Source organism: Danio aesculapii, chromosome 24, assembly GCF_903798145.1.
Source record: "Danio aesculapii chromosome 24, fDanAes4.1, whole genome shotgun sequence".
Lineage (NCBI taxonomy): Eukaryota > Metazoa > Chordata > Actinopteri > Cypriniformes > Danionidae > Danio > Danio aesculapii.
In genome coordinates, this window is record NC_079458.1 from 21,003,142 (window position 1) to 21,147,320 (window position 144,179).

The 144,179-nt window shown below is 36.6% G+C and overlaps 6 protein-coding genes across 9 annotated transcripts; 2 read left to right on the plus strand and 4 right to left on the minus strand.

Moving 5' to 3' along the window:
- Nucleotides 1-17,111: 17,111 nt before the first annotated feature.
- Nucleotides 17,112-33,485, minus strand: LOC130218076 (acyl-coenzyme A thioesterase 9, mitochondrial-like). Its single transcript, XM_056450108.1, has 14 exons — nt 33,359-33,485; nt 24,825-24,870; nt 24,558-24,728; nt 24,406-24,443; nt 22,497-22,580; nt 22,303-22,406; nt 22,148-22,221; nt 22,007-22,074; nt 20,410-20,521; nt 20,238-20,328; nt 20,070-20,155; nt 19,900-19,987; nt 17,303-17,456; nt 17,112-17,194 (listed from the first exon to the last, which is right to left on the minus strand). Exons 1-14 carry the CDS (start codon nt 33,483-33,485, stop codon nt 17,133-17,135), a joined length of 1,305 nt encoding a protein of 434 aa, XP_056306083.1. The 3' UTR covers nt 17,112-17,132.
- An 11,688-nt stretch (nt 33,486-45,173) lies between these two features.
- Nucleotides 45,174-61,183, minus strand: LOC130218346 (acyl-coenzyme A thioesterase 9, mitochondrial-like). Of its 2 annotated transcripts, XM_056450529.1 has the most exons (15): nt 60,852-61,183; nt 60,634-60,722; nt 53,343-53,388; nt 53,076-53,246; nt 52,924-52,961; nt 51,009-51,092; nt 50,815-50,918; nt 50,659-50,732; nt 50,518-50,585; nt 48,915-49,026; nt 48,743-48,833; nt 48,575-48,660; nt 48,405-48,492; nt 45,794-45,944; nt 45,174-45,685 (listed from the first exon to the last, which is right to left on the minus strand). In XM_056450529.1, exons 1-15 carry the CDS (start codon nt 60,863-60,865, stop codon nt 45,624-45,626), a joined length of 1,278 nt encoding a protein of 425 aa, XP_056306504.1. In that variant the 5' UTR covers nt 60,866-61,183; the 3' UTR covers nt 45,174-45,623. The 2 variants fall into 2 exon arrangements, with proteins under 2 accessions (XP_056306504.1, XP_056306505.1); XM_056450530.1 differs by lacking the exons at nt 52,924-52,961; nt 53,076-53,246; nt 53,343-53,388.
- Nucleotides 61,184-62,627: 1,444 nt separating this feature from the next.
- Nucleotides 62,628-76,900, minus strand: LOC130218345 (acyl-coenzyme A thioesterase 9, mitochondrial-like). Of its 2 annotated transcripts, XM_056450527.1 has the most exons (16): nt 76,783-76,900; nt 76,499-76,587; nt 75,168-75,194; nt 74,812-74,857; nt 74,559-74,729; nt 74,382-74,419; nt 71,581-71,664; nt 71,392-71,495; nt 71,241-71,314; nt 71,094-71,161; nt 70,902-71,013; nt 70,731-70,821; nt 66,760-66,845; nt 66,588-66,675; nt 66,351-66,501; nt 62,628-63,783 (listed from the first exon to the last, which is right to left on the minus strand). In XM_056450527.1, the coding sequence occupies exons 1-16, from the start codon at nt 76,794-76,796 to the stop codon at nt 63,722-63,724; spliced, it is 1,305 nt and encodes a 434-aa protein (XP_056306502.1). In that variant the 5' UTR covers nt 76,797-76,900; the 3' UTR covers nt 62,628-63,721. The 2 variants fall into 2 exon arrangements, with proteins under 2 accessions (XP_056306502.1, XP_056306503.1); XM_056450528.1 differs by lacking the exon at nt 75,168-75,194.
- Nucleotides 76,901-77,362: 462 nt separating this feature from the next.
- On the plus strand, nt 77,363-81,171 carry sat1b (spermidine/spermine N1-acetyltransferase 1b). Its single transcript, XM_056450563.1, has 6 exons — nt 77,363-77,625; nt 77,910-77,961; nt 78,039-78,122; nt 79,975-80,076; nt 80,153-80,193; nt 80,702-81,171. Exons 1-6 carry the CDS (start codon nt 77,560-77,562, stop codon nt 80,870-80,872), a joined length of 516 nt encoding a protein of 171 aa, XP_056306538.1. The 5' UTR covers nt 77,363-77,559; the 3' UTR covers nt 80,873-81,171.
- apoob (apolipoprotein O, b) lies at nt 80,566-91,111 on the minus strand. Its single transcript, XM_056450562.1, has 9 exons — nt 91,028-91,111; nt 88,004-88,108; nt 87,796-87,915; nt 87,566-87,598; nt 87,391-87,445; nt 85,946-86,041; nt 85,754-85,845; nt 84,597-84,686; nt 80,566-81,703 (listed from the first exon to the last, which is right to left on the minus strand). Exons 1-9 carry the CDS (start codon nt 91,052-91,054, stop codon nt 81,662-81,664), a joined length of 660 nt encoding a protein of 219 aa, XP_056306537.1. The 5' UTR covers nt 91,055-91,111; the 3' UTR covers nt 80,566-81,661.
- A 1,476-nt stretch (nt 91,112-92,587) lies between these two features.
- On the plus strand, nt 92,588-108,230 carry si:ch211-161h7.4 (uncharacterized). 2 transcript variants are annotated; one of them, XM_056450989.1, is made up of 17 exons: nt 92,588-92,890; nt 93,659-93,702; nt 93,793-93,863; nt 93,977-94,171; nt 95,052-95,256; nt 95,333-95,413; nt 95,516-95,581; nt 95,675-95,830; nt 96,673-97,109; nt 98,176-98,544; nt 99,623-100,174; nt 100,248-100,869; nt 101,008-101,081; nt 101,275-101,433; nt 104,440-104,600; nt 106,377-106,467; nt 106,564-108,230. In XM_056450989.1, exons 1-17 carry the CDS (start codon nt 92,882-92,884, stop codon nt 106,641-106,643), a joined length of 3,372 nt encoding a protein of 1,123 aa, XP_056306964.1. In that variant the 5' UTR covers nt 92,588-92,881; the 3' UTR covers nt 106,644-108,230. The 2 variants fall into 2 exon arrangements, with proteins under 2 accessions (XP_056306964.1, XP_056306965.1); XM_056450990.1 differs by having other exon boundaries at nt 95,055-95,256.
- Nucleotides 108,231-144,179: the final 35,949 nt, after the last annotated feature.

Below are 144,179 nucleotides of genomic sequence, written 5' to 3' on the forward strand. Positions count from 1 at the left end.
TCCTCCAGCTGAAGGGTCTGTGACCCCAGGGGGCTGCCCCAGGGGCCTGTCACTCTCCCTGGGTGGCAGTTTGGGCTCTGGAGGGCCCCTTGTCCTCCAGCTGAAGGGTCTGTGACCCCAGGGGGCTGCCCCAGGGGCCAGCTACTGTCCCTGGGTGGCAGTTTGGGCTCTTGAGGGCCCCTTGTCCTAAAGCTGAAGGGTCTGTGACCCCAGTGGGCTGCCCCAGGGGCCTGCCACTCTTCCTGGGTTGCAGTTTGGGCTCTTGAGGGCCCCTTGTCCTCCAGCTGAAGGGTCTGTGACCCCAGGGGCTGCCCCAGGGGCCAGCTACTGTCCCTGAGTGGCAGTTTGGGCTCTTGAGGGCCCCTTGTCCTCAAGCTGAAGGGTCTGTGACCCCAGTGGGCTGCCCCAGGGGCCTGCCACTCTCCCTGGGTTGCAGTTTGGGCTCTTGAGGGCCCCTTGTCCTCCAGCTGAAGGGTCTGTGACCCCAGGGGGCTGCCCCAGGGGCCAGCCACTGTCCCTGGGTTGCAGTTTGGGCTCTGGAGGGCCCCTTGTCCTCCAGCTGAAGGGTCTGTGACCCCAGGGGGCTGCCCCAGGGGCCAGCCACTGTCCCTGGGTTGCAGTTTGGGCTCTAGAGGTTCCCTTGTCCTCCAGCTGAAGGGTCTGTGACCCCAGTGGGCTACCCCAGGGGCCAGCCACTCTCCCTGGGTTGCAGATTGGGCTCTTGAGGGCCCCTTGAATCCAGCTATAGGGTCTGTGACCCCAGCAGGCTGCCAATGGGGTCAGCCACTCTACCTGGGTTGCAGTTTGGGCTCTTGAGGGCCCCTTGCCCTCCAGCTGCAGGGTCTGTGACCCAGGTAGGCTGCTCCAGGGGCCAGCCCCTCTCCCTGGGTTGCAGATTGGGCTCTTGAGGGCCCCTTGCCCTCCAGCTGCTGGGTCAGTGACCCCAGCGGACTGCCCTAGGGTCCAGCCAATCTCCCTGGGTTGCAGTTTGGGCTCTTGAGAGCCCCTTGCCCGCCTGCTGCAGGGTCTGTGACCCCAGTGGGCTGCCCCAGGGTCCAGCCACTCACCCTGGGTTGCAGTTTGGGCTCTTGAGGGCCCCTTGTCCTCCAGCTGAAGGGTCTGTGACTCCAGCGGGCTGCCCGAGGGGCCAGCTACTGTCCCTGGGTGGCGGTTTGGGCTCTTGAGGGCCCCTTGCCCTCCACATAAGGGGTCCTTGACTCCAGCAAGTTACCCAGGGGCCTACCTCTCTCCCTGGACTTGCAGTCTGGGCCCCAGAGGCCCCCTTGCCCTCCACCTAAGGAGTCCCTAACCCCAGCAAGCTACCCAGGGGCCAACCTCTCTCCCTGGTCTTGCAGTCTGGGCCCCAGAGGGCCCCTTTGCCCTCCACCTAAGGGGTCCCTGACCCCAGCAAGTTACCCAGGGCCCAACCTCTTCCCCTGGACTTGCAGTCTGGGCCCTAGGGGGCGCCCTTGTCTTCCATCTAAGGGGTCCCTGACCCCAGCAAGCTACCCTGGGGTCAACCTCTCTCCCTGGACTTGCAGTCTGAGCAACAGGGGGCCCCTTGCCCTCCAACTAAGGGGTCCCTGATCCCAGCAAGCTACCCAGGGCCCAACCTCTCTCCCTGGACTTGCAGTCTGGGCCCCATAGGGCCCCTTTGCTTTCTTCCGAAGGGGTCCCTGACCTCAGCAGGCTACCCAGGGCCCAACCTCTTCCCCTGGACTTGCAGTCTGGGCCCTAGGGGGCGCCCTTGCCTTCCATCTAAGGGGTCCCTGACCCCAGCAAGCTACCCTGGGGCCAACCTCTCTCCCTGGACTTGCAGTCTGGGCAACAGGGGGCCCCTTTGTTTTCTTCCGAAGGGGTCCCTGACCTCAGCAGGCTACCCAGGGTCCAACTTTCCTCCCTGGACTTGCAATCTGGGCCCCACAGGGCGCCCCTTGCCCTCTGCCTAAGGGGTCACTGAATCCAACAAGCTACCCAGGGCCCAACCTCTCTCTCTGGACTTGCAGCCTGGGCAAAAGAGGGCTTCCTTGCTTTCCTCCGAAGGGGTACCTGACCTCAGCAGGCTACCCAGGGGCCAACTTCTCTCCCTGGACTTGCAATCTGGGCCCCAGAGGGCCCCCTTGCTTTCCTCCGAAGGGGTACCTGACCCCAGCAAGCTACCCTGGGGCCAACCTCTCTCCCTGGACTTGCAGTCTGGGCCCCAGAGGGCCCCCTTGCCCTCCACCTAAGGGGTCCCTGACCCCAGCAAGCTACCCAGGGCCCAACCTCCCTCCCTGGATGTGCAGTCTGGGCCCCAAAAGGCGCCCTTGCCTTCCATCTAAGTCTGGCCCACAGAGGGCCTCTTGCTTCCCTACGAAGAGTTCCCTGACCTCAGCAGGCTGCCAAGGGACCAACCTCTCTCCCTGGACTTGCAGTCTGGGCCAAAGAGGGCCCCTTGCCCTCTAATTATGGGGTTCCTGACCCCAGCAAGCTACCCAGGGCCCAAACTCTCTCCCTGGACTTGCAGTCTGGGCACCAGAGGGCACCCTTGCCCTCGACCTAAGGGGTCCCTGACCTCAGCAAGCTACTCTGAGGCCAATGTCTCTCCCTGGACTTGCAGTCTGGGCCCCAGGGGGCACCCTTGCCCTCCAACTAAGGTCCCTGATCCCAGCAAGCTTCCCAGGGCCCAACCTCTTTACCTGGATTTGCATTCTGGGCCCCAGAGGGCCCTTTGCTTTCTTCCGAAGGGGTCCCTGACCTCAGCAGGCTACCCAGGGCCCAACCTCTCTCCCTGGTCTTGCAGTCTGGGCCCCAGAGGGCCCCCTTGCTTTCCTCCGAAGGGGTATCTGACCCCAGCAAGCTACCCAGGGGCCAACCTCTCTCCCTGGACTTGCAGTCTGGGCCCCAGAGGGCCCTCTTGCCCTCCACATAAGGGGTCCCTGACCCCAGCAAACTTCCCAGGCCCAACCTCTCTCCCTGGACTTGCAGTCTGGGCCCAAGAGGGCCCCCTTGCTTTCTTCCAAAGGGGTCCCTGACCTCAGCAGGCTACCCAGGGGCCGACTTCTCTCCATGGACTTGCAGTCTGGGCCACAGAGGGCCCCTTGCCCTCCACATAAGGGGTCCCTTACACCAGCAAGCTACCCTGGGCCCAACCTCTCTCCCTGGACATGCAGTCTGGGCCCCAGAGGGCCCCCTTGCTTTCCTCCGAAGGGGTCTCTGACCCCAGCAAGCTACCCAGGGCCCAACCTCTCTCCCTGGACGTGCAGTCTGGGCCCCAAAAGGCGCCCTTGCCTTCCACCTAAGTCTGGGCCACAGAGGGCCCCTTGCCTCCCTACGAAGAGTTCCCTGACCTCAGCAGGCTACCCAGGGACCAACCTCTCTCCCTGGACTTGCAGTCTGGGCCAAAGAGGGCCCCTTGCCCTCCAATTACCGGGTTCCTGACCCTAGCAAGCTACCCTGGGGCCAACCTCTCTCCCTGGACTTGCAGTCTGTGCCCGGTGGGCCCCCTTGCCCTCCACCTAAGGGGTACCTGACCCCAGCAAGCTACACAGGGCCCAACCTCTCCCCCTGGACTTGCAGTCTGGGCCCCAGAGGGCGCCCTTGCCTTCCACCTAAGGGGTCCCTGACTCCAGCAAGCTACCCAGGGGCCAACCTCTCTCCCTGGACTTGCAGTCTGGGCCACAGATGGCCCCTTGCCCTCCAATTTTGGGGTCCCTGACCCCAGCTAGCTACCCAGCGACCAACCTCTCTCCATGGACTTGCAGTCTGGGCCCCAGGGGGCCCCTTGCCCTCCAATTTTGGGGTCCCTGACCCCAGCTAGTGTAGTGGAAAGTTGAGCTGGATCTTGACAAACATCTTCTATGTTTCAAAAAAGAGGCTGAGGTCTTCGAAGTTCTCAAGTTGAAGCAGTTTATTGTCACAGCAGAGATGGTCGATCAAGCTCTCTCCCTCTCAATGTCCAAAAACCCACAGTTTATATACAGTTTCTTATCCATAGGTATCATGAGATTTGATGTAACATCACCCTATTCCCAGCTCCAATAGGATTCTAGCTTTTTAATTAATGGCTGTATGTTTTTCTGTTTTTAAATATCTTAAAGGTCACATAGCATGTCCTTACAGTTATGTGTTTGCATATGATCAAGTTGTTTCCATACTTTTTAAATGATTCTCCTTATGTATGCTATATTGGCGAGGATTGTTTTTGTCTTGTTCAATATATACATTGTCTAAATGTATTGCATACGCTCTGTCTGAATTTTCTCACTTTGGCGCATGACCTGCTGTGCTTCAATTGTAAGGCCCTCAATTATAAGGTTCTGCATGCTTGTATGTCTCTTCTGCATCACTTGAATAGAGGTATTTCTATAAGTTTAACAGTGTATTTTAATAGTAATCTATATTTTAATAGTGGCAGATTATATGGTGATTACATAATAAAAGTTCCACTATATGCATCAGAAATTCTCCAATATAAATCCCCCCTCAGGGACTTTATCAAAAAAGTCCCTTTCCTAAATCCCTCGCTGAAGTGCAACTTAAGAATCTAACATCTCGCTCAGTTTTTAACGTTCTTGTGCAACCAAAAAAGTTGCCCATCTACATCCTTATCAATTGTCAGCATCCTTGCGCTGCACTTCAGAGGAGACACGGAAACAAACATCTCCCTCCACTTTTGGCTTTAGAAGGAGTAAAAGATCCCGCTCTTCCTAACTAAATACTTTCTTGGGGAGTACAACACTCAACAATTAACAGTCATGTTAAAACATATGCTTTGTCAGCTTTGCTCACAGCAGTGGTTATTTAGCATGTATACTTGATTAATCAACACACAAAAAAAATCTCAATATTTGCAGAACAATTATAGCGCCTGTAAAAGAACTGTATCTGATGTTTCATCCCACGTCGCCAGAGGTACTTCTGAGTACTGTCTGGTGTTGGAGCAGACAGTGGTTTTTTAAACCTCCAGTAGATTCTGCTCTTCTTCTCCTTTGTTGCTGAATACTGGGGTGTCCCTTTACCCGTAGTCATCTTCCCTCTTTCATCTGATATGAGTACATCTGATATGAGCTCCAGCAGCTTCAATGAACTCCTATATACACATAATTTTATACTAGTAAATGGGTCTTAAAATGATTACACAATCTTTCAGTTCAGTTCAGTCCATTCTATTAGCATTTTCCTGTATTTAGATGATGCCTTGCTTAAAACTCTTATCTTTGTGATTTAAAGCCTTTATGAAAGTAGTAAAAAGCTAAAGAGTTATATTATTATTTCTTAAGACATTAAAGATTAAAGAAATTTAGGGTAGTAATTGTTTTCAGAACTCATCCAACTTATCCCAATCTGTTCTAATGACTTCATAGACATGGTCTCTGCAGTCATGCACAGTTCTATTAACTCGCACATTGACCATCTGCTTGGCAGCAGCTTTAGCTATAAATCTGAGAAGAGGCATAACACAACAAAAAGAATAAAAACAAATATCGCAATTCTTTTGAATATTCCAATCTTAATTATTGTCCAATCGCAACTATTGTCCTAATGATCTATATATGGAAGCAAACTAGACACTAAAGTTCTTATCCTCTCCAGCGTTCTCTTTTACTTCTTTCCTTAGATTTCACAATTTTCGCATGGCTTCAATGAAAAATCCACTTGTGGCAGTATTATTTGGAATATAGGAGCAGCACAGGGTGCAGTGTTTTACCAAGCCATTTTATTTGTTGGGGCCAATTATTCTCCTAATACTTTAAGGGCATCATTTGTGTAATTTATGAATTTTGTTGGTTGTAATAAATGTAGTTAATCCACTGTAAAAAATGTCATTGCAATTATCCACACTATTATAGAGTCAAGTCCTTCTTTTACTATATCTCTTGTTTTAAACTCATCTGGTATTACACTAGGTTGGCCAATGTGAACTTCTGAGTCAGGTGTATATTGTCTCAATTCATTGCTTCCACTCAATATCTTCAACTCAATCAGTTATTATCACTTCCTGTATTAGTTTAACTCTAGTACAAATCCCTTTCCATTTCAATGGAATGTTGGGGTGTAATATTCCCCTTCCATAGATCCCGTAGTAGTCTGCTATTTCTTCATATTGTTGTATTAAGCGAAATAATCTTGGGAATTGGACATTTTGTCCGGTGCAATTATCAAGTGTGCTGTTAGCCGTCCTATCACTTTTTTCATAATTGCAACTTCTGAAACTGGCAACATTATATTCCTTATTGTAGCTGTAGCTATTTGGAAGGTTTGCATATAAACATTTTCTTTTCCCCACATTTCATCATTCAAATGCCAAATTATTATTTCCTTTAAATTTGCTCACATTTGCCGATCTGCTGGTTACAACATTCATATTCTAATTTCTTATTGCATATTTTGTGGGGATCTCTCTTATTGTTGCTTGAACTCTAATGTTCATTTTTTGCATTCTTTTTTCAACATATCATTGTTCTCTAATGTAAATTTAGTGCTTCCTATAATATCAAGTCATTGGGCCTGGCAAAATGGGGAGTCACTGTACAGTATATTGAATTTCGCACAATGTCTATAATCATAAAAATTTACAACCACAATAAGCTTTTTCAAAAGTGTTTGTAAACATATTAGGCAATTGCATTTTTGTAATTTTCCAACTGTGTATTTTGCCCAACAATACCAATCATTGTTATTGGCTTCTTCTAAGAGCTGATCATCTGAGATCTGGTCATACTCAATTTCTTTTTAAATTGCATATCGTTTTGATTTTCATACATATCCTCTGGGTCAATATTTTCCTTCAGACGATTGTTCTTTAGCTTCATTTTGTTGTGGGATATTCACTCCTTTCCAAGAAAATTAAGAAGTCAATTGTTGGATACTCTTGTCTGACTTCATCAGACTGGGATAATCCTTTACCTTTGGAGAAGTTACCTCTAGGCTTTCACTCATCTTTATTTGCATCATCATCAGCAGCAGCAGGAACATCTTCCAAAACAGCTTCCTTCTGTCATTCACTGTTCTGTTCCTGTGAATGAACAGCTTCATACATGGCAGTTAGTTTTTCTTATAAGACAAAATTCTTATTTGCCAATGTATTAGACAGGACATTAGCGTTCCATGCAGTGTTAAGTTCCTGTTTCTGTTAGTGTACATGTCAAAAATTCATTAAAGCATCTGTTTACACATCAGTCTAGTTTAATAATTAAACTTAATCAAGTTTAGCATTTTCACATATTTTTAAAAGGAGCTTTGGCCCTAATGTACCTTCTTGTTGCTTTCGACCAGTCCTTGTGATTGTGCATAATAATTTCACTCCAGTCTTTGATTTATTCGTAATTAACAGTACTTCTTAACAGTTTTATTTATTTGTTTGTTTATTTAATTACTTATTTAGCTATGTTTAATTTACTTCAATTACTCTAAATACTTTATAAATGCACACCCATTATTTGAAATTATTTCTGATGGTATTCCAGATGTAGAAATAATAGTTTTTCTTATTAGAAATATAATTAATCACCACAACCTGTTTTTAATCCTAACCTGTTAAGTAGTACAAACATGTATTTCTTGCCTTGTACTCATTTTAGTATAACCTCAAAACCCTCATTACTAAATGCCTGAATGTCACTTAAGGTACTGGTTGCTGTCCCTTTCCTCTCATTATATTTAACACAGATGTCACATGGACAAAACGCATTAAGCACTGCATTTAAATATGGAGACCAATCTCCTTGCTGTTTAATTTTTCCTAATACTTCACCCTTGATCAAAATCATTTGCATCTGCAATAAGTATACTTAGAGATGCTGTTGGTGCAACAATTATTCCTTTATGTATAGGCTATATACGATGTCTTTTCCTCCCTTTCATGCTAGAATGTTCACAGAGATCTGTTTGTTGTTTAATTTTCACAATGTTCTTTAATTGAGATTGTAGCTCTATAAGCACTATAGGTGACTTACCTCACATCCTGTCGCTTATTTACTTTCAAATCTGCTACAGTGTTACCTTCAATGACAGACTAATTTATCTTTCATCATCTCAAATGCCTTTATTGCATCTGTGTTTCCTGTTAATTCAGAACTATATTTTTGCAGTCTTTCCTGTTTCATACATTTTCTCCAGTGCTGTTTTTTGTAAAATTCTCTGTTCCATTAATGCTAAAATCCATCATCCCTAAAAGTCATCATATGTTTTCTGCCTTTTAACTGAGCTAAGTCTATATGGAGCTGCAGATAATTAAATCAGCTACATAGTTTAACAAACTACTATTCATCATAAGATCTTCAGACGCTTCAGTGTATGTATAATTTTCACCAGCAAATGTAAATACTAATTGGTACCTACCCTCCTCTGCTTATTATCTAAAATAATCTAAACAGAAATGAATTACTTAACAATATTTGACATCAGGAAGAAAATTTGTTCATAAAATGTAGGAACCTCAGCTGGAAGATTTTCTCTCATTGATTGTTCTTATAGCATCTGCTTTTTACCAGCTTTGATGCAGCATAATTAAAATATTTTAATTTAAAATAAAATCAAACCTTATTAGTTACATACAGTCATACCTGACTTGAAATATATTTTAAATAGAAAATATCCAATGATTTATTTCATATTATAATCACTAGGTATTAATAATCCTACTCTCAATAAAACTTCAATATTGTTTTTAGAATCATTTCAGCATTTTTCTTATTTTCTCTGCAGATGTGCATCTGGTTTAAAATTAACCTGGTTAATTTTCTAATTATAAATTCAAGTCCTACATTAATAATATTTCTTTAAGTATTTAACACTGCACTTGTTTAAATCATTTAACTTCTGAGCTATTTGTTCATTTAGATGTTGTATTCATTATTTTTTTTCTCTCTCTCTTTCTTGATATTTACTTCTTAAGGCAAGTCCATCTTACTGATTGGGTACACAGCTTTTATGTATTTTTTTGTAAAATAATCACAATCTATCTGGTCTGTTTTGCTCTTTTTTCCTCATTAGTCCTCAAATTTACTTCCCAATTTTTCAGTTATATGGCTATATATATCTATATATAATATATCTATTATATTAAACCCCTTTTTTCCCCCAAATCATCTTTTATTACACTTAGAGCTTCTCACTGTTGACTTGTTCTAATGCAAATCTATTTCAGGATCATACATCTGCATAGACAAATTCTGCTTTTTACTAGCCCTGCTTCAGAAATGTTTAACTTAATCTATTTTCCCCATAATCAATTGTCTTACTTACATCTTCTATGTGTTATAATTAATTCTTTTTATTCTGTAATCCTTATTTAATTCAAATTCCTTTTACTAAATGTGAAGTCCTAATTTATATAATACCTTCCTTCCTGACTAATTTGATAGGAGTCTAATTTGATTCAAGAAAGGGTTCACTTTTGTTTTAATTTGCAATGTACTTGATTTGCATCATAGTTCTACTAGGCTTTTGAGATTGAGTTTGCTAGGCCACAGCCAATCTCTCTCTCCCTCGCACCCCAAGGCAACTGTTCCATAGATGGTGCAGTCTTTGCATTATTGTATTCAGGAATCCCCACATTTCCTGCATTTTGAAGGAGTTAAAGTGTAGAGCATTCCTCCTTTCTCTTGGTGATGGCTTCTTTTTCACCCAGCTGATGTTGCTGGAAAGTTTAGCTTTTTTGATCAGTTCATCAGTCTCGTTTCTCCTTTAAGTGTCTCTTGAACATATGTGGATGGATCAAGTCTCAGTAGTTCTTTGCATGCAGTGCCTGGCTCACTGCTTTAGTTCATTTAATTAGAGTTCACAGTCAACAATTTGCTCCTTGTGTTTCTCCAAATACCTTATTCTATTTCCCAGTGCCTTCAGGAATGTCCGGCAGGCGAAAAGACAAGGACCCTTCAAATTCCATCTCCGTGCCCCTTAATTTAATATATACATTTGCTTAGTTATTATCTAAACATTTTTCCACTTTCCCATTTTTCCTTTATCAAATAAAGACTCCTCTCATCTTTGTTCATCTCTTTGCTGTCCAACCGCTAATTTTTCCTAATATTTATTACTAAATCATCTGTATTTTGTATCAATTTTCTATTTTGTTATTTTTCTTCTAATTTAATTTCTATAGCTTGTACATTGTTTTAATTTCTCTAGCACTTTCTAAACCTGTTTCAAGTTTACAGTACACATTTCTCACTCTTTTTACACACTCATCTTTTTACTTTTCACCTTTTGTCTTATTCTTTTCATTTATAATTATTATTATTTTTTTCAGAGTTTGTATTTACTCACACACTGCTTACATCAAATGTTCCTTCTTTTTGCCATTATTTTATTTTCTGTTCTCTTTTTGTTGAATATTTAATTATAAATTATTTATATCTTAAACATACAATTGTTTTCTAAATTCTAAGTATTTTTCCTCTCTGTTCCCAAATGTTTAACTTATTACTTTATTCTTTTATATAACACATTTTTTATTTTCGAAATTGTATTTACTTTACCATATTTATATTATACTCTTTACACCTCATTAATAATAAATCAGATATTATTATTCACTAAATTAAATTCTAAGAATTTATATTATGATCTCTTTGTATCTACAAATGTTAACCTATGTTATATACTTCTCCTTAATTTATTTCTCTTTATATCTTTCTATCTGAACTGAATTAATTTCCTAAATATTATAATCTCTTCCCTAAACTGCATCAGTCTCTTCTATATATAATTTATTACACAATATTTCACAGTCCATCTTTATATTATAATCTACAATGATAATTGTTTTATCTCACTATTTATCACAAACACAAACACTTAACCACACTCTCACATTCTAGTCCCTCAAATTTAGAGGACTCATTTACTCAACATTTGTCCCTTTATCTACAGGGCTCATTCAGTCATTCATTCCTCTCAGTGTAACAGAGTGTCCATCTCTGCCATGCTCCACTTATGAGACAGTGCAGAAGGGGGGGGGGGGGGCTCTGCTTATCCACTATTATGGAATTTTACACAACCATTCACACAGACACAGACACACACAACACTAAAGCAATAACCATAGGAATTTCCTTGCGCATGCAATTTTAATCTAATCTGCTTTTAATCTCTTAACTGTCACCACACATTCAGAATTCACTCTTGAAATCTAATTATTCTATGTATATCCTACATTATTAAAAAACTTCCCAAATCTGAGTAACAGTTACTAGTTAATGTCTGTCGCTTAACGAGCAAACACAGATCATTTGCATGCAAACTATTCTTTTTTATCTGGAATCCAAACCTCCCTCTATTATTTTTATTTCTTTTAATTTGGAGGAACAGTTAAAGTGTCTTTACCGTCACAAGCAGGTCCTGGGAGACAAAACAAACTTTTTTACATGCAAAACTGCTTTTCTTAATTGTTGTGGCCACTTTGTTTGCTTTGTCCCTCCAGCACAGCATGTGCAATTTTTATTCATTCTCTAATCAATTAATATTTTATCTATATTTTAATCTCTCAACTATAATACTCACTTTCTCTCACACTACACCTCAGTAATTTCTCTCTAGCTCTCATCATCCTTAAACACACACCCTACTCATGCTTTAACCTTCTAGATCTCTTACCACATTGCAACACCAAACAGCAAAACGAGTTGTTATTAATGTCTAAAAATGAATGGAAGTCAATGAGACCAGAAATCTCAAGCCAAAATAATTCAAATGGCTGCGCCCACTCGTACGCGGAGAATGAGGTGAATAGAACATTTCAACATTCAAACATTAAAAAAAAGAAACATTAAAGCAATCTCTTTTACGTCTAATTTGCTTTCAAAGTATTTTTTGCAGTTCAGTTTGAGCAATCATTATACTGACACTTGTGCTCCCTTCGTAGTGCACTTTGAAATCATTTATGCCATGTTGAATGCAGTCGTGGCTCATGACAAAAGCTATAGGTGACCTTTGGAATGCAGAATGTACATTATGTCTCCAAAGCTTGGGAAAACAAAAATATATTGGCAACATTTATGGTTTTAATTTATAGTAGCCTAGGCTATTTATTAAGAAATGTATGTAATGTACATGACATGGGCCTATAAGCTAGAACAGGGGTCACCAATCTCGGTCCTGGAGGGCCGGTGTTCCTGCAGAGTTTAGCTCCAACTTGCCTTAACACACCTGCCTAGATGTTTCAAGTATACCTAGTAAGACCTTGATTAGCTTGTTCAGGTGTGTTTGATTAAAGTTGGAGCTAAAATCTGTAGGGCACCGGCCCTCCAGGAACAAGTTTGGTGACCCCTGGGCTAGAACATTGCTGCAGCAGTGATTTGAATGTGTCAAATTTGTAAAAGTAGACATTAATAAAAAAACATAATAGACTACTTAAAAATTATATATATATATATATATATATATATATATATATATATATATATATATATATATATATATATATACAGTTGAAGTCAGAATTATTAGCACCCCCTGAATTATTCGCCCCCCTGTTTAATTTCTTTCCCAATTTCTGTTTAACGGAGAGAAAAAATGTTCAACTCATTTATAAACATAATAGTTTTAATAACTCATTTCTAATAACTGATTTATTTTATCTTTGCCATGATGACAGTAAATAATGTTTGACTAGATATTTTTCAAGACACTTCTATACAGCTTAAAGTGACATTTAAAGGCTTAACTAGATTTGTTGGGTTACCTAGGCAGGTTAAGGTCATTAGGCAAGTTATTGTATAATGTTGGTTTGTTCTGTAGACGAAAAAAAAAAATAGCTTAAAGAGGCTAATATTTTTTACCTTAAAATGTTTTTTTAAAAATTTAAAACTGCTTTTATTGTAGCTGAAATAAAACAAATAAGACTTTATCCAGAAGAAAAAAATATTATCATACATACTGTTTAAATTTCCTTGCTCTGTTAAACATCATCTGGGAAATATAAAAAATAATAATATTAATTCGGCTAATAATTCGGACTTCAACTAAATATATATCAGAATCAGTCTTATTGCCAAGTGTGCTCCACACACAAGGAATTTGTTTTGGCTACAGAAGCTTCCAGTGTACATAAAGTGACAAGTGACAACACAAAATAAATCTGAAAAATAAAATAATAATAAAAAATCATGAACATTAAACAGATGCGGTTAGTGAAGAAACCTGGATGTTGAGTTGTATGTACAGATTGTTATAAATATACAGGTTATAAGGTGCTGTGTACAAGTGCGAATGTAGAAAGTATTGCATTGTATATTGATATAAGGTGCTGTGTACAAGTGCGTATGAGAAAGTATTGCACATATTTATTGCACAGTAGGGGAATATTTAACTGTTCATAAGGTAGACAGCCTGAGGAAAGAAACTTTTCCTGTGTCTGGCTGTTTTTGTGCTTGGTGCTCTGAAGCGCCGACCAGACGGTAACAGTTCGAACAGGTAGTGTGCTGGGTGTGAGGCGTTCAGAGTGATTTTGCGAGCCCTTTTCCTCACTCTGGAAGAGTACAGTTCTTGAAGTGTAGGAAGGGTTGTGCCAGTGATTCGTTCAGCAGTCCAGACTATTCGCTGTAGTCTACGGAGGTCGGTTTTGGCAGCTGAGTCGAACCAGACGGTGATTGAAGTGCAGAGGATGGATTGGATGACAGCTGAGTAGAACTGTACGAGTAGCTCCTGTGGCAGGTTGAACTTCCTTAGCTGACGAAAGAAGTACAGTCTCTGCTGGGCTTTCTTCACAATAGAATCTATATGAATGTCCCACTTCAGATCCTGAGAGATGGTGGTGCCCAGGAACCTGAATGACTCTACTGCAGCCACAGTGCTGTTCATGATGGTGAGTGGGGGGAGTGCAGGGAGTGCAGGGGGATTCTCCTGAAGTCCACTATCATCTCCACTGTTTATATATATATATATAATTAATTATTATTAAGTAGTATATGGTTTTTTTTTTTATTTCTTAATAAATAGCCTACTATAAATTAAAATTATTAATGTGACAGTTTATATATAACATTAGAATATGAGTTAGAGTTTTGTAAGTGATTTTTATGTTTTAGAATAGATATGGAATATTCTCAATAATATTCATAAAGGACAATATATATATATATATTTCAATAATATGGAAAACGAGTGCATGTTTTTTCTGAAACTAATATTGGATTTTTTTTAAAAATGCAGTGCATGTAAAGCCAATAATTTGCACAAAGGAAAAGTTTTGGGCATTTTCTTGAAAGTAGTTGTTACTCCATCCCATTTAGGGATCATTATGGATATTTTACTTTACAACTAATGTAGTTCCATATGATGGATCTGCAACAGAGCAGAGTAAAGTTTTGGGAAACACTCATCACTATTATCGTTCTTTTCCCCAAACGATGCATTGTACTATGATAGTTCAGCCAAGAGTTATGTTGTTGTATGGGAAATGCACACCTGTGCTGTTGTGTTGGCATTTCAGTACTGCAAAATTCCCATGCTGCATCATTGGAAAAAAAAATATTACAAATGTGTTAAATGTGTTTGTAGTTGTGTAAAATAATGTGTGTTTTCGAAAAATAAATTTATTTGCTTTGTAAAGCAGAGTGGCTTTTGATTTAGTTAATTATCTCAGATTTAGGCTTATTAATTCGCATGTGATTCAAATGGTGTGGGACACAGAAGATAGACTCAAGCAATTTTGCCATGCTTGAAGCTTAGAGGTGGAATATAATTAAAGTTAGTTTCTGTGTGCACAGGAGGAACCACAAACCATACCTGTCTCTGCCTGAAAACAGTGGTTGGTGTGCGGTTAACGCAAACTTCACAGTTCACTTAAAGTAATCTTATTTGCACCAAATCATGGAAATGGTGCACGTATGAGTTGGTCAAGCAGTGTATTTATGCATTTAATCACTCACCTTTCTGACACACATACTCTAAATGACTCTCAATAAGCAGATATAATTTCTTATTTAAATATGTAATTCCAAATAGTATTAAAATACAAGTTAATGTTTAGATTTCAAAGGTATACAAATATGTATATGTACATGCAACATATATTTCAAAATTTATCAAAAATATTTCCAGGTTTTGATGAATAAGCTACTACATGTTAATACTTTACATTTAAGTACAGCAGTTCTTTTTTTTTTTGACTTTTCAAGAACAGAGCCATTTTGATACATTTTTTAAATTTAATTTTAATTTAAACTTTGAATTTTTTTTATTTTTATTTTTTTTTCACCTGCAAGCACAGTTAATATTCAAATTATTTATAATGTTTAAAGTAGCTGACAATAATAACTATTCTTAATAATAGGAATTAATCTGCCTTGTTTTTTTTAAACTGCGCAGTGCTGTGGCAGCTTAATTAGGTCTACTATGCTATGCTGAAATTTATTTTTCTGAGGTGAAAAAAGTTTGAAAACCACTGGCCTAAACCCTTGAGCACTATAATCTACACTGTTGTGATGTCACAGTTGCATTGCATTCTGTGACATACAGGTTCTGGAGTGTAGATTTTAAGCAGATTCGCTCGAGGGGTCGAGGGTATGTCCATGTAAGATTCCCTCATTCACTTGAAGTGGAATGCATTTTACAATGGCTGTGGAGTTTCCTTTGAGGTGACATGGTTAGGAAACAATGGAACAAAATACTCTATGGGGAAAATAAATGATCATCTTTCTGATTGTCTTATATTAAAAACAGTATGCAATTGCTGTACTTGTGTGCAATTGCTGATAAATAGTTGTAATATTATCATGTAATATTCAAAACAAGCACAGGGTACAAATGGAGCAGCATGATCAATACTGTTTTCAAAAAGAACTAAAATTATTCATTCATTCACTTTCCTTCGGCTTAGTCCCTGATTTATCAGGGGTTGCCACATCAGAATGAATTAATGTGACTCAATATAGGAACATAGATGTCTTCAGGAGAGGAATCTCATCAAGTTTGTGAATTTTCAGGAAGATCAGACATTGTGTGGCTGAATTATAAGTACTTCCTCCTCAGTGGCGAAGCACTGAACATTGTCAGTCTGCCACGGCAAGCCCTTCGCGAAAACTCTAGATCTTCACAATTTATCATCACAAAGGCCTTTGGATTATACTAACAGAACTTGCTTGGAGGAGTTTGTTACAGTGTAAAACATTTCATTTAATGTTGCCAGCAGGTGGCGCTATAACTGTAACTGGATATTGGCATGTAAACGTGTTCAGGTCAGGACTGTTATCAAACAAGTGAGGTTTTGAGGCAGATCGGACAATGCATGTCTGAGTTATAACATCTTCCTGTTTCGTGGTGAAACATCAAAGTTTGTGAGGTCACCACAGACACACCCTTCTACGAAAACTCTGGATCTTCACAATTTAACATCGCCAAGGCCTTTAGATGACAAAAGCCAATTTTGGTGTTGATCTGATAAAATCTCTAGGAGGAGATTGTTAAATACAACACCTAGAAATGGCAAAACCTGCACTTTTTTGAAAGGGAATTTAAAAATATCCCACTTCCTGTTCACTTTGCCTTCAAGACACTTTTTGTAGGTTTTGGCATGTTTTGATTTGTGTGTTAATTTTCATACGTGTGGGTGAAACGTAGCTCGGGGGCTACTCTGTCAAACGCACATAGGTGACGCTGTCGAGCCATTTTGCCACACCCACTTCCGAAGCCCATATCAAACGTAAATCTTCACCACTTTTGGTGTGTGTGCAAAGTTTTGTGAGTTTTCAAGCACAATTAGACCCTTAAAAATGCTATTATTAGAAAAGGGAAATTTCCCGTGAAATTGTAAACATCACATCATGGTTAATAGGGACAGTTGTAAAATTTCCGGGAAATTGTATTGTATGAAAACATCACATCATGGTTTAAGGGGACAGTTGTAAAATTTATACACACGCACATCATGGTATGCAGGGTCAAATTTTCAAAATGCATAAAAAACTATTAGGGGCTTTATTAGGAGTCATAAACAACATAGTGGGTCTCAGAATTACAGGGTCACGGATGTGTCCCTCTATACCATGGTGACCCTGTTATGCTGGCGAGTAACCTGGTGTTTTTGACCCTGTAACCATGTATACAAGAACACACACACACATACACAACACACTCCTGTAACTAGAGCGATCAATGTCGGCAAAACCGTATCAGGTATCTTATGATCCTATAAGCACAACCCATGCTCAGCTATGGTTCCTCATTGCCCCATCAAAGTGCCTCTTTCCATCCAGGTACAGCATTGACTCTGAGGATGACCAAATGATTTGAGTTACAAATAACATTTTAAATAGAAATATAAAAAATTCTAATTTTATAAAGTATATATTTGTATTGTCAAATAGTATCTTTTAACCTCCATAGCTCTGTGGGACAACAGCTGGGACTTCCTTTTCAAGACGGAAAGTGAAGTGAAACACATTTGGTGGTGCTGTGCTGTCTGGTTGTAAAGGATCGAGCACTTCTGAATGAACCCTGACCTGGATGTGCATTCCTTCCGTGTAGCAAACCTGATCAAGACATCATAAATCTATTAGGAAGAATAAAATTGAAATAGGCTGAAATTGGAAAATGCAGCTAGCTCTCTGCAACACTAACATGGTCGCCCACTGAAGCTAAGCAGGGCTGCGCCCGGTCAGTACCTTGATGGGAGACCACATGGCAAAGTTAAGTTAGGAGGCCACCAGGGGGCACTCAACCTGCGCTCTGTGGGGGTCCTAATGCCCTAGTATAGTGAAGGGGACACTATAGTGCTCAGTAAGGACCGTCTTTCGGATTAGATGTTAAACCGAGGTCCAGACAAAAGGCAATCCCTTCCGATTGCCTTCAAAAAAGAGTATGGGTTTTAACTCGCCACAATCAGCTGGTATGTGGTGTGCGGTCCGGGCAATATGGCTGCCGTCGCGTCACAGGTGAATGCTGCACATTGATGGTGGAAGAGGATTTTTCCCAAAAAAATGTGTAAAGCGCTTTGAGTGTCCACAAAAGTGCTATATAAATTATGATTATTAATTGTGATACGAGAAATGCTATTTGTTTTATTTGTACTTTTTTACATACATTTTTCTATTCTAATTAAATCTAATTTAAGCTAGAATTATTTAGATTTCAATAAAGCTTTTTTAAAAAGCTTGTCAAATATTCTGATTACTATTTGATTTGCTGTTATCTATTCCCGCAATTTGTATAACGTTTTGGGCATGTGTCCAAATGTTACTATTTTAATACTGAACTGCTTTCTGAGTTTGAAAATGGTCAAGTTATAAGAATAGGAATCAGTTATTGTTTATCAAGAAAATTCAGTTTATTAACTCAATAATTGATGCTGCTATGAATATAAATGTATATTATTTGTTAAACTCTTTCATCTTGGCAAGTTTTCATTTATAAATGCAAATCAGTTTCATCAATTATTATTTACAGACCCATTAATGTTTTTTCAGTTTCTTCATTTGAATGAATTATAACATTTAGACAGTGTCTTGATGCCACCTACTGGGTGGTTTAAATTTATTATCTGTATTTATATATATTCCTGTCGTCGTGTGTTTAACATGCAAAGAAATATGGATAACACCAAGGAAGCGCTTTTAGAAGGAAAGTTTCAATACAAAACAATTAATGTCGCATCACCAGGCTATCCAGCGTTTCCTCCAGAGTTTCATGTATTTTCGGGTGTTTCATTTTTAATCTATAGACTTTAACTGCAGTTCAGCAGTTCACTCTCATTAAGCAACATATTGATCATGCCTCGTGACATTTATTGGATGAAAATATGAAGGACTGCTAGAAGAGTGTCGTTTTAATGGAACTTGATACCGCATGGTGGACGGAAAGAAAAACCTCCGCATTTCGGGACTCGGGTGGTCCTTTTAGGTAAACAAAAATCACTGCTTACATGGTAGACTCTTAATCAGTATTATCTTAATCATAAAATCGGAGTATTGGTGTCCATGTAAATGTACTCAGTGAAAGTGCCAGATAATGTCGCAAGCTGTCAAAGACAGCCCATTCCTCTGCCTATAAGTTGATTCCATGAGACCTCAAATGTTTTATTAAGTTTGATGTGTTTCCCCCTACATGCAACTTTTGTAAAGTGTCTGCTTCACGTTGCTGTGTCAGAATCCTTGCTTGTAAAATACAGCCATACTTTAGAACGCTTAGTTTAGGCAAATTTGATCAGTGCGATCGTGTGTGTTGATGAATCGTTGAGGAGGTTGAGGAGTCGCTCATAGGGTGCGCTGTACTGCGCGCGTTGTCTGTCTGTGTGTGTGTGTGCATGTTTGTACTTTATAATTAATGTTCTCAACTCGCAATACAACTTTACAATTAGTACAATTGTTTGTATTCAATACTTTATTATTATTATAATTTTCCATATCTGCAATGCCTGTATTTTAGATTTTTTTTTGTAGTCCACTTAAAATCCAACATGGAAATCATTTTTGTTTGTTATTGGCATTGATTGTTTTGAAATTCAAATAGCACTTACATGCCTGTGTTTTTATTTCTGTAATAAATACGGCTTTTTGTGATTAAACATGATTAATTACAAAAAAAGTGTGATCAATTAGTTATGCAGAGTTAGAGAGTTATGCAGTACGTTACTGTGTTTTAAAGTTCCATTGTGAAAATTACTGTATATTTTACATTGAAGAGATACAATACTTTAATTACATACTGTATACAGCAAGATAAATAGTTCTGTAAATGTAAATACAGTTTTTCCTGTAATTGATTTAAAGTAAGTTTCTACGGGAAATTGTTATAATGGTTTCTGATCTGATTTTTTCAATTCTGATTTGCATAAGCAATCTGTGCATCCAACTCACAAATGAATGGCACATTAAATAATTGTAATTTATCGCACCACTTTGCGATAGGGACATTGCATTCTATCATCGCAATGACAATGACAATAGGGTTTGGATATATTGCAGCTCTAGTACTAACCTGAGAAGACAGCAAGAGCAAAGAACCAATTTCTACTGGCTTCCGAAATAAAATATCATCAACAGCCACAACAGTTGGTCTACATCCACTGAAAGACACAAATACGGCCATGAGAGAAAAGAACACCATTGTTTAAAATAACATTTATTAATGACTGATTTTCCTCTTACGCAAATGCACAGGCATTAGCTCGACCAAGCTCATAAGCCTTTCTCATCAGAAAACCACCAAATATCCGATTGAAGATATTTCTTTCCTGTACAAAGACCAAATTACATTAAGATATATAAAAGGAAAATATTTGTTTATTAAAATTTTTGAACTTTTTTCCCTTTTACCTGTGGATGGCAAATCTCAAGCCCTTTCAATTTGGCATCTTCCATCCACACTGAATTTGGTGGTAAAATCCGACTCCGAAAGCTGACAGTCCTATAAGGTAAAAGTAACTATTCTTTAAAAATGGCTCTTAAAAGGTGCAGGTATTTCTCTGTGTAATGCTGATAAATGGACCGTGTGTCAAGAGTGTTGAGGAACTGGTTGTGAATGAGTGTCCTCTCCTCCGCTGTAGGAGCCACTTTCAGAAGAGACGCCGTGCTCAGCTCCACACGCCTCTTCTTGTTTACTGGCCAATGTAAATTTGATGATTAATTATAAAGCAATAACAACATAGAATTTTGTAAATACATAAATTAAAAATCATGAACCAACCTATATATATTTTTGACTATAATTTGCATTTAGCAATATTTTTTTAACGAGATAGTAAATCAAAAATGACAAGTTACATTTTATTTACTCACACTCATGCTATTGAAAATATAGGTGACTTTCTTTTTCTTCAGTAGAACCTTAAAGAAGATTAGCTAAATCTATGTTTCTTGATGATTAGTATACAGTATATCAGTTATTCCAGTTGTTCTCAAACTCGAGTCATGCTTGCATAGTTTATAGCATATGTTAATAATCTTGGACAATCACAGGTAAAAACAAAAAATTTTCATTTTCACTCTCACACTCACTACACTTCATCATCAAGAGCTGTCTGCCCAAGCAGTGGATTAAAGCTAATAAAATTGTGAATGATGTTCAATTTCTTGCACAAACTGATCGTTTTCTTAAAAGACCTCAGTGTATCATTAGTAATCACAGGAATTGGTTTTGACTTATTGGTATGTGTTTATTTATAATCTCAAAAATGGGTGACCATTGACTTGCATCCAGGGGCGGACTTAGTGATTCCCGGGCCTTAAGCAATTCCAGGTATGGGGCCCTAGCATTTTTGAAAAATAAACGGCATGGTAAAAAGTGTAATTAAGTATATTTTAATATTTTAATATTTAAAGGAACCTTTATCTTCTAAATGTAAAATTAAAAGCAATAAAGTCACAAATAAAAAACAAGTTTGCAAACAATGTACAGCAGGGGTGGATCTTCTGGAGGTCCAGTGTCCTGCAGATTTTAGCTCCAACTTGTCTCAACACCTGCACAGATGTTTCTAGAAAGCCTAATAAGAGCTTGATTAGCTAGCCCGGTGTGTCTGATCGGGGCTGGAACTAAACACCGGCCCTCCAGGACCGAGTTTGGGCACCCCGATGTATAGTTAATTCGCCTTATTTGTGACTAGATTTTAAAAGTAACATCACCCGCAGCTCGTCACAAAGAGTAGCCTAGTGTTAGGAACAGCACAGCACAGACACATGAGAGTCTCTCTAAAAATCTCCAGTAATATCTAAAAACATTCACTAGTCGCTTTTTTGAGGGGTCTGAAAAGTCGCAAAGTTGTTAACACTGGCTGGCAGTGCCTTTGATTGAAGCGCTCTCACCTGAATTTACTGAAGAAATAAAAAGTCACCTCTGCTGTCAATTTTCATTTTTGAATAAACTATCCCTTTAAGCTTTTTATCATGGACCATGAAATATAAATTGACATTCTCATACCCTCGTTGTCATTAATCCCTCTGCAATGTCATCTCTTTTCTTTGTTAATGAAGAGTTTACTAACGTGAATGCGAGACAGCATGTACTTGGATAAATGTCACGATATGAAAAGAAAACACTTAAAAAAAATAATGTCAAATTCACACCGACTTCAATAAACAAAACTTACTTTCACCCTGAAGAAAAATCGCCTCTTCTTCCAGACCCACTGGTTTGAGTGGGTTTACAAAAGCTGCCCTGACAAAAGAATATGTGAATTAATTCATATTACAGCATATCAATATTAGATCACATTAGTCAGCTGTGATACCTTTTGTTTTCAGGATCTCGAGCCACCATTACAAAAGTAGCATCTAATAAGTCTGCATGCGTGCCATTTTGGTACTGAGAAAACAACTCATTTTTGTTTAATAATACTCTGAAGAGAACAAATAAACTACGCATTACAAAAATCGAAATAATTACCTGAGACATGTGCATTTTAGCTTCGATTGAGGTCTTTCCAACCCATGTCACGTGACCAGTGAACTTGATGTCACAGTCTGGGTAGATGATGTTTTGTCTCATGTCTGAGATACATTATCAATAGCTTATAAATCAATGATTAATAACAAAATATAAATAAATATATTACAATGGAGAATATTGAGATGAAATACCGATCTTGTCCACTAGGGCGGTGACAATAGACAGCGGAGAACTTTGCAGCTCCTCGTTCCATGTGTGAGAGTAACAGATGAGCACTAAAGAGATCAACATGAGACAGTGTGTGATGCTCTGTGTGAATGTGACTAAAAAAAACCGCTGTGAGGTGAATCACATTATAAAGCTTGATTTGAAGTGAAATCTGTCAAAATAAGTATATTCTAACTGTGCTTAATGGCTTTAATGAAGCAAAGGTTTGCCATCCTGTGATTTTATTATTAAATATATCAAGTCTGTTTAATATATGTGGATGGATTTTGCTATTAAACACAAATGTTTAATTAAAAATGTAATTAATGTGAACAAAATTAATGTTAACAAAACAAAATATTCTGATAATGTTGAAAAAATCATCTGTTGACAAAACAAAAAATACTATACAACACAAAGGCTGTTTTTTCCTAAATATTCTTCAGTATAACTTCCTTTGTTTTCATCTAAAAAAAGAAAGTCAAACGGGTCGGGAACAAGTGGAGGGTGAGTAGATAATGGCAGTATGTTCATTTTTGGGCGAACTATGTCTATTACAATCTCAGAGCTCACAACAGGTCTGTTTTTAAAAGTTTATCAGTTATTGTTAGGCCTGCACAATATATTGTTTCAGCATCGATATAGCAATGTGTGCTTTCGCAATAGTCACATACTGTAGCAGCATCTGCAATGTGGAGTTGGGATTATTATTGTTGATCAGCAATGAAGAATGTACATTGTTAACATTTTACATTACATTTGATTATTCAATCAAAGGAGCCAAACAAAATAGAGATAATGCATGAGGTGGCTATTTTGTAATAGCGGATTAAACATATATCAATGTTGCAATTCTAAGAAGTGCAGTTGAAGTCATAATTATTAGACCCCCTTTGAATTTTTTTTTTTTTATATATTTCCCAAATGATGTTTAACAGAGCAAGGAAATTTTTTAAAGTATGTCTGATAATATTTTTTTCTTTTGGAGAAAGTCTTATTTGTTTTAGTTTGGCTAGAATGAAAGCAGTTTTTAATTTTTATGTACCATTTTAAGGACAAAATTATTAGCCCCTTTAGGCAACTTTTTTTTCGATAGTCTACAGAAAAAAAACATCATTATACAGTAACTTGCCTAATTACCCTTACCTGCCTAGTTAACCTAATTAAGCCTTTAAATGTCACTTTAAGCTGTATAAAAGTATCTTGAAAAATATCTAGTAAAATATTATTTACTGTCATCATGGCAAAGATAAAAGAAATCAGTTATTAGAGATGAGTTATTAAAACTATTATGCTTAGAAATGTGTTGAAAGAATCTTCTCTCCGTTAAACAGAAATTGGGGGAAAAAAAATAATCAGGGGGGCTAATAATTCAGACTTCAACTGTATATGTGCTGTTAATAAAAGAAATCCATCTTATAACTTTTTGATGCATTTTTTCCTCTTAATTTACAAATATCATGATATATTGTGGAAGGTTTTCTTGTGATATAACGCTGATATTGTGATCTATCATTATCGGAGGAAAATATCATGATAATATCATATCGTATTACTGTACCTGAATCTGACTACTTATTTCACTTTTATCTTTGCTTTTGTTTTGCTTTGCTTTTATCTTATTTATTTATTCTTGCAATTTCTTCCATTCACACCTCCAAAAGATTATTACAATCAAAGTTCATGAATTTATTCCAAATAGAGTTCTTCAAGTCATCTGCAAAATTATATTCATATCGCGATATAAATCGCAGCAAAATTAAATATCACAATGTCAGATTTTTCCAATATCGTGCAGCCCTAGTTATTGTTAAAAGTCTACTTTCATGTGGAAAAAGCTAATAGAGCTTTTACTTCTGGAGCAGAATACATTGCAGAAAATATCTGTAGTACCTCCTAAGCAGTCCAAGTCCTCCAAAATCCGTCCAAACCTTTAAATAAAACGAATTTTTGAACAAGAGATCATAAATGTTGCTGTTTTTGGTATATATAAGCAACCAGCAACTAATAACCATGTTGTATGAGCATAATAATGGTTATATTACCTGACGCTGTTGTGAGAGTTGAGATATTTCTCTCTTAAAGCAGGCTGAGAACCCAGAGGAAGATGCGCCTCAATTAAACTGTCCTTCATTCTTTTTGCAGGAAGGTCATCTTGACTTCGAGCGAGATACTGGCTTAGTGATGAACGCTCAGACAACACTTGCTGCTGATCTCTGTAAGTTATGGAGAAAGTTTAACTGATAAGACAATACGTTTTTTGCTTAATTTGATAATGTGATAATTGTATAAATGTTACATCAATGACATACTGCCAGTTGGTAGATGCACCGACTACCTTCCTCAGTTGGTTGCGAACTGCGAAAATCCAAAAATGTAAAATATATTTCATTAAGAGCCATAGGTAAACGTTTACATCACTGTATAAGAAATGTACAATGTTAATGGGGCTATATTTGTTATTCTCACAATCTCAGCAACTTTCTTATTTATTAAAGGCTATGCTGTCATAATAATCTGAATTTGTTGTACAGTTAAAGTTAGAATTATTAGCCCCCCTGTTTATTTTGTTCCCCAATTTCTGTTTAATGGAGAGATTTTTCCAACACATCTCTAAACATAATAGTTTTAATAACTCATTTCTAATAACTCATTTATTTTATCTTTGCCATGATGACAGTAAATAACATTTTACTAGATATTTTTCAAGACACTTCTATACAGCTTAAAGTGACATTTAAAGGCTTAACTGGGTCAATTATGTTAACTAGGCAGGTTAGGGTAATTATGCAAGTTATTGTATAATGAGGGTTTGTTCTGTAGACTATCCAAAAAAAAAAAAATAGCTAGTATATTAAAGGAGCTAGTAATTTTGACCTTAAAATGGTTTGCAAAAAATTAAAACTGCTTTTATTCTAGCCGAAATAAAACAAATAAGACTTTCTCCAGAAGAAAAAATATTATCAGACATACTGTGACAATTTCCTTACTCTGTTAAACATAGATTGGGAAACATTTATAAAAGAAAAAAAAGGGGGGCTAATAATTCTGACTTCAACTGTATAAACTAAGACTAATAGGGATGTGACAAGATCTTGTATGACAAGATCTCGCGAGATTAAATCGAGATGAGATTTCTCATCAAGGTGAAAAGTTGTCTCCGGAGTTGTGATGTTATGATGGAGCATGAGGGTGAATTTATGAAGATTGGACACAGGCTGAGCTCGGGAGTTGCGCGTGTCACACGCTTGCTTGGGCAAGTGTGACGTAACCGATTTTTTTTTTACCGAAGTTCAGCAGCTGCCGCATTGACTTTTAGTCGCATTTTGGATAAGACATACACACACAGCTGTGTGACACTAGACACTGTTTCCCCCACCATTATATTAGACCCCCCCCCCCCCCGAAGTCAAGTTAATTGTATTTTAGATATAGCACTAGATCACAACTTCTCTTATAAACAAGCTAAATAGCCGTATGTAATATCTTAATTACACAACGACATGTGATTCTGTCTCTACATGGTCAAGCGATTACATATTCTGCCGTCTGAATCGCGCACAGTGGAGTTCTACACAGCCAATCTCTGCTGTATGGGAATGAGACTGTGCGCAACATCTGACAGGACTGAAGACGCACATGCACTTCCGTATATTATGCATAGCCTACAACCAAAACAAAGGTAAATGATGTGTGGGAGCATAATGTGCTCGATCACAGCAGCTAAAATATACACAGATGCGATGGGACCTCTGTTTAATTTATTGGTGCGACCCGTGCGAGTGATGCATTCTTTGTTGCAAGTGCAGTCATTTTAACTCTAGTGTTTTGAGCTGACCTCTCCTGGAAGCTCCGCGAGTCTCCCGAAAAATTTATACAGGCCCCGTGATCCCCCAAAATGAGTTAAAATACTCGGAAATCATGACAACGAGAGTGAATGAGCAAGACAACAGATCGCGAGAGGCACAGTAATGTTCTAAGCATTACATTTCTTGGGTTAAATGAATAGAGCAGTAAAGATATCGGAGATCGTAAACCCCTCTATCTCTGAGTGATCTGCTGTCATTTGTTGGAGACCAGTAAAATATTTGGATGGTCCTGCATGTATTTAGGCCTTTTTACATATATAACAACTAAAAATTATGTTTTGAAAATATTGCAAGTTCACTAAAAGCTGGCTGGAATTATTAGATAATAAAACTTTATTTTTTTGACATGATTATTTAATAATTTAAATTCCTGTAATACACTCATTGCTATAAACAGTAGTTTATATACCTCTTTACTTTTAGTAAAGAAGTATTAGATTTATAGGTGTGCATTTTAATTCTTATGCATCAAACATACGCTCCAAACTTATTCTTGATTGAGTCATGTTGAATTCTTCTTTCACCATTTGCATGTTTCCAAATTGCATTGTAATTTTTCAAAACGATTTTTATATCTGTGTTATATTATTTTCTGTGCCGGTTCATTCTGCTGTGGCGACCCCTGATAAATAAGGGACTAAGCCAGAGGAAATGAATGCAGAAATTATTTTCTGTAAAGCTGCTTCTGGCCATGACACATTCACACCCAGTTATAAGATGGTTATAAGAGATGTGTTTAAGGTATTATATGCAGCATCCTTCATTTATTCTCTTAGGTAGAGACAAGATCTTCTCTTAAGGTTCATACCCTCCCACCCCCAAACTGTAAACCTAGGGGAAAGGCTGCTTTTCTCTGCAACTACAGATTTAGTAAAAGACCACAGACACATCTCTAAGCTTGCACACACACAGTGAACTTTTGGAGAATCGAGACACACCTTCATCATCACTGAACACAAGTTTATATTGTTGATGTGCAGTATTAAATTACATTAAAACAACTCTCTCCTATCAGTCCATATTTGCATTCAGTAGCTCAGAGTTTGTGACGGGGGCATGAATGAAATCTTGCTGAATGAAAGTAAAATAATGCTAACAAATTAAAAATGAAATACCAAAAATTACATGAATTTTAAGGATAATTTAAATTTCAATTTGTGGAAAGGAGTTTGATTCCTTATGTGAAATTGTACAGGGGAGAAGCCAGTCAGTAGAGTTTATAGCTAAATATTTAGCAGTGTTTGCATGTCCTTCACTGCATAGAATTCATTATAATAGAAATAAAATACCATTCATTAGATTTTTTTTTTAAAAAGCACCTAAATTCTTTTGCAGTTTATGAATTTTTTTTCTGTTGAATAAAAGACTATTTTCCATTCATATGGCCATTTCATCATTGAAGATTTCTTAAAAATAGTGTAAAAATCTCGTCTCGTTTTCGTGAACCCAATCTCGTGTCTCGTCTTGTAGTGTAAGCGTCTCGTCACACCCTACTACATATAGATCTATCTGTGATACTTCAGTATTTTATCCATTTTCTCTGCATAACGCATTCACATGTTCCTCCAAAAACGTTATTCACATAATAATCAGTGTACATGTTTAGACAAGGACTTCATGAAAGGTCTAATTAAAAAAATTGTTTAGCACAAACTGTTTAGCACACAAAAGTCTTACATTACTGTCCCTTTAAGGATTACACTACAAGTTAAATTTAAGCTCAATAGTAAACTAACTGCATTATGAAACAGTCTATTTTCTTAGTCAAAACAGCTCTTAAGAAAATAAAGCTAAAGGGAAAAATGCTGTTAATGGACATGCATGGAAAAAACAGGAAGGCGAAGAAGACAGGAATCAAAACATGGCAGCCTCAACAGGCTGCTAATTAGAGGAAAGGTATAAGGTCATGAACGACAAAGGCATTTCACAAATGAAAAACATCGTGGAACTATGCAAGTATACGGTCATAAAAAATTACAGCAGAATGCAGAAAAAGAGAGAGAGATTTATGACTTAACATGTTTTAACAACAAAGCAAGGAAAATATTAAATCATTTGAAGAGAACCATTTTATGTTCTCCAAATGTAAGTTTACAGTAAGCACACAATGAGTTGTATTAGCAACACTTCAATGTTTGAAAATACAACATCATAACTGACTCATTAGACACAAATACAGGTTTAGGTTTGAATAACATACATTACAATATAAAACATCTACTTAATTGTAGCTTCTGATCACACTGCAAAAAAAAGATTTTTTGGTTTGTTTTTTCATTGCAAATGTCTAATGAAATGTAATTTATTTAATATAAGAAGTCTTGTTGTCAGTGAAACTGATCAAAATAAGAATAAATATCTGCCAACAGACCCCTAAAAATCAATTTAATAGACAATAAAAGGAAGTTCAATTACTTCAATTACAGATACTTGCTCTTCAATCATTAAACTAGATTAATTTAGTTCAATGTGGCAGAAAAGAAAATAATCATAAGTTGGAATCTTAAGTTAAAGCATCTTGATTTAAAAAAACAAAACACTGACGAACATGTTTAAAGATTTGCTTAAATATAAGATCAACACGTATACGTAAGTATTTATGTATGTATGTGTGTGTGTGTTAGTTAGTTAACTTTATTTGTCCCCGTAGGGAAATTTAATTTGCAGCATAGACTCACAGAGCTCCAGCTGAAGGGTCTGTGACCCCAGGGGGCTGCCCCAGGGGCCAGCCACTGTCCCTGGTTTGCAGTTTGGGCTCTTGAGGTTCCCTTGTCCTCCAGCTGAAGGGTCTGTGACCCCAGTGGGCTACCCCAGGGGCCAGCCACTCCCTGGGTTGCAGTTTGGGCTCTTGAGGGCCCTTGATCCAGCTATAGGGTCTGTGACCCCAGCAGGCTGCCAATGGGGTCAGCCACTCTACCTGGGTTGCAGTTTGGGCTCTTGAGGGCCCCTTGCCTCCAGCTGCAGGTCTGTGACCCAGGTAGGCTGCTCCAGGGGCCAGCCCCTCTCCCGGGTGGCAGATTGGGCTCTTGGGGGCCCCTTGCCCTCCAGCTGCGGGTCTGTGACCCCAGCGGATGCCCTAGGGTCCAGCCATCTCCCTGGGTTGCAGTTTGGGCTCTTGAGAGCCCTTGCCCGCCGCTGCAGGGTCTGTGACCCCAGTGGGCTGCCCAGGGGCCAGCCACTCCCTGGGTTGCAGTTTGGGCTCTTGAGGGCCCCTTGTCCTCCAGCTGAAGGGTCTGTGACTCCAGCGGGCTGCCCGAGGGGCCAGCTACTGTCCCTGGGTGGCGGTTTGGGCTCTTGAGGGCCCCTTGCCCTCCACATAAGGGTCTTGACTCCAGCAAGTTACCCAGGGGCCTACTCTCTCCTGGACTTGCACTCCGGGCCCCAGAGGCCCCCTTGCCCTCCAGCTAAGGGGTCCCTGACCCTAGCAAGCTACCCAGGGGCCAACGTCTCTCCCTGGTCTTGCAGTCTGGGCCCCAGAGGCCTCCTTGCCCTCCACTTAAGAGTCCCTACCCCAGCAAGCTACCCAGGGCCAACCTTCCCTGGACTTGCAGTCTGGGCCCTAGGGGGCGCCCTTGTCTTCCATCTAAGGGTCCCTGACCCCAGCAAGCTACCCTGGGGTCAACCTCTCTCCCTGGACTTGCAGTCTGAGCAACAGGGGGCCCCTTGCCCTCCAACTAAGGGGTCCCTGATCCCAGCAAGCTACCCAGGGCCCAACCTCTCTCCTGGACTTGCAGTCTGGGCCCCATAGGGCCCCTTGCCCTGCCCCTAAGGAGTCCCTGACCTCAGCAGGCTACCAAAGGGCCAACCTCTCTCCCTGGACTTGCAGTCTGGGCCCTAGGGGGCGCCCTTGCCTTCCATCTAAGGGGTCCCTGACCCCAGCAAGCTACCCAGGGTCCAACCTCTCTCCCTGGACTTACAGTCTGGGCCCCAGAGGGCCCCTTTGTTTTCTTCCAAACGGGTCCCTGACCTCAGTAGGCTACCCAGGGGCCAACTTCTCTCCCTGGACTTGCAATCTGGGCCCCAGAGGGCGCCCCTTGCCCTCTGCCTAAGGGGTCACTGAATCCAACAAGCTACCCAGGGCCCAACCTCTCTCTCTGGACTTGCAGCCTGGGCAAAAGAGGGCTTCCTTGCTTTCCTCCGAAGGGGTCCCTGACCTCAGCAGGCTACCCAGGGGCCAACTTCTCTCCCTGGACTTGCAATCTGGGCCCCAGAGGGCCCCCTTGCTTTCCTCCGAAGGGGTCCCTGACCCCAGCAAGCTACCCTGGGGCCAACCTCTCTCCCTGGACTTGCAGTCTGGGCCCCAGAGGGCCCCCTTGCCCTCCACCTAAGGGGTCCCTGACCCCAGCAAGCTACCCAGGGCCCAACCTCTCTCCCTGGACTTGCAGTCTGGGCCCCAGAGGGCGCCCTTGCCTTCCACCTAAGTCTGGCCCACAGAGGGCCTCTTGCTTCCCTACGAAGAGTTCCCTGACCTCAGCAGGCTGCCAAGGGACCAACCTCTCTCCCTGGACTTGCAGTCTGGGCCAAAGAGGGCCCCTTGCCCTCTAATTATGGGGTTCCTGACCCCAGCAAGCTACCCAGGGGCCAAACTCTCTCCCTGGACTTGCAGTCTGGGCACCAGAGGGCCCCCTTGCCCTCGACCTAAGGGGTCCCTGACCTCAGCAAGCTACTCTGAGGCCAATGTCTCTCCCTGGACTTGCAGTCTGGGCCCCAGGGGGCACCCTTGCCCTCCAACTAAGGTCCCTGATCCCAGCAAGCTTCCCAGGGCCCAACCTCTTTACCTGGATTGCATTCTGAGCCCCAGAGGACCCTTTGCTTTCTTTTGAAGGGGTCCCTGACCTCAGCAGGCTACCCAGGGCCCAACCTCTCTCCCTGGTCTTGCAGTCTGGGCCCCAGAGGGCCCCCTTGCTTTCCTCCGAAGGGGTACCTGACCCCAGCAAGCTACCCAGGGGCCAACCTCTCTCCCTGGACTTGCAGTCTGGGCCCCAGAGGGCCCTCTTGCCCTCCACCTAAGGGGTCCCTGACCCCAGCAAGCTTCCCAGGGCCAACCTCTCTCCCTGGACTTGCAGTCTGGGCCCAAGAGGGCCCCCTTGCTTTCTTCCGAAGGGGTCCCTGACCTCAGCAGGCTACCCAGGGCCAACCCAGGGCCAACTTCTCTCCATGGTCTTGCAGTCCGGGCCACAGAGGGCCCCTTGCCCTCAAATTATGGGGTTCCTTACCCCAGCAAGCTACCCTGGGTTCAACCTCTCTCCCTGGACTTGCAGTCTGGGCCCCAGAGGGCCCCTTGCTTTCCTCCGAAGGGGTCTCTGACCCCAGCAAGCTACCCAGGGGCCAACCTCTCTCCCTGGACGTGCAGTCTGGGCCCCAGAGGGCCCCCTTGCCCTCCACCTAAGTCTGGGCCACAGAGGGCCCCTTGCTTTCCTCCGAAGAGGTCCCTGACCTCAGCAGGCTACCCAGGGACCAACCTCTCCCTGGACTTGCAGTCTGGACCACAAAGGGCCCCTTGCCCTCCAATTATGGGGTTCCTGACCCCAGCAAGCTACCCTGGGGCCAACCTCTCTCCCTGGACTTGCAGTCTGTGCCCCAGAGGGCCCCCTTGCCCTCCACCTAAGGGGTTCCTGACCCCAGCAAGCTACCAAGGGCCCAACCTCTCCCTGGACTTGCAGTCTGGGCCCCAGAGGGCGCCCTTGCCTTCCACCTAAGGGGTCCCTGACTCCAGCAAGCTACCCAGGGGCCAACCTCTCTCCCTGGACTTGCAGTCTGGGCTACAAAGGGCCCCTTGCCCTCCAATTTTGGGGTCCCTGACCCCAGCTAGCTACCCAGCGACCAACCTCTCTCCATGGACTTGCAGTCTGGGCCCCAGGGGGCCCCTTGCCCTCCAATTTTGGGGTCCCTGACCCCAGCTAGTGTAGTGGAAAGTTGAGCTGGATCTTGACAAACATCTTCTATGTTAAAAAAAAAGGCTGAGGTCTTCGAAGTTCTCAAGTTGAAGCAGTTTTATTTCACAGCAGAGATGGTCGATCAAGCTCTCTCCCTCTCAATGTCCAAAAACCCACAGTTTATATACAGTTTCTTATCCATAGGTATCATGAGATTGATGTAACATCACCCTATTCCCGGCTCCAATAGGATCCTAGCTTTTTAATTAATGGCTGTATGTTTTTCTGTTTTTACATATCTTAAAGGTCATAGCATGTGCTTACTCATGTGTTTGCATATGATCATGTTGTTTCCATACTTTCTAAATGATTCTCCTTATGTATGCTATTGGCGAGGGTTGTTTTTGTCTTGTTCAATATACATTGTCTAAATGTATTGCATACGCTCTGTCATAATGTTCTCACTTTGGCGCATGACCTGCTGTGCTTCAATTGTAAGGCCCTCAATTATAAGGCCCTGCATGTTTGTATGTCTCTCTGCATCACTTGAATATAGGTATTTCTATAAGTTTTAACAGTGTATTTTAATAGTAATCTATATTTTAATAGTGGCAGATTATATGTGATTACATAATAAAAGTTCCACTATATGCATAATAAAAGTTCCACTATAAATCCCCCCTCAGGGGCTTTATCAAAAAAGTCCCTTTCCTAAATCCCTCGCTGAAGTGCAACTTAAGAATCTAACATTTCGCTCAGTTTTTAACGTTCTTGTGCAACCAAAAAAGTTGCCCATCTACATCCTTATCAATTGTCAGCATCCTTGCGCCGCACTTCAGAGGAGAAACGGAACCAAACATCTCCCTCCACTTTTGGCTTTAGAAGGAGTAAAAGATCCCGCTCTCCCTAACTAAATACTTTCTTGGGGAGTTCAACACTCAACAATTATTAGTCATGTTAAAACATATGCTTTGTCAGCTTTGCTCACAGCAGTGGTTATATAACATATATACTTGATTAATCAACACACAAAAAAAATCTCAATATTTGCAGAACATTCATAGCGCCTGTAAAAGAACTATATCTGATGTTTCATCCCACGTCGCCAGAGGTACTTCTGAGTACTGTCTGGTGTTGGAGCAGACAGTGGGGTTTTAAACCTCCAGTAGATTCTGCTCTTCTTCTCCTTTGTTGCTGGATACTGGAGTGTCCCTTGACCCGTAGTCATCTTCCCTCTTTCCTCATGTACATCTGATATCAGCTCCGGCAGCTTCGATGAACTCCTATATACACAGAATTTTATACTAGTAAACGGGTCTTAAAATGATTACAATCTTTCAGTTCAGTCAGTCCATTATTTGCATTTTCCTGTATTAGGATGATGCCTTGCTTAAAACCATTCTCTTTGGGATTTAAAGCCTTTATGAAATAGTAAAAAGCTAAAGAATTATATTATTATTTTTAAGACATTAAAGATTAAAGAAATTTAGGGTAGTAATTGTTTTCAGAACTCATCCAACTTTATCCCAATCTGTTCTAATGACTTCATAGACATGGTCTCTGCAGTCATGCACAGTTCTATTAACTCGCACATTGACCATCTGCTTGGCAGCAGCTTTAGCTATAAATCTGAGAAGAGGCATAACACAACAAAAGAATAAAAACAAATATCGCAATTCTTTTGAATATTCCAATCTTAATTATTGTCCAATCGCAACTATTGTCCTAATGATCTATATATGGAAGCAAACTAGACACTAAAGTTCTTATCCTCTCCAGCGTCTCTTTTACTTCTTTCCTTAGATTTCACAATTTTCGCATGGCTTCAATGAAAAATCCACTTGTGGCAGTATTATTTGGAATATAGGAGCAGCACAGGGTGCAGTGTTTTACCCAAGCCATTTTATTTGTTGGGGCCAATTATTCTCCTAATACTTTAAGGGCATCATTTGTGTAATTTATGAATTTGTTTGGTTGTAATAAATGTAGTTAATCCACTGTAAAAATGTCATTGCAATTATCCACACTATTATAGAGTCAAGTCCTTCTTTTACTATATCTCTTGTTTTAAACTCATCTGGTATTACACTAGGTTGGCCAATGTGAAACTTCTGAGTCAGGTGTATATTGTCTCAAATTCATTGCTTCCACTCATATCTTCAACTCAATCAGTTATTATCACTTCCTGTATAGTTTAACTCTAGTACAAATCCCTTTTCCATTTCAATGGAATGTTGGGTGTAATATTCCCCTTCCATAGATCCCGTAGTAGTCTGCTATTCTTCATATTGTTGTATTAAGCGAAATAATCTTGGAATTGGACATTTTTGTCCGGTGCAATTATCAAGTGTGCTGTTAGCCGTCCTATCACTTTTTTCATAATTGCAACTTCTGAAACTGGCAACATTATATTCCTTATTGTAGCTGTAGCTATTTGGAAGGTTTGCATATAAACATTTTCTTTTCCCCACATTTCATCATTCAATGCCAAATTATTATTCCTTTAAATTTGCTCACATTTGCCGATCTGCTGGTTACAACATTCATATTCTAATTTCTATTGCATATTTTGTGGGGATCTCTCTTATTGTTGCTTGAACTATAATGTTCATTTTTTGCATTCTTTTTTCAACATATCATGTTCTCTAATGTAAATTTAGTGCTTCCTATAATATCAAGTCATTGGGCCTGGCAAAATGGGGAGGTCACTGTACAGTATATTGAATTTCGCACAATGTCTATAATCATAAAATTTACAAACCACAATAAGCTTTTTCAAAAGTGTTTGTAAACATATTAGGCAATTGCATTTTTGTAATTTTCCAACTGTGTATTTTGCCCAACAATACCAATCATTGTTATTGGCTTCTTCTAAGAGCTGATCATCTGAGATCTGGTCATACTCAATTTCTTTTTAATTGCATATCGTTTTGATTTTCATACATATCCTCTGGGTCAATATTTCCTTCAGACGATTGTTCTTTAGCTTCATTTTGTTGTGGGATATTCACTCCTTTCCAAGAAAATTAAGAAGTCAATTGTTGGATACTCTTGTCTGACTTCATCAGACTGGGATAATCCTTTACCTTTGGAGAAGTTACCTCTAGGCTTTCACTCATCTTTATTTGCATCATCATCAGCAGCAGCAGGAACATCTTCCAAAACAGCTTCCTTCTGTCATTCACTGTTCTGTTCCTGTGAATGAACAGCTTCATACATGGCAGTTAGTTTTTCTTATAAGACAAAATCTTATTTGCCAATGCTAGTTAGACAGGACATTAGCGTTCCCATGCAGTGTTAAGTTCCTGTTTCTGTAGTGTACATGTCAAAAATTTCATTAAAGCATCTGTTTACACATCAGTCTAGTTTAATAATTAAACTTAATCAAGTTAGCATTTTCACATATTTTTAAAAGGAGCTTTGGCCCTAATGTACCTTCTTGTTGCTTTCGACCAGTCCTTGTGATTGTGCATGATAATTTCACTCCAGTCTTTGATTTATTCGTAATTAACAGTACTTCTTTAACAGTTTATTATTTGTTTGTTTATTTAATTACTATTTAGCTATGTTTTAATTTACTTCAATTACTCTAAATACTTTATAAATGCACACCCATTATTTGAAATTATTTCTGATGGTATTCCAGATGTAGAAATAATAGTTTTTCTTATTAGAAATATAATTAATCACCACAACCTGTTTTTTAATCCTAACCTGTTAAGTAGTACAAACATGTATTTCTTGCCTTGTACTCATTTTAGTATAACCTCAAAACCCTCATTACTAAATGCCTGAATGTACTTAAGGTACTGGTTGCTGTCCCTTTCCTTCTCATTATATTTAACACAGATGTCACATGGACCAAAACGCATTAAGCACTGCATTTAAATATGGAGACCAATCTCCTTGCTGTTTAATTTTTCCTAATACTTCACCCTTGATCAAAATCATTGCATCTGCAATAAGTATACTTAGAGATGCTGTTGGTGCAACAATTATTCCTTTATGTATAGGCTATATACGATGTCTTTTCCTCCCTTTCATGCTAGAAGTTCACCAGAGTCTGTTTGTTGTTTAATTTTCACAATGTTCTTTAATTGAGATTGTAGCTCTAAAAGCACTATAGGTGACTTACCTCACATCCTGTCGCTTATTTACTTTCAAATCTGCTACAGTGTTACCTTCAATGACAGACTAATTTATCTTTCATCATCTCAAATGCCTTTATTGCATCTGTGTTCCTGTTAATTCAGAACTATATTTTTGCAGTCTTTCCTGTTTCATACATTTTCTCCAGTGCTGTTTTTTGTAAAATTCTCTGTTCCATTAATGCTAAATCCATCATCCCTAAAAGTCATCATATGTTTTCTGCCTTTTAACTGAGCTAAGTCTATATGGAGCTGCAGATAATTAAATCAGCTACATAGTTTAACAAACTACTATTCATCATAAGATCTTCAGACGCTTCGGTGTATGTATAATTTTCACCAGCAAATGTAAATACTAATTGGTACCTACCCTCCTCTGCTTATTATCTAAATAATCTAAACAGAAATGAATTACTTAACAATATTTGACATCAGGAAGAAAATTTGTTCATAAATGTAGGAACCTCAGCTGGAAGATTTTCTCTCATTGATTGTTCTTATAGCATCTGCTTTTTACCAGCTTTGATGCAGCATAATTAAAATATTTTAATTTAAAATAAAATCAAACCTTATTAGTTACATACACAGTCATACCTGACTTGAAATATATTTTAAATAGAAAATATCCAATGATTTATTTCATATTATAATCACTAGGTATTAATAATCCTACTCTCAATAAAACTTCAATATTGTTTTTAGAATCATTTCAGCATTTTTCTTATTTTCTCTGCAGATGTGCATCTGGTTTAAAATTAACCTGGTTAATTTTCTAATTATAAATTCAAGTCCTACATTAATAATATTTCTTTAAGTATTTAACACTGCACTTGTTTAAATCATTTAACTTCTGAGCTATTTGTTCATTTAGATGTTGTATTCATTATTTTTTTTCTCTCTCTCTTTCTTGATATTTACTTCTAAGGCAAGTCCATCTTACTGATTGGGTACACAGCTTTTATGTATTTTTTTGTAAAATAATCACAATCTATCTGGTCTGTTTTGCTCTTTTTTCCTCATTAGTCCTCAAATTTACTTCCCAATTTTTCAGTTATATGGCTATATATATCTATATATAATATATCTATTATATTAAACCCCTTTTTTCCCCCAAAATCATCTTTTATTACACTTAGAGCTTCTCACTGTTGACTTGTTCTAATGCAAATCTATTTCAGGATCATACATCTGCATAGACAAATTCTGCTTTTTACTAGCCCTGCTTCAGAAATGTTTAACTTAATCTATTTTCCCCATAATCAATTGTCTTACTTACATCTTCTATGTGTTATAATTAATTCTTTTTATTCTGTAATCCTTATTTAATTCAAATTCCTTTTACTAAATGTGAAGTCCTAATTTATATAATACCTTCCTCCTGACTAATTTGATAGGAGTCTAATTGATTCAAGAAAGGGTTCACTTTTGTTTTAATTTGCATGTACTTGATTTGCATCATAGTTCTACTAGGCTTTTGAGATTGAGTTTGCTAGGCCACAAGCCAATCTCTCTCTCCCTCGCACCCCAAGGCAACTGTTCCATAGATGGTGCAGTCTTTGCATTATTGTATTCAGGAATCCCCACATTTCCTGCATTTTGAAGGAGTTAAAGTGTAGAGCATTCCTCCTTTCTCTTGGTGATGGCTTCTTTTTCACCCAGCTGATGTTGCTGGAAAGTTTAGCTTTTTTTGATCAGTTCATCAGTCTCGTTTCTCCTTTAAGTGTCTCTTGAACATATGTGGATGGATCAAGTCTCAGTAGTTCTTTGCATGCAGTGCCTGGCTCACTGCTTTAGTTCATTTAATTAGAGTTCACAGTCAACAATTTGCTCCTTGTGTTCTCCAAATACCTTATTCTATTTCCCAGTGCCTTCAGGAATGTCCGGCAGGCGAAAAGACAAGGACCCTTCAAATTCCATCTCCGTGCCCCTTAATTTAATATATACATTTGCTTAGTTATTATCTAAACATTTTTCCACTTTCCCATTTTTCCTTTATCAAATAAAGACTCCTCTCATCTTTGTTCATCTCTTTGCTGTCCAACCGCTAATTTTTCCTAATATTTATTACTAAATCATCTGTATTTTGTATCAATTTTCTATTTGTTATTTTTCTTCTAATTTAATTTCTATAGCTTGTACATTGTTTTAATTTCTCTAGCACTTTCTAAACCTGTTTCAAGTTTACAGTACACATTTCTCACTCTTTTTACACACTCATCTTTTTACTTTTCACCTTTTGTCTTATTCTTTTCATTTATAATTATTATTATTTTTTCAGAGTTTGTATTTACTCACACACTGCTTACATCAAATGTTCCTTCTTTTTGCCATTATTTTATTTTCTGTTCTCTTTTTGTTGAATATTTAATTATAAATTATTTATATCTTAAACATACAATTGTTTTCTAAATTCTAAGTATTTTTCCTCTCTGTTCCCAAATGTTTAACTTATTACTTTATTCTTTTATATAACACATTTTTTATTTTCGAAATTGTATTTACTTTACCATATTTATATTATACTCTTTACACCTCATTAATAATAAATCAGATACTATTATTCACTAAATTAAATTCTAAGAATTTATATTATGATCTCTTTGTATCTACAAATGTCAACCTATGTTATATACTTCTCCTTAATTTATTTCTTTATATCTTTCTATCTGAACTGAATTAATTTCCTAAATATTATAATCTCTTCCCTAAACTGCATCAGTCTCTTCTATATATAATTTATTACACAATATTTCACAGTCCATCTTTATATTATAATCTACAATGATAATTGTTTTATCTCACTATTTATCACAAACACAAACACTTAACCACACTCTCACATTCTAGTCCCTCAAATTTAGAGGACTCATTTACTCAACATTTGTCCCTTTATCTACAGGGCTCATTCAGTCATTCATTCCTCTCAGTGTAACAGAGTGTCCATCTCTGCCATGCTCCACTTATGAGACAGTGCAGAAGGGGGGAGGGGGGGCTCTGCTTATCCACTATTATGGAATTTTACACAACCATTCACACAGACACAGACACACACAACACTAAAGCAATAACCATAGGAATTTCCTTGCGCATGCAATTTTAATCTAATCTGCTTTTAATCTCTTAACTGTCACCACACATTCAGAATTCACTCTTGAAATCTAATTATTCTATGTATATCCTACATTATTAAAAAACTTCCCAAATCTGAGTAACAGTTACTAGTTAATGTCTGTCGCTTAACGAGCAAACACAGATCATTTGCATGCAAACTATTCTTTTTTATCTGGAATCCAAACCTCCCTCTATTATTTTTATTTCTTTTAATTTGGAGGAACAGTTAAAGTGTCTTTACCGTCACAAGCAGGTCCTGGGAGACAAAACAAACTTTTTTACATGCAAAACTGCTTTTCTTAATTGTTGTGGCCACTTTGTTTGCTTTGTCCCTCCAGCACAGCATGTGCAATTTTTATTCATTCTCTAATCAATTAATATTTTATCTATATTTTAATCTCTCAACTATAATACTCACTTTCTCTCACACTACACCTCAGTAATTTCTCTCTAGCTCTCATCATCCTTAAACACACACCCTACTCATGCTTTAACCTTCTAGATCTCTTACCACATTGCAACACCAAACAGCAAAACGAGTTGTTATTAATGTCTAAAAATGAATGGAAGTCAATGAGGCCAGAAATCTCAAGCCAAAATAATTCAAATGGCTGCACCCACTCGTACGCGGAGAATGAGGTGAATAGAACATTTCAACATTCAAACATAAAAAAAAAGAAACATTAAAGCAATCTCTTTTACGTCTAATTTGCTTTCAAAGTATTTTTTGCAGTTCAGTTTGAGCAATCATTATACTGACACTTGTGCTCCCTTCGTAGTGCACTTTGAAATCATTTATGCCATGTTGAATGCAGTCGTGGCTCATGACAAAAGCTATAGGTGACCTTTGGAATGCAGAATGTACATTATGTCTCCAAAGCTTGGGAAAACAAAAATATATTGGCTACGTTTATGGTTTTAATTTATAGTAGCCTAGGCTATTTATTAAGAAATGTATGTAATGTACATGACATGGGCCTATAAGCTAGAACAGGGGTCACCAATCTCGGTCCTGGAGGGCCGGTGTTCCTGCAGAGTTTAGCTCCAACTTGCCTTAACACACCTGCCTAGATGTTTCAAGTATACCTAGTAAGACCTTGATTAGCTTGTTCAGGTGTGTTTGATTAAAGTTGGAGCTAAAACCTGTAGGGCACCGGCCCTCCAGGAACAAGTTTGGTGACCCCTGGGCTAGAACATTGCTGCAGCAGTGATTTGAATGTGTCAAATTTGTAAAAGTAGACATTAATAAAAAAACATAATAGACTACTTAAAAATTATATATATATATATATATATATATATATATATATATATATATATATATATATATATATATATATATATATACAGTTGAAGTCAGAATTATTAGCACCCCCTGAATTATTCGCCCCCCTGTTTAATTTCTTTCCCAATTTCTGTTTAACGGAGAGAAAAAATTTTCAACTCATTTATAAACATAATAGTTTTAATAACTCATTTCTAATAACTGATTTATTTTATTTTTGCCATGATGACAGTAAATAATGTTTGACTAGATATTTTTCAAGACACTTCTATACAGCTTAAAGTGACATTTAAAGGCTTAACTAGATTTGTTGGGTTACCTAGGCAGGTTAAGGTCATTAGGCAAGTTATTGTATAATGTTGGTTTGTTCTGTAGACGAAAAAAAAAATAGCTTAAAGAGGCTAATATTTTTTACCTTAAAATGTTTTTTTTTTAAATTAAAACTGCTTTTATTGTAGCTGAAATAAAACAAATAAGACTTTATCCAGAAGAAAAAAATATTATCATACATACTGTTTAAATTTCCTTGCTCTGTTAAACATCATCTGGGAAATATAAAAAATAATAATATTAATTCGGCTAATAATTCGGACTTCAACTAAATATATATCAGAATCAGTCTTATTGCCAAGTGTGCTCCACACACAAGGAATTTGTTTTGGCTACAGAAGCTTCCAGTGTACATAAAGTGACAAGTGACAACACAAAATAAATCTGAAAAATAAAATAATAATAAAAAATCATGAACATTAAACAGATGCGGTTAGTGAAGAAACCTGGATGTTGAGTTGTATGTACAGATTGTTATAAATATACAGGTTATAAGGTGCTGTGTACAAGTGCGAATGTAGAAAGTATTGCATTGTATATTGATATAAGGTGCTGTGTACAAGTGCGTATGAGAAAGTATTGCACATATTTATTGCACAGTAGGGGAATATTTAACTGTTCATAAGGTAGACAGCCTGAGGAAAGAAACTTTTCCTGTGTCTGGCTGTTTTTGTGCTTGGTGCTCTGAAGCGCCGACCAGACGGTAACAGTTCGAACAGGTAGTGTGCTGGGTGTGAGGCGTTCAGAGTGATTTTGCGAGCCCTTTTCCTCACTCTGGAAGAGTACAGTTCTTGAAGTGTAGGAAGGGTTGTGCCAGTGATTCGTTCAGCAGTCCAGACTATTCGCTGTAGTCTACGGAGGTCGGTTTTGGCAGCTGAGTCGAACCAGACGGTGATTGAAGTGCAGAGGATGGATTGGATGACAGCTGAGTAGAACTGTACGAGTAGCTCCTGTGGCAGGTTGAACTTCCTTAGCTGACGAAAGAAGTACAATCTCTGCTGGGCTTTCTTCACAATAGAGTCTATATGAATGTCCCACTTCAGATCCTGAGAGATGGTGGTGCCCAGGAACCTGAATGACTCTACTGCAGCCACAGTGCTGTTCATGATGGTGAGTGGGGGGAGTGCAGGGAGTGCAGGGGGATTTCTCCTGAAGTCCACTATCATCTCCACTGTTTTTATATATATATATATATATTTATATATATATATATATATATATATATATATATAATTAATTATTATTAAGTAGTATATGGTTTTTTTTTTATTTCTTAATAAATAGCCTACTATAAATTAAAATTATTAATGTGAAAGTTTATATATAACATTAGAATATGAGTTAGAGTTTTGTAAGTGATTTTATGTTTTAGAATAGAATATGGAATATTCTCAATAATATTCATAAAGGAAACATATATATATATATTTCAATTAATATGGAAAACGAGTGCATGTTTTTTTCTGAAACTAATATTGGATTTTTTTAAAAATGCATGTGCATGTAAAACAATAATTTGCACAAAGGAAAAAGTTTTGGGCATTTTCTTGAAAGTAGTTGTTACTCCATCCCATTTAGGGCATCATTATGAATATTTTACTTTTACAACTAATGTAGTTCAAATGATGGATCTGCAACAGAGCAAGTAAAGTTTTGGGAAACACTCATCACTATATCGTTCTTTTCCCAAACGATGCATTGTACTATGATAGTTCAGCCAAGAGTTATGTTGTTGTATGGGAAATGCACACCTGTGCTGTTGTGTTGGCATTTCAGTTACTGCAAAATTCCCATGCTGCATCATTGGAAAAAAAAATATTACAAATGTGTTAAATGTGTTTGTAGTTGTGTAAAATAATGTGTGTTTTCGAAAAATAAATTTATTTGCTTTGTAAAGCAGAGTGGCTTTTGATTTAGTTAATTACCTCAGATTTAGGCTTATTAATTCGCATGCAATTCAAATGGTGTGGGACACAGAAGATAGACTCAAGCAATTTTGCCATGCTTGAAGCTTAGAGGTGGAATATAATTAAAGTTAGTTTCTGTGTGCACAGGAGGAACCACAAACCATACCTGTCTCTGCCTGAAAACAGTGGTTGGTGTGCGGTTAACGCAAACTTCACAGTTCACTTAAAGTAATCTTATTTGCACCAAATCATGGAAATGGTGCACGGATGAGTTGGTCAAGCAGTGTATTTATGCATTTAATCACTCACTTTTCTGACACACATACTCTAAATGACTCTCAATAAGCAGATATAATTTCTTATTTAAATATGTAATTCCAAATAGTATTAAAATACAAGTTAATGTTTAGATTTCAAAGGTATACAAATATGTATATGTACATGCAACATATATTTCAAAATTTATCAAAAATATTTCCAGGTTTTGATGAATAAGCTACTACATGTTAATACTTTACATTTAAGTACAGCAGTTCTTTTTTTTTTTGACTTTTCAAGAACAGAGCCATTTTTGATACATTTTTTAAATTTAATTTTAATTTAAACTTTGAATTTTTTTTATTTTTATTTTTTTTCACCTGCAAGCACAGTTAATATTCAAATTATTTATAATGTTTAAAGTAGCTGACAATAATAACTATTCTTAATAATAGGAATTAATCTGCCTTGTTTTTTTAAACTGCGCAGTGCTGTGGCAGCTTAATTAGGTCTACTATGCTATGCTGAAATTTATTTTTCTGAGGTGAAAAAAGTTTGAGAACCACTGGCCTAAACCCTTGAGCACTAGAATCTACACTGTTGTGATGTCACAGTTGCATTGCATTCTGTGACATACAGGTTCTGGAGTGTAGATTTTAAGCAGATTCGCTCGAGGGGTCGAGGGTATGTCCATGTAAGATTCCCTCATTCACTTGAAGTGTAATGCATTTTACAATGGCTGTGGAGTTTCCTTTGAGGTGACATGGTTAGGAAACAATGGAACAAAATACTCTATGGGGAAAATAAATGATCATCTTTCTGATTGTCTTATATTAAAAACAGTATGCAATTGCTGTACTTGTGTGCAATTGCTGATAAATAGTTGTAATATTATCATGTAATATTCAAAACAAGCACAGGGTACAAATGAAGCAGCATGATCAATACTGTTTTCAAAAAGAACTAAAATTATTCATTCATTCACTTTCCTTCGGCTTAGTCCCTGATTTATCAGGGGTTGCCACATCAGAATGAATTAATGTGACTCAATATCGGAACATAGATGTCTTCAGGAGAGGAATCTCATCAAGTTTGTGAATTTTCAGGAAGATCAGACATTGTGTGGCTGAATTATAAGTACTTCCTCCTCAGTGGCGAAGCACTGAACATTGTCAGTCTGCCACGGACAAGCCCTTCGCGAAAACTCTAGATCTTCACAATTTATCATCACAAAGGCCTTTGGATTATACTAACAGAACTTGCTTGGAGGAGTTTGTTACAGTGTAAAACATTTCATTTAATGTTGCCAGCAGGTGGCGCTATAATTGTAACTGGATATTGGCATGTAAACGTGTTCAGGTCAGGACTGTTATCAAACAAGTGAGTTTTGAGGCAGATCGGACAATGCATGTCTGAGTTATAACATCTTCCTGTTTCGTGGTGAAACATCAAAGTTTGTGAGGTCACCACAGACACACCCTTCTTCGAAAACTCTGGATCTTCACAATTTAACATCGCCAAGGCCTTTAGATGACAAAAGCCAATTTTGGTGTTGATCTGATAAAATCTCTAGGAGGAGATTGTTAAAATACAACACCTAGAAATGGCAAAACCTGCACTTTTTTGAAAGGGAATTTAAAAATATCCCACTTCCTGTTCACTTTGCTTCAAGACACTTTTTGTAGGTTTTGGCATGTTTGATTTGTGTGTTAATTTTCATACGTGTGGGTGAAACGTAGCTCGGGGGCTACTCTGTCAAACGCACATAGGTGACGCTGTCGAGCCATTTTGCCACACCCACTTCCGAAGCCCATATCAAACGTAAATCTTCACCACTTTTGGTGTGTGTGCAAAGTTTTGTGAGTTTTCAAGCACAATTAGACCCTTAAAAATGCTATTTATTAGAAAAGGGAAATTTCCCGTGAAATTGTAAACATCACATCATGGTTAATAGGGACAGTTGTAAAATTTCCCGGGAAATTGTATTGTATGAAAACATCACATCATGGTTTAAGGGGACAGTTGTAAAATTTATACACACGCACATCATGGTATGCAGGGTCAAATTTTCAAATGCATAAAAAACTATTAGGGGCTTTATTAGGAGTCATAAAACAACATAGTGGGTCTCAGAATTACAGGGTCACGGATGTGTCCCTCTATACCATGGTGACCCTGTTATGCTGGCGAGTAACCTGGTGTTTTGACCCTGTAAACCATGTATACAAGAACACACACACACATACACACACACTCCTGTAACTAGAGCGATCAATGTCGGCAAAACCGTATCAGGTATCTTCTGATCCTATAAGCACAACCCATGCTCAGCTATGGTTCCTCATTGCCCCATCAAAGTGCCTCTTTCCATCCAGGTACAGCATTGACTCTGAGGATGACCAAATGATTTGAGTTACAAATAACATTTTAAATAGAAATATAAAAAATTGTAATTTTATAAAGTATATATTTGTATTGTCAAATAGTATCTTTTAACCTCCATAGCTCTGTGGGACAACAGCTGGGACTTCCTTTTCAAGACGGAAAGTGAAGTGAAACACATTGGTGGTGCTGTGCTGTCTGGTTAAAGGATCGAGCACTTCTGAATGAACCCTGACCTGGATGTGCATTCCTTCCGTGTAGCAAACCTGATCAAGACATCATAAATCTATTAGGAAGAATAAAATTGAAATAGGCTGAAATTGGAAAATGCAGCTAGCTCTCTGCAACACTAACATGGTCGCCCACTGAAGCTAAGCAGGGCTGCGCCCGGTCAGTACCTTGATGGGAGACCACATGGCAAAGTTAAGTTAGGAGGCCACCAGGGGGCACTCAACCTGCGCTCTGTGGGGGTCCTAATGCCCCAGTATAGTGAAGGGGACACTATAGTGCTCAGTAAGGACCGTCTTTCGGATTAGATGTTAAACCGAGGTCCAGACAAAAGGCAATCCCTTCCGATTGCCTTCAAAAAAAGAGTATGGGTTTAACTCGCCACCAATCAGCTGGTATGTGGTGTGCGGTCCGGCGCAATATGGCTGCCGTCGCGTCATCCAGGTGAATGCTGCACATTGATGGTGGAAGAGGATTTTTCCCAAAAAAATGTGTAAAGCGCTTTGAGTGTCCACAAAAGTGCTATATAAATTATGATTATTAATTGCGATACGAGAAATGCTATTTGTTTTTATTTGTACTTTTTTACATACATTTTTCTATTCTAATTAAATCTAATTTAAGCTAGAATTATTTAGATTTCAATAAAGCTTTTTTAAAAAGCTTGTCAAATATTCTGATTACTATTTGATTTGCTGTTATCTATTCCCGCAATTTGTATAACGTTTTGGGCATGTGTCCAAATGTTACTATTTTAATACTGAACTGCTTTCTGAGTTTGAAAATGGTCAAGTTATAAGAGAATAGGAATCAGTTATTGTTTATCAAGAAAATTCAGTTTATTAACTCAATAATTGATGCTGCTATGAATATAAATGTATATTATTTGTTAAACTCTTTCATCTTGGCAAGTTTTTCATTTATAAATGCAAATCAGTTTCATCAATTATTATTTACAGACCCATTAATGTTTTTTCAGTTTCTTCATTTGAATGAATTATAACATTTAGACAGTGTCTTGATGCCACCTACTGGGTGGTTTAAATTTATTATCTGTATTTATATATATTCCTGTCGTCGTGTGTTTAACATGCAAGGAAATATGGATAACACCAAGGAAGCGCTTTTAGAAGGAAAGTTTCAATACAAAACAATTAATGTCGCATCACCAGGCTATCCAGCGTTTCCTCCAGAGTTTCATGTATTTTCGGGTGTTTCATTTTTAATCTATAGACTTTAACTGCAGTTCAGCAGTTCACTCTCATTAAGCAACATATTGATCATGCCTCGTGACATTTATTGGATGAAAATATGAAGGACTGCTAGAAGAGTGTCGTTTTAATGGAACTTGATACCGCATGGTGGACGGAAAGAAAAACCTCCGCATTTCGGGACTCGGGTGGTCCTTTTAGGTAAACAAAAATCACTGCTTACATGGTAGACTCTTAATCAGTATTATCTTAATCATAAAATCGGAGTATTGGTGTCCATGTAAATGTACTCAGTGAAAGTGCCAGATGATGTCGCAAGCTGTCAAAGACAGCCCATTCCTCTGCCTATAAGTTGATTCCATGAGACCTCAAATGTTTTATTAAGTTTGATGTGTTTCCCCCTACATGCAACTTTTGTAAAGTGTCTGCTTCACGTTGCTGTGTCAGAATCCTTGCTTGTAAAATACAGCCATACTTTAGAACGCTTAGTTTAGGCAAATTTGATCAGTGCGATCGTGTGTGTTGATGAATCGTTGAGGAGGTTGAGGAGTCGCTCATAGGGTGCGCTGTACTGCGCGCGTTGTCTGTCTGTGTGTGTGTGTGTGTGTGCATGTTTGTACTTTATAATTAATGTTCTCAACTCGCAATACAACTTTACAATTAGTACAATTGTTTGTATTCAATACTTTATTATTATTATAATTTTCCATATCTGCAATGCCTGTATTTTGGATTTTTTTTTTGTAGTCCACTTAAAATCCAACATGGAAATCATTTTTGTTTGTTATTGGCATTGATTGTTTTGAAATTCAAATAGCACTTACATGCCTGTGTTTTTATTTCTGTAATAAATACGGCTTTTTGTGATTAAACATGATTAATTACAAAAAAAGTGTGATCAATTAGTTATGCAGAGTTAGAGAGTTATGCAGTACGTTACTGTGTTTTAAAGTTCCATTGTGAAAATTACTGTATATTTTACATTGAAGAGATACAATACTTTAATTACATACTGTATACAGCAAGATAAATAGTTCTGTAAATGTAAATACAGTATTTTTCCTGTAATTGATTTAAAGTAAGTTTCTACGGGAAATTGTTATAATGGTTTCTGATCTGATTTTTTCAATTCTGATTTGCATAAGCAATCTGTGCATCCAACTCACAAATGAATGGCACATTAAATAATTGTAATTTATCGCACCACTTTGCGATAGGGACATTGCATTCTATCATCGCAATGACAATGACAATAGGGTTTGGATATATTGCAGCTCTAGTACTAACCTGAGAAGACAGCAAGAGCAAAGAACCAATTTCTACTGGCTTCCGAAATAAAATATCATCAACAGCCACAACAGTTGGTCTACATCCACTGAAAGACACAAATACGGCCATGAGAGAAAAGAACACCATTGTTTAAAATAACATTTATTAATGACTGATTTTCCTCTTACGCAAATGCACAGGCATTAGCTCGACCAAGCTCATAAGCCTTTCTCATCAGAAAACCACCAAATATCCGATTGAAGATATTTCTTTCCTGTACAAAGACCAAATTACATTAAGATATATAAAAGGAAAATATTTGTTTATTAAAATTTTTGAACTTTTTTCCCTTTTACCTGTGGATGGCAAATCTCAAGCCCTTTCAATTTGGCATCTTCCATCCACACTGAATTTGGTGGTAAAATCCGACTCCGAAAGCTGACAGTCCTATAAGGTAAAAGTAACTATTCTTTAAAAATGGCTCTTAAAAGGTGCAGGTATTTCTCTGTGTAATGCTGATAAATGGACCGTGTGTCAAGAGTGTTGAGGAACTGGTTGTGAATGAGTGTCCTCTCCTCCGCTGTAGGAGCCACTTTCAGAAGAGACGCCGTGCTCAGCTCCACACGCCTCTTCTTGTTTACTGGCCAATGTAAATTTGATGATTAATTATAAAGCAATAACAACATAGAATTTTGTAAATACATAAATTAAAAATCATGAACCAACCTATATATATTTTTGACTATAATTTGCATTTAGCAATATTTTTTTAACGAGATAGTAAATCAAAAATGACAAGTTACATTTTATTTACTCACACTCATGCTATTGAAAATATAGGTGACTTTCTTTTTCTTCAGTAGAACCTTAAAGAAGATTAGCTAAATCTATGTTTCTTGATGATTAGTATACAGTATATCAGTTATTCCAGTTGTTCTCAAACTCGAGTCATGTTTGCATAGTTTATAGCATATGTTAATAATCTTGGACAATCACAGGTAAAAACAAAAAAATTTCATTTTCACTCTCACACTCACTACACTTCATCATCAAGAGCTGTCTGCCCAAGCAGTGGATTAAAGCTAATAAAATTGTGAATGATGTTCAATTTCTTGCACAAACTGATCGTCTTTCTTAATAAGACCTCAGTGTATCATTAGTAATCACAGGAATTGGTTTTGACTTATTGGTATGTGTTTATTTATAATCTCAAAAATGGGTGACCATTGACTTGCATCCAGGGGCGGACTTAGTGATTCCCGGGCCTTAAGCAATTCCAGGTATGGGGCCCTAGCATTTTTGAAAAATAAACGGCATGGTAAAAAGTGTAATTAAGTATATTTTATATATTTTAATATTTAAAGGAACCTTTATCTTATAAATGTAAAATTAAAAGCAATAAAGTCACAAATAAAAAACAAGTTTGCAAACAATGTACAGCAGGGGTGGATCTTCTGGAGGTCCAGTGTCCTGCAGATTTTAGCTCCAACTTGTCTCAACACACCTGCACAGATGTTTCTAGAAAGCCTAATAAGAGCTTGATTAGCTAGCCCAGGTGTGTCTGATCGGGGCTGGAACTAAACACCGGCCCTCCAGGACCGAGTTTGGGCACCCCGATGTATAGTTAATTCGCCTTATTTGTGACTAGATTTTAAAAGTAACATCACCCGCAGCTCGTCACAAAGAGTAGCCTAGTGTTAGGAACAGCACAGCACAGACACATGAGAGTCTCTCTAAAAATCTCCAGTAATATCTAAAAACATTCACTAGTCGCTTTTTTGAGGGGTCTGAAAAGTCGCAAAGTTGTTAACACTGGCTGGCAGTGCCTTTGATTGAAGCGCTCTCACCTGAATTTACTGAAGAAATAAAAAGTCACCTCTGCTGTCAATTTTCATTTTTGAATAAACTATCCCTTTAAGCATTTTATCATGGACCATGAAATCCAAATTGACATTCTCATACCCTCGTTGTCATTAATCCCTCTGCAATGTCATCTCTTTTCTTTGTTAATGAAGAGTTTACTAACGTGAATGCGAGACAGCATGTACTTGGATAAATGTCACGATATGAAAAGAAAACACTTAAAAAAAATAATGTCAAATTCACACCGACTTCAATAAACAAAACTTACTTTCACCCTGAAGAAAAATCGCCTCTTCTTCCAGACCCACTGGTTTGAGTGGGTTTACAAAAGCTGCCCTGACAAAAGAATATGTGAATTAATTCATATTACAGCATATCAATATTAGATCACATTAGTCAGCTGTGATACCTTTTGTTTTCAGGATCTCGAGCCACCATTACAAAAGTAGCATCTAATAAGTCTGCATGCGTGCCATTTTGGTACTGAGAAAACAACTCATTTTTGTTTAATAATACTCTGAAGAGAACAAATAAACTACGCATTACAAAAAATCGAAATAATTACCTGAGACATGTGCATTTTAGCTTCGATTGAGGTCTTTCCAACCCATGTCACGTGACCAGTGAACTTGATGTCACAGTCTGGGTAGATGATGTTTTGTCTCATGTCTGAGATACATTATCAATAGCTTATAAATCAATGATTAATAACAAAATATAAATAAATATATTACAATGGAGAATATTGAGATGAAATACCGATCTTGTCCACTAGGGCGGTGACAATAGACAGCGGAGAACTTTGCAGCTCCTCGTTCCATGTGTGAGAGTAACAGATGAGCACTAAAGAGATCAACATGAGACAGTGTGTGATGCTCTGTGTGAATGTGACTAAAATGAACCGCTGTGAGGTGAATCACATTATAAAGCTTGATTTGAAGTGAAATCTGTCAAAATAAGTATATTCTAACTGTGCTTAATGGCTTTAATGAAGCAAAGGTTTGCCATCCTGTGATTTTATTATTAAATATATCAAGTCTGTTTAATATATGTGGATGGATTTTGCTATTAAACACAAATGTTTAATTAAAAATGTAATTAATGTGAACAAAATTAATGTTAACAAAACAAAATATTCTGATAATGTTGAAAAAATCATCTGTTGACAAAACAAAAAATACTATACAACACAAAGGCTGTTTTTTCCTAAATATTCTTCAGTATAACTTCCTTTGTTTTCATCTAAAAAAAGAAAGTCAAACGGGTCGGGAACAAGTGGAGGGTGAGTAGATAATGGCAGTATGTTCATTTTTGGGCGAACTATGTCTATTACAACCTCAGAGCTCACAACAGGTCTGTTTTTAAAAGTTTATCAGTTATTGTTAGGCCTGCACAATATATTGTTTCAGCATCGATATAGCAATGTGTGCTTTCGCAATAGTCACATACTGTAGCAGCATCTGCAATGTGGAGTTGGGATTATTATTGTTGATCAGCAATGAAGAATGTACATTGTTAACATTTTACATTACATTTGATTATTCAATCAAAGGAGCCAAACAAAATAGAGATAATGCATGAGGTGGCTATTTTGTAATAGCGGATTAAACATATATCAATGTTGCAATTCTAAGAAGTGCAGTTGAAGTCATAATTATTAGCCCCCCTTTGAATTTTTTTTTTTTATATATATTTCCCAAATGATGTTTAACAGAGCAAGGAAATTTTTTAAAGTATGTCTGATAATATTTTTTCTTTTGGAGAAAGTCTTATTTGTTTTAGTTTGGCTAGAATGAAAGCAGTTTTTAATTTTTATGTACCATTTTAAGGACAAAATTATTAGCCCCTTTAAGGCAACTTTTTTTTCGATAGTCTACAGAAAAAAAAACATCATTATACAGTAACTTGCCTAATTACCCTTACCTGCCTAGTTAACCTAATTAAGCCTTTAAATGTCACTTTAAGCTGTATAAAAGTATCTTGAAAAATATCTAGTAAAATATTATTTACTGTCATCATGGCAAAGATAAAAGAAATCAGTTATTAGAGATGAGTTATTAAAACTATTATGCTTAGAAATGTGTTGAAAGAATCTTCTCTCCGTTAAACAGAAATTGGGGGAAAAAAAATAATCAGGGGGGCTAATAATTCAGACTTCAACTGTATATGTGCTGTTAATAAAAGAAATCCATCTTATAACTTTTTGATGCATTTTTTCCTCTTAATTTACAAATATCATGATATATTGTGGAAGGTTTTCTTGTGATATAACGCTGATATTGTGATCTATCATTATCGGAGGAAAATATCATGATAATATCATATCGTATTACTGTACCTGAATCTGACTACTTATTTCACTTTTATCTTTGCTTTTGTTTTGCTTTGCTTTTATCTTATTTATTTATTCTTGCAATTTCTTCCATTCACACCTCCAAAAGATTATTACAATCAAAGTTCATGAATTTATTCCAAATAGAGTTCTTCAAGTCATCTGCCAAAATTATATTCATATCGCGATATAAATCGCAGCAAAATTAAATATCACAATGTCAGATTTTTCCAATATCGTGCAGCCCTAGTTATTGTTAAAAGTCTACTTTCATGTGGAAAAAGCTAATAGAGCTTTTACTTCTGGAGCAGAATACATTATTGCAGAAAATATCTGTAGTACCTCCTAAGCAGTCCAAGTCCTCCAAAATCCGTCCAAACCTTTAAATAAAACGAATTTTTGAACAAGAGATCATAAATGTTGCTGTTTTTGGTATATATAAGCAACCAGCAACTAATAACCATGTTGTATGAGCATAATAATGGTTATATTACCTGACGCTGTTGTGAGAGTTGAGATATTTCTCTCTTAAAGCAGGCTGAGAACCCAGAGGAAGATGCGCCTCAATTAAACTGTCCTTCATTCTTTTTGCAGGAAGGTCATCTTGACTTCGAGCGAGATACTGGCTTAGTGATGAACGCTCAGACAACACTTGCTGCTGATCTCTGTAAGTTATGGAGAAAGTTTAACTGATAAGACAATACGTTTTTTGCTTAATTTGATAATGTGATAATTGTATAAATGTTACATCAATGACATACTGCCAGTTGGTAGATGCACCGACTACCTTCCTCAGTTGGTTGCGAACTGCGAAAATCCAAAAATGTAAAATATATTTCATTAAGAGCCATAGGTAAACGTTTACATCACTGTATAAGAAATGTACAATGTTAATGGGGCTATATTTGTTATTCTCACAATCTCAGCAACTTTCTTATATTATATTAAAGGCTATGCTGTCATAATAATCTGAATTTGTTGTACAGTTAAAGTTAGAATTATTAGCCCCCCTGTTTATTTTGTTCCCCAATTTCTGTTTAATGGAGAGATTTTTCCAACACATCTCTAAACATAATAGTTTTAATAACTCATTTCTAATAACTCATTTATTTTATCTTTGCCATGATGACAGTAAATAACATTTTACTAGATATTTTTCAAGACACTTCTATACAGCTTAAAGTGACATTTAAAGGCTTAACTGGGTCAATTATGTTAACTAGGCAGGTTAGGGTAATTATGCAAGTTATTGTATAATGAGGGTTTGTTCTGTAGACTATCCAAAAAAAAAAAAATAGCTAGTATATTAAAGGAGCTAGTAATTTTGACCTTAAAATGGTTTGCAAAAAATTAAAAACTGCTTTTATTCTAGCCGAAATAAAACAAATAAGACTTTCTCCAGAAGAAAAAATATTATCAGACATACTGTGACAATTTCCTTACTCTGTTAAACATAGATTGGGAAACATTTATAAAAGAAAAAAAAGGGGGGCTAATAATTCTGACTTCAACTGTATAAACTAAGACTAATAGGGATGTGACAAGATCTTGTATGACAAGATCTCGCGAGATTAAATCGAGATGAGATTTCTCATCAAGGTGAAAAGTTGTCTCCGGAGTTGTGATGTTATGATGGAGCATGAGGGTGAATTTATGAAGATTGGACACAGGCTGAGCTCGGGAGTTGCGCGTGTCACACGCTTGCTTGGGCAAGTGTGACGTAACCGATTTTTTTTTTACCGAAGTTCAGCAGCTGCCGCATTGACTTTTAGTCGCATTTTGGATAAGACATACACACACAGCTGTGTGACACTAGACACTGTTTCCCCCACCATTATATTAGACCCCCCCCCCTGAAGTCAAGTTAATTGTATTTTAGATATAGCACTAGATCACAACTTCTCTTATAAACAAGCTAAATAGCCGTATGTAATATCTTAATTACACAACGACATGTGATTTCTGTCTCTACATGGTCAAGCGATTACATATTTCTGCCGTCTGAATCGCGCACAGTGGAGTTCTACACAGCCAATCTCTGCTGTATGGGAATGAGACTGTGCGCAACATCTGACAGGACTGAAGACGCACATGCACTTCCGTATATTATGCATAGCCTACAACCAAAACAAAGGTAAATGATGTGTGGGAGCATAATGTGCTCGATCACAGCAGCTAAAATATACACAGATGCGATGGGACCTCTGTTTAATTTATTGGTGCGACCCGTGCGAGTGATGCATTCTTTGTTGCAAGTGCAGTCATTTTAACTCTAGTGTTTTGAGCTGACCTCTCCTGGAAGCTCCGCGAGTCTCCCGAAAAATTTATACAGGCCCCGTGATCCCCCAAAATGAGTTAAAATACTCGGAAATCATGACAACGAGAGTGAATGAGCAAGACAACAGATCGCGAGAGGCACAGTAATGTTCTAAGCATTACATTTCTTGGGTTAAATGAATAGAGCAGTAAAGATATCGTGAGATATCGTAAACCCCTCTATCTCTGAGTGATCTGCTGTCATTTGTTGGAGACCAGTAAAATATTTGGATGGTCCTGCATGTATTTAGGCCTTTTTACATATATAACAACTAAAAATTATGTTTTGAAAATATTGCAAGTTCACTAAAAGCTGGCTGGAATTATTAGATAAATAAAACTTTATTTTTTTGACATGATTATTTAATAATTTAAATTCCTGTAATACACTCATTGCTATAAACAGTAGTTTATATACCTCTTTACTTTTAGTAAAGAAGTATTAGATTTATAGGTGTGCATTTTAATTCTTATGCATCAAACATACGCTCCAAACTTATTCTTGATTGAGTCATGTTGAATTCTTCTTTCACCATTTGCAATGTTTCCAAATTGCATTGTAATTTTTCAAAACGATTTTTATATCTGTGTTATATTATTTTCTGTGCCGGTTCATTCTGCTGTGGCGACCCCTGATAAATAAGGGACTAAGCCAGAGGAAAATGAATGCAGAAATTATTTTCTGTAAAGCTGCTTCTGGCCATGACACATTCACACCCAGTTATAAGATGGTTATAAGAGATGTGTTTAAGGTATTATATGCAGCATCCTTCATTTATTCTCTTAGGTAGAGACAAGATCTTCTCTTAAGGTTCATACCCTCCCACCCCCCAAACTGTAAACCTAGGGGAAAGGCTGCTTTTCTCTGCAACTACAGATTTAGTAAAAGACCACAGACACATCTCTAAGCTTGCACACACACAGTGAACTTTTGGAGAATCGAGACACACCTTCATCATCACTGAACACAAGTTTATATTGTTGATGTGCAGTATTAAATTACATTAAAACAACTCTCTCCTATCAGTCCATATTTGCATTCAGTAGCTCAGAGTTTGTGACGGGGGCATGAATGAAATCTTGCTGAATGAAAGTAAAATAATGCTAACAAATTAAAAATGAAATACCAAAAATTACATGAATTTTAAGGATAATTTAAATTTCAATTTGTGGAAAGGAGTTTGATTCCTTATGTGAAATTGTACAGGGGAGAAGCCAGTCAGTAGAGTTTATAGCTAAATATTTAGCAGTGTTTGCATGTCCTTCACTGCATAGAATTCATTATAATAGAAATAAAATACCATTCATTAGATTTTTTTTTTAAAAAAGCACCTAAATTCTTTTGCAGTTTATGAATTTTTTTTCTGTTGAATAAAAGACTATTTTCCATTCATATGGCCATTTCATCATTGAAGATTTCTTAAAAATAGTGTAAAAATCTCGTCTCGTTTTCGTGAACCCAATCTCGTGTCTCGTCTTGTAGTGTAAGCGTCTCGTCACACCCCTACTACATATAGATCTATCTGTGATACTTCAGTATTTTATCCATTTTCTCTGCATAACGCATTCACATGTTCCTCCAAAAACGTTATTCACATAATAATCAGTGTACATGTTTAGACAAGGACTTCATGAAAGGTCTAATTAAAAAAATTGTTTAGCACAAACTGTTTAGCACACAAAAGTCTTACATTACTGTCCCTTTAAGGATTACACTACAAGTTAAATTTAAGCTCAATAGTAAACTAACTGCATTATGAAACAGTCTATTTTCTTAGTCAAAACAGCTCTTAAGAAAATAAAGCTAAAGGGAAAAATGCTGTTAATGGACATGCATGGAAAAAAACAGGAAGGCGAAGAAGACAGGAATCAAAACATGGCAGCCTCAACAGGCTGCTAATTAGAGGAAAGGTATAAGGTCATGAACGACAAAGGCATTTCACAAATGAAAAACATCGTGGAACTATGCAAGTATACGGTCATAAAAAAATTACAGCAGAATGCAGAAAAAAGAGAGAGAGATTTATGACTTAACATGTTTTAACAACAAAGCAAGGAAAATATTAAATCATTTGAAGAGAACCATTTTATGTTCTCCAAATGTAAGTTTACAGTAAGCACACAATGAGTTGTATTAGCAACACTTCAATGTTTGAAAATACAACATCATAACTGACTCATTAGACACAAATACAGGTTTAGGTTTGAATAACATACATTACAATATAAAACATCTACTTAATTGTAGCTTCTGATCACACTGCAAAAAAAAGATTTTTTGGTTTGTTTTTTCATTGCAAATGTCTAATGAAATGTAATTTATTTAATATAAGAAGTCTTGTTGTCAGTGAAACTGATCAAAATAAGAATAAATATCTGCCAACAGACCCCTAAAAATCAATTTAATAGACAATAAAAGGAAGTTCAATTACTTCAATTACAGATACTTGCTCTTCAATCATTAAACTAGATTAATTTAGTTCAATGTGGCAGAAAAGAAAATAATCATAAGTTGGAATCTTAAGTTAATGCATCTTGATTTAAAAAAACAAAACACTGACGAACATGTTTAAAGATTTGCTTAAATATAAGATCAACACGTATACGTAAGTATTTATGTATGTATGTGTGTGTGTGTGTTAGTTAGTTAACTTTATTTGTCCCCGTAGGGAAATTTAATTTGCAGCATAGACTCACAGAGACTTCTGACTTTTCACAATTTTCATATATATAAATAAATCATTTAAAAGCATGGTACCCCTACTCTAAATAATTATCCAGTATAGCCATCAACTGCTACTAAAAGAATTTAAAAACTTAATTGAGTGGGGAATAAATGATATTTTTTTCTTATTTCTTACACATCTGGTAACAATTGGAAGGTGTTTAATAAAGGATGTTTCCCATCATTGACAATCATTATTGCCTTTCTTTGTATATGCTATCAATGCTTTTTAGGCTTATTCCCAACAATTTACTGGCTGTTGTTATCACCCTCCCCAGTGACCTCTTCTGGGCCTCAGAAGCATTTCCATACCAACAGATTACACAAAATGTTGCAATACCTTCAATATAAGCACTATAAAACATGATCAACAATGTGTAGTCAACATTGATAGACAACAGTTTCTTTGAGAAGAACATTCTCTGTTGAAGCTTTTTCCCTATACAGTCAGTCCATACATCCCACTTAAAGAGCCCATATTATGGGTTTTTGAAAATGCCCTTCCATGTAGTGTGTAACACAGCTCTAAGTGAAGTGAAATATCCAGCTAAGGCTTAAATCTGTAAGTGTACAGTGTTTAAAACTATTGATTCATCTATAAAAGAGTCGACTCATAGTGCTTCAAACGAGTCGTCTTGATAACGAGTCATTAGGTGTAACTACGAAACACAAGTAGTTGGGCGCGCAAACCCGGGAGATTTGAAACCTGCGGCCCCGCCCACTAACAGAAAAAAAGTCTCACACACACACACACACACACAGACAGACACCGGTCGAATGAAGTCACGCTGTGCAGATGGATATTATTGAGTCTAATTAAAGAGGAAACCTCAGCATTATAGCCCAGCCTTGAGCAGTTTTGAGTGCTTCTGAAAACTATATGCTTTCAAAGAAGACTTCATCAGTTTGTTGAAGGAAGAATCAGTGAAGACTGTCTGAACATGGATCAGTGCATCATGGATCAGTTTCTTCACCCATTTCACCAGTGTAAGTATGTGCGATTAAAATTATTGCCTCGTTTACTCTATCTTGCAAATTCTGTATTTAGTTGTCTGTGTTTTGTAACTTGTAACCGTGTGTACTGTATCAGGTTAACTCTTTATATTCTCATATCGCGTGTAAAGCCACGTTGAAAACGCGACGCGTGCCGCTTTGATTACGGATCGTCAGCTGTTTACACACATGCAACGGTCAAGTAATGTGTGTGTGTGTGTGTGTGTGTGTGTCTCCTCGTGTGTGTAATGCACGGGTATTCACGGATATAACTGAGCGCCGCGCCGCCTCAATTCAGCCGCTCCTCTATGGACGCGCCGGCCCTGTGTGTGTGTGCGTGTGTGTGTGTGTGAAAAGAGCAAGAAGACTGTGACTGGGAGGCTATGAGATCTCCTCGCCAGTTCTTGGACTTTTTGCTAAATAAAATAGTAAGTCGTCAGTATTTTCTAGTCCATCGTCTGTGTTTACATTCACCCACTGGCAGCCAAAATCCACTATGAAGCGTGTATGCACTGTGACTACTTTTATATTGTAGATTAGCAGCTGGGCATTTCACTCTCTCGCGCTGAAGCCTGTCAGTGTCGTCGACCAATCGCAGCAGGCTGTCATCGGTCCAATCAGCGCAGATTAGCTTCGCGCTGAGGATGGGTTTGGGAACAAATGAATCGCTGAACAGTTCATATGGGAGTCGCTGTGATAATTAGGTAAAAATAAATGCAGATTATAAGACCATGAAAGTATTGTTTGACCTTGCATGCATATTAGACTGTTGTTGGAGACCCTTACAACCTAAATATGACCCTATTTCATGTATAATATGGGCTCTTTAAGTTTATTGTCTAACAACACACCCAAATATTTATAATTTGTTACTAACTGAATTTGCTCCCCATTATTTAATGTGGGATGAGTTTTTATATGTGTTCTCTCTCTAAAATCAATAACCATCTCCTGAATTTTCACCAGTCTAAAAAGAAGTCAAGAACAGGGCCGTGTTCTTCCTCCTCTTCATTTAAAAGGCTCACCAAAGCAGTATCATCTGCATACTTTACAATATATATATATATATATATATATATATATATATATATATATATATATATATATATATATATATATATATATATATATATATATATATAAATGAAATTATACAAGAATTTGTATATAAAATAAATAATAACAAAGATAAAATACAACCATGTGGAGCTCCAACTGACTTACACATTTTATCTGAAACAAAACCTCCCATTTTAACCTGTTGGATTCTAGAGCTAAGAAAATTGGTCACCCAGACAATCATAAATATTCCCCAAAAGATGTTTAACAGAGCAAGGACATTTTCACAGTATGTCTGATAATATTTTTTCTTCTGGAGAAAGTCTTATTTGTTTTATTTCAGCTAGAATAAAAGCACTTTTTATTTTTTTTTTAAAATTTTAAGGTCAATACTATTAGCCCCTTTAAGCTATATATTTTTTCAATAGTCTACAGAACAAACCATCGTTATACAATAACTTGCTTAATTACCCTAACCTGCCTAGTTAACCTAATTAACCTAGTTAAGCCTTTAAATATCACTTTAGCTGTATAGAAGTGTCTTGAAAAATATCAAGTAAAATATTATTTTCTGTCATCATGGCAAAGACAAAATAAATGAGTTATTAAAACTATTATGTTATTATGTTATGTTATTATTAGATTTGTCTACTTTAAAACGTTCCTTCCTTTTGGATAAAATTACAGAAATATTGTTATAACAATAATATTCCTTAAGATGGAAGTGATCAGGTTGATAATTTCAACCGTACACCCCCAACCCTTCACAGAGGAATGTCCAACTTTAGTTCATTATTTCCATCCTGTTATGCATCCTGTTCATTTTCATGCCATTGTGTATAAAAAGGTAAGCGCCCAAGCTTGACCCGCATAGGGTTATTACTACTGTACTTTTTAATGAAACACATTCAGAAGGTATAATTGCATAACAGGAATGATTAGCGTATTCCTGTATTTACCTTCAGCCATATCAAGAGTCTTTCCTTGTCGGCATATTTGACCCACGGAAAACTTCCTGCACGTGAAGGACACTGCTGCCTTCAGGAACCTGTGCCAAATGAGGGAGCTGATATGAGGGAGCCGTTCATTAGCAAGTAAATAAACATTTAGCAAACCGGTTGAACTAGTAGCCTTGTAGATTAAAAACAAAATCGGAAAATAGCCATTTAACACTCACCGTGGACAAAACATCTTTTTATTCTTTCCTCGCCGCTTGTAGAACTGCAAAAACTTTCTTCAAATCAACAACTTGCAGATATTATTTGTTTTATTTTAGTTTCCGATCATCCGCGCACCGTGTAAACTATTATAAACGCGCTTTTAACCGTAATAATCAAATCTTTAGATATCGTTAGAATGTTTTTAAAGCAATAAATGATCCGTAGAGAAGATACTTAAACCGAGGACACAAAATGGCATGTTATTACATTGTAGTTTTAGCCATTAAGGTAAAGTTAGCAGCAAAAAATATATTAACATTTACTCACAGTCTCAACGTGACCAAATATAACAGTGTGATGACGTACAGGTCTATTTATTACACTGTGATTTCATGAGTTTGTCACTCGGTGGCGGTACAGAGCTTGACAATGGATTGTTAAAAAGTTAAAATAAAGATAAACAACAAAATGATAAGTCCAAGCCACTCGAAAAGTAAATGTTTTACATTTTTTTTCACTTATTTCTCGAGTGCCTTGGACTTATCATTTTGTTGTTTATCTGTGGAGGCTATGGAGGACGAAACCTGCAAAACAATAGATAAATAAACAAATACGCAAATATATAAATAAACAAACAAACAAACTCCTGCATGAATAAAACAATAAATAAAAACATAAATACTAAATTAAATAAAAAATGTATATATAAATTTACAAATTTTTGCATAAAACAATAAATAAATACGCAAACTATTTATGACCGCACTATTTGTTATTTGTGCAGGAATTTGTTTATATATATATATATATATATATATATATATATATATATATATATATATATATATATATATACATATATACATACACACACACACACACACACACACACACACACTTGAAGTCAGAATTATTAGCCCCCTTTTTAATTTTTTTTTCATTTTTAAATATTTCCCAAATGATGTTTAACAGAGCAAGGAAATTTTCACAGTATGTCTGATAATATTTTTTCTTCTGGAGAAAGTCTTATTTGTTTTATTTCGGCTAAAATAAAAGCAGATTTTAATTTTTTAAACGTCATTTTAAGGTCAAAATTATTAGCCCCTTTAAGCGATATATTTTTTCGATAGTCTACAGAACAAACCATCGTTATAATAACTCGCCTAATTACCCTAACCTGCCTAGTTAACCTAAATAACCTAGTTAAGCCTTTAAATATCACTTTAAGCTGTATAGAAGTGTCTTGAAAAATATCTAGTCAAACATTTACTGTCATCATGGCAAAGATAAAATAAACCAGTTATTAGAAATAAGTTATTAAAACTATCATGTTTAGAAATGTGTCTAAAAAAATTCTCTCCTTTAAACAGAAATTAATATGCATATGTATTTATTGTTTTATTTATGTAGGAATTTGTATATTTATATTTTATTTATTAATATGCATATTTATTTATTGTTTTATTTATGCAGAAATTTGGGGATTATTTAATTAATTTGCATATTTATTTATTTGTTTAGTTTTTGCAGGTTTTGTCCTCCATATGAAGCATGCTCTACCTGATTTTGGATTTAAAAAAAAATTTTTTACACTCATACTGAGAATAAAAAAATGAGTCCTTAGTATGCTACTCTGATAAAACAGTATTTTATTTTAGATGGATAGTAGTTGTTTACTGAATCCTTTTTTTCACAAGGTGATTTTATAAATGTAAAGGCTAAGATTTTTTTTAACACACATAATACCTCAAAATGTTCTCTAAAAGTACATTTATAAAAAAAAAACACACAAGTTTTATTTTCAACACTTCATTTTCAGTGCAAATGTCTGACAAAACAAATACACGTGAGCAGCAATGCAAAAAAATTTTCTTAGATCACAGAAACCATGAGTAATACACCCGGTACTGGACACTGTTACTTGTGGAAATAAGAAATCAAAATAGATTACATCTCTGAGATATGTATTACAATAAGGCAATGCAGATAAACATATTTAGGATTCTGTGTTGACAACAGTACATTAAGAAACAAACAAAAATATAACTGTTATACAAATGCATAAAATAAGAAAAATGTGTTTTATTATTATTAAAATTAATGCTTATAAGGCTAAATGTACTTTGTAGAAAAAAAATTGAAAAGGCATGCATTCATTTGTCAGTTTTGGTCAATCTGGCACAGGTAGTGTGTACAAGAAAACCATCATCTTCCAGGATCTACTCATATTCGTTTTTACAGACTGTAAAACCATAATACCACCTTTCATAAACATTTATAATAAAGTAAAAAGAATGTTTACATATATATGCGACTTGTCAGCATTCGTACAGTAAATATATGTGCATTTAACTGCAAAACCAGTCTTATGTATACTTTGCTCTCAGTTACAAAGTTTTTGGAGTGTACTCATAAATCAAGAGAGGAAGACTGGATTTAATCTCAAAGTTTGTGCGCATATAGTCTTTTCCAAGGAGTTGTTCATAAAATGCTCTGGCTAAATTCAGATCTGTAACACTACGAAACAGGTCAATTCCATCACTGTAACCAAAATCATGTGATTTAAGAGTCTTTAAAGTACTCTCTCATTGTGAATGTCACTGAAATGCAAGCAAAACATGGTCAGTTATAAGTTATAACAACTAAACATGTTGAGATTTGCCTGCAAAAAACATCAAACAGATAATTTACCTAAATGTTTCATCAATTGAGAAAAATAATATATAACATTAATATAAAAATGCTAGAAAATATAATAGTGCATATGAATTGAACGGAGCAAGAGTAATGATGGTTGACTCCACACATACACATTCTCATGAAACCACAGCGATGACCATCACTGCTGCTTTTTCAGGAATCACATCCTATCAGCATCCCAGGATGATCAACTTTGGGTCCTCATGGTCTCATCAAAGTGCCTCTTTCCGTCCAGGTAAAGCATTGATTCTGCAAATGACAACAATGTTAAGTTACAAATCGCCATGTGCACAGTGCAGCTAGATTTGGTTGCCAGTTCACCTGTAAGTGTTTAATCCTGTCATTTACAATTATAGGTCAATAAGTCATAGGAGTTTGTGAAAAATGTAGGTAGTGGCAACCACATTTACAGCTATTGTATGCAGTGTGTACAAAACCTAAGTGAACAACTAGGAAATGTTAAAGACTTGTTAAAGAATGATTGACCTCTTATGAATGCACAGTACAATAAATGAAAGGGAATAAAGTTTTGTCTCTAGTGTTGCCAGGTTGCCATAAAATAGCAAAAAAAAAAAAAAAAAAAAAAAAAAAGAGCAAGCTCATAATAAACGTAACGGTATCATTCACCCAAAACTGAAAATTCTCATTATTTACTCATCCTCCACTTGTTTCAAACTGTTTATTTCTGTTGACCATAAAAGTAGATATTTTGAAGAAAGCTGGAAACGTGTAACTATTGACTTCAATTTTATTAGTTTTTTCTACTATAGAAGTTGATGGTTTTCAGCTTTCTCCAAAATATCTTCTTTTGTGTTCAGCAGAATAAAGAAATTCATAAAGGTTTGGAACTCCTTGAGGGTGAGTAAATTATGACAGAATTAAAATTTGTGGGTGAACAATCCCTTTAAAGTCTAACGCTGTATCTTAGAAATAAATAATCCACATTGTAAAACTTAAAACAAAAAAGCCTCTTTTACAAGAGGTTAAGTTTAAATTGCCTTCCATATTGAGAATTAACTCACTGTAAAGTTAATTTTGCACCAACATAGTGGATACCAAACATTAAATAAAACAGGAAGTTCTTTGGTTACAGTGATTACAGAGTTACACTCTTTATTTTATGGTGTCTTTATTACACTGTATCTATTCATTTAACTACTGAGTAATATTAGTTATTATTTGTACTTTAGGTTTAGGGTTAGTTGCATGTAATTATGCATAATTAATTGTAATAATTATAGTAAGAACATGGAACGTGTAATGGACACAAAATAAAGTGCTACCCTATAGTTCTATATTAATAAATTACTCATTAACTCCCTGAATGTAATGTGTATTTACATAGCACATTTATCGTGTATCGCAATACACCCAAAGGGCTTCACAATCATGAGAGGGGTCTCCACACCACCACCAGTGTGCAGCATCCATTTGGACGATGCGACGGCAGCCACAGGACAACGGTGCCAGTGCGCTCACCACACACCACCTATTGATGGAGTGGAGAGACAGTAGCTGCGTCTCAAATGGCACACTATACACTATACACTATATACTTATGCACTTACACACTCAACAGCATAGTATATGCATGTAGTGTTGTCCCAAATGGAGCACTAATGTTTTTTTACTGAGCGAAAATTCAAACCGTTTCCCTGATGACGTTTGACAGTTGCCAAATCAGTAAACTATCAAATAATACTTGCCATGCGTTTAACCGCATTCACCATTGGGAGATGCTATAATCACTCTCGTAGAAAAATTTTGCTTTCACCATCCAAAATAAAGTTTTCCAAATGTGCGCCCGATAGCTCCGCCCCTTCCGCTACTTGAGCAAGCCTGCGGTCGTTGAGTGCTAAAAAGTGTCCATCATTCCACGCTTAATTTTATCGGCTGAATGAGTGCATCATCCGGGTAATTAAAGTGCACTTATTGTTTTTAGAGTTTTCAGTGTGAACGTACTTCTTACACTATTTATACTACAAAATGGCGTAGAATAGTGCATAAGTATGTGATTTGGGACGCAGCTAGTGATTAAGCCAATTCAGTGGATGGGGATGATTGGGAGGCCATGATGGTAAGGGTTGATGGAGGGAATTGCCAAGAAGTGACATGGGACTTTTTTTAATGACCACAGAGAGTCAGGACCTCAGTTTAACACCTCATCCGAAAGAAGGTGCTCACTGACAGTATAGTGTCCCCTTCACTATACTGGGGAATAAGGACTCACACAGTCGCAGATTGAGTGCCCCCTGCTGGCCTCACTAGCACCACTTCCAACAGCAACCTGGTTATACCATGTGGTCTCCCATACAGATACTGACCAGGCTCAGCCTTGCTTAGCTTCAGTGAGTAACCGGTCTTGGGTTGCAGGGCGATATGGCTGTGGCATATTTTAAGGGATAGTTCACCCAAAAATGAAAAATGTGTCATTATTTACTGACACTTTGCTTGTAACAAACCTGATTGACTTTCCTTCTTCTGTTGAACATAAAAGAAGATATTCCAAAGAAAGCTGGAAACCTATAACTATTGACTTCCATGGCATTTGTTTTTCTTACTATGGAAGTCAATGGTGACAGGTTTTCAGATTTCTTCAAACTATTTTCTTTTGAGTTCAACAAAAAAGAAGGAAGTTATAAAGGTTTGGAAACACTTGAGGGTAAATAGTGAGAACATTTTTATTTTTGGGTGACCTAAACTATTACTTTAAGTGAGTTTGTCTCTCCTACACTTTACAGTGTGAACCTGGCCAATATGGCAATATGTGTAAAACAAAAGAAAACTATATAATTATAGAAATATAAAAATCTGACCTCCGTAGCTCTGTGGCACAACAGCTGGAACATCTTTATCAACATGAAAAGTGAAGTGAAACACATTGGTGGTGCTGTGCTGTCGGGTCAGTGGGTCGAGCACCTCTGTGTGAACGCGGACCTGGACGTGCATTCCTTCTGTGTAACAAACCTGACAGCACAGAGTTATCAACAATATTATTCTGAAGGACAGACGGAAATATTTGTACATCTGTTAATTATTAAGAACTCTGAAACCTGTGAGGACAGCAACAGCAAAGAGCCGATTTCTACTGGCCTCCTGAATAAGATATCATCTACAGCCACCAGCGTAGGTCTACATCCACTGGAAAGCACAAATACAGTCATGTGGAGAAATCAAGACTTCTTTACAGTAAATATTCAAAAGACCATCACAGAAATCTCTTACGCAAATGCACAAGCATTGGCCCAACCAAGCTCATAAGCCTTTCTCATCAGAAAACCACCAAATATCCGGTTAAAGATATTTCTTTCCTGTTTAAATGCAAAAAAAAAGCAAATAAAACAAGAAGTAAACATACTAATTAACAGTGTCAATGAGCATTACAGTTACACTGAGAATGGGATGTGTTTCAAATGTTCTTTACTTTTCTTGGTTCGTTTAGTCTACTAATTAACCAACTAATACATTTAGTTCTGGTTCACTTCAGATTCAGACTGTTATTTTGAAGATGAAATAATATTGGTACTTTTTGGTCTCCAAGACAAACCTATTATTTTTTTCGGAAAACAAAAACTTGATTTCGTTTTGAATAATAACACAAATTACAGTGGGGGAAATAAGTATTCAACATGTTATGTTTATTTCCTGGGAATAATATTTCTATAGGATAGAAATATAGGCTGTTGACATTTGACATTGAACCAGATTTGGGTAAAAACCCAAACAATACAAACATAAAAATAAAACAAAACAAAAAAATCTGAAAAAATAGCTTTGTAATAACAATGAAATGACACAAGGAGAAAGTCCTGAACTACTGAAACGTATTTAATACTTTATATAAAAGGTTTTTTGGTATTGGCAGCTTTAAGATGCCTCAAGTCTGATTCAAGTCAGGTGATTGGCTAGGCCATTCTGCAGCTTGATTTTCTTTCTCTGAAACCATTTGCTCGTTTCCTTGATTGCGTTTTGGGTCATTGTTTTGCTGAAATGTCCACTCTGGTTTCATCTTCATCATCCTGATAATGTAGATGTTGGACTGAAGCAGCTAATATTCATTTACAATGACGAAGGTCAGAGGGTTGCTGAATAACTTCTGAGAGATTTCAGCTGCTGTTTGGGCTTTGACTGCCTTTCTATACCTCCCTTACTTCATGTGTTTAGCACTTTTTCCCCGTGTCCTTTCATTTTATTACATATAACTTAATTTGTAAATTTGTTTTGTTTTCTTTGCATATATGGATTTCTTTAGTTGTTACCAACAAATGGTGAAAATTCAACAGCACCTTTAGAAATATGTTTTCTGAGAAAAATGGTGACGTGTTTAATACTTATTTTCCCTGCTGTATATGAAGTTATCGCTAAAAGGAATGTTTGCATTTGTATTTAAAGTCATTTTTCTTGAAAATATTAACTTATAAACTTTGTTCTGGTCAACTCTGTTACACTGGTTATAAAATAGCATAACAATATTTAAATCACTCATAGAAAAAGCATTTGACTTCACATTTTGTGGCAGAAATTGAGGTATGCCCTTATTCTTCTCTCATTAATTTGTTGAAAATGTTTAGGATACACCAGTGGTAGATTCATTAGTTGTCAACGCCGTTACTTTGATATATCCATGAATTTCTCATTCACTTTTTAAAAACACTAATAATATGATGAAATGGGCTATATGCACAGCTAGTGTTTTTCAGCCAATGATAAACTGCTTCATCACAGCCATTCACAGCCCAGTGAATGGTTTATGTGACTATTTACAATTTCATTGGGTTCCAACAACATTGATGTTGCAATGTAATTCAAATATAATCAGTTAAACTGACTTAAGCATTCATTTGACAGTTAAAGAGTAAAAATAGATGAAAGATGCAGGCGCCGTCATTAGCAGCAAAGAGCTTAGAATGACCAAGAGGCGACACTCAATAGAATGTTCCATTGCAACAGCAGGCGCCCAGCAGCAGCCCTGGATTCAGCCATTTTGGAGTGAAAGTGGTCGGCTGTCCATCGGATCTTATTGCTGTCACGATGGGAAGCAGCTGCTTTTATTTATTTATTTAAAAAGTGCATTAAAGCTGAGCTACAACCTGTAAGACGACAATACAACACTCACAATCATCAGTACTTTTAATAGTTTATTTTACAGACTTAAAATATGCTGTTGTTCTATTTGAATTTTCATTCCAAAATGGCCACCGCGCCATCTATTGGCTGTTTTCCAAATCTAAAGTGTCGCCTCTTGGTGTTTCTATGCTCTTTGTTAGCAGCAGGCTAGAGCAGAAATTCCATTAAAAATTCTGGGGTAAAATTAATTTCCATATTTTAAATACATGGTGCGGAAAAATTAATTTAGTGCTTCTTGTTTGGTCTGATAACCACTTAATTTCATATCTCAGCCAGGCACTGAAGATAGCTTTTTTTTTTTTAAAGAAATCAGACCTTAAACGTGGTGATTTTGTATGGGATGACAATTAACCAAAAGCCTTGGGGCTGGTAGACTGAAATTAAAAGTCTGTGTGCATATACCCCATTGCGCTCAATTCTGCTGTAGACATGCCATTTGGTATCTGGGTTGAAGTTAGCATGTTGAGGGTAAAGTCTAGATAGGATACAGATTTGAACACATGCATCAATATAGCATCACTTTTGTAACACTGTATAACAATAATTGATATTTTTACAGTACTGTGGCGGTTGGGTTTAGGGTTGGGATGGGGGTAGCTGTTAATAAAATACAATTTACTGGGAAATTTAATAAATAACATGAATAATACTCGGTGCAACTACTATTTTTACATTGCTGTGAGGGTTGGGTTTAGGGTTGGGGCGGGGGTAGGCGCTTATGTTATTTATTAAATTACCCAATAAATTATATTTTATAAATAATACTTGGTACAACTACTGTTTTTACATTGCTGTGACGGTTGGGTTTAGGGTTGGGGTGGGGGTAGGCGCTTATGTTATTTATTAAATTACCCAATAAATTCTATTTCATAAATAATACTCGGTACAACTACTGTTTTTACATTGCTGTGACGTTTGAGGTAGGAGTAGACAACATTAATATACAATTAATGGGAAATTTAAAAAATAATATAAATAATTCTTGTTAACTTCCGACCGCAACCATATCTGATCTAGCAACAACCCATGTTGAGCTAAAGCACAAAATGGAAAAAAATGTCAACTGTCAACTTTGTTAGTGGTTCTCAAAATTAAGCAATAATTTAAACAACAATTTGTAACAACCAAATGTTCCATATCAAATTTAAGCATTTTGATACAATAATAATGGGTTTAGTTAACTTAAACACACACAATTGCTTTATATCAATCCAGTTTTAGGAAAATGCCTAAAATGTACCCACAATTCTAGCATGAGTCGCATATTGCAAAGGAACTACAGAACATCTAAACATTGCTGGGTGCTGTATTAAGTGAAGTTTCACAAACTAATTTCGAGAGGAGCACGTGATTTGATTGACTGCAACTGGACCCTATCCCTTATCATTAGCTAGCCAATCGGATTATTCCAAATTTAACAAATATCCAGCCTAACTTTATTCCCTATCTTCATTTTGGAAGACCCCCCACATCCATCCCTTCATTTCTATTCTAGGATCGGGTGACACGGCGGCTCAGTGACACTGCTGCCTCACAGCAAGAAGATTGCTAGTTCAAGTCCTAGCTGAGCCAGTCAGCTTTTTCTGTGCGGAGTTTACATGTTCTCCCTGTGTTCGCATGGGTTTTCGCTGGGTACTCCGGTTTCTTCCCACAGTCTAAACACATGTGACAAGTAAATTAAATACTAGTAACAGTCACAAGCACTTAATGTGTATGCACTGGCTTGGCTGGTGGTCGTTTCCTATAGAGACATTTTTTTAATCAAGCTATAGGCCAAACAAATTGGGGGGAGCTCTCGAGAACTACCTGATCTCGTATCCCTCATAATGCTCATTGACCAGGAGGGAGCCTTGGGCTCATCTATCTCCGAGCTCAGGGTTCTCTCCCAGGACAGCATACCAAACCTGCTAACATCGTCAAGCATTTTCTAAGTGTAAACTCTTGAAATGCACTCAACAGTCTCGACTTTTCAGAGGACTCTTCAAGCTTGTTTTCCATCTTCAAATAGCAGCTTTCACTGGAGTTTGTTTAATTTTAACCAAGTACAAACACACTCTATAAAATCTTACCTGTGGATGGCAAATCTCAAGCCCTTTCATTTTGGCATCTTCCATCCACACTGAATTTGGCGGTAAAATCCGACTCCGAAAGCTGACAGTCCTATAAGGTAAAAGTAACTATTCTTTAAAAATGGCTCATAAAAAATGGAATTTCTCCCTGTGTAATGCTGATAAACTCACCGTGTGTCAAGAGTGTTGAGGAACTGGTTGTGAATGAGTGTCCTCTCCTCCGCTGTAGGAGCCACTTTCAAAAGAGACGCCGTGCTCAGCTCCACACGCCTCTTCTTGTTTACTGACCAATGTAAAGACCACTAGTCTTACTTTAAATGCTTTAAATGAAAGTGACTGCAAACAAACCAAAATGCTGCTCACTTTCCCCCTGCTGGAAAATGGCCTCTTCCTCTGGTCCTTCTGGTTTCAAAGGGTTTATAAAAGCTGCCCTGGATGAACAGTAGACGCCCCTTGCATTAATTTGCATACACAAATCACACACATATTGATCATACCAGCAGACTTTACCTTTTGTTTTCAGGATCTCGAGCCACCATTACAAACGTAGCATCTAAAACATCGGAGTACGCCCCATCGTGAAACTGTGGGGAAAAAAGTTAGTTTTAATTTTTATGATTAATATATAACATTTATGCTTTAGGAAAAAAAGACTAAATACCTGAGACATGTGCATTTTGGCTTCTATTGAGGTCTTGCCAACCCATGTCACGTGACCTGTGAACTTGATGTCACAGTCTGGGTAGATGATGTTTTTTCGCATGTCTGTAAAACAGCAAAAAATAACTTAACATAATTTATCATTTGTAGTAATTTATAATTTTTAAGAATTCTATACAAGAGGCAATACCAATCTTGTCCACTAAGGCGGTGACAATAGATAGTGGAGATCTTTGCAGCTCCTTATTCCACGTGTGAGAGTAACAGATGAGCACTAAAGAGACAAACATGAATAATCTGTTATACTAATAACTAGGACCAGACAGAGTCTGTGGACATTTTTTGCTATTTCAGTGCAGAAGTTGGTAAAAAATTTTTTTAAAAACTACGTATTTATGCAGAATTATTTTGGGAGCATCGAAACTAAAAACGCAATATATGAAATAAAAAAAAATGCCTTTTTAGCTTTAATTTAATGTTTACAATCCAAATCCAATTAGGTGCATGTACTGTTGTACCATTGGGAAAGCTTGCATGACCTTGACACTGTTTGAGGTTATCTTGTTGAGTTTAATATTCGACTTGAAAATGATTCGTGCATGCGTTTTAGCAGGTCAATAGCTTCTGCAGTAAATGGACATAAGGCCGTCATCCACATAGAAGTGCCTGTTAATGAAATATGAAGTGCCAAGTCCATACTCCTGTTCACTTTCTGAGCAGCTAACTGCAGACCGCATATAGCTACTGATGAAGAGCTGTTTCCAAAAACATGCACCCTCATATGACACTATCACCTCTTTAAGATCAAGTCACCATTGCTGTAGAGCAGGGATGTGCAAAGGAGGAATCTCAGATAGCTTCTGTGGTCCTTTTTCACCAGCAAACCACAGAACAGCTGCTGGATGTCTGCCATAATTGCAATGTGGTCTAAACCTTAGCAACACACCTAACAATGAATTGTTCAAGCCAGGGCCTGAGAGTAGCACATTGTTCAGAGAAATGCCTTGGTGTGGTGCACTGGAATCAAACACCACCCGTATTTGGCCAGGTTTTTGTGGATGAAATACACTGAAAATGGATAAGTACTAACATTCTTCATCCTCCTGAACAGGTGGTGCTCTTTCTGCATGGCAATTCTGAAAAAGTTTCTCCATGAAGGCAGAAAATTGTTCCTTCATTCAGGGTTTCTACTTAGTGTGTGTCATAAAGAATTAAGGCAATACAACGCTTGTTCCCATTTATTATTAGATCTAGGCGACCTGAATGGCAAAGGAGCAACCCAGTTTTTTCTTCATCTTGGTGGAACTCTGCTTGCATGATCTTTAAAAAACATCTTATCTTCAAAAGACATTTTGAAGCAGGTTTGTTATCGTTCTTGGTTCTGTCGAACACTTTAACTCAGGGGTGGGCAAACTCGATCCTGGAGGGCCGTTGTCCTGCAAAGTTTAGCTCTAGCACTAATCAAACACACCTGAACATGCTAATCAGTGTCTTCATGATCACTAGAAATCTATAAGTGTTTGATTAGAGTTGGAGCTAAACTGTGCAGGACACTGGCCCTCCAGGACCGAGTTTGCCCACCCCTGCTTTAACTCCAAGTTGATCTTCTGTTTGCACATCAAGAGTACAATGATTTAATGCATTGGGGAAAACAACAGATTTATGCTCCCCACCATGGCACATTTTCTCTTTCACTTTGATGTGGTTCTGACATGGAGTGAGAAATGATGGTCACCCATTGTCCAGGATGTTATGGGTAATGGGATTGGTTATGGGTTTTGTCAGTGCAGACAAAATGAACTGTACACAGCCTTTAACAGAGGCAGAACAATCCACTTATTTGGTAAACAAACAAGTTTCTCATACATCGACTAAAACAGTGGTCCTCAACCACCGGGCCGTGGACCGGTACTGGTCAGTGGATCAATTGAGACCGGGCCGCACAAGAGATCATTAATTATTTTCGTTTTATTTATTATCTGAGCCTGAATGATCTTTTATTTTCAATCTCAGTCACTTGAGTCCCAAATTTATCCCACAAGCAGCAAAATGAATAAGAAACAGACATCTTTGGGAAGTTTCTTTGCTAAGGGGAAAAGGCCCAGTGAAGCACCCACAAAATGCCAAGGAATGGATCCGCAACTCATTTGTCAACAAATCAGGTGAATCCACGATGTCTGTGCAATAAGATCAACTGCTGGACACCGCAAATGGTGCCGGCATTTTTGAGGCCGCTCGCATATCGCGTCTTTTCTTTGCGGCAAGTTCGTTATTTCCAATGGAGGTGTGCGGCTTGCGCGCACAAGTGGCGTGATGCGATTGCGTCTTCCAGATGCACCTAGTCAGTATGTGGACGCACCGCAAGTCACGTGACAAGAACTGACCGATCAGCTTCAGCTTGTATGGAATATACACATTTCGGTAAGACTAATTATCTTAGAAAAACACCCAAACACTGCAGTGCTTTGTAATTTTTCTCCATAAATAAAACTTATATAATATCAGAGTGACAGCAATGTTTTGTCAGCCTATCATCCTCTGAGAAAACGGTTGATGGTCGAACCAACAAACACCCTGCCAACACTCCCGTTTTTCCTGAGAGTCTCCCTAATTTCACACCCATCTCCCGCCCCCGACCTATTTACTTATTTCTCATGGAAAATTCATATGGCCCAATCTAATTATGTAAAGTTTTTGTCCATGTTGTCCAAGTTTCAAGATCTTGTATGATGTTCATCACCTCAGACAATTAACGAAATATTAAAATCTCCTCAATCTGGCAACATGCGTTACAACCGGTTACAACCCTATCAACCCTTTTGATTTCTGCGCAGGTGGTAGATGCAGGATTTGCAACATCAGTAGCAGACAACACCATGGTCGTAATAAAACAACAAATGCCCCACCCCTATTTGTTGACAAATATGGTTGTACTGAAACTGTTTACTGTGCACAGTAAAAACAAATCCTGTATTATTTAAGTTGTGTTACCTGCTAAACTGTCCAAATCCTCCAATATTCTTCCAAATCTGTTGAGAAAAAAGGTATTTAAGCAAAAGCTTATGTATTCTTATCAAAACATAACATGAAAAATTGCTGTTTCAGAATGTCACTATTTTTAACAGGCAAGTTAATGGGTACATGCGAGTAGGAATAGTCTTTTATTACCTGACACTGTTATGATAGTTGAGATATTTTTCTCTTAAAGCAGGCTGGGTACCCAGAGGAAGATGTGCCTCAATTGCACTGTCCTTCATTGTCTTTGTGGGTAGTTCATCCTGACTATTTGCAAGATACTGGCTTAGTGATGCACGCTCAGCTAATGCTTGCTGATGATCTCTGTAAAAGAAATGGGGAACATTATAAAGATCATAATTAAAATAAATAAATATCTAACATAAAAATGTAAACTGTAAACTACCTCCAGTTGGTAGAGGCACCGACTATTTCCCTCAGTCTGTTGCGAACTGTGAAAATAAATAGGAGCAAAATTAAGCTTTAAAAGTGTACCGAGAATGTATATTTATCAAAATGTAGTGCTAAAACAGCTAAATCTTTATCATTACAGAACATAATATTGAAAAAAGATAACAGAAACAATGTACTGAAGAGGAACTAAGATTAAGAAATTTGAAAATGGAAAATTAGCAGATGACAAAGTGCTAGAAAACTCATGCACTTGTAGCAAAGACAACAGCAGGAAAGTTTTTAATTGAGCCACATGCGGAAAGATGGTGTCTGAGCAAATCACAAAGATTAAATGTTATTTCATTTTACCATTGCTCACAAGTAAAAATGTGTTTCCTGTGGGAACATAAAAACTGGTAAGAACGTGGAATTGATGATAAATTATTATTTAACCCCTTAATTGTTGAGTTCACACTTGATAACAATAAATGCCATATGCATATTACATATAGCTTGTCAAAATATCTTCAGGATTAGACATACATCTCACCTGTAGGAATAAAAAAAAAATACAGTGTGTATGTTTTTAGCTCAAAGACAAAAATGTGGTTTCAAGCATCAAAAAAAAAAACAATTATAATACAGATTATTTTCAAACATTAGAGCGGGTCCGGTCTAATTCATTTTAATTAGTAGCAGTTTATATAAAATCAGCAATGATTTCACTTTAATGGCTACAGTATTTCACACTACCTTTTACCCAGGCATCACTATTCTTCTGATTGTTGCTGTCAGTCTTATGCTTAATAAATCATCAATCATGTGCATTCAATTTCCAAAATCTAAAATAGTTTTAGCATAAAACAACAAAACGATACCACTATATATATACACTATATATATATATATATATATATATATATATATATATATATATATATATATATATATATATATATATATATACACACTTTTGGAAACCACAATGTTATAACACCTAAAGAGTTAAGAATCAATGATTCTATAACCTGAAATTTATAATTTCATTCTGTCATTTCCTTCGTCTTAGTCCCTTTATTCATCAGTGGTCGCATAATAAACCGCCAATGTATCCAGCATATGTTTTACACAGCGGATGCCCTTCCATTCACAACCCAGTTATCAGACTTTTATAAAATAAGATAAATAAGAATATTTTACTCTAAGGCGTCACGGTGGCACAGTGGGAAGCACGATTACCTCACAGCAAAAAGGATGCTGGTTTGAGCCCCGGCTGGGTCAGTGGGCATTTCTGTGTGGAGTTTGCATGTTCTACCCGTGTTCACGTGTGTTTTCTCCGGGTGCTCCAGTTTCCCCCACAGTCCAAAGACATGTGCTTTAGGTCAATTGAATGAACTAAATTGGCCGTAGTGCATGTGTGTAAATGAGAGTGTATTGATGTTTGCTAGTGTTGGGTTGCAGCTGGTAAAACATGCAGCTGTGTAAAACATATGCTGGATAAGTTGGCGGTTCGTTCCGCTGTGGCGACCCCTGTTAATTAAGGGATTAAGCGAAAAGAAAATTAATAAATGAACAGTTTACTCAAACCCACAATAATTCCAAAGAAACTTTTTCCATAGCTGTATATTTATGTATGCATATGTGTGTATTTATATATGCATATGTGTATAACTTGTTCATTTTTATGTATATAAAAATACCATCTGCCATATCAGGTGCTTTCCCTTGTCTACACATTTGCCCCATTGAAAATCCTCTACACATCAGGGACGACGCAGACTTTAGGACCCTATAAAGAATAAAAAAGGTGTAAATTTGTGTTTATGGGGACATTACAAAACTACAGATAGCCACGTAATAAAATTACAACGAAACGACAAACAAAATCAGACAGAACTAGTCTGTAATTCTTTATTCATGACTCACAAATGATGTGTAACGTACAGCACAAATGCGAGACGCAAGATGTAATTGTGAAACTTACCGCGGAGAAAGCATCTTCCTTGTTTCTGACTCACGACTTTATTGTATGATAACAAGGATTTTTGCGATATAAACAACCGCACACTTCTTGCAGAGATGTCAGCCTTCTGGGCAGTGATTCGCATTTCCTGAAACGTACAGTGGTGGGTGCGGCTTAACTACCGCATTAACCATAACAAAAGCGCATCTCTAAGGACCCCCCCCCCCCCCCCCCCACACACACACACACACACACACACACACACACACACATACACACACACTTAACGGTTCAACCTTTACCGTAATTACGACATTGTTTTGAATGTTTTCAGTGTGATAAATGGGACATATAAAGTTTTGAAAAACGCTCTTCTAATATCGTTTGATATGAACTCACATCTTTTTTCCATCACTCTGAAGGAAATATCGTTCAAACTTACGCACATTCACCAAGAGCACCAGTATTGATCTCACTTATACATATTCATCAACAAGGGCAGTGCGTCATGACGTTCCTCAAATGGACACCTCCTATTGGTTCGCGAAGGGAAAAACGTTATTATGGTGATTAACCCCTCCCCGCCGGCAAATATATGCTCGACATTGATAAACAAAGAACATTTACTGAAGCCAGGTGAAATCAGCCGGGTCAGTTGCTGCATGCGAGTCCCACACAGGAGAAACCCAAACTTGACAGCGCAGGGTAAAACCCGGGACAGCGAATGAAGAAACACCTTTTGCTTCACTTCACATATAGAGGACTAGTGAGAAAAGGCAAAAAGAGTAAAAGAAGAAAATGGCTAATTTTAATTTGCGTAAAGCGGAGCCCAAAGACGTGCCTGACATATTGCGACTCATAAAGGTAGACTTGTTCGTTTATATATATATATATATATATTAGGACGGCAGAATATTCTGTCGAAACTTTTTTAACAAGTGCATAAATATTCCCGTTTTGATGCCCTCTACTAAGTACTAATTTTAAAAGTTATTGTGACACATATTTAGATTTATTATGTCCAAATGATTACAAAATATCCAAATATGACCTTCTATGACAACAACCCCTATAGGCCAACCGCCTTCAGGACTTGGTGTTCGTCCAACAAAGTTCTGAAAGCATTTTTTCTTTACTAATTTCTGCAGGAACTCGCGAAGTATGAAGAAATGGAAGACCAAGTTCTTATAACTGAGAAAGGTGAGGACCGTCAATGTATCTGATGTGAGATCTGATCAGAATTTGGCCCGCAGTGACAACAATAGTTTTGTATTTAGACCTGCTCGAGGACGGTTTCGGAGAGCACCCGTTTTACCACTGTGTAGTCGCAGACGTGTCAGCCGAGCATCAGAAAGTTGAAGGTAAAACACTAACTTTAACCTGTTGAATATCTGAATAGGCTTTTTTTTGGGTCACCATAAGTTTGTTATATATAGCTCATATTTTGGCTAAATGTTTTAGAATACGTACTTTTAACTCAGCAGGGACAAAGTGTATGGAACAACTTAGTGTTTAAATTTTCATTTTTGGGTGAACAATCCTTTAATAGTTTTATGTCAGATGCACATTAACCCTTGTGTGCTGTTGGGGATGTATTCAATCTGACTTTGAGTCTTAATTTGGCCACAGTTTTCTCTGCGTTTCAGCAAATGGAATGATTTTTGGTGACATCTTATTTTGACACACATTTTGGGAAAATACTTTGAAAATATTCAATAAGAAACTCTGGGCAAATTGACTACCTGTTTGTTATGTTCTTGGCTATTTTTGCCCCATTGGCTTTTATTATATGGTCTTTTTGTAGCAAACCTGTTACACTATATAATCATGCATTCTTGATTGTTGGTGTTCTAACGATTCTAACTGTTGATCATCAGTTGCAGAGCAGAGAAAAGTTTATTTTCTGGATAAAAATAATAAAAAAATTATATTGTTGTATAAAGTGTAGTGTGGGCATGTGCGAGTGTGGGAGAGACTTACCTTAATATGTTTGAGAAAATAAAAAAACATAGTACACATATTATGTGTATTTATGCACTCACACTATAATCTGCAGTTTTACTCCATAGAACTCCATATAAAAGTCTGAAGCTTTTTTGCACAGGCCTATCTAAAGGGTTCCTACTTCCAACTGATGATTTACAGTACAAATGTAAAGTTTTACCTTTTCTAAACGGGGGAAAACACCAACAATCAAGAATGCATGATTATATGCCATCATGGCTTTGCAAACAAAAAAATTTCATTAAAATGGAAGTCAATAGGGCAAAAACAGCCACCAACATAACTAAAGGGTAGTCAATTTGAACAGTACACAAGGGTTAAATAAAAACCACAAATGTAATTACACATGTGTAGTTTTGGAACCTTTCTCTTCTTTAAAAATGCACTTGACATCTGAAACATCCGTGTTGTTTTCTGCAAGTCCAAATTAATCAAATGACACATGTTTTTGAATTAATAAAAAATACATTTCTCACTTGTCACACTGTTCTGTACTTTAAAAATATTTGATAAATATTTGTTACACTTTATTTTACAGTGTAACTACACATTTAAAGTCCCTAAAAAAATCAAAACTAACCATATGATTTTGTTGGCTCACATTGCCAGTTTTGTGGTGAACAATTTATCTGTGCAAGTCATTAAGAAAAAAAAAAAGTTTGTCTTCTAATTTTTAAATAAAATATAAAAATCCTGTTTTCAGGTAAATTATCATATTACAAGATAAGGTAATGGGCGTGGCTAACATTTAATCAGGCTGGTTCAACTATCAGTTTTGACAACAAACAGAAATGGTGAGCAGGTGGAGTCTGTTATGTTGTAGTAACTCTTCTAAAACCCCTCTCCCAATCTTTCTGAATGAAATGCCTACTTTACTACATCCATTCAGCCCACGATAGAAAAAACAAGCCACGCCCACTGTTTGTGTAATTTAATATTCTATCTAAGAACTGCGTCACAATACAAAAAAAATAACAAACGCAGCTTCTGGTATATTGGGACTTTAACTATTAACTAATCATAATCAACTGATCAATGTACTTACTAGATGGTTAGTGTTTTCATGCATTTAATTATGCATAATCTATTGTTATCACTATAGCAAGTGCATACCGTAAAAGGTGTTAACCAAATATTTGTATCAAAATATGTTTTGACATCTGTGCATGAACAAGCATGTTCAGGTAATGCAACTGTGTTCACCTATAGGTTGTTCTGTAATTGGATTTGCAATGTACTACTTCACCTACGACCCGTGGATTGGAAAGTTACTGTACCTTGAAGACTTTTACGTCATGAAAGAGTACAGAGGTGAGGTTTATGTTTTAAATACATCCCTTACAATATTGTGGCTATTTTCTGAAGTCTCTAATTTCATGGTTCACAGGTTTTGGAATTGGGTCTGAAATCCTGAAACTCCTCAGTGATGTGAGTTCTTTTTCACATATTGTTTTAAGACACTAATCTATACCAAACCTTTTAACTGCAGATGCAAACATAGTATAGAGGTAAAAAAAAAGAGATGTCAGGTCAGTTTCTACAGAAACTGTAGAAAGTTTTATTTTGAGCAGCATGATGCCTCAGTGGTTAGGACTGTCACCTCACAGCAAGAAGGTCGCTGGTTTGAGTCCCAGCTGGGCTAGTTAGCATTTCTGTGTGGAGTTTGCAAGTTCTCCCTGTGTTTCCCAGTACTGTATTGCGACTGGAAGAGCATCCGCTGTGTAAAACATATGCTGGAATAGTTGACGATACATTCTGCTGTGGTGATTCCTGATAAATAAGGGACTAAGCCAAAGGAAAAAGAATGAATTGAGTTTTATTTTGGTGGTTTTCCAATTTAACCCAACTAGCTTCAAACGTAAGGTACACCTCAAAGCATTTTGTGTTGTCTTTAGATGTGTTGCGCATTAACTTGAACAGCCGTTTTCTCCTGCAGACAGCGGTGAAGAATCGTTGCAGCAGCATGCATTTCATCGTGGCTGAATCCAACAAGACGTCCATCGACTTTTACAAGCGTCGCGGGGCTTCAGACCTCTCGCTGCAGGAGGGATGGCGACTTTTCAGGATCGATAAAGAGAATCTTCTGAAAATGTCTGCTGAAGAGTGAGCTGGCCGACGTTCCAGTGTTCAAGGAGAACTAAAGACAGCTCACAATTTCTCAGTTTATAGATCTTTAATTCAATATTTTAGATACTCAGTGTTATTGATTATAATAACAAACAGTAATGTACTCTAGAAGAAGTTATTGTAGTACTCGTGTCATATTTTGTAGTGTATATGTAAGATTAGCTTATCAATCAACTTTTTTGTATCCAATTTAATGTATTGGAAATCTGAAAAATAAATATTAAAACTTGTATTTAAATAATAATTCAGGCTTTAATTCTAATAAAAATGTGAAATTCACATTTGTAAATGTGGTAAAATTGGAATGCTGAATTCACAGAAGGGATCCTGGACGGTGCTGTAATTGGCAAAATGTCTCTTTATGCACAGACCAAATTCATGGTTTGTGAAATCCTAAGTTATTATAAAACTTATAAATTGGATCTTTGTTTAGTGACACTGAAAGCCCTGGAGAAAGTCAAGCCAGTACTCATGTAGAAAGCTCTGGAAATGGATGTATAAGTAAATAAATATTCAGCAACATTCAGATTCACACAGTGCAAGTCATGCAGGTGATTCTGTCTTTCAGCTTGGTCCAAATGGTTGCTACCAAATTGTGCATTTATATATAAAAGTACATTTATATAGTTCACAAAACGTTGCTGAATACAATTACAGTAAACACTGCCAACATTGTAATAGAGTAATAAATACCACCATACTGATCAGTACACAGATAAGAGAATCCAGGTGCAAAGCAGGAACTCTTCCTAAAATGTGCTGCTTTGTCTCAACTTGATTTTTGGCTGTCTGATTTCTGTGTCTTCTCAGTCTGTGAAGAAAACAGATAAAAGGTTACAAAAGTGTTTATATCACAACTTCTATGATGCTTTTATGAGACCACTATTAGATTACTCATCCTCAAATCAATCAGGATGTATTTGTATGTGGCTTTTTTTCTCCAGTTGAAGAGCTTTTAGCTGAAACTGTTGTCCTTGGGGATTTATTAAATGCAAGTCAATGGCTACTGGCACATGAGAGGCAAATGATAATATACAGGCAAAACTATTTGTTTATGGACTGTCAAAGGGCTGACAGTTTATTGTAAAACTGTCTTTGATTTACTACTGAAGGGAAAAGTTCAGCTACATCTCAGATGGCCTGAGGAAACTGCACATTTTCATTTCTGGGTGAGCTATTCCTTTGATGTTAAATATATGTGCTGTCAAAATTATATGACAGTAGCTATGTTTCCATCCAAAATGTGAATGAACTATATGCTATATGGAAACATAGCTAGTTTTTCTTTGGACTCACTAAAGTTTTGGATAGTCTGTTTTATCCACTTAATCTATTTTTAAAAAGTGCGTTTCTTTAAAACTTTCTATTAATCAAAACTATTAATCAAACAATCAGCTGTGACAAGAAACATTTCTCACCAAAGCGGCATATTTTTGAACATTTAAACATTTTGTGTTTTAATACATTGTTCATCTTTTAAATACTCATTTTATAATAAATCTAAGAGGTCCTATTTGACCCAAATTGTAAAGAATTGTAAAGAGTTTTATTTCTATTGTCTATGAGTTGAGATTTATAGTGATTTTAAGTAGAATTTAATGACATAATAAAATTACTTTTCAGTCAAAGTTATTAGAAAAGTAATTTAAATACAATTTAATTAATGTTGATAAATAGTCATTTGTATAATTACTTTTTTAAAATATATATACAGTGCTCACACAATTGAGAACAGCTCATTTTAAAAATGAGTATGAATATTTTGATCCATTTCTTAGTGAATATAGGCAGTGTATTTTGGTGCATTTAAACAAATTTATTAAACAGATATATTTATTAAAATAATATTTTAGTCACCAAACATATTTAGAAATTGAACGATAATACATTTAATTCATGCAAAATATTTTTAAAAAATTGCAAACTACAAAATTTTAACAAAATTCTAAAAACATTTAGTTTCTCTTGATTTTTTGCTATTTTTAAATTTTGTACTTAATATTTTTCTATAACATAAATTTGGGTGTACTAATTTTGGACCATTATCATAACTTACTTTGTATATATATATATATATATATATATATATACACACATACATATATACATATACATACATATATATATATATACATACATATATACACATATATATATATATATATATATATATATATATATATATATATATATATATATATATATATACATATACATATATATATATATACATATATATATATATATATATATATATATATATATATATATATATATATATATACATATATATACATATATATACATATATATATATATATATATATATATATATATATATATATACATATATATATATACATATATATATATATATATATATATATATATATATATATATATATATATATATATATATATATATACACACATACATATATATACGTGGTCCGAATTTACATAAAACACTTTTTCCTGAATGTTTTTAATGCATTTTTAACATAGATTTTTTTTTACTTGCTTTGACTATCAGAGTTAAATAAGTGTTTGGGACATTTCATATGCTGCAAAACAGTTGCAGGATGACACTATATGTCTGTAACAAAATATAAAACATTTAAAATATTTTAAATAGCGAGCTAAAATGTGCTGTCCACATATGTGGCCACTTAAGCCCTAGGAGGTTATTGTGAAAATTTCCTTGCTCTGTTAAACATCATTTGGGAAATGTTTAAAAAAGGAAAAAACAACAACAAAAAAAGCAAAGGGGGGCTAATAATTCTGACTTCAACAGTATATATTCATTTTCCCTGTGGATTAGTTCTTTATTTATCAGGGGCGAAATAAACCACCAACTATTCAGCATATGTTTTACGCAGCGGATGCCCTTCCAGCTGCAACCCATTACTGGGAAACACCCATGCACACACATACACTAAGGCCAATTTTGTTTACCTAATTCACTTATACTGCATGTCTTTGGACTGTGAAAAAGAGCACACGCAAGAAACCCACGCAAACACGGGGAGAACATGCAAACACATTTGCCAATTGACTCTTCTCACTGTGAGGCGACAGCAATAACCATAAAATGTATTTTTTATTTGAACAATTATTTATATATTAATAATATTTAAGCCTGGCATCTCTGTGCCCCAGTGGATAGCGCTCTTGCCTCATAGCAAGAAGATCTTTGGTTCGAGCCTTGGCTGGGTCAGTTGCCATTTCTGTGTAAAGTTTGCATGTTCTCCCTTGCATGTTCGCGTGAATTTCTTCCGGGTGCTCCGATTTCCCCACAAGTCCAAAGACGTGCTGTAGGTAAATTGGGTGAGCTAAACTGTCCGTAGTGTATGTGTGTGATTGAGAGTGTATGGATGTTTCCCAGTGATGGGTTGCAGCTGGATGGGCATCTGCTGCGTAAATCATATGCTGTGGCGACCACAGATTAATAAAAGGACTGAGCCAAACAGAAAATGAATGATGAATGTATTTTCAGCCTTGGTGAACATACAACACTTTCTTCAAAAGCAATAAAGAAAACTAATTTAACCCAAAGTTTTAAATACTGCTGTATATCTGAGAAGTTTCTTCTTGGATTTGTCATGAGGCAACTAAGTTTTTTAAACCTTATTTTTATAACCTGCTTTAGACATTAGCATTGTATTCACTACAAAACTGTGCCAAAAGATCAAATTTCTCCCCACTTTGTCCTTGGATGCTGATTTTCCTCTCAGCAGCTCCTCCACAACAGCTCGCCCCTCCGAACCCCACGAGTACATGCAGTCCTTTGTGGTCTATATAAAAAACAATCAATTCAAATGACAAATAATTAGTGGCATATATCAATCATGTGTATCTTGAATAAGTATAAAACAATAAAGCACATGAATGTTCATTTCCAGTGCTTTTTGGAGCGAGGCAGGGAGTAGTCTATTATTCACTTTAATTGAGTGAGCTTATCCGTGGAAAAATTCTGAAAATATCCCTGCACTTTGTACTTTTCCATTAATGGATGGTCACACAGGAAGAAAAGAGGAAGGAACAGTGACTATCTGAACACACAATTCACAGGCTGAATTTCCTGCCGATTAGCACAGTTCAAATCCCAGCAACACTTATTTATTTAACAGCAACTATAAATAACTATTTTTCAATTAAATACAATTCAGAAATGCATATGTTACACAAAACAGAACTTGAAACATAATTACCTTTATAAATGACTATTAAAAATTCATCCGAAAAACAGAAGCCAGACGCACCCTAGTCATTATTTAATTACAATAGCCAATAGTACGTCTTAAACAGCAGAACATCTGAATATTTGTATTTTAGTGTATTTTAAAATTTGAATATGTAAATTGGCTGTAGGATGATGTATACACATAAATTATTGAACAGCTGTGTACAGGACAAAAATAAAACTATTTTTTAGAATGCTGCAATGTTTTTCAAGCAAATTGCTTATAGTTATAAGAGCCAATAGTTATAAGAGATCAAATATTTTATTTACAAAGTGTTTAGTGCATTTCACTAGTAATTAAGATGAGTTTAAGTATAGTTCATTAATTTCAAACTTTTTTTTGTTTGTGTGTTTTGCTGTTATGTTAATTATAAACATAATTTATATCCTTTGTTCTGTTATATTTTGTAAATGGCTTTTTTTCCCCAGAAGAAAAAAATTGTGTCCCCCTATGAAAATAAACAGCCCCTATTTCCATATTTTCTTGTGAGTCCCAGACGCAAGTAAAATAGTTGATACTGCATCATTGAAAACATCAAGTGCTGCTGTCTGTGCTGGACGTCCTGCTGAGAGACAACAGCAGACTCCATCTGAAGAGCAGAAGAAGTGTAAACTTGCCCTGGCAGCAGAGGCGGCGTGTTGTGGATAAAACACAGAGGCACACAGAGTCATCAGCCCAGTGGGAAATATCAGCCTTTTGACTGTGCTGCCTGTCCAGATAAAACACCAAAATAAGAAGCAAAACAGTTGTGAATAACACAGAAAAGATGTTACAGATCAGAGACCTCTGGTGATGAGTAAGACTCATACCTTTTGCGAAAAAAAGGCCCAGAATTCCGGAGAACCCAATAACGCCTACGCTGGGGTAGAACTCAGATGGAGGGTCTTTCAAAAATGTAAGTATATCTAAGGGGAAATAAGAAATGCAATACGGCTTTGTGTTAGCACATAAACAGCAGTATATGGTCAAAAAATATAAATAAGATTGAATTAACATGAATCCATTACTATTAAAATAAGACATTCACTGTAAGAGAGAAACTGTAAACATTAATAAAAATAAAGATATTAAAATAATACATTTAATAGAAAAATGGGTATAATTAATTAAAATAAAAGGAATTAAAAAGATTTAGAAAAATAAATAGTTTTACTAGCACTATAGACTACAAGGTGGTTTGTGGAGAGAAAATTTGTATGTAACATTGTGTGTAATTTGTAAGAAATGTAAAAAAATATATAAATAGGCATGTAGACATGGTCAAGACGATCTGCTGCAGTTCAAACCGAGCATCTGAATGAAGAAGAAAAAGGATTTAAGTGACTTTGAATGTGGCATGGTTGTTGGTGTCTGGTCTGATGAGTCTTGATTTTTGCTGCGAGATTCGGATGGTAGGGTCAGATTGTGGTGTCAACAACATAAAAGCGTGGATCCATCCTGGCTTGTATCAGTGGTTTAGGCTGGTGGTGGTGGTGTAATGGTGTTTGGGCCCATTAGCACCAATTGAGCATCATTTCAACACCACAGCCTACCTGCGTTTTGTTGCTGACCATGTCCATCCCTTTATGACCACAGTGTACCCATCTTCTGATGGCTACTTCCAGCAGGATAAAGCACCATGTCATAAAGCGCAAATCATCTCAGACTGGTTTTTTGAACATGACAATGAGTTCACTGTACTCAAATGGCCACCACAGTCACCAGAACTCAATCCAATAGAGCATCTTTGGGATGTAGTGGAACAGGAGATTTGCATCAGGGATGTGCAGCCAACAAATCTGCAGCAACTGCGTGATGCTCTGTCAATATAGACCAAAATCTCTGAGGAATATTTCCAGTACAAGTTCAAGGGAATCCAACCTAGTACTAGTAAGGTGTACCTAATAAAGTGGCCAGTGACTTTATTTGTGTGTATATATAAATATATATATATATATGTGTATATATGTGTATATATAAATATATATATATATATATATATATATATATATATATATATATATATATATATATATATATATATATATATATATAATGACTTATCAATAATAATAAGTTTAAAATGTTGTATATGAAAAAAATACAATAAACAAAAGCGTGTTTAAATAAATAAATGTTTAGATTGTAGATTAAAATAAACATCTAATGAAACAATGAAAGTAGATTTAAATGAATTAGAAATTTTGCAATTAAAATATATATACTACAAATCTGATTTAAACAAAAAAGCAAATAATGCACAGTACATTCATACCCTGTATGATATTTTGAGTGGAATCCACACCAGGCTCAACTGTCTTATAGTAAGACTAGAATAGAAAAAAAAAGGTACAGGAGATATTACAGATTAATTCGATAATAATATATCGCAACTAAACAATATGAGGATAATAATTGGGAAGCATCTAAAGATAAACAACATAACTTGCCTGTACTTTATCCACAGCAAACTGTTTCCTTTCCTGGAGGTTAATGAATTATGAGAAATCATGAAAACTATGAACTTAACATTATGAAAATTCTATAATAAATGAATGTACATTATGTATATATACATATACATATATATATATATATATATATATATATATATATATATATATATATATATATATATATATATATATATATATATAAATTCTACCTTTTTAAAGCATACCTGACACCATGAAAAATAAGGTTCGACAGTCTTTCTTAGAGATGCCACACCCTGCTCAACAGGGCCAATATCAGGCTCCTTGTACCTCAGCCGAGGCTCAGGTGTGTCATACAGCGAGAGCTGAAAAATATAGGACATTGTAAAACACTGTCAAATTCAGGAAAACCAGCTTCTTGTTCGTCCCCAAAACACAGCGTGCAGGAAGTACCTCATCAGTCATCAAGATGGCTCTGTTTTCTTTGGCATTGCTTGCAGCAAAAACAGTGGCAGACATCAAGCCAAGTGCTCCGGGCACTGCCATGGGCATAACCACCTAAATAAAGAAGGCCAGAGAAGATAAATATGAAACAAGAAATAATAAAACACTTATATCTATATTGTTTGAATACTGGACAACACACACGAACACAAAAACTTTTATTATAATGTATGATACTCTGCAAATTAGTTTGTTAATTAGACAAAACATATATAACTGAAATACACCACTCTCTAAAGAAACCTTGCTAAAATTAAACCAAACGCAAAACAATATTTAAAAGAACACGACATTGTTGTAGAATGATACAGAACAAGGGCTTGACATTAACATCCGCCAAATGTGGCTAGATTTGAGACACTCCCACTAGCCACTGGCAGGTGGATTATAATTTCAAAAATTGTGGGTCCTAACTTCAATGTATGCATTTTTAAAGTCACACCTCTGTTATTTAATGTAATCGAACGAAAAATCTAAATGAGAGATTCATTCGCTGCTCTTTAATCAGAATGTTTAAATTATACAGTGAAGAAAAGGTTCATGAGATTTGATAACTTGAGTCAATTTCAATAATAGCTATTAGTTTGAATAGGCTAAACTGTTTGCTTATTTGCAGCTTTTTCTAATGTACACTATTTATTCTATCCTTTGCAAATAATAATATAATAATAATAACATATTACTGATCGTTTCAACTGTTTCTTTACAATGAAACAGCTCTAGATGAACATATTTAGCTATTTGGGGGATTTCTTTCTTTGTTTTTCTTTTTTCTCAAAGATGACAGGTATGAAACCTGTCCTGTCCAGCAGAGTGAAACACCTTGCGAGGGTCACGTGCACAGGTGATGTGAGGTCTTTGAAAAGCTTGCATAGGCATTGTTAGCAGCATCGTTAGCGGTTTTTACTTTAACCATTATTTGAACAGATCATTTATAGGCCTAACTGCACGCTAGATCATCCCTTCATTCTCGAGTCACACTCTGTATGTTTTCATCTGCTTTCTTTTGCATGAACATACTTTTTGTTATTATAGTGTAATTATCAGCCTTTACAATAACATTGCTTTAATAGAAAATTAACTCTACATTTATGTATTGCCTAGATAACTGGTGATCTGGGACCTTTACCTGGATGAAATGCTGTGCATAGCTTTACATATAATCTAATTGATTTAAGAAATGTTTTGTTGAATAAAAAGTGCATATACAGTGCACCTGGAAAGTATTCATAGCGCTTTACTTATTTTTTTCACGTTTTTTTATGTTACAGCCTTATTACCAAAATGGATTAAATTTATTTATTTCCTCAATTCTTCACACAATGCCCCATAATGACAATGTGAAAAAAGATTTTTTGAAATTGTTGCAAATTTATTAAAAATAAAAAACCTGAAAAATCACATGTGCATCAGTATTCACAGCCTTTACCGTGAAGCTCTAAATTAAGCTCAGGTACATTCTGTTTCCACTGATCATTCTTGAGATGTTTCAGCAGCTTCATTATAGTTCACCTGTGGTAAATTCAGTTGATTGGACATGATTTGAAAACACCTGTCTATATAAGGTCCCAGGGTTGATAGTGCATGTCAAAGCACAAACCAAGCATGAAGAAAGACAAAGGAATTGTCTGTAGATCTCCAAGACAGGATTGTCTTGAGGCACAAGGCTGGGGAAGGTTACAGAAAATTTTCTGCTGATCTGAAAGTTCCATTGAGCACAGTGGCCTCCATCATCCATAAGTGGAAGATGTTTGAACCACCAGGACTCTTCCTAGAGCTGGTCAGCCATCTAAGCTGAGTGATTTGGGGAAAAGGGCCTTAGTCAAGGTGGTAATCAATAACCCACCCGATGGTCACTCTGTCTGAGCTCCAGCGTTCTTCTGTGGAGAGAGGAGAACCTTACAGAAGGACAACCATCTGTGCAGAAATCCACCAATCAAGCCTGTATGGTAGAGTAGTTTCACAACAACTCGGTGAATGTCCTTGGGTGGTCCAGCCAGAGCCCAGACCTAAAATAAGATCTGAAAAATATATAAGATCTGAAAATGTCTGTACACTGTTGCTTCTTATCCAACTTGATAGAGTTTGAGAGGTACTGCAAAGAGGAATGTGCAAAAAATCCCAAAGACAGGTGTGCCAAGCTTGTGCCATCATATAAAAAAGACTTGAGGTTGTAATTACTGCCAAATGTGTATCAACAAAGTATTGAGCAAAGGCTGAGAATCCTTATGTAAATGTGACTTTTCAGGTTTTTTATTTTTAATACATTTGCAACAATTTCAAAAAAGTCATTATGGGCTATTGTGTTTAGAATTTCGAGGAAATAAAATAATTTAATCCATTTTGGAATAAAGGCTGTAACATAAAAATGTGGAAAAAGTGAAGCGCTTTGAATACTTTCCGGATGCACTGTATGTAGCTATATTTTTCTTGTTTTGACACATTATTAAAAATACGTGGCTATGAAATAGTCAGTGAATTAGTTTTTTTTCTCTCTCTTTTGGCAGAGCAAGTAAACTGAGCCCTGAAAATTCATAAAAACCAATTGCAATGCAACACAACGCATTAAGCAAGTTCTTACACAGCTCACAAGAACGTGAAATGAATTTGTTACGTGGAATATAACATTTAAATGAAGTTATTTTAGGTCAAATTCAAACTTACATAACGTATATTTTCCCAAACACTGAATGTTATTTTATGTCATTCCCTATATAGAACGTATATTAAGCATAAAATGTAACAAATATAAATATGATTAGCAAAATATGAGACATTACTTTAAGGTCAATAAGCTACAGTTAGCATAGCTTCATCACTGCTGTAACTGTATGAACTAAGACGTCGCGCATCCTTTCAATAAACTCTTGAATATAATAGCAGAATGCTTAAAAGTACGACTATCGATCAATTGCAAACAAAAACACGACAGTATGCCCATTGGCTGAATTCATATAATTAAAATGTGTTAACCTTTGCCATTTTTCCAAGATTTGACATCTTTCAGCAGCGCATCTGTCTGCTACGGCGAGTCTGTGAGGACAAAAGGCTCTATGCGTGTAAATATCTCAAAACGTTTTCTAAGTTTTGTAAATTTTGGTGACTGAATTATGAATCTCACAATATTTAATTTGTTGAGGTAATCCTTATTAGCCATATTACAGGAAAATGTATGTATTTCGTATCTTTTACATCTCTCTTGTGTAAAGTGACTTTAAAAATACAACACTGTAAAAATGCACAGAAAAAATCCACATTATTCATTTATGTTCTCCCAACACAAATTGATCACCTTAACACTTTTAACTAATTTATCTGTATTAAACATAAAAAAATTAAGTTGTCCCAATGAAATCTCAAGAATTGTTTTGTTTCAGCTCATTTTTAATAAGTAGTTTGAATGTGCAAAAAAAAAAAATTTTTTGGAGTGAATGTTATTATTCACTGTAATGATAAAGCGCTTATTAAAATAAAGTGGATATAAAATAAGATATAAATATGAAATTACAAACATCATAAATAAAAATACAAACATGTCCTTGGCAACGTTATCTAAAATTACTAACAACAAAAATTAAAATAAACTTTTTAAAATAAACAACCGAATATGCAAATATAAAACCAACTTTACCTCTATGGACAAAATTGTGACAATACATATATTTTAGATGTTTACTTGATATTAGACTAAACAAAACTTTAGACTATGAAAAGTCCAAAATATCAGAACTGTTAGGTGAGCAAAACCTGGGTTTTGCCTGGCCTGTCACCATTTAGCCTATTTAAAAACGAATGGACTTTTTTAGACTTAGACAGTAAGTTAGTTAGTAGCTTCCCGTCAAAGGCTGTGGGCCCTAAACATGTTTAAGTAAATGTGGTAAAATCTTGAAGTCGGTTTCCAAGTTAGAGTCTATCTATGGCAGAGATGGCCAAAGTTGGCCCACAGTAACCTTTAATTTGGCCCTTCATCCGAGAAGAGCGGGAGAATGAATGATGGGGAATGCCTTTAACAGAGATCGACATTCATAATCTAACTTAACTTTTGTTTTTTAACTGTTGAGCTACAAAAAAGCAAACTGAAATTAAATGTTTCGATTAAATGTTGTGAATGAGTCAGATTTAAAAAATAAATAAAAAGTGAATGTATTTTTTTGTGTTATAATTGGGATTGTTTATGTTTTATTTATTTTAAGATGTTCATTATAAACTGTACAAAAAATTATAATTATTAATACAATGAAAGTATTTTAAATGTAATAATTAATAAAATTAATAAAATTATATAATCAATTATTAAATGAACTATAATAATAAATTAGGAAATTACATTGACAACTTTACAGTTTGGTATATTTACCGCCACCCTCAAACAAGATAAGTTTTTGGCCCTTCTTAAGAAAAAGTTTGGGCAGCCCTGGTCTATGGTAATGCATCTACGCTATACGACACTCCGCGGCTATAGGTGGCAGCATTTCATTGTGGGTCTTCCTCCCGCACAGGAAGAAAAATGAGCGGGAGAATTTGTGTTGTTATTGTGGGCCGAATACTGTTAGGGACTCTATGCAACACAATAAGCTATTTCGTGAGATATTAGCATATAAATACTTGCTTTCCTCAGATATTTTTAGCGTAAAACTAAAATAAATGTAAGGGTCTTACATTAGCATCGAGACTGTTGTTTAAATAAATAAGAGTGCTATGTAATCTACGAATGGCGGTCAGCTAACAGTCATGTTTAGAAGGAGGCGAATAAACGGATTATTTACGGGTTTATGAGCTTCACTGGTGGACATATATATCTTTTATCCTGGGCTGGACTTCACCACGATGTCGCAGGTCAGTAGTTAAGCGTAAACGTAACTTGGAAAACATCATTACTTGTAAAATAGGCTGTCAGTGGTCGCGTCTCAAAAACAACTGAGCTCCCTACTTACACAGCATTTAAGGACACAACAGGCTCTAGAATACTTTATAAGTAGGCATTTCACCAAAGTTTTTATAATTTTCTCCCAATCAATGAATATTGAAAACAAATGGTGTCACGGTTTTCAAAACATTCTGTTTCACAATATTACAGCTTTTAAATGTATTGTAATCCCTTAAATAAAAATATAGAAATATAGCATATTATTAATTATGATGTATCCTTTATATTATTATATTAGTTTATTCTATTATGTAATTTTTAATTATGTTAGAATATTCATTTTATATTCTGTCTTCATTATAATAGAGTAATAATTGAGCCATAATTTTATATATGAAGTAATATTATATAGTGTTTTGAATTTCTTTAAATGCTATTGATTGCTGTATTCTTTCAAAAAATAAAACAAATATTATAAGAAATAGTTATACATTTATTAATAAATATTAAATTGTTCCTTTAAATTTGTATCAATTTCACAGGTTGGGATCATTGTATTATTAATCAAATAAAATCAGGCTTAGAGAGTAAAAGAGACTTATTTTTTTACAATTTTTATTTGACAAAATATCACATCAAAATGAATGTGTGTTTACTACATGAAAAGATATATGACTTTGTGATTATATAATGTATTGCTGCTTCATATGAACTTGTGTTTGAATGAATTTTTTTAGGTCAAAGCAAAAAAGAAACTGCATTATTACCAAGGACATGAAATGTAAGTAATGAACTACTTGAGTAAATAATAAACAACATATTTCAAGTTAATATCTGAAACATGTCATTACATGTTGCTACTGATTTTCAGAGCCACGTCTGATTACAAGGTGAACGAGGTCCTTAGCCTGCGTGACATTGACAAGCTCTTTGATGAAATTGGTATTTATATTCTTGCCTTTATCTAATTGCTGAAATTGTCATTTCACTGCCACCTTGTCATGCTATTTGTTGTATGACACCTAATTCTTCTTTGTTGTTGTTGTTATTGATAGATGCTGACTCTCATTTGGGATTGCCTCTGCTTTCGCCCTTGCCCAAAAACACTGTAAATGGTGAAAAGAAAAGTGAAAGTTCATCTAGTTCTGAAATGCTGAATGCATTTCAATCATCTAAACAGATTGAAGTGGAACACAAAGAAGTCTCGATCCAAGAAAATGGCATTGAAGAGGATGAACTAATGGATAAAGGTAATATTTACCACATCATGCAGAATTATAAACCTGAATCTGTAGATTTATAATAAATGTTTATTTAAATAGAGGGAAAGCATATACAGCAAACTGTATGATGTAAACCAAGTACTGCATCAAGGAGTTGTTGTTCTTATTTTGAGAATTAATATTATTTTATCATATCATAAATTTATTTTATATTACATGTTTTAACATTATGCTTGTTTTTTTATTACAGTTGCAAGACAAAATGTTAAATTACTGTAAACAACATATCAAAATAATATTATATTGACTTATTGTTTTCATACTCATTGATTTTGCCATTAAAATCACCTATTGCTACTGAAATTGCTACTGAAGTACTTAAATTGATGATTACAACACAATTACTTGCTGCTGATTAAAAAAAGCATCTAAAAAAATGAAATCTTTAAATGTATATTTATATTAGTCAAAAAGTTTAATAGTAACAAACTGAAATGCTATTTTAAAATTGTAAAATGTTAATATAAAATTATACAGTTAACTGTGTTGTAGACCAATTATTAAAAACATTGAACCAATTATTGCAGGTCTAACGGTAATGCTTCTGGGCAACCAGATTTTCTTCTTTTTTTTTAATCATTGTTTAAAATTACTGCACTCAAATTATGTTTGCTGTTTGTTCGAAGTACCTAAAATGAGCCGAAACAGCTAAGTTTTTGGGGGAACAGCTTAAATGTTTTATGATCGATCCACTTAAATTTATAAAAACTAATAAGTTAACTTATTTCCTTCATGTTGTCCAAACACATTAATTGTGTGGAACCCAACATTTTTTTACAGTGTAGTTATTAAGCTTATCATCTTCAATTAATACTTGCTGTTACAACTGATACTTTTTTATTCCTAGAAGAGAGCCCATTTAAAGGAATCGCTCCCATAAAGACATCCAGCCCTATTGTTATGGAAACAAATCGGGATAAAACAGTTGATGGAGTGAGGCCTGTGGCTGATCCGCTTTTCTTTGGAGTTGAGGATGAGGAACCCGTTGGTGGAGACATAAGTGAGGCATCCTGCACACAGCAGTCAGAAGCTGTGAAGGAATCGCTCAATATGTAAGGGTAAAGAGACTGGTAACTGTTATTGTTTGTTTTGTCTTGTTGCCTAACTGTTATTATCTCTGCTTTGAAGTGATAGTGGGTCTCTGGCTTCACCACCGGAAAAGCTTGAGTTTAGGAAAACTACTAATCCAAATGCTGACGCATTATCAAGGTCAGATATTAATATGTAACAACAACATTGTAGCATTCAAGTGTGTTTAATTTGATACCTGTTTTAATGCAGTAAATTCTGAAATAAAATTTTATTTTTCAGCATGAAGTTTGCAGAAAACACTAAAGCACCAGTGCAAGCCACCCAGTCTTCACCTTCAGAAATGATGTAAAGAAAACTAATTTTGTAATGTTGCATCAAAGTTGTTCTTTTTATTAGGATCTGCACATGTCTCATTAAATCCACTTTTTGAATATTAAGGGATGAAGATCCAAGTCAGATTTCTCCTGTTTTGGTTGAGGAGTGTGAAGATAAACTTGAGGCTGAGCAATACCAGAACCAGGTGGCGGAGGATTCAGTCAGAGGACTGTCTTTCCAACACAAGCTTAAAAAGGCTTTGATGCCTAAATCCCCATGGTGAGTTTCAATGTGACATTCTGAGCTTAAACTGCTTGTTATTCATCATTTGGTAGAGCATGCAAAGAGGATTTGCTTTTTCTTGACTGTCAACAACACAACCCTCAAACTTCTGATTGAGGGTTCAAGTAGACATTGTTCATGGGATGCCAGTGAAAATCATAGATTGACATTATGCAAATTTGTTTTACCTTTATCCTAAATATGACACATTTTTCTCCTTGAAGTGCATCCGTCATATATTAAAAGGCAGCTTGTTAGATTTAATAACTAACTTTCATGAGACCTTGAATAACCACAGACACTCAAACTGAATCTTTCTGAAGCAATATTATGGACGTTTTGAATTTCACTGTGCTATAGGAAAAATAATCTGAATGGACAAAATACAAACTCAAAAGAGCTTTAGCCATATATATTTGTGATAATAATGTCATGTTAAAATACCAAGCATAATTATATTTTCATGATGGATAAAAATAAAGCCAAAGTATCTTCCACTCAGTTGTTAACATGTATATGGATTTTTTTGTAGCTTTATCTTATTATTTAACATTAATTGTTTCAGTTCTTTTGAATGGAAGTTCCCCCAAACATAATTTTAAATGAAGTAATCATTGTGGATAAAGTTAATGAGTCTGTTCAATCGATTGTTTCTTTTGGGAGGAAATAAAATCCATTTATCATGCACTTTTTAATTCTTTCAAACTTTGCAGTCTGTTTGCATCATAATCATAATCATAATCGACTATATATAACACACTGTGTGCAAGGGAATATCCTAAGAAAACTTAATGAGGCAGCCATTGTTACTTTAACCCTAACACAGTTTTATTAATAAGTTCCAGGAAACAAGCAGGCGTTTCAGCAGCTCTTCCACCTGCAGATTTAGAGGAGGACTTCATGATCCTGGATGATGAGGCTCCTGTACTTTTTATCATTCCTCGCAAGGCAGATGCTAGCAAGAATAAAAGACCTGTCCCAGCAGACACTACGAAGGAGAATGCTGAGCTACCATCAGCAGATCAGCCCCCACAGAGTGAAGCTCATCCTGCCAGTCGGCATGGGACGGACACTAAAAAAAAACAAGTGCAAGTTGACTCTGCTAAACAAAATCTGAAAGGAAAACGTGGAAAGGCTTCAAAAAAGGCTGCCAAAGACTCAGTGTCTGATGTGGTTGTAGAAGATGGAGCAAATACTGTTACTGAAGCACTGGAGGAAAGGGTCTGTGATCAGGCCTCAACTCAAAATGTACAGGAACACAAAGCAGTGCCAGCAGGTAAGTCACTTTTGTCAAATCTTACATTGGTTATGTAGGATAATGGCGTATACTATAGAGTGAACCTAGGGTATTCTTGGGGTCTTCAATTTCTAAAATAAAATATTAGGTTTAAAAAGTCTTAAATTCATTGAAATATTGTGTTGTAGGTCTTATTTTTCCTATGTCCATGGAAAGCTACCCAATTAGGTCAACACTCACACAATTACTAACATTCAATCTCAATAAATTTTTTAACAAAGGTTTATTTATTAACTTTATTTAGCAATATGCTTTAATTATCTTCCGTACAATAGCATTATTTTAAATGTTTTTTTTTAATGTTTTAACTGGGCCATTAGAAAAAATCTTTAGCGTTTAGCCTGAAGTCTGAAATTTTAGGGATAATGGTCTTAAAAAGTCTTAAATTTGACCTGATGAAACCTATAGAAACCCTAAACCTAAATGTTTTGGAAGGTTAAGAATTTAATTGCATGTGAAAACCAAATAACAGGTTTGGGCACAATAAGTTATTTTTGGGTTGTTTTGAACTGAAGCGTCTTATGGTGACCAAGGTATTAGTTCAATTAAAAATAAATGCTGTAAATGCGTTAATATTTTGAATTCAGCATTACTTTAGAAAATCATGTAAATGTTGTTTACTTTGGTAGTAAAGTAGAATTTTTTGCTGTTACTCAAATATTTCGTGTCACCTTTCTTCTGAAATCTTAAATACTGTCATTCGGTGCTTAAACAATATTTTATGTTTTTTGATAATAAGAAAATTACGATATCTTGTAAAGAATTATTTGATTATTAGAAAATATTTAACTTAAATTTCACATTAAAGGAAACTAACTATCTTTGCTAATACAAGTATTCATTTCTCAAAATAGTAGATGTAGATGTGAAATCTTTCCTGTGACACTTAAACATTTGTACATTTTTTGTACAGTTTGAAAGCACTGTATTAATGCATATTCTTTAACAGTATACTAATCGTTTTTATGTATTCACTATTGCAAAATATATTTAGATATTTTAACCTGTAATTAAATTTAGTAATTTTTTTGTGCAATTATTGCAGGAAAGAGACGTAGAAATAGCAAGCCACCTGAGCCTGCTGAACTTACTGAAAATGGTGAAACCGAAACTCATGGCAGCAAAGAAATCCCAGAGTCTAGAACTACAAAGAAATCCACAAAATCATCTAACCAAGGGAGACAAGGGTCAAAAGCAAAGAAGAAATCCAATAAAGTCAATGTAGCAGATCTTCACACTGCAAACTCAGTGAAATCCAGTAAAAATCGCAAGAACAGCAAAAAGGAGAACAGTGTCTCAAAGACAAAGAAACAAAGTTCTAAACAACAAATAGAGTTGGTGCATCCTTCCTGTGAGGAGCAAGAGCATGAACCTTCACCTGCTATCAGCGAGCAAGAGGAAGAACAAAGAACAGGTCAGTTTTTCTGGCACTGGCTTAATAACGCAGCAATACATTGTTTTCAAGAAATCTGGAAAATCATCTGCCTTCAATTCACTTTGGCTCAAAATTGTGTTATTGAGAGAAAAGAAAATGATAATATAAATTAAATGTAAAGTCACATTAACATAAAGAACATGATATCATTGATGTTTTAACAATGTGTGAGTTACAAACATTGGTAGAGGAAAACTTAGAACAACACTATAGTATTTAATATTTTTGTGAAACCATTTTTTAATTTATTGACTGCATAGCTATATGTTTCTTTTCAAAGATGTGAATTAAACGTGTGCGCAAAACTAGAATACTAATCTTTGGGCATGCAGACATTTTTCAAAATGTATTTTCAAATGTATTCGCATCTTTGTCTTTTTGTCAAGCATTTTTTACACACAATTCACATAAAAATAGGCTAATCGAAACATAGCTACTGATTCAATGATATATTTCTTAAAACAGTAATTTGTATATATACTTGATATATATGATATAACACCCCTAACAATCACAATTGATATTTCAATCAATTTCGTAAAAAAAAAAAAAAACATAAAAAAACAACAACAAAAGATTATATCGGGATCTCTAAATTATAATATTTATATATAATTATATTTTTCCTATTATAATAAGCCTGCTCCCTCTCTCCAACAACAAATTCTGTAATTTTAACAGTTTTCAGAATAAAAAAGAAATGAAACCACAAAAAACAAATGATAAACATAATTTGGTGTGTAAACATGTATTATAAATACCAAACTTAAGTTAAGCTAAGCTGAAAATGGAAAATCTGCTATATTAATACATGTCCAATTTATCACCATTTCAAATGTGCATTACCCTTGCTTGGCATTAAGTGCTTTATATGAGTGGCTTTAGAAAATAATTAGCAGGATATTTTTAATTAATTATAATAACAAAGTAAATGTAAATGCGTTGCTTTAGTTAAAAAGACCTCAAACACTTTCAAGTAATTAGGCATCTCTGAAAACCAATTGTGCTGCTGAAACTATTTATGCGCTGTCTTTTTTCTCTCCCTTGTATGTTATAGTTCTGAATAAACAATCTCCAGTCAAAAAGCAGAAGAGCAAAGAAACAAAAACAGTGGAACCAAAACCAAAGGATCCACCACCAATTTTATCAGACATTTCTTCTGACAGTCCTTTGTGTGTAAAGAGGAAGAGGAATCCTCCAGGACAATGGTGGCTCACCAGCCTAAATGAAAGTACCACAGATCTTCAGCCAAAGCATGTGATGTGTACAACACAAAGACCAAAAGCCAACACAAAAACAGCAACAAAAAAAACACCTGCTGTTGATTCAGATGAAACACCGTCTCTCAGGCCTGCCCAGGAGATTAAAAAGAAACAGAAGAGTCGCAATGTGTCGGACAGTAGTAAAAAGGTGATAGCAGGTGCCAATGGATGTGATGCTGGAGCTGGGAAAAAGACGCCCAAGAAAAAAGGTGGTCAGAGGAAACAAAAACCAACAGCCGCTCCACTGACAACCTCAGGTCAGGAAGAGGGATCTGGTCTGAATGATAATGCTGTGGAAATTAGTCCAGAATGGTGTAGTCCTCGCAGGCAACACAGCGTCCTAGCAGGTAAACTCATTCCTAAACTAATTCCTCATTCCTAAATCCTTAGTTTTTGTTCTTACATGTTTTTCTTGAACAGGTGGGAAGAGAGTGTTTGACTCAGTCTACTCGCGAGACACTGGATCTGCAAAGAAACGGCTTTCATCATCTTTTAGAAGGCCAGAGGTTTCTGAACCAGACAATATTCCACAAAAAAGACAAAGAAAAGCTCCTTCCAATTGGTGGGAGACGCCACAGTCTCAGGAAACAGCCAATGAGCTTCCACCACCATGCAGTCCTCCTCCACAAAAGTCCCAACACAGTCCAAATAAAGTATCAAACACTCCTAAAAAGAAAGGAAATTTAGCAAAATCACAAAAAACAAAGAATCATGCCAAGAACATAAAACGAAAGATCGTCAACACACCAAAATCAATCAAACGGTCTTTAGCCTCAATGAATGCCATTTTTGCTTCTGCAAAAAATGAAAACATTGTCAAAAGTGGACAAAGACGCAGAAAGCTGGGCCGCAGAAACCTCCTTCACTCTCTTGAGGACCAGTCGGATCACTCGAGTGAGACTATGGCCCACACTGATGATCAGATGCAGGGAATGAGCCACATGTCCTTGGGCTTCACCAGTGGTGTTACTGTGGAGCCATCAGCAAACAGAAATAAAACCACTGTCCGAGTTTCCAGTGGTTGTAACCGATTATCTGATGTGTAAGTTCATTTATAAAACAATCAAAATTTGAGGTCATATATTTTTCTTAACTTTCCTCGTAGGAGGGTAAAAATATGCAGATTTTACAGTTTAAGCTGTTGTGCCTCTCCAATGAGTTTGTTTTGTTTGTTTTGAAGTGACATAGATTTCAGAAGTGGGCCATCTTCAATGCTTGAGCTTCAGCAACATGATGAGGATGATGATGATATTGGTGAGTTCCCTTACAATGTCATTTAAGCTTGCAATGTGTCATTTCTCTCCTGCCAAATAAAATAGCAAAAATAGATTTACCATATGCTGTTATTGTGTTTTGCCTTAAACAAATCAAAAGTGTTGTCAAGGAAATCCACCTATAAATCAGCAGTATGGTAAACTTAACTGTTTTTTCCCCTTATGATTTTCAGATTTGCCATCATCTAGAATGACTCATGTGCGACAGACTGCACGGGTGTTGGCACGCTGTGATGTCTGTGGCCCTCCATTGCAGCCTGTTGTGCTAGAAGATGAGGACTGGAACAACCTACACGCGTGGTTCGCTCACCTGTGGCCCCCAGCATCTAAAAGTAATGATAATACAAACACAAATATATTCAGTCTACACACAAGACTATTTCACATATCGGTAGCCATGTTACAGGCAAAGCATTTCACTTTATTTTTATTATGGTCTTCCCTCTCATTAGCTGGGTTTCTATCACTCTGTGTTAATGAACATTTCGAAAAATTGAATGGTGCAAATGACAGAATAAAAAAAAAAAAACTTAATTTGCAAAAATGTTTTTATGCTTGCCTGAGGTTGTTTTTATGCAAATAATGGGAGGTGGAAACACATTTGGCAAATAAACTGTGCTCTCCTTTATGCATGTTGGTTACTATGTTACCAATACTACTGTCAAATTAAACTTCAAACAAGTTTGACCTTTTTATTTATGCTGCTTACATAATTAAAATCAAAATTAACATTTTAGCCTTTTGTTTGTATAGAATTTGGGTCATTTTTTTATTGTCTAAACAGTAGAAACCTTTTAAATTATTAATTAATACACATAATACAGATTTTAATATAGATTTGAACTTCAAAGTAGAAGCTGATGGGAACTAACTTAAATAGGACTTTGAATAGTTTATATAGGACTTATACACTTGAGTGGACAATGTGCTTTCTATAAAAAAAAACATTAGCTTCCTGTCACTTAAATTTTTACTTTCGTTTTTGATTATTATTGATTTAAATCATCTTTTGGAGTAAATGAAGTTCATCTATTGTTTTTTTTTATTGTTTTTTTATTATTATTTTTTTTACTAATTCAGGGAGCTGAACAGAAGAGAAAAACTGATAGCTTGGTCCATAATTCATGGGACTTCAGAACTTATAGCCTTTAATACTACAGTGTACTTGCTCTTATGCATATGTGCAGCTCTTCTATGACTTTTGAAATAACAAAACCATAAGACAGACCACAGAGCAGTACATTAGTGGTAGCTTACCTTCTATGTTAGTGTATGTTGTATGTTTAAATAGTATTAAACAATTGCATTTATAAATAAAACTAAGTACTGTAATGTTGTAATGCAAACGAGAATGAGATAGATATGAGATGCACCAATCTATCACACTATAGGTAATGTGCTGATTGATCTTTTTTTTCAATGAGCACATGAGCTATAGCATTAGAAAGGCAGATATAAAATATTAATGGTATAGATTAAGGCTGCACATGATATCGTTTTAGCTTCGAAATTGCAATGTGTAAATCAGCAAGTCACATCGATGGGATTATAATAACCAGCCACCACAGTTCAGAACGTTATTTGTGGGGTCATCGAAAAGTTTAACCCTAAAAAACATGTAAAAGACATGTGTTTTTGCCATTTCACCTGCGACTATGATTTCAACTTAAACCAAGAGATTACAGTGATATTAGTAATATAAACAAATCAGTATATAAACAAAGGTATATAAACAAAATGTATAGTTTTTTTTTATAATTTATAAAAATATACTGTTAATAATTACATAATATTATTATTATTATTATATTTCTGTACATCAATATCATTAGATTTCACAGAAAACCAATAAATTCAGTTGTATCTTTGTTAAACTTTATTCATCTTTGCTTGTAATTTATTATTTTTTTTGCAGATATTCATTTATTCATTCATTCATTCATTTTCTTTTTCGGCTTGGTCCCTTTATTAATCTGGGGTCGCCACAGTGGAATGAACCACCAATTTATCCAGCATCTGTTTTATGCAGCGGATGCCCTTCCAGCTGCAAACTATAACTGGGAAACACTCATTAACACTCATTCACACACATACACTACGGACAATTTTGCACTCAAACCAGTGACCTTCTTACTGTGAGGTGATTGTGCTACCCACTGCGCCACTATGATGCCCCTTGCAGATACTCGTCTACAAAATAATCCCAATCAATGTAAGGTTATAAATTCTTTCCAAATGGAGTTGTAAGTCATCTTGTGAAATTATATTCATATCACAATACAGTTGAAGTCAGAATTATTAAACCCCCTGAAATATTAGTCTCCTGTTTTTTTTCCCCAATTTCTGTTTAACGAAGAGATTTTTTTCAGCACATTTCTAAACATAATAGTTTACTTTAGCTTTGCCATGAAGACAGTAAATAATGTTTGACTAGATATTTTTCAAGACACTTCTATACAGCTTAAAGTGATATTTAAAGGCTTAACTAGGCTAATTACGTTAACTTGGCAGGTTAGGGTAATTAGCCAAGTTATTGTATAACGATTATTTGTTTTGTAGACTATCGGAAAAAATACAGCTTAAAGGGGCTAGTAATTTTTTTACCTTAAAATATTCTCCAGAAGAGAAAAAGTTATCAGACGTACTGTGAAAATTTCCTTGCTCTGTTTAACATAATTTGGGAAATATTTAAAAAAGGAAAAATAATTCAAAGGGGGTTTAATAATTCTGATTTCAACTGTATATAAAAACTAAATATTGCAATGTCTTTTTCCCAATGTTGTATAGCCCTAGTGTAGATCAATGAAAACACATTAATACTGATTGGAAACAGGGCACAAGTGACAAATATACACTTCAGTCTCAGATATAAGTATATTTGTTTATTAAAATGACTTAAAAGAAATCTATAAAGTAAGTTAGTTCTCTCACTAAATTCATGATAAATTGTCATAAGAATGGGATTCTGTAGTTAGAAAAGCATCTACTTTTTTCCTTGTCATTGCTGTTTATAATGCCATTACTGTCCATCCGCTTAAGGTGTTTGACTTTCTCCACAGTGCTTTAATGTAGAAAATTCTCAGCAGGATTCAAATGCACCACACAGATAATTGGTCCATGCTGTGAGGTTTGGTTGCAAAGCGCATTTAACGCTTATCACATAAAAGCCCAGGACGTGAGATGAAGACACAAGCACATTGGGGGCAGTTGTTTGCATCAGGCATAATGTGCTTTGGCGGCCTGAGATTTATCTTTTTTTGTGTAGAAAAAGAAAAATTGCTATCCTGTAACCTATCCTTCATTCATATAGCTTGTTCATGCGCTGTTTTTCATTCTAGATGGACAAGTTATTAGTCCTGATGACTTCCACTGGCACTCCCATGGAGGCAGAGCAATGGGTCACATGGTTGACCTCCAGAGCCGGTCTTTCTCTCACGGAAAGATTCTGTTGGGGTCTTTCATGAAGAAACCTCCGCAGGTGGACCTTGATACGATTTCGGTGAGTAGAAAGCATCATTTTTAAAAGAGTTTAACACAAACAATTGGCCTGTTGACCCGAATCTGCTAGAATGACTACAAATGCAGTATTATACACATGTACCCAACGCATATACATGCATAAATAATAATTTAGTAAATTAAAACTAAGACTAAAACTTGTGGTCAAAAATATTTCTGTTAACTGAAACTGATATAAAATTATAATTAGCAAAAAAGAAACATTTTGGGACTAAATAAGCGCCCATTCTGTCTATGTTTATGTAAAAAAATATTTTCTGTATAAACATAAAACATTTGTTTTATTTTTTTCTTCATCTGCCAGAAAAACGTAAAGTAGGCATGTTTTGTTATATTGAGTTTCAGATGTTATTATTTAAATCATGCATTTTCATTTTACTTTACTTTACTAGTTGTTTTGGTTCAGTGTCTGTTCAACCTATTTTTTATTTTTTATTGCTTGGAGGTTTGCACAATACTTAAAGTAAACTGTGCAAACACTTTGCTTTGATCTAAAACTTTTAATTTAACATTTATTACTTAAAACAAAAATTTTAATTAAATACATGAAACTAAATTGAAATTTATTCTTGAAGCAAAAATTAAACTAAAATGTTTAATGGTGTTGACTTAAATGCTAAACTATAATAACTTATCAAAATTAATTAAGATGGCAAAAACATTGATAAAAAGTTGAGCAGCATAAGCACAGGCGATATATTATAATTGATTTAATAATTATTATTTTATGTAATTACATTTATATAGCCCTTCTCTAGACACTCAAAGCGCTTTACACATTGGTAGGGAATCTCCTCATCCACCACTAGTGTGCAGCATCCACCTGGATGATGCGACAGCAGCCATATTGTGCCAAACCACACACCAGCTGATTTGGTGTCGAAGCCAATTATGTGGGGATGGTTAGGAGGCCATGATGGACAGAATTTGGCCAGGATGCCGAGGTTAAATCCCTACTTTTTTTTTCTTTTCTTTTGAAGAACATCCTGGGATTTTTTTACGGTTTAATGTCTCATCCGAACAACAGCGCTCACTGAGCAGTATGAGTCCCCTTCACTATACTGGGCCATTAGGACCCACACAGACCGCAGGTTGAGTGCCCCCTGCTGGCCTCACTAATACCACTTCCGGCAGTAACCTAGCTTTCCCATGTGGTCTCCCATCCAAGCCCTGCTTAGCCTCAGTGGGCGACCATGTGAGAGTTGCAGAGAGTTAGCTGCTAGCTAACAATTGTCACAGAAATTGTTGCGATAAGCAATTTTATTGTCATTTTTAAATCATTTTATGCCACTGATTATATAATGATTATATAACAGCATAAAAATGCAAATAGCCATAAACACTTCAAAATACTTAGCATTCTTAAAATTATTTAAATTCTATGATTTGATGTTAAAAAGGTAAGCGTCCTATTTTATATACTATTAAATGCCCTATTAGGTAAATGTTCCATTATAAACTTTGACACCGGTGAGGTAGAATGTAAATGTCAACGTAAAAAGGGCTTTAATGTTATTTGTGAATTTGTAAATATATTTTGCAATGGCAAAAAAAGATTGCGGTCATCTAAAAGAATTGCACAGTAAGTCAATATATTGATTATTGTGGCAGGCCTAATGACAATACGTTTCACTATCCTTTTCTGCTTGTATGTTTTTTTTTCATCATCCCATCAAATGTATTTCTGTCATTCTGTATAATTGTGTGTGCATTATATGACAACAGTATTTTATCTTATGTGCTTCTCTTTACAAAGGTGTTCAGCGTTATCTCAAGTTGTGTGCGTGTTGATATTGAAGGTGTGAAGTCAGTCTTCAATTCTGGACAGGTGTTTATGATACCCTCTGGTGAGTGAAGACTTGAGTCTGATTAAACCTAATCAGTTTTTATTTATTGCAAAATAGTAATATCTTATTTGTTTATTTATTTATTTATTTTTACAGGACAAATGTATTGCATCCACAACCTCTGTCAGGAACCAGCAGTGCTGATTTACCACAGGACACAGTCTGATGATACATAGAGTGGATGGACGCAATGTGACTTCAATTTCTTGCAAATATTCAGTAGTAACATTTAAAAAAAAGGTAAAATTGTAGATGATTTGTTTTTTCAAATCATACAAAAAATTGCCTGGGAAAGCTCATAAATAGTATTTTTTTGTTGTGTAAATAGCTTAAAGAAAATTTCATCCTTGGAAAAAAGATTTTATGACGCTATGTAAAAAGCTTTTCAAATCTGTGGTCTTATTAATATTTGTGTACATTTCTGTCTTTATTGACCCCCTTGTCTCCTCACCGAGAATGAAACTCTTTATGTTTTTCCACAACAAATTGGATGGCTTGTCAGCAGGGGTCAGTAGATCCTTTTCTATACTCTATTATTGCGCTTGTCCAACTTTATCTAGTTTTTATAGTCCTATGTAGTGCTGTTTATTTGAGGTAAATGTGGAAACATAAAATTTCTTCTTTAGTTTTTTTTTTTAAATAACATTCCTCTGCATTTGTAATTGTAATATTGATGTGAAATCTTTTTCTACCATTTTGGGAATGTATTTATGCATAGATCTGTAAGAGTTTTTGAGTTATGCCGTTTAAAGCTTGCATTTTCATTTACATCATCAGTTTTTTTTTCTTTTTTTAAGCTTTATAAGCATATATAAATGTTTTTGTGAACTAAGCAAAATACCAAGAGATGATACATTTCCATTTTTGCTGGAATTACAGACTTTGATCTTCATCTCTGTCACTGTACCAAAATTTAAAATAAGTGTGACATTTGCTTCTGCACTGCATTTTTTCCTGGTCACTTACTCTGAACCCTTTTTGTGAAGACCTGGGGACCTTTTAGCGTTTAATTATGCAATATGCTTTTAACCTCAGACATGCAGTGGAAACGCAAGATGAAAAATATGAGACGAAATACCTTAAAATGGCTTTTCATAGCAAATCATAATACTTTAAACAAGTTTATCCTTCTACCATATAAAGCACTGCAGAAATATTTGACACAAGTGTGATACTGATAAAGTCTTTTTGTTTATAAAAAATAATGTATTATTCTTGCCTTAACAAGCCATATGGTTATTGTTAAGATACCTCTATCCTACTGAGGTTCAAATCCACACAAAAGTCTTATGCTAAAAAATTATATTCTGGATTAGTTTGTCCAGTCGCACCTTTCGCAAGGGCTGGAAATGTTTCATTTAAGCATTAGGAAGTCTGACTGTGTTACAATGTAATCACAGTGAATTCCTCAGCAGAAATGTGAAAAAGTCGACAATTTACCATCTCTCACTTGGAATCGAGCTGAAATAACAATAGCTATGAGCATCAATAATTCATTCGCTTTATCGCGCAAACCCACCTGTGGATTCAGGCATTTGGATTTTAGAACACAATCTGTTTAGAGGAATGAGTAAAAATCTGAAGAAGAAACATCAGTGAGCTGATGGATGACTACTAGTCACCACAGATATTTTAAACCAAGCCTTCTTAAATAATTAGCCCGATTTAAATGGATAGTTCACGAAAAGAATTTAAAGTCTTTCATCATTTACTCATCATCCACATGTTCCAAACCTGTCTGAGTTTATTTCTTCTGTTGAACATTGACATATAATATATCATTTACAGAAAGCTGAAAACCTGTAATCATTGATTTCAATGGTGTTTTTTTTTATACTATTGATGTCAGTATATTTCAGGTTTTCAGCTTTCTTCAAAATATCTTTATAACCACTTGAGTGTGAATAATTTTAGGTCATCCATCCCTTTAATACCATAAATTTGTTACCTTTATGTTGATGAACATTTCTGTATACATCTGTATCAATGTAAAGGTTATGCGAGTCGATAGCTGATGTCCAAAATGTTGTTTAGAATATAATTGGACTGGGGTTTTTTTGGGGGGAGCCTTTTGGGTTGGTATTTTCTCAAAGGATTCACAGTGTAAAATTAATTCATGTTCTGAAGGACTCTGAAAATCAATCCAACACAACCATCTATGGGCTGAAAGGGGAAATGAACTCAAAGCTTGTGAGTTTTCAGTAGCTTCTTAAGCTTGTGGAGACTCTGAGCTTAATGCATTAAAACACAGCAGCCCTTTCCTCGCTTGGTAACATTGATTACTGTGCTCTCACATTTGTGGTGCTAAGTGAATCTGAGTGCAGATGGATGAAGGACGTGGTTCAGGGTAGAAAGAAGCTCTAAAAGGGTACGTAAACTCTGGGGGTGAATTATAAATGTGGAGAAGGACAAATCACTGTTCCTCGCAGAACGTTACTGAAAAAAAACTTTAAACTTCGACATGCTAAATCCAGACATATGGAGAAAGGGGTTTGATGTAGGTTTTTCATAATATGGTCTAATGTTCAGCATTATGCTTTCACCCAAAAGCTGAAAACTAAAATAGATCAAATCCAGTGATCAGTTAACAACCTGTCAACTGAGATACATTTATCTTTCAATTCAGAAGGCAGCATCCATCTTTGCTTATGCTATACAACAAATTGTCTCAAGATCGAGTGACAGAGGCTGTTATGTTGTCTTTACCTAATCTTTTCAAAAAGTTGAACCCTTCAGGGTGAGAGCCTTGAAGGGCATAGGGAACCTGCCACTTGGAATGGACTTTTTGCATCACAAAGTAAACATGCAGATAGAATTATGGCAGTGTGTCCATCTCTTTTACCCTTACATCTTAACTCCCCCTCCCACAAAAGGTTCTTTAAAAGGACAGAATTTGAGCCTTAAATGTGGCAGCCATGATTGTTCTTTTCAGAATTTCCTTTTAGATATGCATTTCTTCCATTTGAAATGCACCGACTGCATTCAAAAACTCATGTTTATTTGTTGCCTTTTTTTTGTACTTTATTCGTTTGACGGCAGTTTTGCAGACTCATAAAACTGGACTTTTTTAGGAAAATGCCCCAGTAAAAATGGCTAGTGTCTCAGTAAATGCATTTAGTTACAGTTTTTCTTCATATGCAAGTGTATTAAATAAGAGTGGTCATCCTAGATTAAAGCTGTTTCCAAAGAAATGTATTGAGATTAATTAAAGACTTGATATCTTTGTTTGGCATGGAGCATGTAAAGAAACAGGGAAACACAGCTCAGACAAGTCAGACAAGGATTATTTATGCATTGTAAATTCCTTATAAATGACACTTAAAGGCTGTTATATTCTTAACAGAAGAAGGAAATGACAAAAGAACAACAGTGATTCAGTACAAGAAAATTTATTTTAAGACACACAAATGAAACGGCGCAACTGCATAAAATGAAAAATAAATCTTTGCAGTCCTATGTAAGAATAAAATGAATGTGCAGTTTACGCTGCTGAATAAGTGTCAAAATACATGTTTTGAACATATAACAAATTTGATAAAACAACAGCAATAGCCTATAATTAAAAATATAACATTATGATAAAACCTTTCAGTGTTGAAATCAAGTTGACTTTATGGTAATGAGCTATGACACGGTTCTGCGGCAAGCAATCAGAATGAAGGAAGTCAACCGCTTGAGAGGAGTCCAGAGAACACAGATCTGTGAACTTTGGTTCCGACCACAGTTGTTCCCAAGGGTTTAATTGTTACGGTCGCAGGATTTTCAATTATTTACAATGTTTTCTTACAGGAACATGCATTAAATAAGTTACTAGCGAGTTACTGATGTGCATTAATGTTATATATATTTATCTTTAAAAACGCAGGAATCTCATACGACAATACAAAACAGTATTGCTGCTTCAGGATATTTCAGACATATGGAGATACTGGATAATAAAGTGGAGTAAAGCCACACCACATGCAACTTGATCTTCCATTGTTAAATGAATTTGATAAAAAAAGTGTGCAACATTTTCACGCTAGAAAGCATGTTTTATGCAGGAATGTTACTGATATGCTGCAATGGCCCCTTTAAATACGAGATCAATGTAGCGATTTTTGACGGTCTAGCCGCCGGAGCTGAAGGCAGACAGCGTTGTCGCCAGGGCGGCCAGAGCGACCTTGGATGCTCTCGCCGCTTTCGGTATGAACGTATGGTTTGAATATTGCGCCGGCGCGGTGGCGTTGCTGTAGTTACCATAGTGCGTTCTATAAAAGAATGTGTTCGAAAAGTTCCGATGATGAAGAGAAGCTGCAGTAAGTGTCTGACCATCGCTGACATTAGAGGTATGTAAAAAGATAAAGTCTAGATCGGATACGCGGCTGGCCGGAAGTGCGATATGCACAACAATTATTCTACCATTTTTTATGACACTGTATAACAATAATTAATATTTTTACAGTACTGTGACGGTTGAATTTGGGGTGGGGGTTGGCGTTAAAAAATTACAATTTGTTGGCAATTTATTAGATAACAAATAATACTCAGTACAACTACTGTTTATACAGTACTTTTATGGTTGGGGTGGGGGTAGATGTTAATAAAATACAATAACTGGGAAATTTAATAAATAATATAAATAATTTGTTAACTTCCGACCGCATCCATATCCGATCTAGCAACAACGATTATTATATATGGTTGTTTCTGCATGCTTCAGGAAACTAAAGATTTTAGTATTTCTCTCTGTCATATGGTTTCAGATTATGATTTTAGTTTTTCCACATATTTTTTTTGGTTAGACTGTAGAATGTAAAGTTAATGTTTGTTGGACAGAGATTGCTATATTGTTGACTTTTCAATTTTAGGGTTAGGGTTAGGGTTAGTTGAATATATATTTTTATTCTAGATTGTGTATTGTTACCTTTTTTAGTAGCCTATTTATAATCGCAGAATGCCGTTTGTTATGTTGTCAGGTTGGTAGACCAATAGATACATTACTTTTGTTTGTATGCTTTATTTGTATATTGCTAACTTGTTTAACATTTGCAGATTGTTATTTGCTATATCGTAGAATAAATTGATCTGCTATAATGTATTTGTACACTGTCAGCTTTAACACATTGCATATTACTGTACGTGTATTGGTGGATGGATTGTCTGGCTGTTGTATTATGTATTTGTAGTTTATGCTGTTGACCTGTTCAACGTTTGTAGCTTTTTATTGTTATTTATTCTATTTACAGTTTTACTAATTATTGTAACACATTTATGTTAAGTTTATACATTTAAGTTTATAGATTGACATCCTGTGGAGTATTATTTATAGCTGTAAAATATTATTTGTTAGTGTTAGAAGAGAACCAGACTGGTGACAATGGTAGATAAAACGTCCAAGAAACGGTAATAAGATTATTTAATGAGTTGATATCTTTCTATTGTATTTTGCAGATTGGAATGGACCACATGGAGAAAAAAGGGAATCACACACCTCTGCAATGATTAGAAATTGATGGTCAGGAATTTCTTTTTTTAAATCCTTCCAAGATGAAACAGATGGTGGTTGGTATAGATAGTTAGATAGGCCTGGTCTGTGTCAGGTTTTTCAGGTAAGGGAGAAAGAGAAGGCAGAGGAGTGAGACTCACAAGACCAACGATAGACATTTATCTGCAACAGAGCAGGTAGGGTACTGTTGGTGCTGTCTTTGTCTTTTGCAGGTGAGAGTAGAGCAGAAGAAGGAGACTCACAAGAGGAATGGTGGAGATGTACTTGAAGACCTGGAGCTCAGCAAACAGGTAGAACTGCTTGAACATACTGAACAATGGAGTTAGTTTCCAAAGAAATGTATTGAGATTGATTAAAGACTTGATATTTTTCTCTTTGGCAGATTGGCATGGAGCATGTGGAGAAACAGGGAAACACTTCATTAATGAGAAGTACTGTACATCATATTTTGAAATTCAGGAATTATAAGAAACTGTTGGTCAGGTGTCACCTATCAACAGCAGATGTCCTTCCAAGAGGAAGAGGAAGGGGATGGAGGTGGGCTTAGATAGTTAGATAGATGTTTTGTCTTTGGCAGGTGTTTCTTTTTCAGGTATTGGACACACAACGTGTAAAAGAAGGAAACCCACAAGAGCATTGGTGGAGATTTATCTGAAGAACACTGAAGAACATTTTGTTTATTACTGAAGATCAGCCAGCAAGTAGAGCTCTGTTAGCCTTGTTTTGTCTTTTGCAGATTAGACTGGGGCATGTGGAAAAATAGGAATCACACCTCAGCAATGACTAGAAACTGATGGTCAGATTAGATATTTCCAGGGTGGATGAATAAATAGATGCCCTTGCAAGAGGAAAGGGGGTGGTGGTGGGCTTAGATATATGTCTTGTCTGTGACTGGTGTTTCTTATTCAGATAATGGACACACAACATGCAGAAGAAGGAAACTCATAAGAGCATCAGAGGAGATTTATTTGGAGAACATTTTGTTTATTGCTGAAGATCAGCCAGCAAGTAGAGCTCTGTTAGCCTTGTTTTTGTCTTTTGGATATTAGGCTGGGGCATGTGGAGAAATGGGAATCACACCTCAGCAATGACTGGAAACTGATGGTCAGATTAGGTATTTCCTGGATGGATGGATGGATGTATGGATAAATAGATGTCCTTCCAAGACGAAGGGGGTGGTGGTGGGCTTAGATAGATAGATATCTTGTCTGTGTCAGGTGTTTTTTTTAGGTAATGGACACACAACATGCAAAAGAAGGAAACTCATAAGAGCATCAGAGGAGATTTATTTGAAGAACACTGGAGAATAGCTTGTGCATTGCTGGAGCTCAACAAACATGTAGATTTCTGTTAGTCTTGGTTTGTCTTTTACGGACTGCAGTGCAGCATGTGGAGAAAAATAGGAATCACACACCTCAGCAATTCCTAGAAACTGATGATGAGGAATATCCTTCAAAGGCACATGGATGGGTGCATAGATGGATGTTCTTCCAAGAAGAAGGGGGTAGTGGTGGGTATAGATTGTTAGATAGATGTCTTCTCTGTGGCAGTTATTTAAATTGTAGATAATGGAACCACAGCGGGCAGAAGATGTAGAAGAACACTGGAGATTATTTTGTTTATTGCTGAAGATCAGCCAGCATGTAGAGCTCTGTTAGTCTTGTTTTTGTATTTTGCAGATTGGGCTGGGGCATGTGGAGAAATGGGAATCACACCTCAGCAGTGACTGAAAACTTATGCTCAGGTTAGGTATTTCCTGGATAGATAGATAGATAAATAGATGTCCTTCCAAAAGGAAGGGAGTGGTGGTGGGTTAGATAGATAGATGTCTTGTCTGTGGCAGGTAGGCATAGGCCGGTATAAGATTGTGACGGTATGATAACCTTGGATAAAAATTTCACGATATCACGTTATTGTGCTCACTGCTCTAAAATATATTATTTTTAAATGTCTGGGTAAAAAACTACAACTTTTTTACCTTTGAAAACAATATGTTTTATTTTTTGAAAGATTTAAAATATTTTGCGGCAGTAAACATGTCAGCTAAATAATCAAAATGAAACATTGACTTCTGCTGTCTTGATTTGTTTCAAAAACACAGATTTCTTTACAATTTAAAATGGCATCTTTGGATATTTTTTCTGCTGGAGATATTGTTGTCCTAAAAAAAGGAAATAAAAAATCTTACACATACCTTAAGGAATGGTATTACAGAAAAGTTTGGCGGTTTTAAAACCTTGACTTTTCCAAACCGTGGTATACCTTGAAAATGGTTATCGTCCCATGCCTAGTGACAGGAGCTTCTTTTTCAAGTAATAGACACACAACATCCAGAGGTAGGCAACTAATAAGAGCGTTGGAGGAGATTTATCTGATAAACACTGGAGAACATTTGAAGATCAGCCAGCATGTAGAACTCTGTTAGCCTTGTTTTTGTCTTTTGGAGATTAGGCTGGGGCATGTGGAGAAATGGGAATCACACCTCAGCAATGACTGAAAACTGATGGTCAGATTAGGTATATCCTGGATAGATGGATGTATCGATAAATAGATGTCCTTCCAAGAGGAACGGGGTGGTGGTGGGCTTAGATGGATAGATAGATGTCTTGTCTTTGGCAGGCGTTTTTTTTTTTCAGGTAATGGACACACAACATTCAAAAGAAGGAAACTAACAAGAGCATTGGTGGACATTTAGGAAAAGGACACTGGAGAACATCCTGGTTATGAACATAACCTACGTTCCCCGAGGACGGGAACGGAGATGTGTGTCTACCGACACTTGGGAGTTCGCTAGACAACCAATCACTCTGAAGAGTTAGAACACTGGCCAATGAATGCCTATGAGTTGGCAGAGCTCAGCTCCGCAGGTGCTGATGATTAATCATTAGTAGAGTATATAACAATGCACACGAAGCAAGCCGCTAGACTTTTGCAGCTGAAGAGTCAAACACTCAGCTATCAGCTGGAGACCTAGCTGCTGTGGTAACGGAGACACATGATTACGTTCACATCTTCGGGGAACATGAGTTACATTCGTAACCGGGACGTCCCCTTCAGTGGCAACTATGATGTGTGTCTACTGACACTTGGGAGTGTCTATAAAAAACACCACAGCAGCTGAGCTCGTCACACCCCTGATGTGAAGTTTGTCAAGCACCGCGTGAGTGCACAAGTATCACCAAGGGCGTAACCTTCCAACGTCCCCTAGGCCCTTTAATTACCAGAATATGGGAATAATTTAGAAATCAGGGGTCGTAAATATGCTTTTTACCTAGCAAACTGTAGTCTAGGCATTTTAAAGATACGACAGTATGTTGGGAAACCATGCCAGTCCTGATGGGGAAGGATGCTGTGGAGGCCACCTGCTACCCAAGAGGAGACTAGATGACAATGTGAACATATAGGCTAGCCATATTCAGGGGGAGCGCTACATATGATAAGGTGGTTAGCTGATCCCCAGAATGCGGGTAGACCATGTGGGTGTACCAGACATTGTACTGGACCAGCCACCTGGCCAGGTCAGGTTCTGGGGGCCTCAAAAAAACGTTCTAGAGTTTGACAGATGGGGAACTCGCTAAGCAGGGCACAATAAGCGGACGGAGCTCTGTGTTATGGAGCATGGCACAGCAAGCGTATTTGACACAGAGTTCAGTTTCCTCCTGATTAGCCGGGGTTACCCAGCAATTAGGAGGAAAGGGCTCCACCCAAAGTTTATAAAATCTCGTGAATGTGTTAGGTGTCACCCAGCCTGGAGCTTTACAAATTTCTGTAAGTTTGGCGCTTGGACAGATTTTTTAAGGATACTGAGTGGCTCAAACGGATCTCTCTGCAGACCCACTATAACTAAAGAGATCCCAAGAGGGCATGAGAGGAGGGTGGGATGGATTTGGATGATTAGGTTATGCTTCCTGAGCATGCTGCCATCCACTACATCATGGTGAGCAGAGATGGCTACAACATTGACCTTCAGTGTGCAGGGTGACAGCCTACACTCCAGCTTATCCTGAAGGAATGAAAACACAACAATAATCTGGCAAATCCAGGGATCTTCTTGGCAAGAAGTACACCACTCAGCTCTAGCCTGAGTGATGATGTTAATCACTGATACCGGTAGGTCACCTAAGTCTACTGAGCTCCTTCAATGGACTACACGTAGAGGTTCCAGAGATCTGGTCGTGGGTGCCAGAGGGTGCCACATTCCTGAGAAAGGAGGTCCTTCCTCAGGGGAAAACGCCTGGGAGGGGCCATTGCGAGGTGTGTGAGTTTGGAAACCCAGGTCTGGTTGGGCCAGAAAGCTGCAACTATCAAGACCTGCTCCTCATCCTCCCTGACCTTGCACAGAGCCTGTACGAGTATGCTCACCAGGGGAAACGCATATTTGTTCATGCCCAAGGGCCAGCTGTGGGCCAGTGCATCCATGCCGAGAGGGAGCTCAGTAAGGGAATAAAACAACTGACAATGGGCATTTTAGGGAGAAGCAGAAGGTCAACCTCAACCTGAGATGTCAGCTGCCGTTAGAGCGCATCGGCTTTATGGTTGAGCTCATTCAGGATGTGAATGGGATGCAGCGATTTCAACCATGAGCCAAGACATGCAGCTGGAGTGTATATCACCCATATGGTTGATATATGCTACTGTTGCCTTGCTGTTCATCCGGTAAAAATCGGCAAAGAGTGAAAAAACACTGCCAACAGACAAATGATATGCCAGTGCAGTCAGGGTGCAGTCCATGAACCCGCAGCCTGCAAGCTCATTGCACACGGCCCCCCCCCAGCGTATGCTGGAAGCATCCATTGAGATGACAACATGCCTGGACACTTGTTCTAAGGGTACCCTGGCCCATAGATAGGCGAGGTCTGGTAATGAAGCCAGCACTGAGGGGTCTCATTTGAAGCAAGCCGTGCTGGATGATAATGGCTGCGGATGCCAAATACCCCAGGACCTCTGAAAAATTTTCAACGAGAGCACTGTGTTCCTGTCAAGTAGTCTCAGTACTCTTCTGTGTGGCACGCCGCCATGGAGCCGACGCTTGACCTGAAGCCCAACTGGTCGAGGTGCCAGAGCACCATGTCCCTGTGCGTAATCAATTATTTTCTTAATTAATTTATTTCACTATAAGGGACCGTTTTTAATCAACATTCCTCAAGTACGTTAATGTGCCCAAATTTGCCAAGAGAAGTTTTTCTAAGTGGAATAATGCAATCAGCTCTAGCTGCACTCCTAGTTACTCTGTTTTCTACGGACTTAAATTTTAAAAAGTCAGATAGAGGGGGAGGGGCTATACCATGCATAATCTAGTAAGCTACACAACCATTTTTAAACTTAAAGATGTTATATATTGGTCTTAGATTGATCTTAACCCACCACTATTTTTGGGCATGTTGAAGTACGGGCTACAAAACCCGCTCTTCGTCTTGGTTGGAGGGACGGGCTTAGTTGCATCCTTCGCTAGGAGGTCAGGGCTCGGTTGCACTCCTGGAGAGAGAGAAAACTGCTCTTTTATTGAAAATTTGGTTGCAGCCGGCCTGGAGGCCAGCAGTGAGATGTTTTTTTTGTTGTTGATGTTAGTCCCCGGCCTTCCACCAGGTTAAGAGCAGCTCCCCTCTTCTCCGGGTGGTTTCAGGGACGCTTCGTGGTCCCCTTACCAGAATTATCGAGGCCCTGAGGAAGGGGTGTCTCCAGCCTTTGGGGGGCGTTGCGCTGCCGCTTAGCCAGTGGAGTGGACTGTGGAGGGGGAGCAGGTCTTTGTGCCACAGGTGGACGCCCTCTGCAGTGGGGGGATGTGGATAGGGTGGCTGGGAGAGCAGTTTTTCGACACCAGGTCCAGGTCCAAGACCTCCGGAAGGTGGGAGCGGTTTTGGACTGTCATCAGAACATGTGAGCCCACCCTTCCACCTTACTTCAATGTGACCATTGTCTGCACCCTATAGTGTCCTTCAGAGACAGTGTTTATTCTTACAGAAGGAATTGTATAGATATGTCCAACAACTTAGGCAACCAACATGCTACTTTACTACTTGGACAATGTTTAGCCAGAAGAATTTGTACGCAAAGGTACCTCACAAAACTGATTTCAGGAAGACGTCTCATACATGTGTAATGATCTGCGGCAGCAGCAAGGAAATGAAGTATATATCAATCAATATGTATAAATTCACATCCTGTATACTAATTAAATATCAATCTGAGCATTTTATGCGTGCAGTATGTATCTTTTACTGCCGGTGATACTCCACAATTCTGTGCATTACGTTCTGAAGGGCTGATGGCTGCACCCCCCTAATCCTTGATGAAGATGAATAGTGTAAGGGACCAACAAACTGATTACTGATTAAACTTCACTTGCTCCATCACTCTTTGCAAAATGCTTCATTGTGAAAGACCCTTTGAAGTGGTCAGGATTGAGCACTTTGGTTTGGGATGACCCTTTGAAATGGTGGCTATGATTGCTCTCACCCTGAAGTGCCCTTGAGAAACAGCTTTATCCTTTTGCAAGGTAGCAGAAGGCTGTGCTCGAAATCTTATACAGTTGACTTATCCAGACAATGACATTGCCTGAAGAGTTTTTGTACAAAGGCTTCTAATACATGTCTAATGATCTGTGGAGGCAAGAATCTAACAAGGTCCGAATCCAATCCATAAAGACAATTTAAATTGGTCAGTTTTGAGAATTTTGATAGGAAATGATCCTTCAAGATGTCTTGATTATTCTGTCCCAAAGTTGACCATAGGAGGTGGATTGTTGGCAGTGCAGGGCCACATCTGAAAATTTAGACCTGTTGCCTTAAAACTTGGGGGCGTGATTCTGCCTGCAGCCTTTACGCACAGATACCTCTTCCACTGAGCAGTATAGTTCAATACTGTACAGTAGAGAAGTTTTGATATAGGTCACCCTGATCAGGCTTGCATTTCCACTGCTAATAAAGCAATAATCTTGGTAGGCAAACGTACTCCTCTTCTCTTCATACTTTTTGGCATGTGATTTTTACAAGAAGATGTCAAACTTTGTTTGAGCATGGCTGCTGTGCTCTGTCATTGAACTACATTGAATTCAGCTTTGTATTTAAAAACGGCACTTCCTGTAGTGTTGTTCCCTTAGTTTGTAGCACGCGCTGGTGATCACTCTCTATAAACTAAAAAAGTCCAGCAGCGTGTCTATCACCAACATTTTGGTACTTTAGTGTTGTGCTAGGTACCATTAGGAAAGAGTGCCAAAAAGTGGTATGGTACATGGTTCACTATTTTGGAACCTTTGACAGTAAAAATTTGGTACTTTACCGAATCGTGCCATCCAGTGGGAATGGGTTTAAAAGCACTGCACACAATTTCAGCAAAGGTAGAAAGGCAACAGGTCACATCTAACTCTATTGATTGTTTCACATCTTTTCTTAGGACCAGGACAGTTCAAGCTGATGGTTGGTTGTTGGGCTTTGTCAGTCCGTTGATCAGGCTTGTTGGTTTGGTGTGCTCCACATGTCGGCTCTCGTTAGATGAACGTCGAAGCTCATTGGTCTTGTTTAGCATGTTAAATCGACATCAAACACTCTGCTGAAGAGATCGTTTTTACTGGTTGTTCAGCAATGAATCAGAGTACGAGTTTGACGTTAAGTGTCAAATGACGTAGCAAGTAAACCAATTAAATGCTGCTTTGTTTACAATTTGTCTGTGTGCATTGGAATTTTAGATTCACTTTCTGAAACAAGAAAACAGATACTGCTTCCCATAGTGTGGATAGACACATCCTCTTGCGCAGAATGCAGCTCTTGTTTCAGACATGATCCAATGCGAAATGACAAGACAGTTGGGTTTTGTTGGTGCTAGTTGCAGTATACATTTAGAGGTATACATTTATATTCTGCAGCCTGTGATATCCTATAATCTTATGCATTTAATTTAGTGACAGAGTTCCATCCTGAAGAGCATTTGTTTTATATACGTAAATACCTTTAAAAGGAATCACCCTCCAGATTGAGACCTTAAGACTGGAAGAACGCCCAGTAGTCTAAAAAAATTCAGCATCATAGAGTCAAAAATTAAACACATGCACAAAGAATTATGAATTATGAAGAGCAAAATGTGTCCATTAATTGTACCAAAGGGCTCTTTAAATTGGACAGGCTTAAGCCCTTTGATTTGGAACAACCCTTCAGCACGGTGGCCATGTTTGCTCTCACTGGATTTATTCTGTTGAAAGGTGACCGCATCTGAAGCTTTGGCTGATGACTTGATGCCTTCTTATTCTCACAATGTCTTTGCCGAATGAGTTTACTTATTTTGGACAGACACCTTGATCTTCTTTGACTATAGAAATGCAACAAAACACATCTAAATTCAATGACCTTTTTTTTTTTGCCTTACGTGTAATTTCTAGCAAGACAGTATCAAAAATCAGTTACATAATTCGAACAGAGCTTTTATGTTGATTCAGTGGTGTCCATTCCTGGTAGGGCCACTGTCCTGTAAATTGTAGCTCTATCCAGCTTTAATACACTTGCCTAGAAGTTTCTAGTGAGTCTGAAGAGCTTGATTAATTGCTGTTTAATTAGGAAGCAGCAAAGATCTGCAGTACAGTGGCCCTCCAGGAACAAATTGGGCAAATGAGTCACTAGGAAGTCATTCTTAATGATATGTAAATGAGAACACATTTCTCACATACTTTTTTTTTTCTTTCATTTTTCTCATTAGAACTGAACCTACTAAGGTGCTAGAGTCACAGTATATGATAATTTTATAAACAACAGCATTCTGGCACATAAACGTTATCAAAGGATATCCAGAGAAAATAATGTAATTTCCCTCCATTGTTGAACATTTTCTCTAAACTTGTTCGCTTGGTGCCGCACACATCTGTTCATTTCAAGTAAACCCATTAAAATCAAATAAGCTAAACAATGCATCTCTTTTACAAAAGCGGTCACTTAGAACTTGATGGCAGACTTGGCAGTGTCGAACAAATCAAGGAAATTCCGAATGTCAGACACTTAGGAAGACTAATCTGTTATGCAGATGAACACTGATTCCTTTTATCTACTCTGCACTCGGCGCTGCAGCTTATTTTCTTGTGGGAAAATCCATTTGTAGCAGTTTTGCTTGTTTAAATGGTACCTTTGGAGTTCCATTCAATCCATTTACATATTTTTTAGCATCAACTCGTCCCTCAATAGCCGCGTTTCCACTATCGCGCCTAAAGCGAGCGAGCCAGGGCGAGCCAAGGCCAGTCGCATTTCCACTATCACTTCCGGGGCGTAATCGGGCCAAAGCGGGGCTTCCTTGGGGCCAGCGTCCGGCCTTTTTCGGCCCGCCGAATACCTTGGGCCAAGGAGGGCCAACTGGGGCTTCGGGGCAGGGTTACGTACAAAGGCGGAGTTTTCCTGTCAGGTAAAGAGGAGACAAGATGCTTTCTTCCCTTACATTTGTTTTGCTATCGCGCTTGATCAACTCACTAAGAAGAAGAAAAAATGGATAGCAGACAGACGTCGTTCTCGTTGCTCGGCTGCTCTTTTGCGCCTTGCAGCCAAAATCTGTGTTCGAAGTGAATGCCGCCGAACTCGAATGTCCTTATCCAGGGATCGCTGTCTGGCCTTACACCAACAGACCACAAACAGTAAAAAAGCAATCGCTTCAGTGTTCTCCATCTTCCAGCTCTCGTAGTGATGCCAGGTTGCGTTTGTGGTTATAATTTGAGTTTTTTGTTCCCGCTGAAGTGGGCGGGTTGTGTGACGGGTTGTGTTACGTTTGATTCGGGGGACGTTCTGGGGGCGGTGTTTGCGTGACGCGCTGCGAGCAACTAGCCCGACAGTGGAAACGCGACATGATTTCGGCCTCATTTCTCAACCTCCCAGGCTATTGGCCCGGCCTGGCCCGATTAAAGCCCTGGCTTGCACTGGCCCGATAGTGGAAATGCGGCTATTGAAATACACTTGAAATGATCCAACAAAATTTAATTAGTAAAATTTTAATAATTAAAAATAATTGATAATTAAGTTAAACTGCTTTGCCGGTAGCGGGGACAAAATGACGTCATCAGAAAATTACTGTAGTTTTACAGGCCTCTCTGTATCAATAACACCAACTGCATGGAACTGGATGAAAGCTTAGAGTGTCTATTTTCAGCTGATATACATCACTTTGATATTTGTCGTTCTGTAACGAAATTATTTACACTTATTTTACACTTAATTTACACTATGTCCACCCCCCCCCCAATTTTGTACATTGTTCTGTATGCATATTTTTCAAATCGCTCATAAATGACACACATGTGCATGTCATACATCAAATGAAAGCTATCACTCAAAGCAATAAGAATCCAATAAGGATTATTTTTATTGATTTACAATCACTTATCCAACAGTCTTCGAATGAATCATGAACTTCTATTTTGTAAACGTACAAGGGAAATTATTGTATATTTGCTCCGTGCGCTGCTATAGATAGCACAGATAGCCAAACAAGCTACATCATTCTTTACCTTAGGTTCTCCGCTACAAAATTAGTCCATTTTCAGCATTGTTCTGTGCTTGTGTGAATGAGTGGTCCCCTGCTATGTCTTGTAAGTGCTAAATGGAACAAATTTGGGTTATGATATACCAAAATTCGAGAAAATATGATAGCGTCAACGTATTCAGATCTTCTATTTATCATTGGAAAGGTGAGACCCTCAGCTTTAAGCTGCGGTCACACTGGGCTTTGTATGTGCGAAATTCTGTCGTGCGGCGCTGCGAAAAGGGGCGGGATTAAACAAGATAATTAGACATTTAAAAAAGCCAGCGATTGCTCCATATTTTAAATTTCTGTCCAGAGGTCATGTTTTGATACTCGATTGGTCTCACGCAGTCAAGTGATGCGATTTTGCAGGACAGAGATCACCAAGCTTGAACTTTTCACCGCATCGAACTGCGAAACTTAATGCATGACCCTGCGTTTCCGGTCTGACGCATACGCAGGTGTATGAATCGAAGTCTATGGGAGGAAAAGCCCAGTGTGACCAGCTTTACGCTGATATATTGCGACATGAGATCGGCCAATAGGAAGAGGTGTGTGCAAAACAAAGCCGTGCGTAAACACACAGGTCAGACTCTCCATATCATAGCGCGTACAGGCTCGTTCAAAACTCTGAAAATGGCTTCTAAAAAGGGAAAGGAACCCCAAAAGAAGGTTTTTGTCAGGACAAATGCCGCGTTCAACAAAGGAGAAGATCCAGATCTGGACAATTAAATATATGTTTAACCAATCAAAGGTTTTTGAAATATATTATTTGTACCATAATGTATTATTTATGATCACGCTTGCTAGACAGCCTTTTTTCTCCATTGCGTAATGCGCCTTGCGTGTTGGCTATTATAACTTTAGTAATTGTGTTTGTTTGTGTTACACTCTTGACATAGATGATGATGTCTGGGCCCACTGCAACCCCCTCTTCTTCTGGGCAGAGCTGGATCATCAACAGGGGGAGGGGTGCTCAGACAGCTGCTTTTGCGTGATATATGCTTTTTGGAGTTTTTGTCCCCTGTAAAGTTTTTTTTTTTTTTTTTTTTTTTTTTGGCCAAGGAGATTTTTCCCCCTGTAAACAAGGTTTTTTGCCAATAAGGTGTTTTTTTTTTTTTTTTTTGTGAAGGAATGTTTGCACAGTTTACTTATTTATTATTATTTCTTACACATTGACACTTTTTTTTTACTAAAGTCATTTTTTTATTGTTTTGTTTGACTTTTAGGTAAATGTTTGCACATTTTATTACTTTTCTAAAACTTTTTTATACTCATATATATATATATATATATATATATATATATATATATATATATATATATATATATATATATATATATATATATATATATATATATATATTATTGCAGTTTATATACATTTGTATAATAAATAAAGAAGATACAAAGCTTGATTAAAACATTTTTATTTTAATAGTTTAGCAATACAGTTAAGGCAAAAGAAACACATTTTAATGCTCTTATTTTTTGCATTTATAAAATATGAGCTTCAAGATGTAGTGTGGTTTCAAATGGTTTCCGCTTTGGTGTTTACGTAATATATATGTAGGGCAATGTCAAATTTTTGTTTCATTTCTGTTGTTTTAAGAAGCTCTAAAGCCCTAACAAAAACCACAGCAACATTTTGATCTGACAAAACTTTCCAGAGATGCATCCTGTGTGAACAGAAAGGAGCTTTTTTTTTTTTTTTGCTACTGCTATTGTGTTTTGCCTTTGCAGAAAATGACCTTGCAATCTCTGCAAATGACATTCTTTTACAGCTTAATCATCAATTCAGTGCAATGCAATGAACAAAAATTGTCATATTGGGAAATAACAGGAAATGAAAACTTAAATTTCAGGGCTGCATTTTATTATTTCTTTTTTTCTGATCTTCGTTTTTTATTTTTGTATTTAGACATTATTACACATTTTTCACCTTTCTCAAACAATGGAAAAGAAACATGCCAATTGTAAATTTAGCACATAAAACAATACACTTTATGCTTTATTCATTAAATAAATTACTAGGTTTACTAGGTACTAGTGCTTAGAGTAAGATACTAGTACTCACTTGTTATACTTGTACCTGTATAAATAGACAATAATACTTACTTCAAAAGTGACCAACAGCTATTAATTTTGACTTCTGTGGTATCCATACTGTACTAGCATAAAATAGATAATATGTTTTAGGTTAAATGTAAAAGCGGTTTTCCATAAGTAGCAATGTCTTATTTTGATAGTTCAGAATTGATTCTTTCTTTTAGGAGACTATTATTTATGTACTTTGATCTGTCATTCACAAATAGCTATATTATACACTACATGAAAGCATTACCTTTCATGTAGTGTAACGCAGTGGTTTTGGGAAAGAAAAAAGGGCACTTTAAAATCACTCAAAGCATGGTCACATAACTGCAATGTCCTGGAAAAAAACAAACAACACCTTTGTAGTTACAGCATTACAGTGGTGAGATTTGCACAGAATATTGTACAGTGTACACTTTCTTCAATATGACAATGTAATTATAAAGCCTGAAATAAATTAAATAGGAATTAATTAGCCTCCATATTGTATAGCTTTATCATCTTTGCACCATCTTTTGATTTAATCTGGCAGCGATCCTTTCGCATTTATGACATACTTTAATATGTCGCTTGATCAGAATCACCAACAGCTCAGGGCTTCATCTGAAAGTCTCTGCCTGCATCTCATTTAATTCTCATTACCTCCAAGAGACTAATTTTGTTAACAAGACACCATGTGTGGTGCGGTAAACACTTCCTCTTCAATGAGAAAAGTGCTCCATAAATGTCATGCTTTCTTTAGTCAAGATAATTAATCGACTCTTAACCATAAACTTCCATTTTGGATATTGTTTCTGGTTTATTTTACATTCGGAGGTTGGACGAATGGTGATCCTTATATTGTGGGGAGACAATTGATTTTCAATAGTTGTTGGACAAAAGCGGACATGTGCCTTGTCTTTGTCAATACAGTTGTTGCTGCACCCTTTGGTGGTCCACAAACTATACCGCCTCTCAATTTCAGAAGGGTGCTTCAAGGTTATATGCAAAACGTTGCTATTTCAGTACATTTAATAACTCGTCTGCGCCAGCCGACAAGATACAGCTATCTCTCCTTATCGGAAACAAAGTCAATTACCGAGCTACATGCACACATGCAACTCATATCATCATGGAGCACAACACTATTCTATTCCTTAGACACCCAGTGAATGACAGATTATCACATGTGTTCACAGTCAATAATTCAGACATCAAACTGTGTGGAGCACAAAAGCTTCAGTAATGATCCTCTCTGTGCCGAACAGAGGTGGTTATCTAAAATGCCTGGGCTGAAGCCAAACCTTGCTTCAAAAACGAAAAGGGAAATTAAAGAAAAAAAGGACCACTATAGCCAGATTTGGCTCAATTCTCAATCACTTTGTGAATGTCGGCATGAAATTGTTCATGTAAATTAAGCCCTTTTAGTTTCTTATTGCTTGTTGCTGCTCTTATAAAAGAAGATACTTAGAATGTTTCGACTGTTTTTCAATTCAGTTAATCTTTATTTCTGTAAAGTACTTTTCATAAGGTAAAGTGTACCAAAGCAGCTTATAGATAAAGATATTTATTAATAAATCAATATGTGGCGAATTAGCTCAATTGTGAATTGAAGATTAATTTGAAGGGGGCTTCAAAAGAATCGACTCTTTAAATCCAGAGAAATAATCGTCCAGAGATTGTTCGAATGACTTCAATTATGGCTTTTACTATCAAAAATAAAACCCATTTATGTTTAAGCAGAGTAACAAGATTGAAGTTTAAGACATTAACAATGTACAAAATGAAACCTTTTTTTCCCAGAGATGGGTTGCAGCTGAAAGGGCATCCGCTGCGTAAAACATGTGCTGGATAAGTTGGCGGTTCATTCCGCTGTGGTGACCCCAGATTAATAAGGGGACTAAGCCGAAAAGAAAATGAATGAATGAATGAAAATGAAACTTTATTGACTTATCTATCAGAAACTAACACCTAACACGAACACACATTCATACAGTTGTAGAGATGAGTAAAGAAAAACAAGAGTCTGAGAGAGTGTAGTGATGGAAAACCTCAGATTTTGTAGGATCAAACCAAGCTAACCAAAAATAATCAATTGAACCCTTCTATGGTTTCTTTTGGGTTCCATTTAATTTACACCAGTTCAGTGGTAATCTGGAGTCGTTACTTGTGTTCCTTGTGTGATGTGAAGAACTCCCTCTGTTGAGCTGGGTTTCCACGTGGTTAGCTGGTTGTTGGCTCTTTGTCCTGTGAGGCTTGGATTGGAGTGGAGTCTGTCCTTTCATGTTTTTGAGGCAGCAAAAGGAGTAGTCGTGTTGACTTCCGGTTTCACGGCGCACTAAACTAAATGGTAAAGAAAGAAATAAAGAAAGGTATGAGATGGAAATGTCTGAGCTGTGCAGTTAACCCATTCTTGTCAGGGTTCACGCCTGCTCCCTGGACCTGAAGAGAAGCTGTGTCGGTTCTCTTCTTTGATCTGGTCTTCTCTGGGGGTTTTCTGGGGTTCTTCCTTAGTCCCCAGCTTTTAGAAGGGTGGTTTTGTAGCCACCCTTAGGAGCTGAGTTGACCAATGAAAAAGTTATTTTCCCATTGGAAGTTTTATGGGCCTTTGTTCTGAAGCGTGATGATTTGCATATGCATTCTGGGTGTAAGCTGATGTAGAATTTTTTTTAAATGTTAATGTTGCACACCTATTAACATTAAATGTAAACAATCGTTCAGTACACCAAATTAGCTTTACAGCGACTTTAAACATGAACCATTTATGATCTGGTTTAGCTGTGGTAGAGATAAACAATGATTGCAGGAGTATTAAAACCATAATATTAATACTTGAGCAGGAGAGGTTGCAGGTTGCAAAACACCTGATTACACAAAGAGAGAATAACGGTTTTCAAGTTTTAAGCAAGGTGCGTATATAAGCTTGACCAAGATTCTGTGCATTTCCGAGCTCATTTCTTTGTGTGGTAAATACCTTGGAATCGTATTACACACTGACCATCCAGTCTTTCTGGGTAGGAGAGGTTGATGGTGTATCATTTGTTGAATAAAGCAAAATATTTGTATCTGTCTGATCGGCCACATTCCTGACAGGCAGCAGAGTAGTGGTAGAATGCTGCTGTAGTTCTAGTTAAATTAGAACAGATTCCAGCCCAGGCTCATTTTGAAAACGTACCGCATATACATTTCTGGAGATTGTGATATGCATCCCAGGAGGTATGTTTTTTTTGCAGTTTTTGTTTTCGTGAATCCACCAGAGGCTAGACTGACTGGCTGACTGACTGACTAACTAAACCACTGACTGTCTAGCATCAATTAACTTGACGAAATGCATCCATCCATACTTCTGGCTACATAATTCACGATCTTCAGAAACGTATATAAGGCTACGTTTTCAGAATGAGTCTATGTTGACAGATTCCGTTTAATACAAATGTCACTATTAAAGGACAACCCACCTAAGAGCTCTAAGAGCTGCACTGATGAGCAAGTTTACCAGCACCAACAAAGTAAGCCATAGACAACAGTAGCAAGTAAACTAAATTGACACAAATGGAGCACAAACCTTAGGAGAAACCAGGCTCAACTATGGTGACCAGTTTTCCTCTGGCAAAACAAAAGGCAAAGCTGCAGTCAGGATGTTGGAGATCTTGGGAAAGATTCATCGTGGAGAAGATGCAGGTTCAAGTAGGTCACCGGGCAGGTGTTCAGATTAGCTGACAGTACTCTTTTGTCTGGCTTCTTTGCAGGAATCAGTCTTGCGCTCGCAACTCATCGATGAACATGACCACCATCTGCTTGGGATACAGACTGAATCCATTGAAATTGCAGTGTTACTTTGGTAAGTGTCTTTGGGTTTCCCTGATTAAAGTGATGAACTGGAAGGTGCGAAAGCTGCGTTTTTTTTTTGTATTGTGACACAGTTCCTAGAGAAACAGAATATTAAATGACAAAACTGTGGGCATGGCTTGTTTTATCTACCATGGGCCGAATGAATGTATTAAAGAAAGAGTTTGGGGTTTGGGGAGAGACTGACAGCTGGATCTGCCTGGTTAAATGTGTAAGCTATGTCCATTTGCTAAGATATACATAACCTGACAAATTACCTGAAAAAAAAAACAGGAAGTGCTGTTACAGATTTAAATTAAAGATTAGAAGTGCATTGTGAGCTAACAAAATCATATGGTTAGTTCTGATTTCTTGTGCACTTAAATGCAGCCTAAAAGGCTAAATCATACTTCTGCATCGAGTGATACCCGGTGCATGCCTTGCACATGGCCATGCATATAAACTTCTGCATTCTGTTTGTGTTGTTCTGACAATAACACTTCCAAATGCTAGCTGGCAGTGGGGTCTCTATGTTTTCTATGTAGAGTTCTTTCTGGGTGTTTTGAGTTTACACCAGAAATGAAAGAAATGCTAACTTACTGTACACTCTAAAAAGGAGGTTTGTTCAAACTACTTCCATAAAATGTGCTGAAACAACACCATTCTTAAGGTTTTTTGGGGGGACAACTCAATTGTTTTATGTTCAAGCCACCTAAATTTGTAAAACGATTAATTTAACCTAATTCCTAATTCCTTTTTTAAAGGGGAGTAGCTCCTCCCCTTTAAAAAAAAATCAGCCAATGGTGTTTTGTTTACTCACCGCTCTAGTGAGAGTGGTTGAGATCAAGCACATTAAATGTGAAGGTGTGAGGTGACGTGAATAAAACCGTTGATCCATTTAGGTAGAAGTGACAAACTACAAGCTTAATATCAGCTTTATATTTGTCACTGTTTTGGTGCGCGCTAGCTAATAGAGATCTTAAAAACGAACAATACTGATACTAACATGTAAAAAAAACTTATTTTATTTTTGTGGGACTTTTATGGGAAGGATTTGGATTTTAAAGTTATGCGTCTTTAAGGAGATGTGTCTTTAGTCTAGAAGTAAACTGACAGAGTGTGTCTGTCTCCTAACCTGTGCTAGAAAGGCTGTTCCAGAGTTTAGACACCAGATATGGAAATAATCTTCCACCTACAGTCGAGTTTGATAGAAATAGCAGCTCAAGTAGTTTATTTTCCTAACATTTCACATTATAAGCGTTTTAGTGTATTTTTGACCTTGTTACACAAGCCTGAAGCCACTCAGTTACAAACATCCTCCCTTCGCTATCTTCTGCCCTGCACACGCACTTGTTTCTCTGCAATAATCACACTTAGCCCGCAGCTTCTGTGACTGACAGTGAATTTAAATTCCTATATATAAAATCTCTTCAGTCCCAAATGAGGGTTGCGATACGTTCACTCATCCTCTGTTTTTGACTCCTCAGGCTGAGATGTTGGGAAAATGGATGGCGGACTAAACAGCCACTTTCCTGCTTCAGTGGCTTTGTCACATATGTGATCCGCACTGATGTAAAGCCGCCCGCAGGCACAATGACAGCAGGTGTGATTCTGCAGCTCAGGTGAGATGCGTTTTATTTTCAGACTCATTTTGAAACCGGTTTACGACCATGTTTACATGTTGAAATGGTCCTCATATAGTTAATCTTAGTCAGCAGGTATAGATAATCCCCATCTGTGCGAGGCCTGGGAATGAAGCAGGCAGGTGGCAGGAAGGTAGAGATGCATGAACACCGTCACTTCTTTCTCTTTGCTTCAGCAAAATCTGACCTTTTCTGCCTGAGCTCATTTCTGCGGGAAGACAAGAAAGCCTGGGGTTTTTACTGCATTGCCATTTTGTTGAATTATCATACTGGGGCTTGCTTGTGCGTTCATGAAGTAAGCTTTGAGTCATTCCATAGTATTTGATTAAGTATAATATGCAAAGCACAAACCAAAAATTCTGCCTGGTATAAATCCAATGCAATTTAACAGCAATTCATAGCTTTTATTTAGTGGCTAATTAGTTCGAATTCCTTTCCAAAATCATATACTTTTGTGAATTTGTACTTCTCTGACAATACATAAAATACTAATCTTTCCCCAATGATTTACAGAAGAAGTCCAATAAAATGTAATTCATTGTTAAGATGATTTATAAATATGATTTTAAATATGTTTTAGGCATATTTAGAACAAAAACCATTTTAACGCCAATAATTACAGATGAAACACCTCAAAATAATAACTAATTGTCATAATAATACATAATTTATTCTACTAGGTTTCACCCATTTGTCAACTAGTGTTTTTCATGATATAAAATATATAAATATATATTATAAAGTTATGTCTAATTAAGATAAAAAAAAATAATGAAATATCAATTTTGTAGGTCAGAATAAGTATATTAAGTCATTTTCACTCTCACTTTACAAGATGTAGGTTAAATGTTTGTTGTCTCTAGAATGTGTCTGTTAAATTCCAGCTCAAAATACCCATCAGATTATTTATTTTACAATGCTGAAAATGCCCATTTTGGGGTCAGAGGAAAGTGTAGTTGTTTTTGTAGCCTGTGCATTTAAATGCAAATGAGCATGTTCTCCCTGCCCACCGTTCCCACACTCATATCTGCTTTCTAAGGAGATCAATCAATGTGTTGGCTCCTTTTTTGAATGATTTACTAATGGCTGCGAGCATTTTGCACCCTGCTTATGTGCCCTATGTGCCTCAATGGCCTCACATCTTTGCCGTTGTGCGCTGTGCGCTCGCGGTTGAAAAAAGTCAACTCTGAGCAGAACAAGTGTATTACGTTAGTCGCGTCTTTTTCATTCTCCAATTAAATGAAAGAAGAGGCGGGGATTTCCGTTGAGGTGCCTGCAGTGTTTGTATTGTCAAGACGACTATGGAGACTTTTGAAGATAGAGGAGAGACTATTGGTTACTGTTTTGAGTTATCCGTTGCTGTATGACTTCACAAATCCTGAATATCACAAAATTATTAAATATTAAAATGATACCAATATCAACAGCAACACTCTTGCACAATAAGCAGCTGATTCAGCTGTGGCCTAGCGACATAAAAATCACAAAAAGCCTCACGTTTTTTGAACGTAAAAGCATGTTCGGTGTGATTGGCCCCTAATGCATTACATCAGATAAACAGCAGTCAGTGACAGAGATGGGCATGATTCCAGAGATTGAGTATACGAGTCAAATATGCCAAACTATTTTATTTGATGTATTTGTGATTTGTGGTAGAGCTTATTCAAGCTTTTCTGCAATCATGAGTCACACACAAATGCCATTGCAAAATGACCACAGCACACACACACACACACATACATACACACACACACACACACACACACACACACACACACACACACACACACACAAAGCTAGATGACAATGGACCTTAATTCAGTTATATTTTGACACTTAATTTCCACAACATATTGATTAAATCATTAATTTATTTATTTTCAACATTTATATACCAATTTTTAATGTATTTCTGGCTCAACTACCAAAAATATTCTTCAATTTATTACATTTAAACAATTAAAATGCATTAAAATATATTTTTAACTACATCATATAAGTTGAATTGTTGGTCAATTGTGCTGCCAAATGTGTTAGTGATGACTGATGAATTAGCTTCGGTTTGATAAACACACATTTGAATAAAACCCTGATGATAAATGCCTTTATTATCACTTTTGATTCATTTAATCTTTGTCAAATAGAAGTATTAATTTCCTTCAAACTCTAATAGAATTGCTTTATAATATTGCACTGCAACCCGTTTATCTTTACTTCTATTATTCCCACACAAAAGCAGCAGACAGGCAGATGCTAGAAAGTTCTTGTTTCTGCGAAAGCCTTCACTCTGAGGCCGTATTTGGCTGCATTTGGCTCGACTCTGCGAGTTGACAGTCTGAAGCATTAATTAACAGTGGATTATTGCATTATTAATAGTGAACAACCCCGAGTCAGTGGAACGACTTTCATTTCCCTTGTGTCTGAAATTGCTACAGGGAAGTCAATTATTACAGAGCTCACTAGACACATGATTCATCTGAATGCAAACTCAGATATTTCACTTCTTGCACTTTCATATTCACACTACAGCGCCTCATTTACCAAAAACCGTCTCATTAAAGAAAGTCAGCATTTATGGGTGCTTTGAAAATAAATGACATGGAGCGTTGATGTGAACTTTGCTATCCTGGGTTATTACAGCCCTACATTTAATTAACAAGCAGCCCAAAGCCTCTGAAAAGTTCAGCCAAGGATATTATAATGAACATTGCTTGAAAGAAAGTCACAGATGGACAGAACACATGTTCACGGTCTATGATATTTAAACCACACTGTCTGCCTTTAAATACAGTGTAGGCCTTGGCCAATTTTCTTTAATATTCATGCAGCTTGATTTAAAATACTATGATTCTGTAAAAAAAAATGATGGACACACAAGGATAGAAATAGACATGGCAAGTGGGCGCAAATAAATTAAGCACTGTTTATATATGTCAGAAATATAAGCAGAATATTTAAATGTGTAAAGTTATATGTGATCTTTAAATTCATGTCATGAGAAGCTAAAGAAAAGTAATGATAGGATATTTGCATACTTTATTTTCAATAAAATTTGGAATACTTACAGATTCTTGAGAAATATGCAGGACACTTGCTGCTAATCAAATTCCAGGGTGAACCAATGAAATATTTGTAACTGATTACACTGTAACTACTGCATAAACAGTGTTTACAATTTCTGTAGGTTTTTCCTACCCTTTCTGCTGCATATTTAAATTAAACTCATATTCCTTTATAGACCATTTTAATGTGGTCATGTCATTTTCCCATGAACATTTCATAACTGTAACAAGAGGCAATTCAATCATAACTTTTTGTTAAAACAGCTATCATAAAATTATTTATCAAAATGTGGCTCTCTTTGGATTCTCATAAGCTATAGAAATTAAAAATGTAATACAGGAATTATGTTGCAATTAGGACCATTGTTTTTGTTTACATCCATCAAAATGGTCTATAAGGTCTATTTTTTCTTTTTTTGGACAAATAATTCTCTAATTTTAATGCCTAAATGGATAATTCACCCCTCAACCCCCCTGCCCCATCTGCCAAATTTTTTTACAAGTTTACAAAGTGTCTTTTATTGACATTTCTAGTTGTTTGAAACTACTGTATATGTTCTTAATTTGTCATATAAATAAATAAATAATCTAATGAGCTACCAAAACATTATCTGTTTTTGTTCTGATTTATTTTTATATACAATTTCAATAATTATATACAATATATTGTTTAAATCTATTTAAACGTCAATAAACTCACAGTAGAGATAAAGTTTTATACACTTCACAGTAAGGCTCCATTAGTTCATGATTTCAAAAGCATTTATAAATCATAGTTCAACATTTAATAATGCATTATTAAAATCCAAAATTTAGTTTATCATTCATTCATTTTCTTTTCGGCTTTTTATTAATCTGGGGTTGTCACAGTGGAATGAACTGCCAACTTATCCAGCATATGTTTTACGCAGCGTATGCCCTTCCAGCTGCATCCCATCACTTTGAAACATCCATACACACTCATTCACACACATACACTATGAACAATTTAGCCGTCCCAATTCACCTATAGCACATGTCTTTGGACTGTGGGGAAAACCGGAACACCCGGAGGAAACCCACACGAACACGGGGAGAACATGCAAACTCCACACAGAAACGCCAACTGACCCTGCCGAGGCTCGAACCAGCAACCTTCTTACTTTGAGGCCAACGTGCCACCCACTGCGCAACCGTACAGCCATATTTAGTTTATCTCATCTCTGAATATACAAGAATTAATAATGAATGACTTTTCATACATTTGTCATTTCTTTTCATTTTCATTCACTAACCTTAACAAAGATGAATAAATACTACTATAAATGTATTGTTCATTGTTTGTTCATTGTAGTAAATAAATAACATGAAGTGTTACCCATGTTCTTCAAATCCTGATGGTTTAAATATACTTAAAGAGTCAAAGATACCACATGTCTTTGGATTGTAGGGATAACTGGAGCACCTGAAGGAAACCCACGCGAACACAGGAAGAACATGCAAACTCCACACAGAAATGCCAACTGACCCAGCCAGGACTCAAACCAGCGACCTTCTTGCTGTGAGGTGACAGTGCTAACCACTGAGCCGCTGTGTCGGCGCATAAACATTAGAGGAGATAAACATTAGGAGATAATCTAACAAAAGATTTGGCAATAATAGTCCAACAATTACTAAAATATTATTTTAATAAATATTTCTGTTTAATAAACTTGTTTTGTTTAAATGCGCCAAAATACGTTGCCTATATTCACTGAGAAATGGATAAAAATATTAATTTTTAAAATGGGGTGTACTCATTTATGCTGAGCACTGTATATACAGTAGAAACAAATAACAGGAAATATACTGGCATACTAAAAAGTCGCATAGTTAAATTTTTTAAAGGGCACCTATGATGAAAAGCTGTTTTGTAAGCTGTTTGGACAGAACTGTGTGTAGGTATAGTGTGTCCACAGTCATACTGGAGTGATATAAATAAAATAAGGCCCTTTTTTAAAATTTCCTGATGTTAAAATAGGATGCAAATCCCTCACATTTTGAGGCCCACCGCAACATGACCTAGGAGTGTGGTTTCCCCACCCACCGAATTGATTGTCAAATGTGTATTAACGTGTCTTCGTAGTAACACGAATAATTCAAGCTGCAACGTTAAATGTGCATGCTCTGTTTGTGTGTCCGCTGTATTTGTGTGCGTTTTTGTGTGCGTGAACTTTGTAACGACATTGTGTGTGACTTATCGAAAGGCTTGAATTAACTCCACAACAAATATCAAATAATTATCATTGAGAGTTCTTACTGTAGCATTTCTCACAAATGTTAGGTGAGATCTGCTTCCTTCATGTCTGTCACTGTGCTGTTTATCTGATGCAGCCGAAGTGGAGATTGAGGCTCACTCTGACAGGCATGTGGGAACGGTGGACAGGGAGGACTAGCATTAAAGGCACAGGCAACTAAAACAGCTACAAGATGCTCAGAGTTCAAAATTACAAACTTCTGAAAGGTAGAATAAATAATCTGATGGGTGTTTTGAGCTGAAACTTTACAGACACATTCTGGAGACACAAATGACTTATCTTAAATCTTGAAAACGGGGTAAAATAGGTGCCATTTAACATCAAGATTTGTCAGAGCAGAGATCAAGCTCTTGTAATGTAATCTGAAAGTGTAATTAAACAGAAATCGCCTGTAATTCATGGCCAATAGGCAACTGTTAACATGTTTTTTTACATCATAAATGACTACCATTGAGGGGTCTTGATTTTTCATGCTGGATACTTGGTAAACAAAACCTGCTTTCCATATTAGCAACAGTTTCCACGAGCAAAGTGTTTAAAGTCTAACTTTTCTTAAAGCAAATGTGTGTCTTTTTGAACCTTTTAAGTGGAAAGCGGCTGAATTTCTGTCAGATTGCTGATCTCTGCTCTTCTTGGACGAATGCCCTGGCTTAATGCAATGTTCGATCTGGGAGCTTTCCAGATTCCGGACACAATGTCCATCGTCCCCTACTCGCTGCAGTCGTAAAGCAGCCAATTAAAGTAAAAGCTTGAGGGAGATCATCAATAAGACAGCGACAGGTTCAGATGTTAAGCCGGTGTGAGGCTCAGAGACGCCTTTAGTGTTCAACAAGAGCCATGGGGCTTTAAAACAGCAGCTCTGAACCTGTTAAAGGGGGATATTTACTACTGCTGCTTTGTGTGGCCTGAGGGCGTGTGTGTTTATGTGTGTGTGCCTTGTATTTATCATGTTGTGGGGACCAAATGTGTAGTATCAGCCTGATCTCACGAGAAAACGTAACTATTTTACGTTTTGTCAGTTTAGTGGCTAATTCGTACTAGTGCATGATTTTAAAAAGGAGGCGTGGCACCTAACCCCAACTGTCAATGGGGGATGAGCAAATTGTACAAAATATTACGAATTAGAGCGTACGAATTCATACGAATTAGCCACTAAATCAAAAAGTTACGAATAGCCATGAGATTGTGTTGGTAGTATAGCAATATCAGTAGATTTTGACCTTGTGGGTAATTTTTTTTGGAAAATGGCTCATAAATCAGACAGAATTAAGTACTGTGAATATGTAAAAATGTTTCCTTTAAGTGTTGGATTTAGGGGTATGGGGATAGAATATACAGTTTGTACAGTAAAAACATAATTTTGTTCAATGGGAAATTCTCATAAAAATAGCTGTGTAGTAAAAATAGTATGTACTGTATGTTTGTGTGTGTGTGTGTGTGTGTGTGTGTGTGTGTGTGTGTGTGTGTGTGTGTGTGTGTGTGTGTGTGTGCGTGTGTGTGTGTGTGTGTGTGTGTGTGTGTGTGTGTGTGTGTGTGTGTGTGTGTGTGTGTGTGTGTGTGTGCATGTGCATGTGCATGTGTGTGTGTGTGTGTGTGTTTATGTAGGCAGAGTATGACCAGAAGAAAGTTTAGTTGTCATATTCACAATTACATCAACACATTTTGTGTACATAAACACACTGTATAGTGTAACAGCTTGCCATTGTTTATATATTAGTTCTACAGTAAATACCATCTTAAAGTTTAAGAAGCAAATTAATACATATAAAACGTGTAATACAATAATGTGTAATAATTAATTATAGGTTTATTTATTTAATTAGTTTAGTATTTTTGTTATGCTCACCATTCAATATTAAAACATCCCTAAACAAAATTTTATAAATATAATCCCCAATGTTAAAATCTTGACATTTTTTTCATACTTGATTCAAACTTTATTTGTTTAGACATAAACCAGACCAAATTTCGCACTGTGAAGATTAGCCTACAACATTAGTTACAGAGATTATTTTTTGTACAATATATTTATTACTTTTTCAGTTTGCATATCACAACAGATTACACAGTTACAGAATAATAATCATGTAGACTCAGCAAACATTCTGCACCCTAATCTCCCTCCTATCAACCCGTTGCCTAAAAAACAAACAAAACAAGAATATATATATATATATATATATATATATATATATATATATATATATATATATATATATATATATATATATATATATATATATATATATATATATATATATATACATATATATATATATATATATCCACTAGCGGTAATTGATGGTGTTCGAGCATTTGGCAACCTTTTTGACATTTAAGCAGTTTAGATAAAAAAACAACTCAAAATTTAAAACTGACTCTAAAGAAATCCATGATGCATTGTAATAACTGGAAGTATCTAATACGTAAATTAATGAAGTGGTAGGCTGGGACTAAATCAGTTTTTAAATGCAATAACAGTTACAGTTAATAAAATGTGATTCAGAATTATCTTAACTGCAATTTCAGAGACTTTAAACAGTAAGAAGAAATAATAATAAAAAAAGGTCTATGATCCACTGTGAACAAATACAATAATAAAAAAGGTCATTCCACTTTGACCAAATACACTGCATGCCAAACTTCAAGTTGATCCATCTAGTGGCTAAAATGGTAATTAAAAGACTGTATTAAGCATCAACACACATTGAAGGGGTGGGGCGGTGTTTAAATCAGGTAAAGAGTGTTTCCTAAGTCTACGTTTAGACCATGATACTATCCTACTCCCTCAGATCTTGTTCTTGTTGTAGCAGACTGCCAACATTTACATTGTATTTTAGGAAGTTATTAAAAAATCTCAAGATATATTCAATACATTTTTGTTTCTATTTGACAATTAGGAGCAATAATACGTTTAGCTTGTAAAAATACACATTTCTATGAAACTGACCTCTTTGTTTTGTGAGGGCTGACAGTATATATACCCAGGATAGAGATTTTAATTATTAGTATTTTGATTTTAATTAAAAAAATGTGAGCAAGCCTGTTGTCTTAAAAGCAACAATATGACTTAAATTTGAAAAAGTTCATAAATCTATAGTAAATTAGAACTTTTAAGTTGATTTAACTATAATTTTCTGTAATTATGCACATTTAATTTGCCAACAAGGTCAACAAGGTTTACTCAATTTTTTAAATAAGGTCAACCAATCATTGTTTACCGTATAGATAAATGGTCTTGAACTTAAATTTATAAATAAATATATATAAACAACATTACTAATAACATTTTTCTTTAAGTAAATATTCATTTGTTCATTTACTTTCCTTACTCCCTTATTTATCAGGGGTCACCACAGCAGAATGAACCGCCAACTATTTCAGCATATGTTTTACGCAACAGATACCCTTCCAGCCAGTACCCAGTACTAGGAAACAGCCACATTCACACACACACACACTCATACACTACGGCCAATTAAGTTCATCCAATTCACCTATAGCGCACGTCTTTGGAGGAAACTGGAGCACCCGGAGGAAACCCATGCCAGCACGGGGAGAACATGCAAACTCCACACAGAAATGCCAACTGGCCCACCCAGGACTCGAACGAGCGACCTACTTGCTGTAAGGTGACAGTGCTAACCACTGAGCCTCAGTGCTGCCCTCATGTAAATATAGTTTATTATATATTATAGATTATGTTCTGCAGGTCATACATGACTAATCTTATGGTAACAAGGCCAGTGCTTAGAATACAAAAAAGAAAAAGATAAACGTCAGCATTTTCTGCATGCTGGAGCTACTACAGTACATGAATCCAGGCTCTGTTTTGGCTTAATAAGGCCAAAGAGATAAACCTTTTCCCAATATGGCACACATGACACAGGTAGTTCATAATGCTCCCAAGATAACATTAATTTGAATTACACATGTTCATAATTGCACATGCTGGTTTGGCACATTTGTTCATCAGGATAAAGCTGAAGCTATAAAGCTGAAGCTCGGTCGTTTCATGTTTGGAGTAAATTTAGCTGTGCAGATTATATCTAGTAAACAGTCATTGATATGAACACACTCGCTTTCAGAAGGTCTGTGATAGCAAAACATGTTTCTGATGTCATCTGTGATGCCATGACATTTCAGAAAAAAGAGAGAGATAAGCAGAAATAGCACGGAAATGAAAGAACATTTTTCCAGATACTTTCCTTTTATCTTTTCACTCCAACAGTTTACTCTGCGGGAGCTTTTATTGATCCCGAATCGAGCTCAGACTCCGAATAATCCAACATTTGGATGCAAAAGTGCATTCTTTTGGGGACAAATTTAAAATATGTATAGGTTTACTTATTTAATTTAATAATTTTTATATGAGAAATAAGCTAAAATTGTAAAAATAAAAACTGAGAATCAAAATTAAAAGGCTATAATGCTTAATATATGAATTTCTTGGTTTCTTTTTTAATATTTCATTTTCTAAAATGTAATTCATTCATTTTAATTTAAGCAAAATAATAAAAACATGGTGGCTCAGTGGTTAGCACTGTCGCGTCACAGCAAGAAGGTTGCTTGTTCGAGTCCTGGCTAGGTAAGTTGGCATTTCTGTGTGGAGTTTGCATGTTCTCCTTGTGTTGGCGTGGGTTTCCTCCGGGTCCTCCGGTTTCCCCCACAGTCCAAAGACATGCTCTATAGGTGAATTCAATAAACTAAATCAGCCGTAGCGCGAGACTGTATTGGTGTTTCTGTACTGGGTTGTGGCTGGAAGGGCATCCACTGCATAAAACTATGCTGGAATAGTTGGTGGTTCATTCCACTGTGGCAACCCCTGATAAATAAGGGACTAAGCCAAAGGAAAATTAATGAATGAATGTTTGAGAAGCAAAGTGTGCGTGTGTGTACATATCTATCTATAATATGATTGTGTATTTTGGACAAATGTCATTTTTTTCTCATCTGTTTGCACATCACGTTTTTATTATTTATTATTTTATTTTAAATACAAAGAATAGGTTGATTTAAGTAGTTGTCATTATCAATACAATATTATTCATCCTTATGCCATTCCAACCTGTATGACTTTTTTTTTCTGTCAAATATAAAAGGAGATGTTAGACAGTCTTCACACTTTTTCCACACAATTAAAGTGAATGGTCACCAAGAGCTGTCAAGGTCCAAAAAGGTTTTTAAAAAGGCTCTGTGAAGTGTCATAACTGACTGGTGAGTCATAATAATGTTCTAACCTCCTCGGTAGCTCTCAGTTGTAACTTTTGCCATTTGAAAATTCATTATGTATAGCAAATCAGTACAAATGCAAATCAATTTGGGCATCAGCATTCTTCAAAATAAAGAAATAAATTCATACAGTTTTGAAACAACTTGAAAGTGAGAAAATGATTTATGTATTTAGTGAAAATAGCAAAATTATTTTGTATAATGAATTAATCCCCAAATAAGAAGCTTAAACTTAAGACTTCTGCATGACATACCGTGAGTCTCAAGTGCCATTGTTTCCTTGTTCTCATGTAAATCATGTCAGTGTAAAATCCTGGTGATTTATTTTTATTTTTAAGTTTATCTAAGTTTGTACACTTTAAACATTGCTGTAAAATTTGCAGCATTACTGGCAAATTTTCCGTTGTCAGTAATACTGTAATATTTACTGTTGGACTTTGTAGTTTTACAGCACAGTTCTATTTGTTAATTTACAGGGCAATGTAAATTTTGCCAGTAATACTGTAAAAATGGCCAGTAATACTGTAAAATTTACATGTGCAATGTAAATTAATAATTACAATTGTGCTGTAAAACTCCATGTTTATTTGCTGTAAAGCTACAGCACAATTGTAATTGTTAATTTACAGTGCACTTGTAAATTTTACAGTATTATTGGCAATTTTGGTTTTGGTTACAATGCGCATTGCACTTACCATGTACTATTTTAATATACTTACGACGTCAGATTATAAATTTATTCAGGATCCCCTGAAGAAGCATAAGGTCTGTTTAAATGTGACTTTTGCTAGTTTAACGTGTGTATTGTGAAATTTGTATAGGCATGTACATTTGTAGTGAGGCAACAAACACATGTAAGCTGCTTAATATAAGTGTTTAATACACATTTATGCATCATGTCATATCGCTCAGCTCTTACTGTCATTTTTCTAGACTAAAAGAAAAAGCAACAAATGTCAAAAATCCATCTGTTTATGCAGGTTTATATTCATTCCTTACTCCAACAAACCAACAAAATACAGCACTATTTTTTTTTCCTTTTGTCCAGTATAATTATATTTAAACCTATATTTCATCCACAACACAACTATGGAGCAAACTTTCATTTCATCACACATCCTTCTAGCTAAAATTAATCTCTCCATCACTTCAGTTGAAAAAAATGGTTATTTAGGTATCTACTCAAATGACAAATGAAGTATGATTATTATGCATTATGTGTGTGTGGGTGAGTGTGAGTGTCAGACACTGACGGGAGCTTTGAAGCATCAGAGCAGAGAGCATTAATATTCATGACCCTTCCAAATATGGTCAAAAGTGATACATTTTGAAGATTTTTTTGCACTTACCAAAACCACATATGAACACATTTAACATATTGAATCAATACACACAATGACACTTTAATTCAATGATGAATTAATTTCCCCACCAATTTGTGGAAACACAACAACAGTCAAATTTTATCCTTGTGATTTCTTGTTAAATGCATAGAGATATTTCTCAAAATATATTTTTATGTTCCACAGAATAAAGACAGTTATATTGGTGAAAACTCACTTTAATTAAAAAGAATCACATGCACAATTTATTTTAAAATGTTTAAAATCAAACAAACAAACTTAAATAATTCAATAACCTCCCTCATTGCTCAGCTCGGCTTAATATAAATCTGTATGAACCACGCTCTGATCTGTTATCAGGTGCAGTCAGCTGGAGCTGCAGACACTGGTTCACATCTCTCTTCATCTTTTAATCGCTCTGACAGATAACTTGAGTGATTGCTCTGACCGGGGGATTGGCCCAGAGACTCACACATGTAAGGCTTATTTCCCCCCAGCCATTTATAGCTGATTGCACTCTGACCCTCTTTCTATTATCTCAAAAAGTTGTCTGCAAACCTGAGGTCAGAGCGCCAAAAACCTTGTAATCATATTTGAAGTGTGCAATGATCTCAAATGATCAAAATGATGCACTATTAGATGATATGCCTGCTGTATTTTTTTAATGACAAACCATTGAATTAAGCAGTTTTTGTATTTTTAGAGTAAATCCAATCAGTATTTCTCTTTTGCTATTTCTTGTTTGTCTAGATTTCAAAAGCATTCATGTGAAAATGTGGGCCATCTTGTATTTAGCATTTGAATAGTATTCATGTTAAAATTAGGCTATCCTACAGAATGGAAACAAATTATTCAATTATTCATGTGAAGGGCTCTGGACTCAAGTAAATAGTCACATTTTGTAAATTTATTTTCTGGCCAGTGGAACACAATTTTAATAGAGGTCATGCCGGTGTTATTACCAACCGATAAGCATTGCTATTTCTGAATAGGCTTCAAACATGCAAAAACTGGAACAAAACAACAAACCACCCAGTCCATTTATCAGCTCAGTTTAGAAGACAGTGCAGTGTGAATCAAACAGTGTTGCTGATTAGACATTATTTAGACATTCTCATAACTGAAAAAAATTGTGATTAAATGGCTTGCCAGCAAGTAATGAAATGCATTTTCACACTTATATTTTCCTTGTAAACCATGTGTTAATTAACTGTTGCCCATAGTTTGTGATTCATGGCTGTTTTCAGTTTATTTTTGCTTTTGAGTTGTATTATGGAACCTTGATTTCTGCTCCAACAATGTTAGATGTTGAACAGTTTAACAAATTGCCTTTCATTGACGTTTGTAGTTGCTGGAAATTATAAATTATCTGGGTCAGTCATTTAACTTCAACCCAGACTCATTAGAAATAAGTGTGTCACATCCTGTCTTCCATTTTCATTCAGTCTTCGTCCGGTATTCTCAGTTGATGACTGTTTTCAGCCCATGTCCTTCTTGTGTTCGTTCATGTAAGTGCTATCAATAAATCTACGTGTTTTGATAATCCTGCGATCCTGTGCCTTCCTGTAGTGAACCCAGGCGTTACATACTACCGGACCCAAAACAGAAAAAGTTGCGGTGGGTTTAACCCTGTTTTATTTTCATAGTCTTTTTGCCCCCAGTGTTTTATTTTCCTCCCCCTCGTGTTTTTTCCCCATGGATTCCATTTACACCCCGAGTTCCTGATCCTCATGATGAAGCAGGGGGAAAGCAGCCTCGAGGACCATAAGGACAGATTTCTGTTTTTAGCTGATTGATCCAGCTGGCTGGACGACGTGCAGGTTCTACAACTTCAACTGAACTCTGCTTGCAGAGCACGGTCGTCCGAAGATGGTCCTCAGGACAATCTCACCGCCTATGTGGAGTGGACACTGGTGAGGAACCGATCATCTTTCGACGTCAGTGCCACTCCAGACCCAGCGACCAGCCCAACCACCATCTGCAGGGAGCATACGCCGGAGCCCACCGCAGACGGAGTGCCACCCATAGTGTGTGAGCCATCGCTATGAAGAGCGACAGAGTGGAACACCACCGAGCAGGAAGAGCTCAACCGGCCATCTGACCAGGTGTGTGAGCCGGCAACAATGCTGAATGTGGGAGTCCTGGTGGACATCGAGGGACCGAGCGAGAGTCCCGCCCACCAACCCATAGCAGAGGGTGAGCTGTCCTTGGACCCTGAACCACTGCTCATCGACTTCTGAAGCGAAGTCACACCCCTTCCGCTGTTCCCAGACAGCAAATGT

What these genes read in the sequence shown, in the direction of transcription:
- LOC130218076 (XM_056450108.1), bottom strand. Translation starts at nt 33,485, where the DNA reads ATGACTACGGGTCAAGGGACACTCCAGTATCCAGCAACAAAGGAGAAG. An exon ending in CTAAAATGCACATGTCTCAG is followed by an intron (nt 22,222 to 22,302) that starts GTAATTATTTCG and finishes TTGTTTTCTCAG; the next exon opens with TACCAAAATGGCACGCATGC. An exon ending in TGCTCTTGCTGTCTTCTCAG is followed by an intron (nt 17,457 to 19,899) that starts GTTAGTACTAGA and finishes TGTCTTGATCAG; the next exon opens with GTTTGCTACACGGAAGGAAT.
- LOC130218346 (XM_056450529.1), bottom strand. An exon ending in GGTGCATCTACCAACTGGCA is followed by an intron (nt 53,247 to 53,342) that starts GTATGTCATTGA and finishes CATAACTTACAG; the next exon opens with AGATCAGCAGCAAGTGTTGT. An exon ending in GATTTTTCTTCAGGGTGAAA is followed by an intron (nt 49,027 to 50,517) that starts GTAAGTTTTGTT and finishes TACATTGGCCAG; the next exon opens with TAAACAAGAAGAGGCGTGTG.
- LOC130218345 (XM_056450527.1), bottom strand. An exon ending in CTCAACACTCTTGACACACG is followed by an intron (nt 70,822 to 70,901) that starts GTGAGTTTATCA and finishes TTTACCTTATAG; the next exon opens with GACTGTCAGCTTTCGGAGTC. An exon ending in TGCTGTTGCTGTCCTCACAG is followed by an intron (nt 66,502 to 66,587) that starts GTTTCAGAGTTC and finishes CTGTGCTGTCAG; the next exon opens with GTTTGTTACACAGAAGGAAT.
- sat1b (XM_056450563.1), top strand. Translation starts at nt 77,560, where the DNA reads ATGGCTAATTTTAATTTGCGTAAAGCGGAGCCCAAAGACGTGCCTGAC. An exon ending in AGTTCTTATAACTGAGAAAG is followed by an intron (nt 77,962 to 78,038) that starts GTGAGGACCGTC and finishes TTTTGTATTTAG; the next exon opens with ACCTGCTCGAGGACGGTTTC. An exon ending in CGAGCATCAGAAAGTTGAAG is followed by an intron (nt 78,123 to 79,974) that starts GTAAAACACTAA and finishes GTTCACCTATAG; the next exon opens with GTTGTTCTGTAATTGGATTT.
- apoob (XM_056450562.1), bottom strand. Translation starts at nt 91,054, where the DNA reads ATGTCAAATCTTGGAAAAATGGCAAAG. An exon ending in CCATCTTGATGACTGATGAG is followed by an intron (nt 87,916 to 88,003) that starts GTACTTCCTGCA and finishes TATATTTTTCAG; the next exon opens with CTCTCGCTGTATGACACACC. An exon ending in CACTCAAAATATCATACAGG is followed by an intron (nt 86,042 to 87,390) that starts GTATGAATGTAC and finishes ATTTCCCCTTAG; the next exon opens with ATATACTTACATTTTTGAAA.
- si:ch211-161h7.4 (XM_056450989.1), top strand. An exon ending in TCTTCACCTTCAGAAATGAT is followed by an intron (nt 95,582 to 95,674) that starts GTAAAGAAAACT and finishes TTGAATATTAAG; the next exon opens with GGATGAAGATCCAAGTCAGA. An exon ending in TGGACCTTGATACGATTTCG is followed by an intron (nt 104,601 to 106,376) that starts GTGAGTAGAAAG and finishes CTCTTTACAAAG; the next exon opens with GTGTTCAGCGTTATCTCAAG.